The sequence below is a fragment of the Vigna umbellata genome, chromosome 6 (genome assembly GCF_029865625.1).
Source record: "Vigna umbellata cultivar VRB3 chromosome 6, Vumbellata_1.0, whole genome shotgun sequence".
NCBI classification, from domain to species: Eukaryota; Viridiplantae; Streptophyta; class Magnoliopsida; order Fabales; family Fabaceae; genus Vigna; species Vigna umbellata.
In genome coordinates, this window is record NC_142170.1 from 23,218,342 (window position 1) to 23,362,520 (window position 144,179).

The following is a 144,179-nucleotide window of genomic DNA, read 5'->3' on the forward strand; positions in this document are numbered from 1 at the left end:
ATAGTTACTGTTTTCACAATGTTATTTTATTGTAAACACTTATGAAAATATTATTTTAATATTATAAAAATTAAAAAAAATATAAAGTAAAAAAATGATGAAAAAATAAGAAGTTAAGTAATGGTATAAGTACTCGTGCGATCGTCCGCATCAGCCTAGTACTTAATATCTTCATTTCTAAAATTTAAATAATGGTATAAGTACTTGTGCGATCGTCCGCATCATCCTAGTACTTAATATCTTCAATCTAAAAGATTTAAATAATGGTATGAGCACTCGTGCGATCATCCGCATCAGCCTAGCACTCAATACTCTCAAGTCTTCCAAAATAAGTAAATAATGGTATTAGCACTCGTGTGATCGTTCGCATCGTCCTAGTGCTTAATACTATTCTTTCTCTTGTAAAAATAATTAAAAATATTTAAATATCATTCCAAAGGTACAAGTACTCGTGTGACCGTCCGCGTCGGCCTAGTACTCATTACCTTCTTTTTCTCAAAAATATTAAAAATATAAAATCTTCAAAAATTAAAAACATCTGGCTTTTTCAAACAACAAACGGTCTTTCAAGCCAGAACTACGTGATCCTTGATTCTCCATCAAAGGTGGAGATACGTAGGAGCAAGGCTAGCCCTTGTCAGGTTCACTTCCCAAAATTATCCATAATAATAATTTCCAAACAAAATTCTCAAACAACTCTCCAAACAAACTTTCCAAATAGTTTCCAAAAGAACTACGTAACCCGGATTTCTCATTTTAATGAGAATACGTAGGAGCAAGGTCAATCCTTGTCGGGCCCAAAAAACAAAACAATATATTTTGTTTCTTTAGGAGATAGTTAAACATTTTGAAAACCACATCATATTCGCGCATTTAGTTAAAGGTACTGCCTTAGGGCAGGCGTTGTAGGGTGCTAACACCTTCCCTACACGTAACCGACTCCCGAATCCAGAATCTGGTTTTCGTGGACTGTGTCTTATCATTTTATGGTTTTTCTGTAGTTTTCCATAATAAACTATGGTGGCGACTCCAAATATCTTTTTCAAAACCCGTTCTTTTTTTGGATCGTCGTCCCGTCGTGATTCCGGTTGTGACACTAGGGAGCAACGATTCATGGAGCAGCTACAAGAACAAACAAAAATATAAAGAGCGCTTGAAGAAAAGTTCCATTCCATGACCCAAAACACCATGGGATTGCCCACTAAAGCTTCAACAACACCTCGGGTGAGCACAACAGGATCATGCTCTACTGTAGACCCTACTGACTATAGTGGACATTATGAGTTGTTGGTTGATGGGGATCTCCCACACATAGTGGTTGTCAAACGAGTACTTGTTGGAGGGCAGACTATTTATGCTGGTCCCTTATTACCCCACCACGTGCGTGTGACAATTGATAAAGTTCATGATCCCCACACTTAAGTGCCTATACCGACTTTAGAAATTCAATTTGTGGGGAAATTTTGATAAGAGTTGAAAATATTGTTATTTGTGATGACATTTTGATACCAAATGCACCCTTTTCTACTTAGAAACTTGCTTGGAATCATTTTTTCTGCTAAGTTGTGTGAATAAGAGAGTTGAGGTTGAATTTAATGGTTTTATGACTAATTCTCCTTGTTTTGGTTGAAAATGAGATAATGAGATAATATGGAAAGCAGGGATGAAGTGCTAAGAAGATGGAGCTTAGAAAGGCCTGGAAAAGCACCAGAAGGGAGGGATACTCGAACCTTGGGTGCGCTTTTAGGAGGCTTGAACGCATAAAAGTGTCGCTCACAGCCCGTGCACCCTTTTTAGGCGCTTGAGCACCAACAACACGAAACTTGGGCGTCATCTTTGAAGGCTTGGGCGCAGAAGACCACTGCTCACCACTCGGGCGCCATAAGTGGGGCGGTTGAGCGCCACTGACACGGGCTTGGGCTTTGTTTTTGTTCTGTCTTCGCTCTATTTAAAGGAATCAGGCATCCTAGGTTGTGTATCTCTGGCTGGAGTAGCACAATAGCACATTCTTCCACTCTCTGACGACGGATTTGGATGTGAAAGCTTCCATACTCTACTTTTAGGGTTTTTCTATCTCATGCTTTTCCATTATTCATCTAGTTTCATCATGTCTATCGTGAACTAAACTCTATTTGTTGTTGGGGGATGATGTAACCTTGTGAACTCTCATGTATTTGAATTGATTCTCAATAACATATGCTTTTTCATTAATTGTTAGAGTAATTCATCTGTTCTTATTACATGTGTTGTTTAATTCATTCATAGCATGATGTATGAATTGCATGAGTGCCGGGAGGTTCTTTACAATTCAAGTTCTTGTTGAATTCTCCCAAGAGTAATATTTCTTAAGGATGAAGGTATGAGTCTTGGTCGTCTAAAGCTCTTGATCTTCACATTTAATTGCTACGAATGGTAGGAATGAACTGGTGATTAAGGTCAGACTTATTTCGCCAAGGGATCGGGTTTAAGTGATTTAATGAGTGACATTAACATTAATGCAAAAAGAATAACTCTTACATACACGAGAGGGAACTTGGTGAAATATAACCTGAATAACATACTCATCTCATATTAAACAAAATTTGTTTATCACTAAGCTCTTTTGTTATTGATCAAATTGCATTCATATTTAATTTTTTGCCTTTGCATCTTAAACCAATGATCTCGTTTTCTTTAAGTCTTACTTAATTGAGTTATCATACCACTGTTTAGTGCCGAGAGTCCTTTGGGATACGATACTTGGCCTTACCATTTTATATTACTTGTGCGATTTGGTACATTTTCCAATCCATCAACAAGTTTTTGGCACCGTTGCCGGCGACTCACGGTTTAAACTATTCTATTTGTTTGATTCTTGATTAACTTTGACTTTACTTTTATTTTTACTTTATTTATTATTTTTATCTTATTTTTAATTTTTTTTAGAGTAATTTACTCTGTTTTTGTGCTCATAGTGTTTTCTAGGGTTTTGTGTTTGGTTTATGCAGCATGCAATTCGGACAAGAAGTTAACTATATGGACACTCAATTCCACCAAGGTAATTTCAACTACTGGTGAAAACCTCACTTAAACATCGGTCAAAGTAAATTTGGGCAAGCTGCCGAACAATTTGATAGGCTGCCACAACAACAATGGCAGCAACAATCCTCTCTCTAAAAAAGAATGGCTAAGATGGATGACACCCTCCAACAGTTAATGAAGATGTCTGATTCACATTATAAAAGCACTCAAGCAGTATTCAAAAGGATAGAGTGCCAGCTTTGTCACATAATTCAGAAGCTGGATGATCTTGGGAGTAACATGAAAGTTAACCTTAGGGAGGAATGTCAAGTCATTATCACTAGAAGTGACAAAGTTTTAGATGAGAGAAAAGTAGAGAGAAAAGAAGAAAGGTTGAGCGCAAATGTGAAGATGTAAAGGAAGAGGAAGAAAAAGAAGAGAGAAAAAGTGAGGTTGAGAGGAAAGAAAAGGGGAAGAATGTGGAAGAAGATAGAAAAGAAACATAAGAGGTTGACAAAGAAAAGAAAAAAATTGAGAAAAATCTTTTATGCCCTAAGGAGTGTTCCAAGGAGGAAAAAGAGAGGAAAGAAAAGAAAAATAGAGAGAAGTAGGATGAGAGAAAAAAGAAAGAATCATATGAAAAACCCCTTCCTCACCCAAAGAAGTATCATAGGAAGGAGAAGCAAAAACAGTTTGAGCGTTTCATGGAAATCTTCAAGAAATTGGAGATTAAAATTCCTATGATCGGGACACTGTAACAGGATCCTGGTTATATTACATTGCTGAAAAAATTCAACAAAAAGAAAAAAATATCCAGAAAAGGGAACAATTGATGCTCAAGGCAATTGTAGTGGGTCAAGCTAGTGAGGTTAAAGAAGTGCTTGCTGGGAGGCAACCCAGTTTCTGATTTTGTTTTTATTATTTTGTGGTGTGGATTTGATTTTGTTTTGAAGTAATGACAGCATCTCATGATGGATGCTGGACAACATCTACTGAGGGATGCTAAGAGGATTCAGATAATAGCATCTACTGATGGATGCTGCTACAATGAATGATAGCCCATTTTTCTGAACTTTTCTTCTTAGTTGATTTAACTGTGTGGTTTTTTATTTGATTTTTTTCTTTGTGTGTTTGATTTTTTTTAAGGTTAAATGCTGCTTATGATGGTAGTAATGAAAGCATCTACTGATGGATGCATCTACAACATCTACTGATGGATGTTGCTATGATGAGGATGATGAATGACAACATCAACTGACGGATGCTGTTATGGAAGAGGACGGTGACTAGACATCTACTGATGGATGTTAGGTGATTAGGCATCTACTGATGGATGCCGATGAAGATGAGAAAGATTGGTGTCTACTGAGGGAACCAATGAAGATAAAATATATGAGCATCTATTGATGGATGTTATGGGATTAGACATCTACTGATGAATGTTATTGACAGCATCTACTAATGGATGCTATGATCATAAAGATGATGTCAAGCTAGTGGTATTAAAGAAGCACTTACTGGGAGGCAACCCAACTTTTTAAACCTTTCTTTTTAATCAATTGTTTTGTTATTGTACTTTGCTTAAATGAACCACGCTACTCTAATTCAACTATGTTGTGTTTTGTGATGAGTATTATTTTGTGATATTCTAGTGCATTGATTGATGTTGAGATGATGCATGATGTGTTGATATACAGGTGATGACTCACATTGTATGAAACAGGTGCTTGAGGTAAAACTTGATTGAGATACTGAGCAGGGTGTTTTTCTGAATTCTAGGACTTGAGATTTTACCTGTGTTAGTTTTGGGCTTCAGAGTTGTTGTGAATAATTGCTATTACTTTGGAAGCATGAATGATTTTGCCCAAATTTTCTGTGATTGAACTACTTGCTTGCAGGTTTCACATGATCAAGGTCATCTTTTGTTATCCCTTATTCTTTTAGCCTTCACATCATTTTGTCCATTGAAAAGAAAATAATTTGTTTTAATCTTTGAACCTTGAGCCTTATGAATGTTTTGAAAATCCTTTGGGAAAATCTTTACCTTGAGTTAAGTTGAGAACATTTGTGAGGTGTAGATATAGGTTAAAGTTTGGGGTTACTAGGAAAATTGAAAAGAAAAAGCATTAAACCAAGCAGTGAGTACTTGAAAAGGAAAAGCAAAAAAAAAGAAAAATGAAAAGAAAACAAAAGAAAAGCTCAACGCAAGGGAAAGTTGGGAAAAAGAAAGAGAGTTTGTGCTTGAATGATGAAATCATAAATGTCTCTCTTAACTCAAGGATTTTGCTGAGCAGTAAAACCAATTTCCTTCTTAACCCAGTCATGTTACAAACCATAAAAAGCCCTTGTGATGAGAACTTGCTTGCGAGTTTTTTTTTTTATTGTGGTTAAATGAAAGACAAAGTTAATTTGTGTGACATTGTGATAGCAAAGTGAAAAAGTCATCAACAACTCACTATACACTTTTGAGTGCTTGAGTGAAACACTTTCCTTGGTGAGGAGTAGTTCTTTGAATTTCTGATTACATCTTTGCTTGGTTCATTCATCATTCTTAAGGATAGCATCTGTTGAGCATCACATTGATTTTGATTGAATTAAGGCATCGTTCATCTTGACTGACATCTATATGTTGAGTGACAAAAGTAATCTCTTGTCCTGGAAGAAAAAGTTTTTGAAAAATGTTGAGTCATTGTAGTTCTAAAAAGCTTAGTTACAATCTGCTTTGCTTGAAGACAAGCAAAGTTCTAAGTTTGGGGTTGTGATAATAATTGAAAATATTGTTATTTGTGATGAAATTTGGATACCAATGATAAACAAAATTTTTGATCCCCGGCAACGGCGCCAAAAACTTGTTAACACTTCGGCAAGTGTACCGAATCGTATTAAGTAATAGTAAATGGTAAGACCAAGTATCGTCTTCTAAGAGACTCAAAGCCTAAACAGTTATGTGATTTCTTGATTAAATTAGACTTGTATACAAAATCATCGTGTTTAGATTACGGAAAATAAACATGAATGCAAGTGTTGATCAATTGGATTGAAAGAGCAAAAGTGATTGATGTAAAATATATAATGATGATGTTGTTGGGGTTTACGACTTATCCTATCCACTCTCATGTATTTATGAATTCATCTTCTTCATTAATGTTAATGCCACTTTCTAATTTACCTTAAACCCGATGTCTCGGTGAAGAAAGTCTAATCCTAATTACTAGTTCACAATGTCTTGTCTCCTTAACAATTAATAATGCAATAATAATGCATTACATTCGCACAGAAGCTTAAACGCAACTGATCCTCCTATTCCTATGTCTAGGTAATATTGCTTCCGGGAGAATTTCACCAATTCTAGATTTACCTATGTGTGTCCATATTCAGAACATCAATGATCATACAATTGAATAAATTAAACAAAGCATGCATAGAGTATACAGGAAAAACCCTAACAATTTATCAAGTAAAGCATATAAAATCAAGAATCAATTCAATACATGAGAGTTTCAAAGGATTACATCGTTTCCCCAACAACAATTGAGGTTTAGTTCATCATAGACATGGTGAAACTAGATGAAACTAATGAAAAGAATGAAAGGTAGAACACTAAAAGTTGAAGATCGGAGCTTTCGCATCCAAAATCCGCCTCCAAGGGGTGAAAGAAGTGTAATTTCGCCTCTTTCTGTCCAAAGATACCAACCCTAGGCCGACTAAACCCTTATATAATTTATTAAAAATACAGAAAATTGGCCCAAGCACAAATTAACAGCGTTCAGCGGTGAAATGGTGCTGAGCGATGAGTGCGGCACTCAGAATCAGCCCTCAATGATGACGCTTAAGAGCGAGACAGTGTACTCAACAAGGAAGCTTGGCGCTCAGCGGTGAAATGACGCTGAGCAGTGACTGCGATACTTCAATTATGCACTTTTTCTTTCTTTCCTAAGTCCAACTCCTTGCTACTTCAACTTCTTTCATCCAATTCTTCTAAATTCCTACCAAAACAAGGAAAACCAAGCATAAAACCCATCCAACTCTCTTATTTCACAACTTAAGCAAAAGCATGATTTCAAGCTAGATTCTAAGTCATAAAGGGTGTTTTTGATGTCAAAATTAAGTATAAAAATAACATTTTTTCAACTGTTATCACAACCCTAAACTTAGAACTTAGCTTGTCCTCAAGCAAACAAGATGTAACTCAGTCTTCCACCAATCAATACAATGGTTCAACACATTCAAAAACTCTTCCTTTCAACACAAGTAATTACTCAAATCAGCTCATCAAATAGAATTCAGTCAAGATGCACACATGCCTTGATTCACACTTACTTATCATGGTATTCACATAATCACATACTCTCCAACATATGTTATTCTCATGAATAATCAATTAACTAAGCATAGATGTAATCAAGTGCTCATGGAATCATTCATCACCAAATAAAGTGTTTCACTCAATCACACAAGTGTATATAGAGGTCACTCATTCACTCTACTATCACAATATCACATGAATCAACTTTGCCTTTCATTTAACCACAATCAAATATACTCACAAGCAAGCATCATCACAAGGACTTTGCTATGGCTTATAATGTGGCTGGGCTAAAAAGAAAATTGGTTTTTCTAGATCACAAAATCTTTGAATTAAGAAATTCCTTCACAATCATTCTTACTTCTTCCCAACTTTCCCTTGCATTGAGCTTTTCTTTTTCTTTCTTTTCTTTCCTTTTTCTTTTGCTTTTACATTTTCTCAACACTTAGCTCAATGCTTATTTATTTTCCCTTTTCAAATTTCCCAACAACCCCAAACTTGAACCTTTCTCAATAATACAAATATTCTCAACTTAACTCAAGGTAAAGATTTTCACAAAGGGTTTTCAAATCTTGTTTAAAGCTAAAGGTTCAAAGGATAGAACACATTGTGCTCTCTTTTATTGGGCTAAAATCATGCATTGGCTAAAAAGGGATAACAACAGATGGTCTTGATCATATGACACATGCAAGCAAGTGATTCAATCACAAAAACCTAGGCAGTATTCATGCTTCCAAAGTAATAGCGATCATTCACAAAACTCTGGAGTTCAAAACCTCACACAAGTTAATTTATTTCCCACATACACCACATACACATCCTGCTTAGCATCATAATCACAATCATAACATCATGCATTTGTTCACAAGTTTGTGAACAATCACCTATATATCATGCATTATGTGCAACATCTCAACAGCAATCAATATCCAAGCATCATCAAGCAATACTCAACATGCACAAGTCAATATCAAACCATCACATCAGATAAATTTTCAGACTGAGTACGTCATAAAACAAGTAAAGTGTGCTTCAAAGTAAAGAAGAGCCATGGCTGAATGTGTTGCACATGGAAAGTGTGGAAAACATGCTTCATGGCTGGTGCAACATACATTCCTACTTGCTTCCTTTGTTTCCTCTTTGCTTGGCAACTCTCCTAGGAACTTTCCAACCTTTATTGTCCTACAAACAATGTAAATGTTAAAGAGAACATCCTAAGACTTGGAAAGAAAAGATTAAGTCCTTTATTCAACTTCCCTTTCTTGGTCTTAGAGTAAAGTTGATACTTCTTTGGATGGGAAGTCCCTAAAGGGGTTGCCATCACAATTCCCCTAACCGCTTCCACGATCGAGCAATGTTCAATTTCACGCAAGGCTGTTAGCGAAGGCGGAGTTGGGAGCAACGGTGGTGGAGAGGATGTTGAAGCTGGTGGAGGACGCAACGTGCGTGACGGGATGCTGAACAAGGTTCTGAAGGTGTGTGGCGACAGAATTAGGTTTAATTATTTTGTTAGAAGTCATAATAAAAATTAGGTTTAATTATTTAATACTTGAAATAAAATAAATTACACAACCACGTGCCATGTCATTAAAATTTGCTTCGTCAGCATGCCACGACTCAATAAATTTAACGTCGTCGATTGAAATTAACAGCAAGGTTCCAATTGACTCAATTTTACAGAAACAAGGACCTAATTGAGATAAAAGTAAATACGAGGACCTATTTGAGATAACCTCGCACAAATAGGGATGTCCAAAAGGATTAAACCTTTTTTTTAGTGATTATTTGTGTGGTATGGATTTGATTTTGCTTTCCAGGAATGACATCATCTACTGATGGATCCTGGACATCATCTAGTGAGGGATGCTAAGAGGATTCAGATAACAGCATTTACTGATGGATGCTACTACGATGAATGATAACCAATTTTTCTGAACTTTTCTTTTTAGTTGATTTAATTTTGTGGTTTTGATTTGATTTTTTTTCTTTGTGTGTTTGAATTTTTTTTTTAGGTTAAATGCTGCTTTTGATGGTAGTAATGATAGCATCTACTGATGGATGTTTCTAGAACATCTACTGATGGATGTTGCTATGATGAGGATGATGAATGACAACATCTATTGATGGATGTTATTATGGAAGAGGACGGTGACTAGACATCTACTGATGGATGTTAGGTGATTAGGCATCTACTGATGGATGCCGATGAAGATGAGAAAGATTGGTGTCTATTGAGGGAACCAATGAAGATAAGAAATAAGAGCATCTATTGATGGATGTTATGGGATTAGACATCTACCAATGGATGTTATTGACAACATCTACTGATGGAGGCTATGATGATGAAGATGGTGTCAAGCTAGTGACGTTAAAGAAGCGCTCATTGGGAGGAAACCCAGCTTTCTAAACCTTTCTTTTTAATCAATTATTTTGTTATTGTACTTTGCTTGAATGAACCACGCTGCTTTGATTCAACTGTGTTGTGTTTTGTGATGAGTATTGCTTTGTGATATTCTAGTGTATTGATTGATTTTGAGATGATGCATGATGTGCTGATATACAAGTGATGGCTCACAATGTATGAAACAGATGCTTGAGGTAAAACCTGATTGAGATATTGAGCAGGCTGTCTTTCTGAATTCTGGGACTTGTGAGTTTACCTGTGTGAGTTTTGGGCTTTAGAGTTTTTTTGTGAATATTACTTTGGAAGCATGAATCATTTTGCCTAAATTTTTGTGATTGAACTACTTGCCTGTAGGTTTCATATGATCAAGGTCATCTTTTATTATCCCTTATTCTTTTAGCCCTCCTATGATTTTTTTCCGCTAAAAAGAGAATAAATTGTTCTAACCTTTGAACCTTGAGCCTTATGCATGTTTTGAAAATTCTTTGTGAAAATATTTACCTTGAGTTAAGCTGAGAACATTTGTGAGGTATTGATAAAGGTTCAAGTTTGGGGTTGCTTGAAAGATTGAGAAAGGAAAAGAAAAAGCATTGAGCTATGTAGTGAATACATGAAAAACAAAAGCAAAAGAAAAAGAAAAGAAAAGAAAAGAAAAGCTCAATGCAAAGGAAGGCTGGGAAAAGGAAAAAGGGTTTATTCTTGAAAGATGAAATCATAAATGTATCTCTCTTAGCTCAAGGATTTTGCTGACAAAAAAACCAATTTCCTTCCTAGCCCAGCCATAAAAAGCCCTTGTGATGAGAACTTGCTTATGAGTTTGTTTGATTGTGGTTAAATGAAAGGCGAAGTTAGTTTGTGTGACATTGTGATACCAGAGTGAAAAAGACATCAACACCTCAATATACAACTTTGAGTTGAGTGATACACTTTTGAGTGCTTGAGTGATACACTTTTGAGTGCTTGAGTGAAACACTTTCCTTGGTGAGTAGTTCTGTGAATTTCTGATTACATCTTTGCTTGGTTGATTGATCATTTTTAAGGATAACATTTGTTGAAGTATATGAGTATCACATTGATTTTGATTGGAATAAGGCATCTATACATCTTGACTGACATTTGTATGCTGAGTTGATAAAAGTGATCTCTTGTCCTGGAAGAAATTTTTTTTTTAAAATGTTGAATCATTGTAATGATTGTTTTGAAAAGCTGAGTTACATTTTGTTTTGCTTGAGGACAAGCAAGGTTCTAAATTTGGGGTTGTGATAACGGTTGAAAATATCGTTATCTACGATGTAATTTTGAAACTAAATGCACCCTTTTCTACTTAGAAACTTGGTTGATATCATGTTTTTGCTTTAGTTTTGTGAATGAGAGTTGACGTTATACTTAATGATTTTATTATTAAATTTCCTTGATTTTGTAGGCTATTGGAATGATTTGAAAGAAGAATTAAAGTACCAAATAGTTGGAATGCAGAAAAGTCAACCATAATGCATAAAACTCAACCATAGTGCAGAATTTTCGTCCAGCACTACGCCCGGGCGCCCTTCTAGGGTCGCTTGAGCGCCAGACAGTGTCGAACACCGCCTGAGCACCCCATTTAGGGCGCTTGAGCGCCAGTTCGTGGGCTTGGATCTGTTTTCTGTTATTTTTATGTTCTATTTAAGGACTTGCACATCCTAGGTTTTGTATCTTTTGATGGCTTAAGCACAAAAACACATTTTTCACACCTTGGGGGTAGATTTGAGGATGATGACAACTCTCCTCTTCTCTTTCTAGGGTTTTTTTATCTCTTTCATTCTTTCATTTCATTGTAATACTATTTATTGTTGGGGGATGATGTAACCTTGTGAACTCTCATGTATTTGAATTTATTCTTAACAATATATGTTTTTTTCATTAATTGTTAGAGTGATTCATCTATTACAACGCTTGCTTTGTTTAACTCGTTCATTAGCATGATTTATGAATTGCATGAATGTTGGGAGGTTCCTTACAATTCAGGTTCTTCCAAGAGTAATATTTCTCAAGGATGAGGGTATGATTCTTGGTCGTCTTAAAGCTTTTGATCTTCACATTTAATTACTAGGAATGCTAGGAATTGCATGAACTGGTGATTAAGGACAGGCTTATTTCGCCGAGGGATCAAGTTTAAGTAATTTAATGAGTGACGTTGACATTAATGAAAGAAGAAGAATTCTTATATACATGAGAGTAAATTAGATGAAATCTAAACCCCAACAACATATTCATCTCATATTATCAACTTCATCCATTCATTCTTGTGTTTAGCCTCAATTGATCAAATTGCATTCATGTTTATTTTATTGCATTTGCATTCAAAAACCCCAAAAATATGTTCTTTAGAGCCTTAATTAGTTGAGTAATCACATAACTATTTAGTGTCGTGAGTCTCTTGGAATACGATACTTAGTCTTACCATTTTATATTACTTGTTCGATTTGGTACAATTGACGACCATCAACAGTGGACTTGGGACCCATGTCCATCCTTTTAGGAAGAATTTTATTGTTGTTGAACATTAATTAGCTTAAGTTTAAGTTTTGGATTGTTTTTTAGATTGTTTAGTTCTATAACCACTTGAAACACATAAAATATATTATTTTGTGATGTGCTGGAAATATTTTCTGTTTTTCAAGTGTGATTTTATTGTAAAAACAAATTTATTTTAAAAAAATAATTTGGACGTCGGTTAATGCACTATCCAACGTCAATTGACGTGTGTTAGTACACTGTCTGACATCAAATTTCTTCCGATGGCTTCCTTGTATTTTCTCGCTCAGCGCGAGGTAAAGGCTCACTCAGCGCAATTGGGCGTCGGATGTGGGGGTGCTTCAACGTCAATTTCAACATCTGTGGGTGTGATCCGATGTCTAATTGACGTCTCCCAATATGACGTCAAGACGTGGTCAGACTTTAAAGGCCCAAAATACAGACGTTAAAAGCCTTTCTTATAGTGGTGTTTGAAGGAAAATGCAAGAAACTATAAATTACGTGCATGTTACCAAGTGTGACTAGTACAACTTCTAGTGAAATCAGAGTCTTTTTCTTGTGATTCTTGCTTTTAATCATTCATAATGTTTATTCATCTTTGTATGGCATTCATGTTTATGGCTCTCTATATCATGAATGAATATTAAATTAATATTTACATGAATATTCACAAGGACATAATTAACATTTTTTGTCATCTCGAATTTGAGGCAAAGCCAAACATCACAAAATGGAGGTTTAGTCTCATCAAGCACTATGATTTGATAGAGGAGCTATGGGAGCTGATTATGCGATAGGATAGAAGACCATAGATGTACAGAGAATCACTTTGAGTTTAATGGAACCACATACAACTAATTATACTCACATGTGCAAGAAGAAGGCTTATTTGACTCTAAAATAAAAGACATACTTTATACATAAATCTAATTGGATAGAGTAGTAGGATTCTCTATTGTAAGTCTAGTAGTGTTCTTTGCTTGAAGAATAGATGAAAAACGGGATATAAATTCTAGTTATATGTCAGAGAAGAATTAAAAACAAGGTTTTAAAAACTAATAAGGTTTTAAAAAATAAAAATTGATAAACAAAAAATATATTTATAATTAAATTTTTTATTAATAAAATAATCAAATATGATTTCAAACTATTTTTGGAAAATTTCACACCAAGGAATGTGTTAATTGCCAACTATAAGATATGAGATATATGAAATAACATTTTTCTCATGCTATTTTAGTTTATTACCAAATAATTAAACATGTTTATTACAATTTGTTATTTTTTTTGTCTTTTTCCTTCCTGAACAGTTTTGCATAGTTTGTTGTTTACACTATCTAGTTTGTTGCAGATGGATGATTTTCTTCATCCTTACATACACAACCTTTGCCTTTCCTGTATATCATGGAATCAATGAAACATTTATTCTGAGATAGTATCAAAACTCTTTCAGATGTTCTAGTGGCCAAGAGCCTATCATACAAATTTGTTCATTTTTTATTCTACTACATTGGCTAATATGTTTACTAAGGCTCTTTATCCCAAAGCTTTCACACAATACATATCCAAACTGGGACTATTCAATGTTCATAGTCCTGCTAGAGGCCTCTTTGAACAGTTTTGCACAGTTTGTTATTACACGTGTCTAGTTTGTTACATATGGATGGTTTTCTTCATCAAACAAAAAATATATTTATAATTAAATTTTTTTATTAATAAAATAATCAAATATGATTTCAAACTATTTTTGGAAAATTTCACACCAAGGAATGTGTTAATTGCCAACTATAAGATATGAGATATATGAAATAACATTTTTCTCATGCTATTTTAGTTTATTACCAAATAATTAAACATGTTTATTACAGTTTGTTATTTTTTTGTCTTTTTCCTTCCTGAACAGTTTTGCATAGTTTGTTGTTTACACTATCTAGTTTGTTGCAGATGGATGATTTTCTTCATCCTTACATACACAACCTTTGCCTTTCCTGTATATCATGGAATCAATGAAACATTTATTCTGAGATAGTATCAAAACTCTTTCAGATGTTCTAGTGGCCAAGAGCCTATCATACAAATTTGTTCATTTTTTCTTCTACTACATTGGCTAATATGTTTACTAAGGCTCTTTATCCCAAAGCTTTCACACAATGCATATCCAAACTTGGACTATTCAATGTTCATAGTCCTGCTAGAGGCCTCTTTGAACAGTTTTGCACAGTTTGTTATTACACGTGTCTAGTTTGTTACATATGGATGGTTTTCTTCATCAAACAAAAAATATATCTATAATTAAATTTTTTTATTAATAAAATAATCAAATATGATTTCAAACTAGTTTTGGAAAATTTCACACCAAGGAATGTGTTAATTGCCAACTGTAAAATATGAGATATATGAAATAACATTTTTCTCATGCTATTTTAGTTTATTACCAAATAATTAAACATGTTTATTATAGTTTGTTATTTTTTTGTCTTTTTCCTTTCTGAACAGTTTTGCATAGTTTGTTGTTTACACTATCTAGTTTGTTGCAGATGGATGATTTTCTTCATCCTTACATACACAACCTTTGTCTTTCCTGTATATCATGGAATCAATGAAACATTTATTCTGAGTAGTATCAAAACTCTTTCAGATGTTCTAGTGGCCAAAAGCCTATCATACAAATTTGTTCATTTTTTCTTCTACTACATTGGCTAATATGTTTACTAAGGCTCTTTATCCCAAAGCTTTCACACAATGCATATCCAAACTTGGACTATTCAATGTTCATAGTCCTGCTAGAGGCCTCTTTGAACAGTTTTGCACAGTTTGTTATTACACGTGTCTAGTTTGTTACATATGGATGATTTTCTTCATCCTTACATACACAAAATTTTCCTTTCTTGTAATCATTATCATGGAAGCAATAAACTTTTATTATGAGACAGTTCACCATTTTGTTTATTTTATTTCCAATTCAGTTCATCATTTTCTTGATTATAATGATTCTACATTAAATTTATATATATATATATATATATATATATATATATATATATATATATATATATATATATATTTATTGAAAAGAAAATGGAAAAGAAAATAAAAACGAGAGCATAAGGAAATAAAGTTTTATTTATATGATAGTATTATAATATACTATTTTATATTGGTTGAAGTTGAACTTCAATTGCTGGAACCACTGGAACCACAGCGACTGAGTGTTCTATATGTAGATAGTACAAATACAGGTACAGAGTATGTGTCATGACAGCTACTAAAAGGAGCATAACCATGAATAATGAACAATGGAGCGTACCACCAGTGTTTTAAGTGCACTTCATATATGGCAGATGGCTCCCAGTCATTAAATCCTGTTAGCAAAAACATTCACAAGTTACTATGTTTAGATAATAATAACAGTAGTAATAATAATAATTTAAAAGAAATAAATGTTGACATAGTGATCAGTGCAGGGACAAAGAAGAACTGCAATTGGAAATAAAGAAGAGTGGATACTTGATTAACTCCAGCAATTTATAGTGTAATTGCTTGCAAGAAACTATAATTTACGTGCACTTTACTAGATGTTATATATATCGATTAGTGTTATATATCTGATATAGCTAATATTTTTCTTTGGAAGAAAATGCAAAAAACTATAAAGTACGTGCATGTTACCAGGTGTGACTACTTCTAGTGAAATTTAAGACTTTTTCTTGTGATTGCTGTTTTTTACCACCCATAATGTTTATTCTTCTTTGTATGACCTTCGTGTTTGTGCCTCTCTTTATTTGAATATGATACATAATAAATACTCATTTAACTGATGTGGCATTCCTATTTATATTTGTACACGTAATAAAGCACAAATTTATAAAAAATTCAGTTTTCCATGTCACTTGTCAAATTTGACATTTTAGACCGGATTAGTAATTTTTAATTCATCTCATGCATTGTATCATGTTTAATCCTTCTAAATCAGTTTCATATTGAATTTGCATTTTGTCGCAATGTCTCTATATGCATTTTGTCACTCTGGGTTTAGTCTCATGCATTATGTTCACTCCATCCCCCAATATTTGAATAATTTTCACGGCCAACTAAGACATAGCTACTTGAATTCCTGATTTCCTTGGATTGATGTCCATTGCTACATTAGGAGATTTGTGAAATTTGGTTTGAATCTTATGCGACTAGAGGTTGAACATATGACGCAATACCTTATGAGGAACACAGTAAGCACTGCCAACATGTTCCGGAGGCTTATACCAGACAAAACAAACATAAATATTTTAATAATATTGTAGCTATAGTCATGTTCCAAAATGGGTAAGTTTAAATTTGTTTGTGTACACAATATAACAACGGCAATCAAAAGAGAATCATCATTGCTCAACAGTATCAAGGACAATCAGAAAAGGAGGACATTGACAGTACATGTTTTAATTAAAGTTTGATGTCATACCTTAATTTGGTAGGTTTTTAATCTTAGTAAGTGATGCCATTCAGCTTCGAATTTCAGTCTAGTTGAGTTGAAGTTAATCATTAATAAAGAGTGAACAAGACCTGGTAGAACAATCAAGAAAGCACCTGCACCTGGCTCTAGCGTCTTGGTTCATCTTAACCTGACGGAATGACCATTTTGGAATTCAATGGGACAGATTATGAAGAACTGACCGGAGATACCCGGAAATTCTTACTTGATACCTAGGTGACTTGTAGACATAGCTAGTCTAGTTTGGACAGTTTGCGTGCATTGGTTACTTGTTGCTGCCTGTTATTGCAACTGGTTTTAGGTAGTTTTTCCAGTTCTTAATTTTAGACTTGGCCTAACCTATATAACGGCTTGAATAACCATTTAAAACTTGTTCACAATATAGTACGTTAGCTTAGTAGTTTAGAAATCAGAATTCTTTTCTCTATAGCTCTGCACGGTTTCATTCATTCCAATCCAAACAGTTCTAGTTTTAGGTTTTAGGTCTTTCTCTGGATTTCTCTGCAAGTTTCATTCACGCATGGACTGATTCTCGGATGATCAAGCTTTTGCGACATCTTTTATGATTCTGGTATGAATTAGCTTGCATTTTTCTTCTCTGTTTTATTCTCGTATATTGCTAATAGTATACTGAAGTCAACTTGCTTTTCCTGATTTTTGCTTTTGCTGATTTTTGCTTCTGAATCTGTTTTTCATTCAAACATTTAGTCTCTAATCTTTTTTCATGTTACGGGTAAAACTGAAATATGAAATCACAACTGGAATTGGCATTGGAATTGAGTCACGGATGCAGAAACAGAAGTAAAGCCATCCACATTTTGAATTAAGAAACAGAAATAAGAAACCAGGAACAATGCTGAAAATGAGAAATGTATTGACCAACTGAAAAACCTAACAAAACTGAATTACCTATGACTATTATCATGCAAGAAATCTAAAAAGAAATGGAAATTGATCCAATTGTGCAGCATAGAGCCGTTTCTAAATCCAAGTCAGCAATAAGAAATGGCCTGTACTTGTCATACACTTGAGCCAGAAAATACATAATAAAACTGATAAAGCAACATATTTACAGATTTCAAAGAATTTTTTTATTCCGAAAAATGCAAGAAAACAACAGAATGAAAAAAAAAAATGAATGCAAGGCTAATTTTACAAACTAGACCTAAGTCACCAAGTCCTCGGCAAGGACTCCATTTGTTAAACAACCTCTAGTCGGGTTAAAGGCTAACAAACCACAATTCCTAGAATAGGGAACCCTGGGTATCGAATCCATCACTTGGTTCGTATTAAGCTCTGTATTAGATACTTAACCTTGCTAACAAAATGCAAGGGGAAAAAAATAATATGAATGAATGAATCTATGTAAAACCTAAATGCATGGCATATGAAGGTGAAATGCTATGAATGACGCAGCATCGTGAAAGAATGTGATAGGACCATGAGGGCCTATGTTAGGAGAAAGGGAATAAGAACAAGAACATAGGTTGTTAGGAGGTTTGGGGTTGTTAGGCCCTTGGGGAATGACTATATATAAGGGGGAGGTGTCTTGTGGAAGACAGTACTTTTAATTGAGAGAGTAGAGACAGGAGTTGTTACATCTTGTGTTAAGAGAAGCTTTGTCCCTTGTCTGTTTTCAAACCGTCTTGCTGTTTTGGAATAATAATACCATTTTTCAAGTGTGAATGTGTTTACCTGTTGCGTTCTGGATCCAAACCAGAACAATCTGGGTTCTTATGACCAAGAAACCTAACAAAATGCCTAGTTTTAAAATGGATGCCAACTACTAATTGGTAGGATGCTATGCATGTAATGAGCCTAAATTAGTTCGCTAAAGAAGAAACAAAATATAATGCTCAATTATAGAGAACAAATGCAAAAAATCTAAAAGCTATGTTTGAAAACCTATGAATGGTAGAAGCTCACGTGACAACACATAAGCTGACAATGAAACCAGATTTTTAAACATTGAAAGTGATTGTACTAGGCTGTCAATTATGCAAACATGAGCGATACAATAAAGAACGAATCTAATAGTATGAAATAGATAGGGAAGATACATATTATGTAAGAACTCCAAGTGGTTATCAACAGTAGGCATGAAGGCTAGAAATTTAAAGATAAATGAAATGCAGAGCAACAACTTAAAGACAGGAATTTAATGCAGAAGCTATGGAATGGAAAACCCCAGTTGGATATCTGCTACTATGCACGACTCTGAAACAGGAATTCAATATGCTATGAAATGCAAGGAAATTAAAGAGAACCAACAACTGAGAACCAATTCCAAAGAATTTAACAATCACAATTAAAGAGATATACTTATAACAATATGCTGAGTTTCTACAAAGGGGAGTTCTTGAGGTCGCTTTGTTCTCACAAGAACCTTCAACGCTCTTCTCTATACTGCAAATCCAAGCCACTTCGAACAACATTGGAACGAACAATTCTTACTGCACTTCGAACCCTCTAGAACACATTGGTTCCACTCTGCACTACTATCTACTCCGTTTCTACTCGGAATAGGAAGAAAGAAGAGAAATTATTTGTGCGATTCTCTGCCTTTATCAGAACTGACAGAAAAGGAAAAAAAATAAAAAACTGGATTCTTTGTCTTCTCTCCCTACTGTGATCTCTACTTTATACAAAAGAGAAAAGAAAACCAAACTCTAATGTCAAACGCAACTCTGCAGACCATGGTTCAGCTCTTAGAACTCGCGTGCCCTGGTTCCAGCACCACTCAAATCCTTCAAGCCTTGGTTCGAGTCTCTGATACAACTTAAAAAAATAGGGAAGAAACCTGATCTCCTTTTTTCTTCACTGCTTTGCGTTTTGATTAGGGCAATCCAGCCCTTAATTGACCAGGGTCATTCTTCCAAACAATCAGAACATTAAGGATGTGTTCGTTTGCAGAGAATTCAGAGTTTATGTGAATTTGCCCTGTAAATTAAACTCGTGTTAGATTTGCTAATTTAAAAGCGAGTGAATGAGGGATGTTAATTTTTTTGCATCTTCTCTAATATGCTGAGATTTGGAGGAAATGAAAGGACTAATATGCTGAGATTTAGAGGAAATGAAAGGAAAATTTCTCTTTTCTTTCGAGGAAGCTTATTTCTCTGTTTTCGAGGAGCCTGTCAGCATTTTGGATTACTTACTTCAACCATTGCGGTGGAATAACTCCTTCTCTGGACTGTAATGTATTTATTTTTTCTTCTTTTTCTCGATCAATCATTAAAATAAAATTTGTAACATAAGAGGGTTTGATATATTCTAAGTCTTTGGTCAGTTTTAAAACTTTTTCATTATCTTCAGAAAAAATTCTCAACAATGAAAAATATAACTTATTAAAAATTAAAAATTAAATTAAACATATAAAAGTAAAAAGACAACTGATCCATGCATCATAAATATTTTATTTACCAAAATCAGAGACACAGAGCGACAAAAATACTTTTATTTAAATTTTATTAAATTGAAGTAAAATACAAGGGCAGTTAATGCTCACAAATTTGTTTTGAAATTAAGTAAATTCAATTTCAACTTATCAAATATAGTTGATATATGATAAAAAAAATAGTTTCAGTTGTTCCTGCAACAAATTGTGCTATAACCAGACAAATTAACTCTGAAAATTTGTTTTAACGTAGATATAACATTAAACATAATTTAATATAAATGTATAATTTACCATAAAAGTCTTTCTACTACTGTTAAATGTTCCTTTGTAGTCAAATTTAATAAAATTTGTTAATGTTTAATGAATTTCAATCAATTTAACATTATCATTTCAAAAAATACTTATAAACGGAAGTCTGAACAGGAGCTTCAATAAAACCATAGGATACAAGGAAAGGATATATAATTTTGATGGGTGCAATAAAAAAAGCAGTAAATGAATTTAATAATAGTCTTAATATATATAAAATAAAATAGTTTTGTTTGGTGAATTTGAAATTTAGAAGAAAAGGAAATTAGAAAAAAAAGATGATAATATGCAAATGAATACACAGATGTATTAATTATTGTGAAGGAAAAGAAAGAGTTTCCAATATTGCATTAACATATTTAGTAGAGTACAAAGTGCAGACAATGTATTATGAGTAATCAGAGCAATGTAGCACACAAGAAGTAGGAGTGATTCTCCATGCACCTCACGGTCTTCCTCCTGCACCTCCAAAACATATTTTAATTCCAATGATACCCTTCACAGAGAAACCGCATTTTGAACTGCGGCAACTTCCTCCTGCACCTCCAAAACATATTTTAATTCCAATGATACCCTTCACAGAGAAACCGCAGTTCGATCTGCGGAAAGCACAAACCCACTAGCGCAGTTCAAAATGCGTAAAGCACGGAGATCCCACCGCATTTCGATCTGCGGCTGAGACAAACCGCACTTCGAAGTGCGTTAGATTTTTAGGGTTTAGTTTTTTAATTTTTTTATTAGGTTAGTATATATTTATTTTATTAGGTTTTATTTTTATTAGGTTAGTATAATAAATTTAATTTTTTATGTTAGTTGTTAAATAAAATGTTTTGTTTTAATATATTTTGAATTATTTTATTTGTTTGTTAAATTTTGTTGAATTTGTTATTTTTCAACATATTATTATTTTCTTAATATATTATTTATTATGTATTTAATTGTATTTAAGTTTTTTAATTTTTTATGAAATTAAAATAATTATTAAATTGTTTATTGAATTAAATAATAATTATTATATGTAATGTTAAATATTATTTTGAATTTAAAGTGCAACAATCACTACCAAAATAATGTATTTTAAGGGAGGTTTATTTTTGGCGGTTTTGAAAACCTCCTTCTGCAATTCCTAATTCTCTCGTCCTCTTAGCCTCATCTAAATTCTCTTTTCCATCGTCCTATCCTCTTTCCAAAACCCTAGAAATTGGGAAACCTCATTCCATTCAAATTTAGTGGTTATAATATCATGTAAATCGTTATGGTTAAATTGATTGATTTTTGTGTTATATTGAGCATGTTGTGATGTATGATCTTGGTTGGAATGCATATATGTTTTAGAGTTCTTGTTTTTCTTTCTATGTTAGGTATGTTAGGTACTGGGAACGTAAGCTCGTATTGAATCGCAATTTCTATAATCCTGATTCAAGAGAAAGACATCAGGAAGTCCAGTTTTGAAAAACATTGATTTTAGAGCAGAGCCAACAGAGAGAGAATTAGAAGCGTGAAACAGAAATATAAGTTCAAGAAGTTTGATATTTTGGTACAAAATTTAGAAGCATACACGATTAAAGGTCATTTTTCAAAATGAATAGATTAAATACTATCTAGAAACAGAACAAGCATCTTCTTGTTATAATGCACAAAATAACTTAGATTCTTAGGGAATGCTTCCTTATTTTCATATTTGAATTCAATTACTTATTCCAGTGTGGACCTTACATAGAGATCTGTATCTTAGTAGTTTTTGTTTTATAGACCGGAGATTCACGTCTTGAGGTTCGTGAGCGTGTGTAATATATCAGAGATCAACTTTTAGAGCTTCACGAGGTAAGTATTTTCTACTGTAATTTGCTACTGTAATTATTTGGATGGATGATTTTTATTCTTTTTCACACTTGCAGATCAATAAATAGTTTAACACTTGTACTGAAAAATTTGATTTAATTCCCGTTCAATCTGGAAAGTAAAAAAAATGTTAGCCATATTGTAAAAAAGATACAGAAGAGGAATGAATGTCATTGTCAAATGAAATAGGTTATTGTGGTTTTGATGTATTATAGCTTACTTCAGGCAGTATGTCTATTTCATGTGTATCTTGAAATGTATGTTTTACATCCTATTTGAAATTAAATATGATTTGATAATTTCTTTTTATTGGAAGGCATATTGTTTTCCTATTTGATATTATGTATTATCATCAATTCCCACGTATCTCAGACGTTTGGGTTCTGGTGTCGTATTTTGTTCTGATCTAATATTAAAATGCATGCAGCTTCTTTTCTTTTTGGGGGAAAATTGGCCAGACTTCTAAGCGCCACATGTCTAGGGAGAAGACAGATATAATTTTAGCATTTCTTAATTGAGAAAGAGGTCACTTCTACTTTGGTAATGGACTCCTTGCATAGTGGATTGAAGGCTCTTGAAGGCCAGACTAAAAACCAAAAAGCTAAAGTGAAATGACTGGATGCTGAAGAAATACCAGCACCAATTGTTCATGTTGAGAAAGACATGTTTGTACTGGTGGATTATGTTTTACTGCTACTTGAAAGGGCTGCAATAGAACCATTGCCTCCTAAAGATGAAAAGTGCCCTCAAAACCGGACAAAGGTAAGATGTAGAATTATGTTTGTAATAGTGACCGTGGAATTTTGTGTTGATGCCTGATCTGATAACTGGTGACATGGTTGAGCACTGATCTCTATGAAATGTGATGGTATTGGGCTGAGGTTTTTAGAAGATGTAGTTGACAAATAAGAGCATAACAGAATATGTTTGAATGGGGTCTAGACTAGGGAGAAAAGAAAACTGAAACTCTGCTATTATATTCTGAATAGCATTATATTTAGGATTGATTTTCGCTCAAGTACTACTACTACATCAGCTGGTCATCTGAACTATTAACCTTTAGAGTTATTTGATTTATGCTTTTATGCTTCAATGTTTTTTTCTTGTTTCTTATTTTGTGTGTATTTTATTCTGTCATTTTAGAATGATTACACGTGTTTTAGAATTGCTTTGAAAATTTATAATTGAATAATAACAATTTTGCAATAATTTTTTTTTTCAAAAAATGTCTCATTGTAAACATATATTGGTAATCATCATGTATTAAATTACTTTAATTTAAAAATTTAATGAGATTTAATAATAAGGGCCCTGCTTGTTTAAACTTTAAAAAGTGAGTTATTATGATTGTTTATTTTTTTAATTTAGCTTGTAGACATGTGTTACACGTCTTGCATGAGTAACTTGGGGATTTTAAGGGCAGTGAAATATATGAATATGGCGCTTTTGGCTTTTCAGTTTTGGCTAAAGGTATGAAATACTCTAATATAATTGATATTTGCATATGTTATTGTTTTTAATTTGTCTAATAATTTTTTTAAAATATTATTAACTAATTATTGTTTTATATTGTAGGTATTTGAAAAAGGAAGCATATCAAATGATGGAAAAAAGGAAGCATATCAAATGATGGATAAAATGAAGAAGTACCAAATGATGAAAATAATGAAGAAACTATAATTATTATTCATAACATGTTAATTTTAATTTTTAAGAAACATTAATTGTATTTCTAATGTTTACAATTTATATAATAATATTTTTGTTTATATTTAATGTTTACATTTAATTTTTGGTTTCATATTATTTAATTTTGGTTTATTAATGATAATCAAGTAATTTGAATAATAAAAAAAATTAAATTATTTACATTTTCAGCGGTTTTGAAAAACCCTCAAAAGTACTGGCGGTTTTCATAAATCCTCACAAATTACCGGCGGTTTTGCTTAACCCCGGTTATTTCCGGCGGTTTTAGTAAAACCTCCACTACTACCGGCGGTTTTAGTAAAACCCCCATTACTACCGGCGGTTTTAGTAAAACCCCCACTACTACCGGCGGTTTTAGTAAAACCCCCACTACTACCGGCGGTTTTTCAAAACCCCCGCTAATTGCGGCGGTTTTTTAAAAAACCGCCGGTAATTACTTAACGACGCAGGTTTTCCCAACGGTTTTCCTAACCACGGGTAACATATTTTCCGGGGGTTAAAACCGCCGGAAACGAGAAAAATAACCCCCGGTAAAAATCTATTTTTTTGTAGTGAATTAATTCAAACGCACTTCGAAGTGCGGTTAGGAAACAATTAATTAAAATAGGAAACGCACTTCGAAGTGCGGTTAGGAAACAATTAAATAGATAGGAAACGCACTTCGAAGTGCGGTTAGGAAAGAAACAATTAACAATTAAATAGATAGGAAATGCACTTCGAAGTGCGATTAGGAAAGAAACAATTAATTAAAATAGGAAACGCACTTCGAAGTGCGGTTAGGAAAAAATTAATTAAAACGCACTTCGAAGTGCGGTATTAATTTTTGACTTTTTGTTAATAAAGGGTAAAGAAGTAAAATTGGGGGTGCAGGATGAAGGCAGTGAGGTGTAGGAAGAATCACTCAAGAAGTAGATAGCGCGTAGGGACCGAAGTTCAAGAATCAAAGGTCTCTACGACACATTTCATATTTTTTCTGAAACGAAATAAAACAAACTTGAAAGAGTCTCATCGAGTCTTCACTTTTGTCGACTCATTCATCTTTTTCTTTTTCGTCTTCCTTTTGTTTTTCTCTCATTTCAGCCATGGATTCCAATCATTCCATATCCCCGAGACAGCAAGAGAATCAGAAACCATGGCAGGGACTGCAATCTCCCAAAGCCGTCGTCAGATCGGGAGCCCGTACCCGACAACGAAGATAAAAAGTTGGTCCGGAAAGAAAAAAAAAGCTAGTCAGGAGAGGGAAAAAAATTGAAGAGCATACGTGAGAGAAAATAAAAAGTACGGCGGATCAGCATGAAATTAATGTTCTTACTTTTTCAACTTTTTATTCATACAATTTTGATAAGATAAGAATTTAATGTCTTCATTTTTAAAATTGAGTACAAAACAAAAATTCACTTCTTAACATCCGAACGAAATAAGTATTTAAGGCTTTTTTTCAACTAATAAGATAAGTGTCCCTTTATTTTTTGGATTACGTATACTACTCATAATTCAATCTTATAACATTATCTTTATGCATCTTATATAACCTTTATTTAAAAATATCTTGTTTATTTTTATTTAAATTATTATAATAAAATTAACCAAATATAATAGGCTCAATATTCTTGATGGTCTCTATTTTCGTCAAGTGCGTTCGAATTGGTTCCTGTTTTTATTTTTTGTTCATTGTTATCCTAATGAATGTAAAATCTGTTCAATTTGGTTCTTTTTACAAACGTCGTTTAAATCGTTAACGGCAGACAGTAGAGGTGTGCACAACAATGTTGAGATGACATTTAATTACCCACGTGGATACCTTCAGGCACACTAAGGTGTAGTGGATTCTGAAAGAAATTCCATTTATTTAATGAAACCCAATTTTGATGAGGGTGGAGAGTGAAATTAGGGTTAGGGTTTTTTACTTTACTTCAGTGAAAGCGAAAGTGAGGTTCGAGTTTAACCATTATTCTTCCCAATCTTGGTAGTTGATGCACTACAAGAAAAAGGCCATTTACATACCAATTATTACATACGGATCTAAATCAGTATATAATAAAACTATTACATACGGATATTATGTACGAATGTTAAAAAATAATAAAAAATTAAAAATTTAACCCTAAGTGAAAACCTAATAGCCTGAGAATTAATTGAAAAGTTCTCGAGCCATTCCCAGCTTTCCCTCTCATCTCTTTTGCTCTGAGCTTTCTCTCTCATCTCTTTCGCTCTGAGCTTTCCCTCTCTTCTCTTTCCCTTTCGATCACAAACCATCGTCACGTGTTTTTCGTTAATGAGGTTTCGAGAAAGGGAATGGGATCGCGGTGCCGTTGAGGGCCCTCGTGCTCCGGTCTAACCGAGGGTTTGGATCGACGGCCGTTGCATAGTGCTACTACAAGGATGACGAGAAGAGGAGTGTGCGACACACGGCATGCTTGACACACAGGGTTGCAAGCCGAAGCGTGGAGTGTAATGGGTGATGATAGGGAAGCCTGGAGCTGGGAGGAACCTCTTAGCGTAGAGGCTCTCGAAGGTTCTAGAAGTTCCTCACATTTCCATGGCTATGCTCTTCAGCCAGAACCTCAACCCTTGCTCCTACCTCTATCACCAACGAGCAAATGCCTTAGATCATGGAAAACTTGTCCCAGAGGAAAATACTCTCTTATGACCATCACGCTTCGTTCTTTTTGCACTCACGGTCACGCTAACAAAGTTCCTTCATCTAGTAAGTAATCCCTTTCTTCTTTGATTCATAAATCCCTAAAATTGCAAAACTCGAAAACCCTAATTTGTTTCTTCTTTCTTCCTATTGCACGTAACGATATGTGGTGTAGTTCGGAAGACGTTGTTCCATTGTTACCAGATATCGATTGAGGCGAGGGTGTTGCATTTTGAAAACATTCGAAGTGGTAGTAAGGTATGTTTCGGTGATATTTGTTTTCTCACGAGGTTTTTGTTATGTTGTTTTGTTCATCATTCTCTCTGACCTGGTTTGGACATGTTCTTAGGTCTTAATGGATTAATTAGTGGGCATTCAGGAGCCTAACTTTGTGCAATTGACCAAGTCGATGGATTCATCCTTATTTGCAAACACGATATGCAGGTAAGGAGTTTTATGTGGAGTTAACATGTTCAGTGGCTAGCCTTATTTGTGGTATTTATTGGCACTTCAGGTTTTTACTGTTATATTGGTAACTATTTCCTAATGAGTTGACCATTGTTGTTACAAGTAAAAGTATACCATGCTTGGAAGTGAAACCCACCTGTTGTTAGCATTCCATGAGAAAGAAAGTAGAGATTTGTGTTTTTCATGAATGAGAAATTAATGAAGAAACAAAAGAAAACTTTATCCTAGAAGCTAATTTGGCAAAGTAACCTTTCATTACTAGTATTCATACTCTTTTTTGTACCCTGCTGTATTTTACTAATAAGACAAGAAATTTACCATAGTGATTCATAAGTTAATTTGTATCTATGAGATTTTGAATCCTAATTTTGGAGATTTTAATGATTTGATGATCTCAATTCCTACTAATGGACATGACAATTGGTTTGCTTATGTGATTTCATAATCGACCAAGGTGCAGGGTATGCTTAGATATGCATAAACAAGTTCAATTTTCTTCAATGTGACATATGATTACAGGCTATATACAGGGAGAATATCAAATAAAAGTAACTAAAAGTGCCCTGGCCTTGTTGCTAACCAGCAGGTACAATGAATTGGGAAAAATACATGTCCATGGCCAAATCTGCATGTATTGGTTAGGGATCACTTGTAACACAAATCTTCATGAACTAGTTGAAAATTAAAGTACCAAAGCTTATCAACTTTAAGCTGACTGTTAACTTTTCTTCCAGGATATTACTTCTAGCTCTTTTGATTGCAAAATTGGCTTTCTTATGGAAATCTCATCTATTAGAGAATTACCTGATATGGTAAGAATTATGAATAACTCATGTAAATAATGATATTTGAATATGAGAATAACTTTTCTTTTGTTGTTTATCTGTCTTTATGGGCCATTGTTAGCCTAATTATTTTGACACATGTTCTTTTGTTTCTTTTGGAGGTTGATAAAAAGATGATTGTAAAAAAGAGGAAAAATTATGCTATTTTTACGAACTAGAAAAATAATGAATTAAACCTACAATATTAAAATAAAAATAATGAAGTTGTATTTTATTAATTTTTTTCTTGTTCATCCTTTTTGCTAATGCTACTAAAAGTTTAATGAATAGACAAAGAAAATTAAGATAATGGGAGTGAATATAAGGTACCACCGTCTCCATTCCAACTTCAATAGGATTCTGGGCCAAAATTTGAAAAAAATCATGTATTATTATTTATAAAAGTAATAAAAGTATTTCATGATGGAATAGTTGCATTTCTCTTTCTTTTTAGATAAAATGTTTGATTATACATTTTAATTCTTTTCTCCTTTAACAATGTGTTATTAATATGTTAAAAGTTATAGATTTCATTTGCAATTAAATGACTTTATTACTTTTTTTCCAATATTGGTTTGACTGTAATTATTGTTTTTTAATTAAAGACTACTCGCTGTTAACTTTTCAATTGGAATAAAGTTTCATTCAAAGTTGCCACTTTCACAGATACTTGTTTTCTCAGCAGGAACGAACCCAAGGGTGTTTGTGGTGTATTGCCATGTTCTTGCAACCATTGTAATTGCTCTAATAACTTATTTGTCACAGTATTCATCATGACCTCTCACTCCCATTTCTACTACCCTTCAATCTCAGCTCATGTCTTCACTTTCTTTTTCCTTTCACAGCAGAAATTCTTGCTCCTATTACTTTGATATTTTAATTTGATATTTTTGTAGGAATTTATTTAATTTAATATTTTTATGGGAATTAAAGTTGGCAACGCTATTGTCAAGCAGTTGGTGAGTACTTTTTTGTGAGTTTCCACTCAATATATATTTGTAGATAGCTATGCTTACAAATGTTACTACTGTGAACTGTAGGATGATCTCAGTTGCCAATGTTGTTCCATTATGGTGTGTTTCAATATTTCTTTTGTTGTTTCATCTGTACCTAATTTCATTATTAGAGATGTGCTAGTCCAACTATATGTGCTTCGATATATCTGGAGATTCTCTTGGTATCAGGGGTAGGTATCCAATTGAACATGGTTTTTGGTTTGTGAAATTTTATCGATTTGCATTTTCACTCTTTGGACCTAAATGAGTTTGATCTTGTTCTGTAGGTGAAACCTGATGACATATGTTCCCAAGTTGGTTTATGTTCCGCCAAAAGGATTCAATCTAAGAGGTCAGAAATGTCTATGGATCTTTTATATAGATGTCTCTACTTTCTGCTTCCCTTGCAAGTCTATTATAGTTATGTCATTTCTTATCCCCTCCCTTTGTTTTCAGATTCCATCAAGCTTGAAGAAGGTCTTCCACCCAATAATTTTTTGTGCAACATTTGCAGAGCTAGCAACAATTGTTTCAGAGTTTCTTTATGAGTAGAGCTTGATTATATTTTAGGTTTAAATTATAGTTTAGTTAATATTCAATTCTATATTGTACAAGGGCTGGTTTGTTTTGAATTCTATTTATAAAGTCTTTTAATAAAATTTTTATGTTTTAATTATTTGTTTTAAGCATAATTATATATTATAAATTCTTTACATTTGTTAAAAGTTGAAACTAATAGCAATAACCTTATATAATATTATATTTGTAAGTTTTTTTTGTTTATTTTAAAGCTTTCTGTTTTTTATAAATATTTTTTTTTCTCTATTTTATGTTACATACGGATTTATCCGTATGTAAAAGAAAATTATTTTTTTGATATATTATATACGGATATTATATACGGATATATCCGTATATAAGTTACATACGGATATATCCGTATATAAATTACATACGGTTTTGTCCGTATATAAGTTACATACGGATATATCCGTATATAATTTATATACGGATAAATCCGTATATAATTTAGCTACGATAGTTTTATATACAGATTTTTATCTGTATGTAAGCCGTATGTAATCAAGTGTTATATACGGATTTTGGGTGTTATATACGGATTTTGATGGTATGTAATTTAATTTTTTCTTGTAGTGATGAGCCATGTCTCGTTCCCAATCTTCTTCTTCTTGTTGCAATAGCTTCGGGCACCGAAGTTGTAATTCCTCACATGGTGGTGGTTCAATGGGCGTAGGGATAGTAGTAAAAGTGGCTAGAACTTCAAAAAATCCTGGAAGAAATTTTTGGGGTTGTCGTAACTACAAGGTGATGTGAATAAAAACATTTGTAATTAAAGTCTATTTTTTTTGTGTTTGTAATTAACAATGTGTTTAACGAATAACAAAGTGCACCTGGTAATGTGATGTCTTGTAACTATTTCAAGTGGTGCAATGAAGAAAAGGTTGATGAAAGGGATGTTATCATTGGTAGTCAAAGGAGGAAGATTTGTTATATGGAGAAGACAGTAAAAGCTTTGAAGAGAAGGATCCAATTCTTAGTAGCAGTGGTGTATGTTCTCAGTGTACTGATCATAGCTATGTTGTGTGTGTTTTTAGGTTGATGTGTTGAAAGTGTGTGTTTAGGTTGATGTGTAATATGTGTTTTTAGGTGGTCCCAACCTGCTTTACTTTTGTGTTTTAAAAGGTTGAGGTTGTTAGATGGTCCCATTGTTAAGGTTGGACAACTGTGTTTTGTATTAAATGAATGAATGAATTGTGTTTTAACATTAATTGCTCAAATTAGTCCTTATTTCAGTTAAATATGTGTGAATCTGGTCCTCATGATGATGAGTGATGTGTGCATAAAATGGAAGTGGTCAAAATCAATATCAAAACATGGGTACGTGAAAACATTAAATTCATGAGTACATCAATATATTTTCACAATCAAAAGTCAGTTCATGATTACACCATCTAGTTACATAACAACACATCATAACAGATCCAATGCCAAATATATCAAAACATTATAAAGTATTTCAAAACATTACAAAGGACATCAGCTTTTAATTAGTGAAGTATTTCAAAACAGATATAGTACCAAGTGCACCAAATTTTGAACATTATAAAAGAGATGGTCTCCTAATTGGTAACTTGTCCCTTCTGATTGGTTGAATTGGTTGCTCTGTGGATTCCTGTGTTGATTGGGGTGGTGCTGCTTCAGATGGTTGTGGTAGGTCTAGTTGATCTTAAGGATGTAAAGGGCATTGATTTCTATTATGCCCAACAACACGACAAATGTTGCATTTCTTCCGGTGGCCACCTTTGGTCATCTAGGTTTCATCCCTCCTTAGCTCCCACCTTTCCAACCTTCTCTTTTTCTTTGTTCTAGCAGGTAATTTTCTTTGAAATGGTGGAAGGACGTCTGGGCATGATGTTCTTTCCTATAAAAGGTGCCCATTCACTGGAAATATGATTGAAGCATATGTTTCATCATATGTGGACCTTCTGAACCAAATAAGTAGATAGTCTTCTGGATCTAAATTTAAGAATCTCATTGCTGCAATAGCATGGCAGCAAGGGATGCCACTAATGACCCATTTCCGTGACACCAAGCCAAAATTACAAGTAAAATTTTTACAAAAGTAGCAAAGCCAAGTGTGGCTGTTGTTTCACAAAGTGCTGGTCCAAAATCATGAGCAAAAAGGTGGTATGATTGTTGAAACTGCTACTGAAATTGGTGCTGGAACAGCAAGAAAGAAGTGCACTTGGAGTCCAAGCTTGTGGCCCTTTTAACACCTTATCCACTTCCTAAGATGCTACCCCATTGGAGCAAGTAATCTAAGGTAGAAACACTGCACCAAAACGTCACAGCACCAAAGCAAACACCAAACCAGTCAACAAACAAATCAGCTGCTACATCAGGATTTAATTTTTGCAGTACAGTTTTTGGGCACAAATTTGAAGGCAAACAAGTTGAGTTCAAGTAAATTTAAGCTTGGAATAACAGAAGGGACACAAAAGGAACCTAGGAGAGGCACTAGAACATATTAAACAAGCAAGAAAAAGCAAAAACAAAGATCAAAATCAAGTGCAGTGAAACTGTTTAATAATTTTGCAAACTGTTTGATGAAAGTCTCCAATGAATTTCAGATTTTGTGATTTTCGGGTTTTGGGGTCAAAACTGGATTGCTTGGTTTTCTCTTGCTTTTTATGGATGTAGTACACTCTTTTAAGCATATCATTGCATTTGGAAACTTGAAACCAACTTTTGCCAATCCAGAAATAAAGATTTAAAGGTTGGATAAAATTCACTCTGCAGCCAAGAAACACTCTGCAGCTGAAATTCACTTGTTCATTTCCAAATTTAGGTAAAATTGATGGTTTAGGAAGTGATTTTTCATATCAGCTCAAATTTGACCAAATGAATAGTGCACAAAGGTTTAAAATGGTAAAATAAACTTTCTCAAATGGTAAGAATGCACCAAAACAATCAGATTCGTCAAAACACAATTGCAGTTGCTAAAAGTGCAGAAAAATGCACTAAAACTGCATCAGATTTTGAGAAAGCAGTGGAGTCAAAGCTGGATGGATCAATCAAAGACTCAAAGAATTCCTAATGCACTAGATCTAGCTTCAGAATTTTAGCTAGGAGATTTTAAAGCCTAAAACCAAGCTATGACAGCAAGCACGGTGCAAACTCTGATCAAAAACTGTGACAGCATTGTTTAGTGAATTTTGACTCAACTCAACTACTCATTTTGCAAATATGTGATTGATTGAAGTTACTATCACTTGAGACATGCTTAACATCATAAAAGAAACTTGTCTCAAGTTTTAGATACAACCAAAACTGGCAGAAACAATATGCAACAAATCAATCTAGAAGTGAATTCTGATGCAGAATTTGAAACCAGATTTGATGAACTCAACCACACATTTTGCTTTTCTGAGATTAATGAGTTTGTACAGTTATAGCAATGCTTAACAACACCAAAGAAACTTGCACAAAGCTTTAGAAACAAAAATTCGGGACAGAAACAGCTTGCACAGATTAAACCAGATTTGAATATTTGATGTTGAAGTTGCCAACAGTTTTGGATGAACTCAACCACTCATTTTTTGAATTATGCACTTTACAGGAATTATAAGGATTTGAGAACTGGTTAAACACATCAAACAACTTGTGCAAAGCTTCAGAATCAGAAAAAGTTAGCCAACACAGATTATAGAAGATTAAACCAGAAAATCAGTTGTTGTGCAGAGTTGGCTACTGGAAAACAAAGCTTGCATTGCTTTTAGCTCCAATGATCAAAGCTGGACATGATGCCCTTGCTTATATAATCAACATATAGCTAGCAAATGCACTGGACTCAATCAACAACGAAGAAATAAAGCTGGAACAGATTTAAACACTTGACAGCATGAAAAAGGCAAAAACATTTACACAAGACTTGACAGAAACTGAAATTGATTTACAAAGCTGAATTTGAACTCAAACAAACAAAGTGCACCGATTAAAATGATGAAGAAACACTAAGGAACAACTGAATGAACACAAACAACAAGCTCAAGTACGAATTAAGCAAACAGAATTGAAAAAAAAAATCAAAAATAGCATGACAGTAGAACAACACAACACGAACAAACTGGAAATGAATGAAAGAGCAACTTAGCTCTGGCAGTGGCAGCGTGGAAACTTGGCTCTTGATGCCAAATGATGGAAGCAGCTTCACTCTTCAAGAATGAGCAGCTTCTCGGACCAAAGGTGGCAGCGAAATTTGAAAACGCAGATGCAGTTGGAGGTGCACGGAAGGTGTTTGATGAATTGTTTGGTGCGGTTTTGAAGTGTGTAGGCAGAAGTTCTAGCTCAGAAAGTCTTCCAAGAGAGAAGGAAGCTAGAGGATAAGTGTGCTAAGAAGGCACAAGACAGTGAACTCGAAAGTGAGAATTGGCTGGACAATTCAGCAGCATTTCTTTATACAATTCAAGTTGAGTTTACAAATGATGAAGCTCTCTTTTATAGGAGAAGATGAGCTTGGAAGTGTGCAAGGAAAGCTACTGAATTATGCTAATTACATGTGCTGAAAACTAATGAACGTTAGTTGCATTTTTCACGTGGGAAGCATGGAGAATGTGCTTCAAATGAAGATGGCTCACAGTGTGGCTTGTTTTCAGGTGAAAAACAAGTAAAGTGTGCTTCAAAGTAAAGAAGAGCCATGGCTGAATGTGTTGCACATGGAAAGTGTGGAAAACATGCTTCATGGCTGGTTGCAACATACATTCCTACTTGCTTCTTTTGTTTCCTCTTTGCTTAGCAACTCTCCTAGGAACTTTCCAACCTTTATTGTCCTACAAACAATGTAAATGGAATTAGTTAAAGAGAACATGCTAAGACTTAGAAAGAAAAGATTAAGTCATTTATTCAACTTCCCTTTCTTGGTCTTAGAGTAAAGTTGATACTTCTTTGGATGGGAAGTCCCTAAAGGGGTTGCCATCAGTTCAACCTCAACTCTCTTATTCACAAAACTAAAACAAAAACATGATTCCAAGCAAGTTCCTAAGCAGAAAATGGTGCATTTAGTGTCAAAATTACATCGTAGATAACAGTATTTTCAATCCATGCACTGTCAGAAATAGGATAAATAATACCAACCTCAAGTAACTTTAGCACTTTTTTTCTCACCTCCTCCTTCATCACTGGATTTAACCTTCTCTATGGTTGAGCAACTGGTTTGTAATCATCATCCATAAATATTTTGTGCATGCAGTACGTCAGACTAATTGAGATCTGAGATTGACCATCCAATAGCTCCTTTGTTGGCTTTTAGTATCTCGACCAACTTTTCTTCTTCTTTGGGAGAGAGAGAAATGCTGATGATAACTGGTTTATTCCCACCTTCTTCTAAGAACACATACTTCAAGTGTGGGTATAACATCTTCAGCTCCAATTTGCTTTCCTTTTCTTTTTCTTCTGTGTTGATCTCTTCCATCTTTTGTAAAGGGACTTCTTTCAACTCTTTCAAATCCTCCAAGCACTCATCATTTAATTCTTCTTCTTTCTCATTCAATTCTTCACAAGTGTCAACTAACATCTCTTCCAAAAGAAAATTATCACTTGCTTTCTTTTCTTGTATCATGCAAATTTCATCAAGAGTGTCAAGATGGAAACACTCCTTGTCATCCTTTGGGTGAGACATAGCTTCAAACACATCAAAATTTACTTCTTCATCTTGTACTGTCACCTTTAGTTTTCCATTCTCCACATCAATCAACACTTTTGCAGTCTTCATAAAAGGTCTCCCAAGAATAAGAGGCACATTTACATCCTCCTCCATCTCCAAGATAATAAAGTCCACATGAAACAAAAATTTGTCTACCTTCACAAGCACATCTTCAGCTACCACATAAGGATATTTCAGCGATCTATTTTCAAGTTGAAGAGTCATCCGAGTAGGCTTGAGTTCCAAATTCAATCTTTTCAAACATGGAAAGCGGCATGAGATTGATACTGGCTCCCAAATCAATTAGAGCTTTTCCAACAGAGATATTTCCTATAGTGCAAGGAATAATGAAGCTTCCTTGAACTTCAATGGTTTCCACTTCAATGTACTTCCTTTTCTTAGTGAGGAGCTCCTTCAGAAATTTAGCATATGAGGGAGTTTCTTGCAGAGCTTCGGAGAAAGGTATGTTAATCTCCAATTTCTTGAAAATTTCCATGAAACGCTCAAACTATTTTTCTTTCTCCTTCCTAGAATAATTCTTAGGGTAAGGAAGGGGTTTTTCATGCAAGTCTTTCTTTTTTCTCTCATCCTCTTCCTCTCTTTTTTTCTTTTCTTCCCTCTATTTTTCTTTTTCATTTCTCTCACTCTCTTCTTTTTCTTTTTCTTTTTCTTTTCCATCTTTTCCTTTTTCACTCAGACTCTCTTTTTCTTTTCTCTCTATTTTTCTCTCATGTAAAATTTTGCCACTTCAGGTAACAACAACTTTGCACTACTCTCTAGGGTTTACTTTCATATTACCTCCAAAAACTTCCAGCTTCTGAATTATGTGACAGAGATGCCTCTTTATCCTTATGAATGTTGCTTCAGTGCTTTTATGATGAGAATCAGATGTCTGCATCAATTGTTGAAGTGTGTCATCCATTTTAACCATTATTTCTAATAGAGAGGTTTTTTGCTCCCATTATTGTTGTCTGGCAGCTTGTCCATATTGACTTGCTTCCATATTTGAGTGAGGTTTCCTCTAGTGGTTGAAATTACCTTGTCCGAATTGCATCCTGCAAACAATAGACACAAGAACCTAGATAACATTGTTAGCACAAAAACTAAAACAAACTACGTTAAACTCAAATTAAAATTAATACAAAACTAATAATAACAATAAAATAAAACAATAAAAAAAATAAAGTCAAAGTTAATCAAGAATCACATAAATAGAATAGTTTAAACCGTGAGTCCCCAGCAGTGGCGCCAAAAACTTGTTGATGGATTGGCAAGTGTACCAAATCGCACAAGTAATATAAACTGGTAAGACCAAGTGATGGAGGACCATCTAAACTACAAATAGGACTTATAACTAGAGCCATGGCTAGAAGAATCCAAGAAGAAGAGGGAGCATTTACTACTTTACTTCTATGGAGTATTATTTACTAAATCCTTCTTCTCTATAACTAAATGCTAGTCACATTGTTTTGTAGGACATTAATAAGGATGGAAAGTATGCTTATACATCCTAAAAAGCTTACCAAGCAAGGGAACACAATAAAACCGTGAAGCCTTCACATTGAAGCACATTTTCAACTCTTTCCATGTGCAAAATATTCAACCATGCACATGTGGAGCACATTCCAGCCGTGGACCATATTTCCCATGTGAAACACATCCAAAACGTGCATCTTCTTCATTTGAAGCACATTCCCCACGTGAAACATATCTAGCTGGTAGCTTCATGCACGTTTGAATGTAAATTGGTAGCTTCCTTTGCACATTTCAGAGGCTTCTCTTACTCTATAAAAGAGAGCTTATCTTTCTTGTAAATCAACTTGAATTGATATAGTGAAATGTTGTTGGATTGTTTCCAGACACTTCTTCTTCAAGTTCTCAGTCTTGTGCCACTTTAGCCACTCATTCTCTAGCTTCCTTCCCTCTTGGAAGGCTTTCTGAGTTAGAACCACTGCATACACACCTCCAAAACCGCACCAAACATTTCATCAAACACCTTCCGTGCACCTGTGCATCTCCAACCATTCTCCATTCCGCTGCTACCTCTGGTCCGAGAAGCTGCTCAGTCTTGAAGAGTGGAGTTGCTTCTATCACCAAGTATCATATCCCAAAGGACTCTCGGCACTAGACAGTCGTGTGATAACTCGATTAATTAAGACTTAATGAAAATGAGATCATTGGATTCAAATGCAAAGACAAAAAATTAAATATGAATGCAATTGGATCAATAGTAGAATAACACAGTGATGAACAAATGTTGTTTTTAATATGACATGGGTATGTTGTTGGGGTTATATTTCACCAAGTTCCCTCCCATGTATGTAAGAATTCTTCTATATACACCAATGTTAACGTCACTCACTAAATCACTTAAACCTAATCCCTCGGTGAAATAAGTTTGTCCTTAATCACCAATTCATGCAATTCCTAACATTCCTAGTAATTAAATGTAAAGATCAAGCGCTTTAAGATGACCAAGACTCATACCCTCATCCCTAAGAAATATTACTCTTGGGAGTAATTCAACAAGAACCTGAATTGTAAGGAACCTCCTACCACTCATGCAATTCATACATCATGCTATGAATGAGTTTAACAAAGCATGTTATAATCACAGATGAATTACTCTAAAAATTAATGAAAAACCATATGTTATTGAGAATCAATTCAAATACATGAGAGTTCACAAGGTTACATCATCCCTCAACAACAAATAGAGTTTAGTTCACCATAGACATGGTGAAACTAGATGAATAATGGAAAAGCATGAGATAGAAACCCTAAAAGTAGAGGATGGAAGCTCCCGCATGCAAATCCTACTTGAGAGAGTGGAAGAGTATGTTGTTGCACTGACCAAACCTAGGTCTCTTGGGTCCTTTAAATAGAGCGAAGACAAAACAGAAACAAGGCCCAAGCCCGTGTCACTAACGCTCAAGAGCCCCACTTAGGGCGCCCGGGCGGTGATCGGTGGTTTCCTGCGCTTAAGCCTCACAGATGACGCCCAAGCTTCGTGCTTCTGGCGCTCAAGCGAACAAAAAGGGATGCCCAGGCGGTGAGCGACACTCTTCTACACTTAAGCCTTCAAATGGGGCGCCAAGCTTCGAGCAATCCTCCCTTCTGGTGCTTTTCCAAGCCTTTTTTACCTCCATCTCCTTGGCACTTCATCTCTACTTTCCATATTATCTCACTTCCTACCAAAACAAGGGGAATTAGTCATAAAATCATCAAATTCAATCTCAACTCTCTTATTCATACAACCTAACAGAAAAACATGATTCTGATAACGATTGAAAAATCGTTATTTTTAGACTTAATTTTGATATTAAAAACACCCTTTTTTGCTTAGAAGCTTGCTTGAACTCATGTTTTTGCTTTAGTTTTGTGAATAAGAGAGTTGAAGGTGAATTTAATGGTTTTGTGCTACATTCCCTTGATTTTGTAGGTTATTGGAATGATTTGAAGGAAGAGTTAAAGTACCGAATGATTGGAATGCAGAAAAGTCAACCAGAATGCAGAAAAATGAACCAGAGTGCAGAAAAGTCAACTAGTCAACCAGAATGCAGAAAAGTCAACTAGAGTGCAGAAAAAGTTGCGCTGAGGGCCAAATTGCACTGAGCGCCAGTGCCACACTTACCGCGGAGCACCAAAAGCGTCGTTGAGCGCCGACAACGTGGGCTTGAACCTGTTTTCTGTTATTTTTATGGCCTTGGACTTGTTTTCTGTCATTTTTATGGCATTGGACTCTTGATTATATATGCTTTACTTCAATAATTGTTAGGGTTTTTCCTCTACGCTTTATGCATGCTTTGTTTAACTCATTCAATTGCATGATTATTGATTTTGTCGATATGGACACATACAGGAAAATCTAGATCTAGGAAAATTCTTCGAGAAGCAATATTACCTAGACATAGGAATAGGAGGATCGGTTGCCTTTAAGCTTCTGCGAATGTAATGCAGATTAATTGCTAGGGAGACAAGACATTGTGAACTAGTAATTAGGATTAGGCTTTCTTCACCGAGACATCGAGTTTAAGGTAAATTAGAAAGTGTCATTAACATTAATGAAGAAGATGAATTCATATATGCATGAGAGTAAATTATGTGAACTCTAAACCCAATAACAATATCATCAACTTCATCCATTCATTCTTGTGTTTAGCCTCAATTGATCAAATTGCATTCATGTTTATTTTATTGCATTTGCATCCAAAAACCTCACAATTTGTGCTTTAGAGTCTTAATTAGTTGAGTAATCACATAAGTGTTTAGTGTCGTGAGTCTCTTGGGAAATGATACTTGGTCTTACTATTTATTATTACTTGATATGATTCGGTACACTTGCCGATGTCTTAACATGTTTTTGACTCCGTCTTCAGGGATTAAAAATTTGTTTATCAAGTTTTTGACGCCGTTATCGGGGACTTGTGGTATAACTATTTTATTTGTGTGATTCTTAACTGATTAGACTTTATCTTTAATTTTTATCTTTTTTTTTTATCTTTCTATCTTTTCATCCTTTTATTTTTTTATCTTTTTCTCTTATTCTTTTTTTATCTTTTTCTCTTTTTATTTTTTCATCCTTTTATCTTTTTCTCTTTTTATATTTTTTTATCTTTTTATTTTCTTTTTATCTTCTTATCTATTTATCTTTTTCTCTTTTATTTTTTTCTTTTTTATCTTTTTCTCTTTTTCTCTTTTTCTCTTTTTTATTTTTTTATTTTTTTATTTTTTTTATCTTTTTATCTTTTTTTCTTTTTATCTGTTTATCTTTTTATTTTTACTTTTATTTTTCATCTTTTTATCTTTTTATCTTTTGACTTTTTTTATTTATTTTTCTTTGTATCTTTCTGTCTTTGTATCTTTTTATCTTTTTATCTTTCTATCTCTTCATTTTTTTCTTTTTAATTTTTTATCTGTTTATGCTCATTGGGTCCTCTAGTGCAGTGTTCTTTAGTGTTTGCAGGATAAAATTTGAAAATCTATATTAGGAGCACAAGATCATCAAGAGAAGAAGCACAACATCTACTGATGGATGCTAAGTGATAGAGTATCTACTGAAGGATACTATGCTATCAAACACTTACTGATGAGTGTTGATGAAAAAGATTTGCATCTACTGATGGATGCTAGGTGATTGAGTATCTATTAAAGGATACTATGTTATTAGACACTTAATAATGAGTGTTTATGAAAAGGACTTGCATCTAATGATGGATGCTAGTGGAAGAGTATCTACTGAAGGATACTATGTTTGTATATACCTACTAATGGGTGTTGGCGATAAAGATATGCGTCTACTCAAGGATGCTGAAGGATTTTGGGTCAGGCTCGTGACGTTAAACAAGCGCTACTTGGGAGGCACCCCAGTTTTCTAAACTTGTCTTTTTATTTTTGTGAACTTTAATTTGCTTCTGTTTCTAGAATAGGTTATCATGTACTTGGCTTAAAATTTAATTTGTGATGCAATGGTTTGATGATAATGTTATGTTTGTAATGAGTGTTGCTTTATGATGCTAATTATATTGATTGATGTTGAGATGATGCATGATGCTAATAACACAGGTGGTTGCTCATAATATTGTTAAACAAATGCATGATGACTTGTGATTGTGATTATGATACTGAGCAGGATGTTTATCTAAATGTTGGAACTTGAGTTAACCTATGAGAGATTAGGCTCTAGAGTTTTTGATTGATTGAGTGTTATTGCTTTGGAAGCATGATTGATTTTGCCTAATTTTCTATGATTGAACCACTTGCTTGCTTGTTACAAATGATCAAGGCCATGTTTTTCTTCTCCCTTAGACCCAATGTTTATAGGTGAACCCAATAAGGATCAATGTTTTCTCTAACCTTTGCACTTTGAGCCTAAATTTGAAAGGTGGAAAAATCCTTTTTGAAATCCTTACCTTGAGTTAAGTAGAGTATGTTTTGTGGTAATGGAGAATGGTTCAAGTTTGGGGTGGTGAGAGACCAAAAAGAACTTTGTGAAATTCATTAAAGAGCAGTGGGAAAAAGTAAAAGCAAAAGCGAAAAGAAAAGAGAAGAAAAGAAAGAAAAGAAAAGTTTGAACTCAATGAAAGGAAAGTTGGGAATGAGTTGAAGACTTGGTTTCTAACATAAAAGGAGAAAGAGAGATTATTGTTAATGTGAATAAATGAATTGTGCACTCTCTTAACTCAAGGAATTTTGTTGTCTAGAAAAACACATTTTCTTCTTAGCCCAGCCTCAATACAAGCCTTGAAAAGTCCTTGTGATGATAACTTGCTTGTGAGTATGTTTAATATGTGGTTAAATGAAAGGAAAAGTTGATTCATGTGACATTATGATGGTATAGTATAAGAGTGTAACCTCACTATACACCTTTGAGTTTGAGTGAAACACTTTTGAGTGCTTGAGTGAAACACTGTCTTTGGTGAGGAATTGTTCCATGCACTATACGATAACATTCTTGCGTGGTTGGTTGATTATTCATGAGGTTTTCATCTTTTGTGTATGTCTTGATTATGTGAGCACCATAATTGAAGCTTGATTGGCTAAAGCATCATTTTATCTTGATTAATCTTTCTATTATGTTCATGAGTGATTTACTTGTCCTAAGAGAAAAATACTTTTTGGTGTGCTAGACCATTGTAGTATGAGTATTTTGTTTCAGCCAAATTACATTTTGCTTGAGGACAAGCAAAGTTTCAAGTTTGGGGTTGTGATAACGGTTGAAAAACCGTTATTTTTATACTTAATTTTGATATTAAAAACACCCTTTTTGACTTAGAAGCTTGCTTGAACTCATGCTTTTGCTTTAGTTTTGTGAATAAGAGAGTTGAAGGTGAATTTAATGGTTTTGTGCTAGATTCCCTTGATTTTGTGGCTATTGGAATGATTTGAAAGAAGAGTTAAAGTGCAGAAAAGTCAACCAATCAACCAAAATGCAGAAAAGTCAAACATGCTCTCGTATTGCAATGGGTAGTCTCCGCTCGTTCAAGCAATTCACACATGGACAATAAAATCTTCCATTATTATCTGTTACATTCCTCGTAGCAAATTCAATAAATTGTTGTACTCCTCTCTCATTCTTCGGTTGTTCGTTTAGAATTTATCCAACTTTGGTCCATATTAATGTTTTGTGTCAATGAACTGAAACCAAGAAAGTGGTGACACTTTAACGTTTATTTAACAACGTTAAGCTTTGTAGAAAGCTACAACACAACAACACTATAAAGCTACATACTAATTCTATGCCTTGATTTCATTGAGAATACATGATGTATGAAATTACCCGCTTCATGATGAAAAACAAAGGATGTTGGGTTTTCTCTTTTCTCCACCGAGGACACGGGTGGAAAGCAAAAAAAAAAAAGCATGAAAAGGAATGAGAAGGGTAGACAGGTAAATGCAGAGCAATTGACCATTGAATTAAAATTAATAGAAAATTGGTTGGAAAAAAAATGTAAAATACTAATTTAGATGCACTTTCAAAAGTTTTATTTTTCTAGTCAAACTTAAATAGAGATATTTTAAACATTGAAATAAAAAAGTTTTTTATTAAGATATTTTTAAATTTTAGGCTTAATTTAATAACAGAAACCTGTATGTAACCTATGATAAGTTATAAAGGGCTTTTCTAGTATTGCTCTGTATCAAATAAAAATATTTAGTTAATCTAATATATATATTAATGGTCAATATGTTTGTATCAACAAATCTATAATGAACCTAGTAAAATGTGATATAGTTTTAATTAACATATGATTAACTTTTTAGCGTTTTATTTATTGTAAATGTTAATACTATTCTGCTTTGTCATTAAAATACCATCTTTATGTGAGTTTGTCATTAAAATACCATATTATATGGGTCTGACATTGGGTCGTTTTAGTTTTTAATATCCTTTAGGTACTATTTATTTAATGGTTTAATTGCTTCCTTTGTCTCCAGTTTGGTTGAATTGTGTCAAATTCATCCTCATTTTTAAAAAAGTTTCATTGTCATCCTCACGTGGTGTAAAAGTTTCATTGTCGTCCTCACGTGGTGTAAAAGTGTCAATTGAATCCAAACATAGAAAAAATTTGTGTCAAAGTAGTCATTTTTCCTATATATCTGTGTCTTCCTTTCATACAATCAAGTACATATATTTATTTTACCTTATCCAATTTAAGGCTTTTCATAGCTCTAGAGAAGTGACATATGAAAGGAAGACACAGATATATAGGAAAAATGACTACTTTGACACAAATTTTTTCTATGTTTGGATTCAATTGACACTTTTATACCACGTGAGGACGACAATGAAACTTTTTTAAAAATGAGGATGAATTTGACACAATTCAACCAAACTGGGGACAAAGGAAGCAATTAAACCTTATTTAATTCTTTTGTTTCTTTTTTATAAATAATTGGTAGGAAGTGAAGGATGCAAGTTTTTACAATTCTATATTTGCGACACTTAATAGTATACATATGGAAATACCTAATATTGAAAGATGAGACATGATGCATGAGGGAGGGTGTGCCTACGTGTGAACCCACTGGTCCCTCCACTTACATCCTCATGGTTCAGCCTCTTCCAACATCACAACCTTAGATTCCTTTTCTTCTTATTATCATCTACACGTCTCCCTCACTATCTCTCCTTTGATTTTCCTAAATAAAATCCACAACTAACCATGTCGGGAACCTCTGCATCTTATCCTTAATCCCATTACATCTATTACTCTTTCATCTCTTTCCTTAATTATTAAGAAATAATAATAACCTCAGTAAAAAAAACAACATTCTTTAACCAGATTCTCTTCATCTCATGTAAATTCTTCAAATCCTTTTGATATGAAGAATTTGAGACAAGAACGAAAAAGCAAAAACAGAAACATCTTGTTTCATCGCCGAGAATATATTCAAGATAACTTGTCTGTGCATGCGTAATTCAGTTTGTTTAAAAAAGAAACAAAACAAACTATATAAAGATAGAAATAATGTATATGTTTATTTAAATATCTCCTTTTGATTTGGGAACATGGTGTGTCCTTATGTTTGATATATCACATATCATTAGGAAAATGTGGAATAAAAATGTGGGGAGTTAGGAAAGGAGGAGAGATGACGCTGGTCCAATTCGCTTGTTTGATACCTAACCAGTTTCATAAGATGACAAAACAGAACTGCATGAAATTTGTGGTCACCTTTGAGAGAATCCACCCACTTTTTTATTTTTTATTTCGCTGAGTACTAGGAATTAAACTGGAAAATGACTTGTATGCCATTCCAATCAATACCACATTCAGTAGTACGTAGTATTTATTACCAATTCCCTCCTAGTAGAGCCATACATTATATTCATTCCCTCACATCCCAACATTTTTCACCGTACAACAAACCACTGCAATCCATTATTTCAGCACTACTATATCAAAAAAAGTTAAAAAACAGTGTTTCCTTTTTATGCAGCTAGCTATGGAAATTGCACACCCTATATAATTGAAGAGATGAAGTATTCATCACTTCAAAACTATGGCCATCTGATGCTCACCCTAACCTTGTTCTTCCAGCTCTCAAGACCTCACTGCAGTAAGTACATAGGAGCTTTGACTACTCATTTGGCTCCAATATCTATAAAAAACTTCACTTTTTGATTTTTGCATCTGAAAACTATTGTTTTAATTGTTACAATATACTAGTTAAAGCTTATATGATCATTCTCATATAAAGTTTTGTTTATCCTGTTGCATGTTATGTAAATTTCCCTGAAACTGCTTAGGAAGTTGGGCTTGGAGTATGCAGATCTGTATTTCATTCATTGGCCAGTGAGGTTGAAACCTGAAGCCAGAGGGCCAGCTGATATGTTAAAGGAGAATATGATGCCCTCCTTTGACATGAAAGGAATATGAGAAGCTATGGAAGAATGTTGCAGATTAGGCTTAGCAAAGTTTGTTGGTGTCAGCAACTTTGGCATAAAAAAGCTCAACCAGCTCTTGGAAAATGCAACCATTCCTCCTACTGTCAATCAGGTATGAAGATTTAGCAACTACATGCAGATTGACATTTAAACAGTGATGAAACGCAATTCTTTTTTCAATTTCCTCTTTGATTTATTACCAGATTAAGAAGCAACTACATGCACTTTTCATATCTCTCACTCCTTCTAAGCCCCAACCCAACACTTCCATGAGCAAGATTCCTAGCTAGCTAGCCCACCCATGTTGCTCTAACTGACATTCTTCTCCGTCTACATCATCCATTCAATTATCATCTTCATCAATGTTTTTCCATCCATGACTCAGATTTGCTACCCCATTTTCCAATTCAGAATAAACAGTGCACCCACTCTTATTGGATTGGGATTTGCTTCTAATACCCTCTTTCTCTCTCTGACCCATTTGCATTACCAATTTCTCTCTCTATCTACACAGACACAACACAACACACAACGAAAGAAGAAACATGGTGTTTCTGCTGAATGGGACCGGGAAAAACTCCTGCTGCCTCCGTTCGGAAACACTCTTTCTCTACCGATTGGTCCTTCACACTTCCGCCTTCCTCTTGCTCCTCCAACCTCAAAGTGGGGTGACCTGCAGGAAACACTCCGACACTCAAGTCAGAATTTATCTTTACAAGCCTATAGAATTGTAGTAAAAACAGAGAGTTTACCTTCTCAATCAACTATTATTTATACGGTTTCAGAGAATATTGTCCATTAATTTACCTCTTAATGGCGTTCAATGCTAACTTTAACTACTCGACAATGACCGTTACTTCATTGATTATGCATTCATGATCATTCAAACGCTGTCTCCAACAGACAGTTGTGGCAGCCCGAGGCCCGATCGGAAAGATTGGGTTGTCATTCACATACTCAGTATTATTCCAAACGCGACCGGTCGGTCAATCTTGCTTGGTAGTAACACAAGTCCCCCAAGCCCTAGCAAAATAATTTTTTGCGTAGGGTTTTGAAGTGATCTCCGATCGGTGCGACTCTTCCTTTATCTATGCCTTCAGTCGTAACTGTTTATATTCACAATAGTAGGGAAGCGTAGAGTCACGCTCGAAAATTTTAAGCGGGAAAGGTAAAAAACGAAACGTCAGATCGCCTGAACCGTCGGATCTTCCTACGATTGAACCGTCAAGTCGCTTGGGCCGTCAGATCTTTTGGCGTTTGACGCTTCAGATGTGCCTGTTGAACCGCTTTTTACCTTGTATAAATATCCATACTTTTACCCTAATTTTTTTACTTTTGTCTCCTTGCCATCGCCAATGTCTTCTGCTCCACTGCCTCCTTCCTGTCCTTCTTTACTTCGGTTTCTCAAGTAACCATGTCTTCTGACTTCTCCGACGACGAGGGTAGGGGGTACGCCGACGATGACGTTAACAGTCCATCCTCCTCCTTGGGTGCCATTACGGGTCACGGTGCTAGGGCTTCTCCTTCCGGGAACTCCTCCGATCTCCTAGTGGACAGTGACGCTCCTGAAGAAGTTGCCATCTATGTGGACTCCGCCGGCGCTTGGGATGGAAAACCCAAAGTTTGGCCAGTTGTCCCTGGCTACGATTGGGCTCCTCACGAGGTTAGGCAAATTTCTTCCTCCTTCCACCATCGCCGCCCCTTCAGGGATTTAATCGGACACATCTCTTTGGTCAAGGCGGCTGACGACGCTAGGCATTTTAAACTAGCCATCTGCTAGATAACCGAGCGCGTCTGCCATGATCGGGGTAACTACCCCACCGACTTCTTTTATGTTTATGCCACAATGTTCAAAGATCTGAAGGTTCTTCTCCCCTTCTCTGACTTCCAAGGCGTACTGAGGACGCTGAATGTGGCTCCCACGCAGCTTCACCTGAACGGTGTGGCATTTATGCAAGCGTTCTCTACCATCTGTTCCGGCCTAGCGCATAGCCCAACTCCTGCAGCTTTCCTCTATTTCTTTCATGTACAACCTCATCCGTCCAAACCTTGGATTTCCCTTCGCACGATCGGGAACAGGCACCTGTTGACCCTCTATAACAGTTCGTACAAAGACTTTAATGGGCATTTCTTTAAAGTTGTGCCTCTGAAAACTAGGTACCAGAGCTTCTGTTTCCCGAACAAAGAGGCTAAGTTCCCCTTCTACTGGACCAGAGACCCCAAGAAAGTTATCTCCTGGCCCAAGCCCCGGATGACGCCCGAGCATCTAGACTTAATAAATCAGCTCTGTCAGCTACCCCCTAAGTCCTCTTGCCGTGTTCTAATCGATTTTCTAAGCAACAAGAACCTTCCATCTAATGTGTTCGGTAAGCTATTTTTGACCACCTTTTATTGAGCAGCCATTTGGAACTTATCTAAATTCACTTCCGTCGTGCAGATTATCTGTCCAAGATGGATCCATCAAAGAACAACACCTTTGCCCGCCTGTTCGCTTAGAGGGGGGCGAAGTAAGGAAGCCAAGAGGGAGCTCGTCCCGTGCCTCGACCACTGTCGTCGTTCCAGCAATATCCCTACCAGTCCAAAAGGCGCCAATTCCCCCGCCCCCGGTCGAGATTGTTACCGACCAGGCTCCTCCGTCGGAGTCCATTCCGAAGAAAAAGGGGAAACGCAAGGCCGTTCGGGAAACTTCGGCGGAGTCTAAGCATGCTAAGAGGAGTCTGTCCGACGGGCCTCCTTTCTCTTGGTTGTTGAGTCCAGACTCATGGGTGGCGAAACGCATCCATTTTGACCTTTTTGCTGAGGAAAAGGCTTTGGTCAGCGGGATGACCGAGGAAAAGTCCTCCAACATGGCTCTGAAGTTGATCGCTCGGTCGACCATGTGCTTGGCCTATGCCGCCCAGAAGAGAGCTTCAGCTTCCATAGAGCTTCAAGCTCTTCAAGAGAAGTTTGATGCCGCCTTCAAGTCCAACCAGGACCTGCTCCTCCGCCTGGCCAAAACTAAGCGAATGGCGGAGGAGGACAAGAAGAAAGACAACACTCTGTTGGCCGAGGCCCGTGCTACTCAGCGTCGTATGCATCGGTCTTTGGACGATGCCAAACTGGACCTCCAAAAAGCCACCACTTCCAACACGAAGGTGACGGCCGAGCGGGATTCTCTCCAGGATCGGGTGACAAAATTGGAGGCAGAAAACAAGCTTCTGGGCGATGAGGTGGTAAATGAGCATTTGCTCGGGTTTGACAAAGCTCTCGCCCAGTGCAATCTCCTCTTTCAATTGCCTACTGCTGATCCCTGCCTTGACGTGAGTATGATGGTGGTGGATGATAAGCTAGTTCCGATCCATGTTCCTCCATCCTCTCCTCCGGCCGTCCAAAATGTCGACCCTACTGTGGAAGTGATTGAAGAGACCGATGGAGCTGATGTCCAGCCCTAGGTCATAGACATAGGATTTTACTGCTTTTTTCACTTTATCTTGTAATAGACTTCGCTTGTAATGAATATACGTCTGTTGAGCACTTGGTTTTGACATATCTCTCGTACTTACTTTCCTGTTTCACTTATCAAATTTTCGTGAATAGCCTTTCACTACTTGCTCGGTTTAGGTCTTAGGAGCTCTCTAGAAGCGTGCCCTAAGACCAAAGTGAGAGTTCACAAAGAAATCTACCTCACCCGCTCGGTTTAGGTCTTAGAAGCTTTCTAGAAGCGTGCCCTAAGACCAAGGTGAGAGTTCACAAAAGAAATCTGCCTCACCTGCTCGATTTAGGTCTTAGGAGCTCTCTAGAAGCGTACCCTAAGACCAAGGTGAGAATTCACAAAAGAAATCTACCTCACCCACTCGGTTTAGGTCTTAGGAGCTCTCTAGAAGCGTGCCCTAAGACCAAGGTGAGAGTTCACAAAAGAAATCTGCCTCACCCGCTCGGTTTAGGTCTTAGAAGCTCTCTAGAAGCGTGCCCTAAGACCAAGATGGGAGTTCACGAAAGAAATCTGTCTCACCTGATCGGCTGTTGTAACATCATAAAATGTTTGGTACGTGATGAAAATCATAATATTATTGATATCAAATGAGAAGTAAAAGGTCGTTTCTTAACTGAAGTAAAATTTTAAGTGGGACGCATTCCATGTATTGGGAATAGCCTTTCCCGTCAGATGCTCCAATCGATAAGCTCCATTCTTCAAGTTTTCGACCACTCTGAAGGGACCTTCCCAGTTTGCAGCCAACTTTCTACCGCCCGGTTTCGCCGAGCTTCCGCTGTCTTTCTCCACACTATGTCTCTTTCAATGAATTGTCGGGGTCTTACCTTGGTGTTGTATCGTCTCGCAAGGAGTCTTTTCTAGGCCTCCGCTCGGATCATTGCGATCTCTCTTCATTCTTCCAAAGCGTCTAATTCCACCCAGATCTTATCATTATTCCTCTACAAATTCTAAATCCCCCTTCTGATAGTAGGTTCCCCTACCTCGACTGGTAACATAGCGTCCATTCCATATGTGAGGTTGAAAGGGGTTTCTCCAGTTGTACCGTGCGGTGTGCAACGGTACCCCCAAAGGACTTCTTGAAGCTCATCCACCCAGGCTCCCTTAGCATCTCCATACCTTTTCTTTAGTTCCGCTACAATGACTTTATTGGCCGCTTCCACCTGTCCATTCGTCTGTGGATGCTCGACCGAGCTCATTACATGCTTAACTCCTAGCTTTTTGTAGAAGTCCCCCAAGCCTTTATCAACGAATTGCCGCCCATTGTCTGTAACTATGGTTTTGGGAATTCCAAACCTGCATATGAGTGTCCACGCTAACTTTTGAACCCTCATCGCCGTGATTATTGCGAGCGGCTCTACTTCCACCCACTTAGTAAAATAATCAATTGCTACTAACAGGAATTTCTTCTGAGCTCGGCCCATTGGAAAGGGTCCAACAATGTCTATTCCCCATTGCGCGAACGACCAAGGAGACATCAGACTGTGCAATTCTACCGGTGGCAGTTTGAGATTCCTGCCATGCTCCCGACACTTCAAACATTTCTGCACGAATTCTTTGTAGTCCTTCTCCACCGTCGGCCAGAAATAGCCTGCTCTTATCACCTTCGCTCGAAGCGCTTGCTGCCAAGTGTGCATCCCACACGCCCCCTCGTGTAACTCCTTCATAACATATTCGGCCTCCTCCGCGGCCACACATTTTAACAATGGTAAAGAGAACCCTCTTTTGTAAAGATCCCCTCTATCAGTAAGAACCGAGCGGCTTTCTTGGCCTCGACCGCCCGGATGCACAAGCCACTCTCCTACTTCTGAATAATTTCTTTAATGTCCTTCCTCCAATTAGGTTTACTCGAAACCTCGTGAACCACCAGACACTCCACCGAAGGACTCATCATAACTTACCTTATGACCGACGACAAGTGATCCTTCCCCTTACAATTGGTGAGTTTGGATAAGACATCCGCCCTTACATTCTGCTCTCTCGGCATGTGCTTGAATTCCACCGTCCAGAATTGTTTCACCAACTCCTTTACCTTATGATAATAGCGAAGCAGCTGATCATCCTTGGTTTGGAAACTTTCATTCAGCTGTCCCACCACCAATTGGGAATCAGTCTGGCAGTTGACCGAAACCGCCCCTAAATCCTTAGCCAATTCGAGGCCGGCTATCACTGCTTCATACTCAGCCTGATTATTACTTATCTTTAACCGAAAGACGATCGTCTGCTCAACAACAAAATCATCTGGTCCCTCCAAAACAATTCCTGCTACTCCCCCGGACCGCTCGGATGATCCATCCACATACAAGGTCCATGCCCAGGGGCATTTTGCTTCCCAAGGTAATTCGACCGCAAAATCGGCCAAGTGTTGTCCTCGGACTGATCCTCGTGGCTCAAACTGTAACCCGAATTCAGATAATTCCACCGACCATCCTACTATTCTCCCTACCAGATCTGGCTTTCGTAGGATTTTTGCGATCGGGTGATCCGTACTCATTATGACCTGGTGACTTTGAAAATACGGTCTCAGGCGCCGTGGTGCCATCAGTAGAGCCAAAGCGATCTTCTCGACTCGTTTGTACCTTGTTTCCGTGGGTTGCAACGTTCTGCTAACAAAGTACACAAGTCTAAACTCGGGTTGTTCCTGCACCAAAGCCGACCTGACAGTGTCCTCCGAAATTGCCAGGAACAACTGCAACGCATGCCCTGACTTAGGCCGTCCCATGACTGGTGGGGTGACGAGTATGCTCTTAACCTTGTTGAAGGCTTGCTCACACTGGTCATCCCAATCAGTACCCGCGCTCTTCTTCATGATTCTCACGATCAGTTTTATCCGCTCGGCCAGCTTTGGAATAAAGCGCGATAGTGAAGTTAACCTTCCTACCAACCTCTGAACCTCCTTCAGCTTCTGGGGGCTTCTCATCTCAAGAATCGTCCTGCACTTGTCGGGGTTCGCCTCTATTCCTCTGGTTGTTAGCACGAAGCCTAGAAATTTTCCCGTCGGTACCCAGAAAGTGCACTTGGCCGGATTAAGGCGCATATTGTACTTTCGCACTTGATAAAAAACCTCCGCTAGGTCCTTCACATGCTCTTCTACTGAACGACTTCTTACCACCATGTCATCCACGTAGACCTCCATGCATCTACCTATCTGACTGGAAAAGACCCTATCCATCAAACGTTGGTAGGTAGCTCCCGCATTCTTTAAACCGAATGACATAACCTCATAGCAATAGTTAGACCACTCGGTAATGAAAGTTGTCTTATCTCTGTCCGGAGGGAACATAGGAATTTGATTGTATCATGAATACGCATCCAGGAATCTTAACACTTGGAACCCCGAAGCCCCATCCACCAACGCATCGATACTTTGTAGCAAGTAGGAATCCTTGGGCCAAGCTTTGTTGAGATCCATAAAGTCCGTACACATTCTCCACTGCCCTCTCGCCTTCTTTACCATCACAACGTTCGCCAGTCAAGTTGTGTACTTGATCTCACGGATGAAATTCGCCTCCAACAGCTTTTTGATCTCAACTGCCACCGTCAATCTCTACTCTTCCCCTAGTCTTCTTTTCTTCTGTGCCACCGGTCGGGCCTCTTTGAACAGTGTGCCAACTTATGTGGCATAATTTTTGGGTGTATCCTGGGCATATCGGCGGCAATCCAGGCAAACAGATCCTTATTTTTCTTTAACTTTGCACCGGTTGACCTAGCTTGGTCCTCCTCCAACTCACTTCCAATGGTAGTAACCTGTTCCTCCTTCGGCCCCAGGTTGAAGGGCCTTGTTTCTCCCATTGGTTCCATCCGATCATCAGTATTAGTCCTTAGATCTAGATCCACCATGGCTACCTCCGATCGTCTTCTCCTTTACCGATTGGGTGGATTAGATGAGGATGGCTGAACCTTCAGCCCAGCTACATAGCATTCTTTGGCAATCCTCTGATCGGACCGGACGGTGCAAATGGTGTCATTGTCCGACGGGAATTTGAGTGTGAGGTGGGGCGTGGAAACAATCGACCCAAATGCATTCAAGTAGGGTCGACCCAACAACACATTATACGATGTGTTTGCATCCACCAACAAAAATCTGGTCTTCAGCTCCTTATTACGCTCGGTTCCCAAGCATGTTCTCAGATCTACATATCCTCTCGTATCCACCCTTTCCCCCAAAAATCCTACTATCTTCTCGTTATACGGGGCTATCAGATCCTCGGATATGTCCATCTGTTGGAACGTTTTCCAGTAAAGAATGTTGACAGAACTTCCTTGATCCATCAACACCTTTCCTACGCTGTATCGGGCAATAACAATTGTTATTACCATCGGGTCGTCCTGATCTGGATCAGGAGCATGGAAGTCTTCATCGATAAACATGATGGGCGGCATGGAGTGCTTCCTCACATCTACCTTGTGAACGCTTTTTAGCTCCCTCAGGTTTCTCTTTCTTGCGGACGCCGACGACCCTCTAGCGAAACCTCCAGAAATGGTGTTTATCGTGCCATGCAGCGATCGGTCATGGCTGCGACTTCTACTCCGCCTACGGTCTGGGCGCCTGTCTTCTCTCCTATCACCTCGTTCCACCCTAGCCCTCCTGGGTGGGCTTCTCGTCCTCCGTTCCTCCTTAACAAATTTCTTCAAGTGACCCGCCCGGATAAGCTCTTCCACCTTATCTTTCAACACCGTGCAGTCCTTGGTGTTATGCCCTATGTTTAGATGATAGGTGCAATGTTTAGTTTCGTTTGCCTTGGGTGATGACCGGGAGGGTCTTACACGAATCAGATCTGCACTCAAGACCTCCTCCAACACTCTAGCCCTTGGCATATTCAACGGAGTGTACTTTTCGTACCTAGCCCCCTTTGGGCCATCTCTGTACCTCTGGACCTTTGATTGTTCGCCAGGTACGAACGATTTCTTGCCCTCCTACTTCTCCTGCCTTGAACTCGTGCTTTGCTCTTGTTGTCGCCTCTGGACCGCCCTCATCTCTTCTATTCTAATGAACCGAGCGACCCTCTCCTGTAATTCATCAAAGGGTTAGCGGGGGTTCCGCAAATAAATTATCGGCGAACGGGGAGGGCCTCAACGCGGTAGCCAAAGTGCTAATAGTAAACTTCTTGCCCACTCCCCTTACTTGTCGAGCGGTTCTATTGAACCTGTCCATGAAGTCCCTAAGCTTTTCTCCCTTCTCCTGCTTTATGTTTGTCAACTGCAGATATGTCAGATTTCACTCTCTACCCGCCGAGAACTGCCGTTCAAACATGTCCCTTAAGGTAGCAAAGTTTCCGATAGTTCGTGGTCTCAGAGAATGGAACCACGCTAATGCTTCTTCCTTGATTGACAAGGAAAAAACTTTGCACCACACATTTTCATTGGGGGAGTAAATGGTCATGGCGTCAACAAAGTTTCCTAACCCATCATACTTCTCCAGGGCCGGAAATGCTCTCTCCGGAATCTGCTCCTCCATAACTATCGCTGTGAACGGATGCAAGACCCTAGCTCGACCGGTTGGAACCGGACGGTTTGCGGTCCGATGTGAGCCAGCCTCACTCTAATCCTCCCCCTGATAATAACTGTCAGGAATAGGATCTGTGTCTTCCTCTGAGTCCGGCTCCGTTTCCGGCATCTCCACAATAGGTGGTGATTGGGCGCGTGCGGAAGATTCACGATTACCTTGCGCCCTACTAGCCGCATCACGCTTGCTCCGAAGGGTTTCAATCTCAGCCTACATCGCCTCCATCCTTCTTCTCATCTCCTGCATAAACGCTGTCGGGTCCTGCTCCATCCTTATGGTCCTAAAAGGTTGTCTTTGACGATCCTCGGCCCCACGGTGGGCGCCAAAATGTTTCTGCTGAATGGGACCGGGGAAAACTCCTGCTGCCTCCGTTCTGAAACACTCTTCCTCTACCGATCGGTCCTTCACACTTCCGCCTTCCTCTTGCTCCTCCAACCTCAAAGTGGGGTGACCTGCAGGAAACACTCCGACGCTCAAGTCAGAATTTATCTTTGCAAGCCTATAGAATTGTAGTAAAAACAGAGTTTACCTTCTCAATCAACTATTATTTATACGGTTTCAGAGAATATTGTCCATTAATTTACCTCTTAATGGCGTTCAATGCTAACTTTAACTACTCGACAATGACCATTACTTCATTGATTACGCATTCATGATCATTCAAACGCTGTCTCCAACAGACGGCTGTGGCAGCCCGAGGCCCGATCGGAAAGATTGGGCTGTCATTCACATACTCGGTATTATTCCAAACGCGACCGGTCGGTCAATCTTGCTTGGTAGTAACACATGGAAACTTCACGCATCCATCCCACCATCAAAACCCCTTCTTACCCCTTCATCTCTTCTCTCTTTCTTGAGCCTCTATTTTCCTATTTCTTAAACAACACACTAATCTTGAGAAAATAAATATAAAACAATTAAATTTATAAAAGAATTTTTTATCAAACAGGTAGCGTGCAAAATCAATAATCAATTTGATTGTCAAAAATAAAACAAGATGAACACAAGACATTTTGATCAAAACGTTAAAAAAGTTATAAGTTTAAAATATATATATTTTTAAAGTACGGGATTTTATACACACTCCTTAGCCATAAAAGAAACATTCAATAAGAGTTGAGGTCATCTATGGAATATGAGGGTGTTGCTCCCTCCACCACCCCAAGTACCCCTGCACCTCCCCACTATTTTATTTTATTCCAAAAATACTCTACACCTCCTCACTATTTTTTTTATTCCAAAAATATCCTACACCTCCCCACTGTATTCAACAATCTTTCTCTTTCTCTCTCCACATTAATGGAGCATTCACATGACTCAGATTTAAACTTGTGATATATTGCAAAATTTTATTTATATTTTTCCTTAAATAAGTTTAATTCAATCTTATTTTTACTGTTCAATATATTTTTTTTTCTTCAAATTACTTAATAAATAGTAAAATTTTGTTCTAAATTTCTAGAAAAATGTTTATATATATGTGTGTTTTTTTTACATTTAATATCTATAATTTTTAACATTATATTATGTTTTAACTTACCGACATGTTTGACTCAAATAACTTGAATAAAGTATTTAATTTATTAGATAAATAATATAAAAATATTATTAAATACTTAAAAAATAAAATAAAAGTTATTTGTTAAAGATTTGGAATTTATTTAGTTCTTTCGTCATTATAAAGTTAGTATATAATAATAATACTTTATTATAAAGTTTGTCATTATAAAGTTAGTATATATTATTTACTATTAATATTATTATGTTTATTATTTTGTATTTGCATCTAACTTTTAAGTTTATAAAATTGAAGTGGTAGAAGCACTAATATTGAAGTTTCTTGTGAATTTTATATTTTGCAATATATCACAAGTTTAAATCTAAGTCATATGAATGCTCCATTAATGCAAAGAGAAAGATTGTTGAGGATAGTGGGGAGGTGTAGAGTATTTTTGGAATAAAAGAAAATAGTGGGGAGGTGTAGAGTATTTTTGGAATAAAAGAAAATAATGGGGAGGTACATAAGCACTTGGGGTGGTGGAGGGAGCAACACCAGAATATGAGCCTAGACTCTCTTTCTTTGGCCATCTTGGGCCATCATGGATCTTTCAGAGGAGTAACAATATTGGACCTTGGATTTTAGGCTAAGTAATCTATGATTTATTTGGGCTTTGTATTATGGGCCAAGTAGCATAGGATTTAATTTGGACTTTGTATTTTGGGTCAATTAATGTAAGGTTTTTAGACCACTTGGGTCAAAAATGGCCAAAGTTGAATGTTGACCAAGTGTCCATGGGCATAGGTTGACAATGTGGTGAATGTTTTAACCTAGCTAACTTGGTGGACAAGGGTGTGTGGGACCTCCAATGTGAAAGTGGTCATGTGTCATGCTTACATTGGAGAGGATTTCTCATGGTTAGTAGCCACATGTCACTCTAGGAATGGAGAGGATTCTCCATAGGTAATGGCCGTATATCCTTCTCCTATTTGAGAGGATTTTTTCCTTTGTCTCCAACTTAGGTCAAGGTTGTGTTTTTAGTGTTTTGCTTCAACATTTTGGAGACACCTTAACCTATAAATAGAGGTGTCTTCCCATATTATATTCACCTTTGATTTAGAGTATTGTTATATTGTCAATTTTGAGCCATATTACTCTTATTAGGTCACCCTAAGCTAGAGGAACTCAAGTGGCCTCCTCTAGCCACCTTCCTCTAAGAGTTGGCCTAACCTTTCTTAGAGCATCACAAACACCACCTCCATCATCACCAAACATCATCAAAATCAGAAGCTTTAGCTCTCTCCCACCAAATTCCGCAAACATTCATCCACACACCATCACCATGGCTTATTCTTCTAGCTTTGGCCCAACCTAGCTATGAGGATTGCCATTAGTTACGAACAACTTTTCAATATTTTAAAACACACTATCTCTCTAGAAACTACTTTTTAGAGTTCTTTGACTTGTCCCCAAGAGTTTTCATCCTCTGTTTGTCTGATTGAAGAACTGAGAGCATATGATTAATCCTAGTGTCGAGCTCTTCAATTTGGACCAATTAGTTTCTTAAATAGAGTAAGTTCATTTTTTTATTCTTTTTGGGTCTATTTTTTCTTCCTTTGCGTGTGAGATTCTTGTAGTTGCATGTGACATTTGTGTCTTCTATAAGACTCTCTACTAATTAGTGGTCTTAACGATATACCATGAACTTGTTTCTGTGGTTCGTATGAGTAGATAAGACTTCTAATGCTTGAGGAGCTGTTTTAGGATTTCTAAAACAGATTGGTCTTTTGTGATGGAGGACCATCTAGAGGAAGCATTGGACCTCTAACAAGAGCTATGGCTAGGAGGATGGAAAAAGAAGAAGGGTTTCAAAAGACTACTTCTTTAAAAGGTATATCAGTATTTTTCTTCCTTTCTCTTGAAGCTTTGTAAATATGTACAAAAGTCTTTATTTTAGGTAACTTATCTTTTCCAACTTATCTTGTTAATTGGATTTGTTTTTCATCAAACATGAGAACATGGGTTGGTTTGAAAATTTAACTACATCTACTCAAAGGACTAGAAAATACGTTTCTATAGTTAACTGAAAGCTCTTTGAGTCTAGCAAAAGAAAAATCATCTCATTTAGAGTTTTCTAGAGAAAATTATGAGTAAACCAGTCAATAAAGGTCATAGTTTCTAAAATGTTGTCTGGAATGTGTTCTTGGGCTTGCTTCATGCGTTGGGCTTGCTTAAGCCTTGTGGTATCTTGTAGAAAGAGTGAGAATTTATTTTGCAGAAGTTATAAAAACCTCCAAGATTTAGGATTATGCTGTTAGATTGTCTAAATGACAATACCAGTGGAGGTTTTAATTTTTTTTTGAAGACTCGTCAAATTATAATACGTTTTTCCCTTTCCTTTTTCTTATTTTTTATATTTCTTCCCTCTAAAGAATGGCTTAAGCTTACTTAATCCCTATGTTAAGTGATTTTTTTCAGTTTAGTACCCGATTTTAAAAGTACATACATTGGGTCCCAAAGTTGTCAAAAATTGTATGAATCAAGTCCCTTCCGTTAAATTGACAAAAACATAGTTAACTTCAATTGACGTGCTGAAGAATTCTGCATTTGTACTTCTCTCTCCTCTGCTTTTCCTGTAATGCCCCAACTTTCTCTCTCTTTTTTATATCTTTATTAAAATACTTTTTTTTCTCTTTATTAAATAGCGGTAGATGATATAGCTTGTAGCAATTTTCTGTGTAAGTTAAAGTCTGGAGACAAAATTAACAAGTAATGACCATTTCTTTTTACTTCAGCAAAGGTTGACTTCCTTTCTAATTTCTCGTGTGACTTCCTTAATTTTGTATTCCAACAGAGTGATGTCTTTGTGCACCGTGCTCAGGTTTTAATCCCAAACAACCAATTTTCAATTTTCAATTTTGTCTCTGAAGAGAAAGCGGATAGGGTTTTGTAGAGTGATGGCGGAACCTTCAAGAAACATTGTGGTGGAGAAGCTGATCTCCTACACCAACGATCTCATTAAGGTATTGGTGGAACCGCATCACCTCAACAACCTTTCATATAGTCACCAACAAAACCTCTCTCTCTCTTCCTCTTCCCATTCGCACCACCAAGACGTTTGTTCCTCCCTCCAAGGTTTGTGCCAAAACCCTTTTTTCCATCACCAATTGTATGACTCTTTTCGTTACCTCTCTATGTCATATGTTGCAAATTTAGTATTAAACTTTTTATAGCTATATTCCCGATTACAAACGAGTCTTTTTTAAACGCTCTCATAGAAAAGATTTTGGATTTGATAGATTTTCTAGTCATATGTGTAGAAGTGGATTCTTTGTATGCTAATTTCTAACTATTACAAAAGGTTTAAAATTGCAGTTTGGTTCCATTCTATTCCTTGATATTGTGAGAAGTTGTGGACAAATGTAGCCACAATTGTGGCCGTTGAGTCGTAAAAACCTTAACTTTGCAGCCGAGATTATGGTATTAGAAATTTGCTAGAAATTATATTACTTACATAGAGTAGTTCTTATCAATGTTTTCTGCTACAAGTGGATTTGTTGTATTGTGCTTTTAAATGTTTTTGTATTAATCAGATTGTGAGAAAAAAGTAGATGCTTGCAAACAGAAAATAGAGGAAACTAGATATGAAACTGTTGCTGACGTGAAACTGGACCTTCTACAGAGAGAGATGGAGGAAGAACTTGAAAAAGAACTTTTGTAGAAAGAAGAGATTAGATATGTCTCTAGTTGTGCTTTTTGTCTTTAGAATTGTGTAGCTTTATAGCATAATGTGTCTTACCATCTGTTTCTCATCAGCACAACCATTGGCGATGAGTTTAATGATCTAGAACAGTAGCGGATTTCTGTCCAAGAGCAAAAGAAGTCCTTGCAGAAAATTGAGAAGACTAAGCTAAGGACACAGTAAGTAAATTACAAAAAACTTGAAATAATAAAGATATAGAAAAGAGAGAAAAAGTTGGGGCAGTGCAGGAAAAACATAGGAGTGAGAAGAAAAAGTGTAGATTCCTTCGCCACATTAGCTGGGAGTTAACTCCGTTTCTGTCAATTTAACGAAAGGGACTTGATTCATACAATTTTGACAACTTTAGGACCTAATGTACTCACTTTTAAAATTGGATATTAAACTGAAAAAACCACTTAACATATAGACCAAGTAAGCTATTAAATCCTAAGGAATTTATACTTAATATTTTTTACAAACTTTCTCCTCCAACATCTCAAAAATTTCCCACTCCCTCCTCGCTCTCAAAATTTCACTTTCTTTCTCACTCCCTCCTCCAACGTATCATTCCCTCTATCATTCTTTTCTCTTCCAACAAAGTCGCCTTGCAAGGAATTTGTACATGAGGTACCATCTCCCTAAAACCTAATTTATCCTGGTTAGATAACGTAAATAAATGCATAACAGATATTTCTCTCGTAAATAATTATTAGAAATCAATCATCTGAATAGGATCCATAATCATAGGGATTCATAATCATAAGATCCATGGGTGATGATCTACTGACCATCGCACACACCGTCGCACCGTCGCAATGCCACACCGCCGCACTGTCGCGCCACACCGCCGCACCACACCGCAACGTTGAACCGCTGAAGCAAGAAAACGGATATGGAGGAGAGATGGGAGATGAGAAGAATGGATGTGGTGGAGTTGGGGGTGGGAATCTAAGAGAGTTGGGAGGTGAGGCTGAGTGAAAAGTGAGAATGGGTAGAAAGATAGGTTTTAGGGTTAAAGTAAATAATTAGGATTGAAAAGTAAAAAGGGTTATTTTTGTAATTAGAAAATGTTATTTTTGTAATTAGAAAAAGATGTAGTGGAGTTGGGGAGGTGGAGGGAGAAAGTGTGGTGGTGGAGGGAGGAACACCCATGTCTATTATCCAACCTGCAATAAAAAAAAATTCATTCACTATTCGTTCCGTTATCCACTGAAGATCCATTTAAAAAATACCTACAAATATTTTAAAATTTATGAATATATTGGATACGTGCATATATTTAAAAAAATATATTTTATAAATTTTTAAAATAAAATCTTCATAAAACTACAATAAAAATATAAAATACAATATAAATTAAATTAAATATAAATTAAAATTTAATTTTAATTAAATATAACATAATAAAATATAAATTAATTTTTATTTAATTAAATTCAACTTAATAAAATACAAATTAAATTTTAATTATAATATTTTACGGATAGGGATATGTGTAACTCTACAGGTAATTTTAATTTTTTATGAGCAGTTTTAATTGACACCAATCCGTCACCCACTACATGCGGATAATAAGTATCTACAAATATCAACTATTTAGTTTGGTCTAAATTTTATTGTCTTTTAATGATTTATAAAAACAGTTTTCATTGAAAACTGTGTCAATTTAAATAGCTTTTGGTATGTTAAATTTTTTAGTACTTAATATTTCATATAGTTTATAGTAATTTAATGCTATAATAAATGCAATATTTAATTCTATTGAATGTTTAGCTATAAATTTAATTGAACTAGTAACGTTTAATTCAATTTAAGGCACTATTTTATCTGTAGTGGGTTATGTGAGGTATAAATAAGTAATTGACAATATTGACAATATTGAAAGAAAATGATCAATCCATTTCTTGTTGTTTGTTTGGTGATAAGTGGTGTTAGCATACCAGTTCATGGTTTTCAAGATACACTCAAAGAAGATTTGGAGCTTGAAAAACAACTAAAGCTAATCAATAAGCCTCCCATCAAAACTATTCATGTAGTTTTTAATATCTTTTATATATCCATATATTCTTTTGTTGTATATAGTCTCATTATATTCACTAATTTTCTTTTATGTACTGTATTTTAAATTTTGAAGACAAAAAATGGAGACATTGTTGATTGTATTGATATTTATAAACAACTAGCATTTGATCATCCATTACTAAAGGATCACAAGTTACAGGTATATATGTTTTTTTTTAATATCATCATACTTTAAATCTTTTTTTATTGTATTGCTTGTGATTTAAATATATATTTATATTGTTTTGCAGAGAAAACCTAGTTTTCAAAAATCAAGTATGAAGACTTTAGCAAACAAACCTAATTTTAACTTTGAAAAAGTCCAATGTCCTAAAGGGTCTATTCCTATTCGGAGAACAACAAAAGAAGATCTTATTCGAGAAAAACAATTATTAAAGAATAGTATTCTTCTTCAAGACATGCCTGGTGTTCATGTATGTTGTTTCTCTTTCAGCGAAATCTCAAATTTTCATGATTTATTTGTGTTAATTACATCATGTTTAATTCTTCAATTTGTACTTTTGCAGCTTGCAGAATTAGCTCTTTCATCGAATTTTAGCCCATACTATGGCGTTAGAGGACGAAGCAGCGTTTATAATCCACCGATCACTAAGGGTCAAATGTCTCTTTCTCATGTGTGGGTTCAAAATGGGCCCATAAGTTCTAACAATAAAATCAGTTTTGGATGGCAAGTGAGTCTTAATTTTATTATTAAACCCTTTTATCCAATAAATATTATATGAAAAATATATTTAATTTGTGTTTATTTGTGTGCAATCTCACATTTTGATACAGGTGAGTTTAGATTTGTATGGTGACAATAAAACTCATTTATACGCATCATGGACGGTATGAATATCTACATGAACATGAAGTCAATTTTGCTTCACATGAATAATTTTTTTTATTAATTTAGGAAGCATTTTTGTCAAAAAAGAATAAATATGAATATTTCATTTCTTCAAAATTTAATGTGATGTTAAAAAATATACAGCGAGACAACTTTCAAAAGACAGGATGTTACAATGTTCGATGTCCAGGTTTTGTTCAAACCAGTACCCAACTTTCTCTTGGGGCAATACCTGGAGATATATCTTCTTATGGTGGACCAGTTTTTGATTCTACCGAGTATATAGCTATGGTAATGATCTTGGCATAAACTTTTTATGTAATATTATATGATACATGCAAGTGAGGTAATATTGTTGACAAAATTTTGTGTACATGGATTTTAAGGACCCAAAAACCAAAAACTGGTGGGTTCATACAAGTGGTGAAGAAGTTGGATATTTTCCAGCAAAGTTATTCTCTAACTTGGCTTCGGCAGATAAAGTAGGGTGGGGTGGAAGGACATTAACTCCTCACGGTTCTCGCAGCCCTCAAATGGGATCTGGACATTTTCCTGATAAAGACCTTTATCATGCATGTTATTTCAGAACTATTTCTTTTCAAAATGCATCTAGAATAATGTATGGACCGAAAAGATATCAAACAGAAAAGTATGTTGACAAACCTAGATGTTATGACCTTAGGTACTACGGCAATGTTCATGGCATTGGTGGATATATGCTTCAATTTGGAGGACCTGGTGGTAAGTGTGATGATTAGTCTAATTTTAGTTATTTATGAACTTCAAAAATAAATTATTATTAATAATTTTTTTTTCTACAAATCTCGTGTTTTGATCTATACATTTAATATTTCGATACATTGTTAAGATAATAGCATACAACATTCGCATCATAAGATAAGATATGACCAGATTAAATACAATACCAAAAAATATCAACCAATGTAATATGAATATAAATAGAGCACTGATAAACCCACACCTTGGCAAAACATAGATACAACTATAACCTATTCTGAAATTTTTTAAAAAGCAACGCCTCAAGCTCGTGGATTGATGTAAAATTTTACCATATTTATTATACTATTATTTCAAAATAGAAAAATAATATATTTACATATGTGCCTCAACAAAAAGGTAATGACACAAGTCAACTTCTTTTAATAGTAATAGCATTGCATTGTTATCCCAAAAATAAGTGTTCTTTTGTATAAGGTTAAATTAGTAATTTAGTTGTTATATTTATAGTTTTTATTCCGTTTGATCACCTAATTTTTTATTATTTATTTAAGTTTTATTTTTATTATTTATTTAAGTTTTATTTTTATTATTTATTTAAGTTTTATTTTTATTATTTATTTAAGTTTTATTTTGTGTTAAATCGATTCAATTTAATAACATCACAATGGTAATATCATGTATCAAACTTCAGTGTTAGTGTTATATGATAATGTGACTAATTTATTCAATTCAAATTTTATATTAATTTTTTATTTAATTAAGAGTTAATTTTATGTAAAATCGAATAATGTTGTTCATGTAAAAAATATAGTAGATTAAGTGAAATCGAGTAATGTTGTCCATGTAAAAAATATAGTAGAGTTTAATTTACTTGCAAATAAAAATATATAAATTTCAAAACTTGTTCATTTTTATAGGGATCCATAATTATAGGGATTCATAATCATAAGATCTATTGGTGATGATCTACTGACCATCGCACACACCTTTGCACCGTCATACCGTCACACCGCATCGCACTGCCTAACTGCTGAAGCAAGAAAATGAATATGAAGGAGAGATGGGAGATGAGAAGAACGGATGTGGTGGAGTTGGGGGTGGGAATCTGAGAGAGTTGGGGGGTGAGGCTGAGTGAAAAGTGAGAATGGGTAGAAAGATAGGTTTTAGGGTTAAAGTAAATAATTAGGATTGAAAAGTAAAAAGGGTTTCACCCAGCACTTGCTGTCATATCAATGGTTGACCAAACCAAATTCCACCCGGCACTTGCTGTCAACAAAGTCAAGCATTTCATCTCTATCCCTTTAGAGATGGACAAAGGTCATTATTCTTCATGCCCCTAAACTTGTTAAAAACTTGATATCTATATGTCAATTAACAACTAACAACTCTGTGTCTATTGAATTTGATCCTTTTGGGTTTTGTGTGAAGGATATTCTAACAGGGATGCCACTAATGAGATGTGATAGCACTAGGGACCTATATCCTATCACCAGGACTCCACCAACCACCACTCCAACACCTTTTACAGCCTTTTCTTCCGTTTTATGGCATAATCGTTTGGGACACCCGAGCGCACCTGTTTTAAGTTCTCTTACGCAAACTAAATTTATTGAATGATTTATGGACATAGTGATTTATGGACATAGTGATTTATGGACATCACTACCAAACCTTTTAATATAATACATAGTGATTTATGGACATCACCAACTTTAAGTTCTGCAGGTCATAAGTATTACTCTTTTCTTGGATGATTACACTAACTTTTTATGGACATTTCCCGTTGGCAGCAAATCACAGGCTTATCTAATTTTCTCGTCTTTTAGTGCATTCATTCAAATTCAATTTAAAATGAGTATTAAATGTTTTCAATGTGATAATGGGAAGGAGTTCAGTAACGAGTCATTTAAACAATTTTGTCATATTCATGGCATGCGATTTCTTTTTTCTTGCCCATATACCTCTCCCCAAAATGGCAAAGCCGAACGAAAATAAGAACCATAAACAACCTCATTCGAACTCTCCTTGTTCATTCCTCTATGCCATCATCGTTTTGGCATCATGCACTTAACATGACATCCTACATCTTGAACATACTTCCAAGTAAGTTACTCTCAAATTATTCTCTCACTCAAATACTTTATCATAGACATCCATCTTATACACATCTACAGGTTTTCGGTTTGTTTGTGTTATCCCCTTTTTCCCTCCACCTCAATCAACAAATTACAACCTCGTTCCACACCCTATGTCTTTTTGGGATACCCAAATAATCATAGAGGCTATAAATGTTATGATCTGTCAAATGGAAAAATAATCATTTGCAGACATGTCAGTTTTGATGAGTCTCACTTCCCTTTTGCCAAACTGCATTCACCTACATCTCACACCTATGATTTCTTACATAAAGGCTTACATCCTTTTTGGCATCACCACTTACATACTCAACCTCTCTCCACTTCTCAAACACAAACTAAGCCCAACCCACTCATGAACCGAACTTGCCCCCACAACCTCATACCTCACCAACATCCCCCTCATCTCAAACGACCCAACGACAACCTTATAAACCCAAACAAAACTTCAACTTAACAACCTCCATTGCACCATCACCTCTTTCTCATAACCCAATAGTCGCTTTGTCTGACCCGAATTGGAAAGTGGCCATGCTAGATGAGTTTGATGCTCTTATTAAAAATAAGACGTAGGAGCTGATTCCTCGTCCTTCTAATGCTAATATTATTCGTTCCATGTGGGTTTTTCGGCTTAAAAAGAAATCTAACGGTTCTTTTGAGCGACACAAAGCTTGTCTTATTTGTGATGGCAGGTCTCAACAGGTTGGTGTGGATTGTGATGAAACTTTTAGTCCAGCAGTCAAACCTGCAACTATACAGACAATTATGAGCATTGCACTATCAAAATCTTGGTCTATCCATCAGTTGGATGTTAAAAATGCCTTCCTGCATGATAAACTCCATGAAGTTGTATACATGCATCAACCGATGGGTTTTCGATATCTCATTAATCCATATTATATGTGTTTATTGAAGAAATTTCTCAATGGACTCAAACAAGCCCCTCATGCTTGGTACCAACGGTTTGCTGATTTTGTTTCAACTTCGATTTTACACATAGCAAATCTGATCATTCATTATTCATCTATCATAAAGGAACTGACACGACATATATTCTACTTTATGTTAATGACATCATTCTCACAACATCCTCTACTGCTCTTCATAATTCCAATACGTCACTCCTTGCTTCTGAATTTGCTATGAAAGACTTGGGTCCTTTAAGCTATTTTCTAGGTATTGCTGTTACACGAAATGTAGGTGGACTGTTTCATTCCCAACATAAATATGCACAAGACATTATTGAGCGAGCAGGCATGAGCTCCTGTAAGCCATCCACCATGCCGGTCGACACTAAGCCTAAACTCAGTGCATCTTCGGGACCCTCCCTACTCTGATCCCACACACTATTGTAGTTTAGCAAGAGCTTTGAAATATCTCACATTCACAAGACTTGATATATCATATGTTGTGCAACAAGTTTGTCTACATATGCATGCGCCAAAAGATGAATACATGCATGCTCTTAAAAGAATTGTGCGCTACATTCAAGGCACTCTTGATCATGGTTTACATTTTCACCCCTCTTCACTCTCTAGTCTTCTCTCCTACACTGACGCTGATTGGAGTGGATACCCAGATACTAGGTGTTCCACTTCTGGATATTGTGTTTTCTTTGAAGACAACCTGATCTCATGATCCTCAAAGCGTCAGCCAACCTTATCTTGATCTAGTGCTGAAGCAAAATACAAAGGAGTGGCTAATGTGGTCTCTGAATCTTGTTGGATTTGGAATCTCCTCTTCAAACTGCAACATCCAATTCATAAAGGCACACTAGTCTATTGTGACAATATCAGTGCTATCTATCTTCCAGGAAATCCGGTTCAACATCAATGCACCAAACACATTGAGATGATATACACTTCGTTCGTGAGAAAGTGGCTCAAGGACAGGTTCGTGTCCTTTATGTTCCATCACGTTATCAAATTGCTGACATCTTCACTAAAGGGCTTCCGTACATACTGTTTAATGATTTTAGAGATCGTCTCAACGTACAAACACCTCCCATTTTAACTTGCGGAGGTGTGCTAAATAACGTAAATAAATACATAGTAGATATTTCTCTTGTAAATAATTATTAAAAATCAATCACTTAAATAGGATCCATTATCATAGGATTCACAATCATAAAATCATAAGCTACTGTTCCTCTTGTTTTGATATATATATTGATACTATCATATCAATGAAAAGCAGGGGATGATCTCTAACAATCCTGCTTGAAATTTTCTTTTATGCATTTGGTTGTCTCTGACAGAGCTGTTTGGGGTTCACATACTCATGTTTATACTACCTGTTTGCTTTTTTTCGCTAGCATCCTTTATTTTCTTTTTTTGTGGTTTTTTTCCTTATATAATGTTCTCCTTTGTTCTTTACTGTTTGGATTTTTGAAATTACAAAAAAAGTGAGAAAACTCATTTTTTCCTTCCTAATGACGCTGTTTTGAGGGCAAATGGGTTCTTGAAAAGAGCTTAATTCAAGTGGCTAGCTTTGAGATTGCAGCTTCATTCAAGAGCTCCATGTGTTCGTGAGGCCGAAGAAGCTTCTAGCAGCTCCGGAGTGAAAAAGGGGGAGTAAGAAAATCAACCGGAAAGTGAGCGGAAGCAAGAGGAAAGTCTTTGTGCTAACATCGTTGCTCGAGTTACTGACGTTTATTTTTTTGATGGTTAGACACTTGAAAGTGTTTGTTTTTCTAGAATTTAATTAGATTTATGCAACTTCGTAAACGAGTTAGGTGGTTGATTTTATTTTTGCATTTTTAAAAAATATAAAGGGATGGCGGACTACTAGCATATGATTCCAGTCTATGCTGAAGTTGCCCGGAGGAAGGAGCGTAATTGGGTCAGAGCTAGAAGAACCGCTTTTTGGTGAATATTTTGTTTCAATGTTTCTGTTACTTCAACTTAATGTCTGTGGTGTGTTTAATGCCTGTTATTAAAATTTAGTGGCTTGTGTTGTGTTCTGTCATAGATAAAGGTGGTTTCATGGATCCGGATCATGAGGATGTTATGATTATAATGCCTCCAATTTTTTCTTCAAAAGATGTGCCAGAAAATTTAGTGTAAGTTTCTCTGAAGTTTCTTATTTAGTGATCAGATACTTAATTTAAGAGAGAGTCAGGGATCAACGAGCAATACCATAATTGTTCAACATACAAAGAAAATGACTTAGACATCATTATCAATCTTCATGATGAGTAAAACAATGGAGACTGGCTTGAGAGGATATTTATTGTGTTATTTGTTATTCTTTTTTGTTTTAGCTATTCTAGTTCCTTATTTCTAGTTTTCAGGATTAGTTTGTTTAAAATTATTTTTTCAACTTGTGTACATTTATAGTGTATTGCCTCTGTGGTACCTTCAGTGAGGCTGTATTTCTTGCCAATTTATATCTGTATGTTCTGTAAATTTTTTCTGCAGTTTGGGGTCTTCGGAGAATATGACACACTAGATGCTTAAAATGGATGTATTTAATATCTTCATTTCTCGTGTCTTTTCTCTCCACTGATGGAATGGGAGTTGGCAATGAAGTTCTCAATTATACTTGGTTTTCCTTTTAGTTGTCTGCATCATAAGTTTCTTATTGTAACTTTTTTTAGTTACCCTTGTAAAGATTTGACTGGCAATTTTATCTTGTGTTAACTTTATGTTGAAGTGACTTAGTCCTTTTCTTATTTCAGCTTCAGACCAGCTGCCATGCCGAGCTCAAAAAAGAAACAAGAGGAAGTTGTACAACAACAACATTTCGAGGTAAGGATAATTCAGATAAATTTCTTAATAGGATATAGGCATAAAAGTTAATCACTTTCGTAGGTAGGAGTATATCAGTTACAGTTGGTAAGTGTTGATGACTTTTCTGAGTCTATTTGGCTCCTAGTCACAATTACTTCTCTGCAGAATCCTTCATATGAGTCTTATTGGTTGAAATTTTTTATTAATCAGTCTGACCCATTCGTTGTCTATGCAACCTTCTATTATTATGACATTTCATACATATAAACATGTAAATAACTTTTCCTTTGTGGGGCACAGTAATAACTACATTAAAGTAAAAGGGTTGTACTCGTGTTTCCTTTGAAATATTTATACTCTTGTTTTGTTTCTGGTAAAAAATTCGTTACTGAAATCAATAACAGGTTTTTTTCCATGGTGATAGACGTTAATTTGTCATTTATTTTTGGCAATAATGAAAAATATCTATAATGAAAATCTGTGGATACTAGGTGACATATACATTAAAAAGAATTTTCTGTGTAATTTTTTTCTTTGTTGTCATCGGTCATATGCATTATTTTAAGAAAAACTTTTCTTCTTATGTGTGCAGATGGACATGGAGATGGAGCCCGTCCTTGCACTTGATTTTGATCTTAAAGATATCCTTTTATCAATTGGTAGAATCATCCTATTTCGAACTTATTTAAGTTATAAAGTTCTATGTGATTATAATTATGCCTATTTTTATCGTTTTAGCTCCTTTGAATGTATATTGTTTTCCTTAAATTTCTTCTTTAGTATTGAACTCTTCTTGATTAATTTTAGCACATTGCCGATATCAACAAAGTACTTGCAAATTAGTACTATTATTTAGGATCTCACTATTGCTGCATGTTGTGTATTTTCCTATTTGGACCCATTCATTTTTATTTTAAATTCTATATAATTTTTATAGTTTTTCTCTTTGTTGATATTGCTTCACTTTTTGAATAAAATTTTGGAAAAAGTTTTGCAATAAATAGATCTTATTGCAATTTGCACTTTGTGCCTCTATATTTTCTTAGCTATCCTACATATTCCTAAGAAAGTGAATTTGGCAGGAATACATACCACAAAGGCTTAGATAAGTGGGAGTTATAGATGGTTGTATCTTAAATGTTTGATGAGCGAACTATATGATCTAAAAGTACAACAATTTAGAATTTTAAGTTCAAACAATCTTGGGTACACTTAAAGCATACATGATAATGATAATGACTGATGAATTGAGCTCATTCTTTGATCATCAACCTTAACTCAATTACTAATATAGTTGAAGCATTGTGCTTGATATATTTTAATTATCGACAATCCTTACTACTTTTAATATTCTTGTTTTATCATTTCAAGAAGATGGTGATGCAAATGAGTCCGAGTCTCCTTTGAGTAGAATAGGATAATCTCGTGCTAGCAACATTTAGGGAATTTATGATGTCTTTCAGGATGAAAAATTACATAGTTTATGGATTTTAAGTGGTTGTGAATTTAGCTGTAATTACGTTCCAATTTAGCTTACTTTTATATGCTATGGTGTTTTTGAGAATTGAATGTCTTATTGATATATAATTCAACACTTTGATAAAAGAAGTTTGTCATGCTTTATTGTCTTTATTACAGTATTTGAATCTTGTTACAAATAAATATTGTTGAAAAAAATATAAGCATCTCAATGGTGACGTTGTCATGTAAGACAAGCAAAATAAAGTAGTAAACTCACAAACTAAATAATACAATTGAGGTAGCTTAAAACCTTTAAATCATAATTGTCAAAATGAATAGGGTATTAACCAAAAACAAATTAAGAAAAACGGGGTTAATCTTCGTAGTAAAATAGTTGAAAATAAAGGAGGTTTCAAACCTCTACAAAATAATAATCATTAATAGAAGAGCTTAAAACCCTTCATAAAAAGACCTTCGCAATATAAATCAATTACTAGGGGCCATTAAAAACCTCCACAAATTAATAGCAATGACTTTAACTGCAGGGGTTTGAAAAACCCTTGGAAATTAATTTGCGAAGGGTAAAAACCTCCGCAAAATGGAAAATAAACCTTCACTGAATAACAGTTTTTTTGTTGTGGAATAGTGTTTTGAAGTTCTTTTAGCAACATAGCTTCAAATAGAGAAATGTGAATAAGTTGTTAAAGATGTTATTTAGACGCTAGATTTTATAGAAAATGTTTAGAAAGATTGCACAAGAAGCATTTGTATACACTATAATAAAAATTGGAGTTACCTATCGATAATTCATATACAATATTCGTATGTAAGTAAGACGCGATATGGCGGGAAAGTTTTCTTAGGATTGAATCTGTATGTAATGGACTCCAATCTGTATGTAATTCTAAGTAAATCTTTCCTACTAAAATTACATACGGATCTAAAATAGATTTTATTAAAAAAAATAATGAGGTATTTTTTTACAAAACCCTCTTCCCCCACTTTACTGACTTGGGTTTCCTCTGCTCTCTCAATTAAGAACCTTCTTGATTGAAGACACTCCAAGGAGAAGACTGAAGCTTCCTCCATGAGTAAATGCAATGAAATATAAGAACAACGGTTTAACAGCGAGACGATTTCCGAATTCGATGAAGGAAGTTAGGAAGAGAACTCGAAAGAGGAGGAACACTCCTGGAAAACCCTAGGTTCTCGATAATACTCTAGGAGCATAAAGAGTTCGAAGCGAAGTGAAAAATAGGAGATTGTGTGTGAGAAATGCGATTTAGGTCGCATGTTCGATTGAAAAGGAAAATTCAACAACTGAATCATTGAAATGGTGGAAAAATGAGGATGTAATCGGTGGATTCGGTTGAGAAGGTTGTAGCATGGACGAATCAAGTCATAATTATGATTTGGCGATGTGAATCAGACGATGAAGGCCCTATGAGAGTGATGAGGTGAGGAGATTTGCGAGCTCGTGAAGAACCTAGGTTTAGGTTGTTGGACTCGTGAAAGCACAAAACAATGTCGTTGCGTGACCGACCTATCGTTCCATAACCACCATTGCATCCTCTCAGCTCCTATGAGGGTTACCAAGGTTAGTGCATTCACATTAGGTTTAGTTAATTACTTTGTTAACTATGGTTTGTGTTGATACAGGGAGCTATGTATAGCAAAATCCATCTAACACATGAGATTTTGAAGATGAACAAAAGAAATGTTTTATAATTTCTTGAACAAAAATCGGCAAAACAATTGATGAATCATATTTGTGTGTGTGCTTGAACTAATTGGTATATGAATTCGTTGTATAAAATGAATCATAAGTTGAAACATATTTCACATTGCATATCTGATAGAAATAATCAATTACACTATTTACATAATCTGTTAAATTTCTTCAGATTTCAATATATGCTTTACAAGGACAAAAAAACTATGATTTAATCGATTACATTAATTGTATAATGATTTTCACAAGATACGCCAGGTGTATTCTGCACTTGAGGTGTATTCTTTGGAGATTAGTGTCTACCTACAATAAAGAGGATTGTGTTTCCTGTTACTAATAGCCAGGAACAGAACGTGTGTGTTCTAGTTTTTTAGAGTTGGGATTACATTAAGGTCACAAAAATTTGGGAGGTGATTCATATCTTGTGTTAGAAGGAATATTGAGTTGGGAAATGAAAGTGCATTGAGAGGGGAGTTCTATGTATTCTTGCTTGTATAACTCTATCATTATAGTGGTTCCCTTACCCTTAGGTTGTTGAAAAATGGATGTAGGCTTGGACGAACAAGTATAAATCTTTGTGTTTCTATCTCTTATCCTTTTAATTGTTGTTCATATACTTGTTTGATTGCATTCCAAGAAACCTCAAAGATTTTTAAAAGCTTTTAAAAGAATTTTTTTTAAAAGGCTAAACCAATTCTTCCCCCCTCTTGGTTGAGATTATTGGTTAAACTTTTTCTACAATTGGTATCAAAGCTAGGAATTTGAGCGTTACTCAAATTTTAATCTATTAGGTTTTAAGTATAATCGATTAAAATGTTCCTGATGGCCAATATGTCTCAAACATTTGGTGAAGGTGCACCTACAAATAGAAGACCTCTATTTGTAGGTGAAAACTACCGTTTCTGGAAAATTAGAATTAAAATTTTACTGGAATTAGTTGACAAAGGAGTTTGGGATGCAATCATCAATGGTCCATATGACCCAACAAAGATGGAGAATGGCAAGCTGAAAGATTTTTCAGAATGACTGTTGATGAAACCAGAAGGCCACACTTGATGTTAGAGCAAAGAACATCATTTCCTCTACACTTACAATTAATCAATTTTATAGAATATCAACCTACACAACTACCAAAGACATGTGGGATGTTCTTGAGGTTACTCATGAAGGAAGAGATGAAGTCAAGATAGCTAAAAAGAACTAATTCACTCATTCAAAGTACGAAATGTTTAAGATCAAGGCTAGAGAGACAATTTATGATGTCTAGAAAAGGCTTACTCATAACGATTTAAAATGTCGTTATCTGTGATGTAATTTTGATTCTAAAAGCACCTTTTTCACTTATAAACTTGCTTAGACTCATGCTTTTTCATTAAGTTGTGTGAATAAGAGAGTTGAGGTAGAATTTGATGATTTTATGACTAATTCACTTTGTTTTGATTCTAAAAGCACCTTTTTCACTTAGAAACTTGCTTAGAGTCATGCTTTTTCATTAACTTGTGTGAATAAGAGAGTTGAGGTAGAATTTGATGATTTTATGACTAATTCCCTTTGTTTTGATAGGTAATGAAACAATACAGGAAGTAGAGATGAAGTACTAAGGAGATAAAGCTTAGAAAGGCTTGGAAAAGCACTAGAAGGGGGAACAACACGAAGTTTGGGCGCCCTATAGAAGGCTTGAGCGCAGAAAAGTCAACGTTCGCAAACTCGAGCGCCCTCCTAGGTTGACCGAGCGTCGGACCTCGAAGCTTGGGCAACCAATTGGAGGCTCAAGCCCTACATGAGTATCGTCCACCGCCCGGGCGCCCTAAATGGGGCACCTGAGCGTCGTGCTTCGTGGATTAGGCCCAATTTTTGCTTTGTTTCGACTCTTTTGGACCGTGTCCTGTTTCTACTCTTTGCCAAATTTATTTCAAGGATCCCGGCGCTCTAGGTTTTGTATCTCTGGCTGGAGCAACCCAACAACACACTCTTCTACTCTTTGAAGGCAGATCTGGAGGCAGGAGCTTCCTCCTTTACTTTTAGGGTTTTTCTATCTCATGCTTTTTCATTGTTCATCTAGTTTCTCCATGTCTATGGGGAACTAAACTCTATTTGTTGTTGGGGAATGATGTAACCTTGTGAACTCTCATGTATTTGAATTGATTCTTAATTTATATGCTTTATTCATTAATTGTTAGGGAATTCATTTGTTTCAATGCTTGCTCTATTTAACTCATTTAGTAGTATGATTTATGAATTGCATGAGTGTCGGGAGGTTCCTTACAATTCAAGTTCTTGTTGAATTCTCCCAAGGGTAATATTTCTCAAGGATGAGGGTATGAGTACTTGGTCGTCTTAAACTCTTGAAGTTGTTCTAGGAACACAAAAAAGAGTTATTAGCAAACAGGGAATAGGTTATACAGTAAAAGCAATAAAATTAATTTTAAGAAGTTTTCTGATTTAAGTAAACCTTCTTTTATATCATGCTTTTTTACTCTAATACTATTAGTCATGTTTCAAAATTTTGTTATTACAGGAAAGTTGGAATTCCAAAAGGAAAGTTCAAATGGATTCCTAAGGAACTAACTCCTACCACTAACAACAAAGGCCCCAAATTCATTTGGGTACCTACATCAAAACCGTATGACTCTTTTGAGGGGATCTGAAGGAAATGGAGGCAAAAGGTGATGGCAAATCCCCTAGCCATGTCAATCACTTTCAAGAGAGTGGAAGCCCTCCATGAAGATGACATCAACTTTACCTTGTGGGTTACCTTTGGAGCCATCATGGAGCATGGATTGAAGAGTAGTGTAGGAATTTAGGCCATTGTATTAGGCCATGTAGTGTAGGTTTGTTTAAGGCTTGTATTAAGGCCTAAGTAGCATAAGAGTTTCCTTAAAGTTAGACATCCAAACCAAGTGGAAAGTATGTGTGCCATGTGTCATACTTCCATTGGAGAGGATTTACTTTTTAAAGGTAGCCACATGACACCTTAGGAGTGGAGAGTTGTTTCTATTAGTAGTGGCCACATGGCACTCTAGGAATGGTGAGGATTGTGTTTTGTGAGTAGCCACATGTCCTCCCATCATTGGAGAGGATTTGTGGACATTTGTCCACTCCTTAGAAGGCCTCATTTTTTGGCCAATGAGAGCAAAGGTGAAGATCATGCCTTTAGGGTTAGAAGGAGACCCTTGGCCTATAAATAGAGGTGTCTCCACCTTTGTATTTCATCTTTGATGTTGAGTAATGTTATGCTGCCCATTTTTGGCCATACTACTCATCTTAGATCAAGACTAGAGCAACCCATGAGGCCCCTCTAGTCACCTTCCTCCTTGAGTTGGCCTAACCTCTCTTGGAGCCAGTAAACACTATACCACAACCACCATTTCTCCTAGAGGCTTTGAGCTTCTACACTATTCACACATTAGCTCATCATCCTTGGAACATTTACCACCACATTTTCGCACCATTCATCCATGGAACACCCCTCCATGCATATCTCCTAGCTTTGGCCCAACCTAGCTAAGGAGGTTGTCATCACAAAGGCTCAAGGAAAGCTTAAAGGATAAATCACATTCTTCTTAAGTTCTACAAGTGGTAACATGATTTAATTATGTCAAAACATGCATCATTCTCACACTATAACATTTATTTTGATGTATGTGATTATTTGTGCTTGATTGGTATGCATTTTGTGTGGATAAACTGATTCGCGATTTTTAACCGATTATATACATAATATAATCAATTAGAATTTTCTCAGTATTTTCTTTATTTTACAAAATTTGAGACCAATCAATTTTAATCGGTTAGAAAACTAATATAATCGCTTATGTTTTTCCATTGTTTCCTGTGTTTGTTAAATCTGTGTATTGAAAAGTGGATTATCAGTTACATAAAGTGGTAAATCGATTAAGTTTTGTCTATATTGGGTTCTTCATGTGTTGAAAATAGTTTTCCCTCTAGACTTAATCCATTAAAAAGGAACCCTAATCTGTTAAAGTGTTCATCCACATTCATTTAAGATCACACTTTGCCTCTTTTTCAAAATCACACTTCCTCAAGTCTTTTGTTAAAATCTCTTGCAATGGCTTCAAATTGTCAGTATAAATGAATGAAGAGAATGGCACGCAGGTCAAGGGGTCCCAACCTAGATGGATGGATAAGTGAAGAAGAGACTCAAATGAATTTCATTGGTCACTAGACGTCGAGGAAAGTAATTCCTCACAAATACGCTATTTTGAGCTTCTTCAGGAGAGAAGGATTCACATTTCAAGAGTTGTTGGAACAACAAGCACTGAAAACATTTATAGAAATGGTTGAACCGTGGTATCCACACCTAGTGAGGGTCTTCTATTCACACCTAAAGATCAGTGATGGAACTCTCTGTTCATATTAAAGGGTATTGATATCAAGATAACAGAGGAAGTTTGGACTTCCATGCTAGATTTCGCCCAGGGGGTGAAAAGTCTCATCTTGGGATTAAAGGAATGCATAAATTTTCAGTGTACCAAGATTGTCTCAAGGATCCAAACTAGCCTAGAGATTACTCTCTCTACAGAAGAGACGGAATGAAGAGAGATGATCGCCTCTGTGCATTTGTCATTGCTTGTATTCTTCTCCCAAGGGGAAGCAATCATGCATAGTTAACCATTGAAGATGTGTGCATAATACATGCCCTCAAAGAAAACATTAAGATCGATTGGGCAGCAATTATTTCTGATAATATGCTCAAGGTAACAGGGCTTGAATTTGCTAGCTATCCCTATGCTGTTTTTATCTCCAAGGTTCTTCATCATTTTCACATTGAATGTGTTGAAGAGTCCTGTGAAACATATGGCAAGAGAAATATTGTGGATAAAGTTTCCATACATCATATGGGACTTCAACATGGAGCAAATGGCAATCAAGATGAAAAACAAGCTCTAGTAGGGTCATCATCTACTTCTTTTCGACCAAAGTCTGAATTTTAGAAATATATGGTCAGACAAATGCATTTTCTATCTACTTTCTGCACATCTCAGTTTGATAAGCTTAATAAGGATATTGTTGTTATCTAAGAGAATTTGGGAATCCACAGTTTGGATAATTATGATGAGAATAAAGAAGATATGTGATGAGTCAATATTTTATTCACTTCACTTAGTTTAGTGTGCTAGAATTAATCAGGGAATTGTACTTAAATGTCTAGTATTTTCCCATTTTTCCTAATTGTGCTCAATTTGATCGGAAATTTTTATTTTAATTAATTTGGAATATTTGAGCTTATTATTTTCATTTTGGATTGTAGGAAAATTTTGAAAATACAATTTGGGACATTTGGAGGTCAAAAGAAAATGTCACATCAAATATACTTTAAACTAAGTGAGAGAGGTGTGGATTTCATTTTTTTAGGGGTGCTTCATTATTAAAAAGGTGGTGGCGTCCAGCAATTTGCTGCCATCATGGCCAGCAGACGCGGTCCAGCTTGGAGGGGTGAGTATTGGAGAATAGGGTGAATGGCAGTAAGCAAAGGGATTCATGGGTCTTCACTTTATATTGTAGCACGCTTGGATGGAAGGTTACGGGCCAGGGGCTGGATGGTCTAGGGCTCTAGCCGCCACTGTAGAAAGAGAGGGAGAACTACCGAGAGAATGAACGCACACGGTGATTTACCAAAGAGGAGGGCAGAGCTGGAGAAAGAAAGCATGGAGGGTTACGGTTGAGTTCTTCTCTACGTTTGAGTTAAGCTGGAAGGTAGCACGGACAGTGAGGAGCAAGATAGAGTGGTGATTTATTTTGGAGAGCACTAGAGATTTTATTCCTGCAGCTCTCGGTTCTTTCTCGGTTCCAGCAGCTCAGTTTTTATTCCAGCAGAAAAATGATTGTTTCTTTCTTTAGACAATGTGGACAATGCTTTAATTTTGATTCCATGCGGTGATTTGATTCCAGCAGTGATTTTATGTTGCTTTTAATCATGGATGGTCCAGCCGCCACACTCTCGGTTTTTGGTTTTTAGGCTGTGGATCATGAAGATAGCAGCTGCAAGGTGCTTAGAGCCGCCACCTAAGAAAATTTGGGATTCATTCTTGGCTTAAAGAAGAGAAAGCGCGGACATTAAATTATTTTCTTGGAGCATGGAGAAGTACATCACGGTTGTAGATTTATCTTTTTAATTAGCGTTGGATTATTGCACTTTAATTAATTCACATTATGGAATTAAAAAGTCTTGTTTCATGCTGCACGGTGCCTTCATGGCTAAAGCAAAATTGCACTTTTGATTTATCACCGTTTGATAGTTTTTTTTTTTTTTTCACCAACTTATGTTTTCATTCCAATTTTCCTTACGCATATGCATGTTTAATTAAATGCTCGTAAGTTTTTTTTTTTTTTTCTTTTAGTGACTTATTTTTCTTTTTTAAAATTTTAATATTCATTTTAATGTTTTCAATTATGTTCGATTGTGTTTAATTTTCATTTTAATTTAGTTTAATTTCCAAGCACAAAAACACTTTCAAACCCACCCCCACTACGTGTTCGACCTATTACCTGAATCACATTTGGTCCTTGAGAGACGACCTGGGAGTCACTTCCTAGCACTGTACTGCATTCTTTAATGCAATCAACTTTTGTGTGAGGTGCGACCCTCTCAACAATATGGAAGAGGTTATTGATAATGATGGAAAGGATGATGATGAGGAGAGTGTACCAGATGAAAGTGATGTTGCATTTTTCTTAGGGACGTGATTTAAAATTCTCTTTATGTAGGTTTTTTTTTTTTAAATTTGTAATATGGTAATAAGGCCCTACTGTTTTGAACAATTTTATATTATGTTATATTTGGATATTTTAATATGGTTTGATGATCTTTTGGGTTTGATTCCATATCTTTGTACTCATTGGTTAATTGAAATCTTCTGATGAATTATTGGATGTGATTGAATGAATAAAATTGTTTGTATGAATACAATATGATATTACACTATTACATGATCATTGCTCATTCATATTCATTCATGAATCATATATTGCTTCACAACTATTGATCGTATCATGTTTATTCGATAATAACACTCATAAATGTTGAGAAACTTGTATTAACAGAATATACAATGATCTTCATTGGTTAAAAGATCAAAACTGTGTATTTGATCAACTTCAAAAATTTTAACAAATTAAATAAATAAATAATTTGTTAAAGAATTCACTTTGTAGTGATTTTAATCTATTACATACATTATGTAATCGATTAAATGGTATTAAATTGGTATACATGTTTATAATTGTTGATCTTCATTGTTAAACATGTTTTAATTGTTCTTATTTACATGTTGAGCATATCTTACTTGTCAGATGTTGCATATTGATAAAAAATGTTTTGAAAATCAATATATGCATCATTTTGTAAAAGGGCACTACTGTTGCAGATTTGGCTGGTATCATGCATTGGCACTGCAATCATACTTTGTGCTTCATCTTATTTTCATAAATCATATTGTATATTTGTAAATTCAACATGATATCTTATGATACATTCATTTGAAATCAATATATGTACCCTGATCTGAATATTGTTCTGTTATACTGTTTTCATTGTGATTAATTGAGCTTTGATATATATACACTGTGATAAATCTTAAACTGCTCATTTTGGTTAAGTGCTACATTGCTTCATTATAGGCATAACATTCTTCAATGGTCTCTAAGAATTCATTTTGATTTTTCTATTAGCACTTGATTTCCATATTACTTGTTAGGCCATTTTTTGCTAATGCCCAAAGTGGAAGAGTAACTGGAAAACAAATTTGTTGCTGTGCATCATCAAAAAAGGGAGATATTGTTGAAAGGGAAGCTATGTATAGCAAAACACATCTCACACATGAGTTTTTGATGATAAACAAAAGAAATGTTATATAGTTTATTACACCACAAATGACAAAACAATTGATTAATCATATTTGTGTGTATGTTTGAACTTATTTGGTATATGCATTCGTTGTATGAAATGAATCATAAGTTGAAACATATTACACATTGCATATCTGATAGAAATAATCAATTACACTGTTTACATAATCTATTAAATTTCCTTAGATTTCAGTACATGCTTTACAAGGGAAAACAATTGTGATTTAACTGATTACATTAATTTAATAACCGATTAAAACATGTTGTTATGCCTACATGTGTTTTTTGAGTGCATTGATGTGTTTAAAATGGAAAATGTTTTCAAATTTGCTTAAGTATGGAACTTAACTGATTATATTATTTTTCTAAACGATTAAAATGCATATCTTGTGAAAATCATTTTCTTGAAATGCCATAACTGTATATAACGGTCATTATTTGTTAGTTATTGGCTTGTATAATTTACATAATCAATTATATGTGCTATTTAATCTTTTAAATTTGATATAGATGTAAAACTGAGCATAAGGAAAAAATTAACATATTACATTAAAAGCATAATCAATTAAATTACGTCAGAGTTTGAAAATTCTATTAATAGACACATTGTTTGCTGCTTTGACATGATTTTATGATCTTACATTTTCATAACTACTTTGTTTGTTGATAATTAATTGTAGGAGCGTCCTAACCTTCTTAGAGAATAAAGATTACTCATTTGCAATGAAATTCATAAAGATTCTTATAGAGAAGTTGTTCTTACACATTGCTGATCATATTCAGCAGTTGAGGTGTATTCTTTGGAGATCAATTTCTACCTACAATCAAGAGGATTGTGTTCCCTTTTGTTGTGATCCAGGAAGAGAACGTTTGTGTTCTAGATTTTAGAGTTAGGATTACTCCAGGGTTATAGAAAGTTGGGATTGCTTTCTAGGTTGAGATTGTGAGGTGATTCACATCTTGTGCTATCAGAGATATTGAGTCTATGTATTCTTACTTGTGCATTAAGAGGGGAGTTCTCTGTATTCTTACTTGTATAACTCTATCATTATAATGGTTCCCTTCAACTCAGGTTCCCTTCTTACGTTTGGATACATTTAACACATGATTGTAGAAGTTAGTGCTCTATGTAAGGTTGTGTGCTGATTTTTTTTGCTTGCTTTAGAGTTCTTGCAAGAAATGGTGTTGTGTTTTTAAAACTTCTTCATCGATGTTTACTGTGTTGCTACTCTCATTGTGTTGTTTATAGTTTTAATTTATCGGTCTTTTCATGCACACTTTGCCAAAACTTGCAAATGTCAAATTTGGTGTGCAGTTCATGCTCCTATGTACTTCTCAGTTTGTGGATAAAATTAGAGAGCGTCGTGTCAAATATAAAGTGCATGATATTTTTTATGTTTAAAATTTGAGTGAATCAAATTTCTGAATAGACAGGAATAACATACAAGTTTGTAACATGTTTACTAGTCAGTAAAGAAATGGAAAAGTGGTATATGGTGAATTCTTTTTTATGAGCTGTTAGAAGAATACTAATGATTTCATTTTCTATGTTGTTTTCTTCTATTACTTCCTGTCCTTTGATCTTCTGTTACTCTCTCTTTTCTTCCCAAATATTGTTACTATTTTATTCTTCATTTCTTATAGCTAATGTAGATTTGATCTTACATGTACTTGTAGGTGGTGTTGCACTTAGATGAAACACTATTATGTGCATATAAGACATGAAGTTTACCAGTTGCTTTATGAACTCAAGGGTTTGAATTCGTTTGATATATATATATACATGTTTATACAATAGTTAACCTATTATATAAAGGTCACCAAATGTTTGCTTCACATGAGCTACCCTAACTGATTTAGTTGCTTTGTCAGGTATTACAGGGAATTGGTGTTGTCTTAAGTTGTGAAAAATTTCAAGAATAAAGCTTTTGAAGATTAATTTAAATTTAATTTATGCCTTTTGTTGTTGCCTTTTAATATTGCAAGTGCATGAATCATCTGATATTTGGGTTACTCTATTTGCATGAATGCTTAATGGTCCTGTTAAGTTTTTTATTACAACCACTTATGAGTTATGACCCGATTTGGAACAATGCAAATATCTTTATTTTCATAATTCATTACATTATCCAAGCAGTTTGACTTTTATTCTTTTTACTTCAATCTCCAAATAAGATCTTGATAAGAATTATTATGAACTTTTGATACATTAATCTTCTTCTTTTTGTGAACCAAGACCTCCAAGGAAAAGAATGACTATTGTTGCTTCATCAGAACCATGAGTAGGTGTCTTTCTCAGCACGCTTTTGTATCTATCACATGCTTTCCCTAATGATTCTTCCATGCCTTGATTGAAAGAAGAGATTTCCTACTTCCCTTTGTTCATCTTTGATTGTGGGAAGTATTTATTTAAGAACATAACAACTACATCTTCCCACTTAGTAAAGCTGTTTTTAGGAAAAGAGTTTAGCCACAATTTAGCATTGCCTCTCAGTGAGAAAGGAAACAAGCTTATTCTTATAGCATCATCTGGCACTTCATTCAGCTTCATAGTGTTGTAGATTTCTTTAAAAGTGGTCAGATGCTCATATGGACTTTCATTGGACAATTCATTGAACTAGTTGCTCTTTACTTGATGGATTAACACAGGCTTCATCTCCATGCTTGTAACGTTGACCATTGGCTTTGCAATGCTGTTAAAATGGTAAGGGCCAACAACAGTTGCATAAACTGCCAAAGTACGTCTGCCATCATTGTTGTCCATCCTTTCTTGATCAGATTGTAAGGCTTGTGAAATTCTCTCTAGTGAAGGTACTCTCGATAATCTCTTTCTTATCGGCTTCCTACTAGTCTCAAGCCCTTCATGAAGAGGTTCAGAACTTTTGTTGTTCCTTGTTCTAATTGTATCCTACATAAACTAAACACAAAATCCTAGAAAATATTGTTAGCATAAAAACAAACGACACAAAACACAAATTAAAAATAAGATAAAAATAAAAAATAAAGTCAAAGTTAATAAGGAATCACACAAATAGAATAGTTTAAACCGTGAGTCCCCAACAACGATGCCAAAAACTTGTTTATGGATTGGCAAGTGAACCAAATCGCACAAGTAATATAAAACGATAAGACCAAGTATCGTATCCCAGAAGACTCTCGGCACTAAACAGTCGTGTGATAACTTGATTAATTAAGACTTAAAGAAAACGAGATCATTGGTTTTATATGCAAAGACAGAAAATTAAATATGAACGCAAATTGATCAATAGCAGAGTAACACAGAGATGAACGAATGTTGTGTAATATGAGATAAGTATGTTGTTGGGGTTAGATTTCACCAAGTTCCCTCGCATGAATGTATGAATTCTTCTTTATGCATTATTGTTAACGTCACTCACTAAATCACTTAAACCCGATCCCTCGGTGAAATAAGTTTGTCCTTAATCACCAATTCATGCAATTCCTATCATCCCCAGTAATTAAATGTGAAGATCAAAAGCTTAAGACAACGAAGACTCATACCCTTATCTCTAAGAAATATTACTCTTGGGGGAATTCAACAAGAACCTGAATTGTAAGGAACCTCCCGACATTCATGCAATTCATAAATCATGCGATGAATGAGTTAAACAAAGCATGTAATAAGCACAGATGAATTACTCTAAAAATTAATGAAAAAACGTATGTAATTAAGAATCAATTCAAATACATGAGAGTTTACAAGGTTACATCATCCCCCAACAATAAATAGAGATTAGTTCCCCATAGACATGCAGAGACTAGATGAATAATGGAAAAGTATGAGATAGTAAAACCCTAAAAGTAGAGGATGGAAGCTCTCACCTCCAGATCCGCCTTCAAAGAATGGAAGAGTGATTGTTGTGTTGCTCTAGCTAGAGATGCAAAACCTTGGACGCCTGGGTCTTTTAAATAGAACAAAAACAGAATAGAAACAAAGCCCAAGCCTAAGAGACCGACGCTCAAGCGCCTCACTTAGGGCACCTAGGCAGCGAGCGGTGGTCTTCCATGCTCAAGCCCTGCAGAGGTCGCCCAAGCTTTGTGCATCCGGTGCTCAAGCGCCCCAAAAGGAACACTCGGGCGGTGAGCGACACTTTTTGCACCTAAGCCTTCTAGAGGACGCCCAAGCTTCGTGCATTCAGCGCTCAAGAGCTCCAAAAGGGGCGCTCAGGCGGTAAGCGATGGTTTGTTGCGCTCAAGCCTCCAAAAAGGGCGCCCAAGCCTCAAACTTCCTTCCTTCTTGTGCTTTTTCAGACCTTTCTGAGCTCCATTGCCTTAGCATTTTATCCCTGCTTTCCATATTAACTCATTTTCTATCAAAACAAAGGGAATTAGTCATAAAATCATCAAATTCAACCTCAACTCTCTTATTCGCACAACTTAATAAAAAAACATGATTCTGATAACGGTTTAAAATACCGTTATTTATGATGTAATTTCTATATTAAAAGCACCTTTTTTACTTATAAACTTGCTTTAACTCATGTTTTTGCTTTAGTTTTGTGAATAAGAGAATTGAGGTTATACTTAATGATTTTATCACTAAATTCCCTTGATTTTGTAGGCTATTGGATTGATTTGAAGGAAGAGTTAAAGTACCAAAAAGTTGGAATGCAGAAAAGTCAACCAGAGTGGAGAAAAGTCAGCCAGAGTGCAGAAAGGTCAACCAGAATGAAGTCCGCGAGGCTTGGGCACCCTATTTGGAGGCTTGAGCGCCAGAAATCGATGTTTATTACATGCTTTGTTTAACTCATTCATCGCATAATCTATGTTCCTTACAATTGAGGTTCTTTTTTAACTCATTCATCGCATGTAATAAACACAGATGAATTACTCATTCATTGCATAATCTATGTAATAATCGATGTTACTTACAATTCAGGTTCTTTTTTAATTCTCCCAAGAGTAATATTTCTCATGGACGAGGGTATGAGTCTTGGTCGTCTTAAGCTCTTGATCTTCACATTTAATTACTGGAGATGCTAGGAGTTGCATGAACTGGTGATTAAGGACATGATTATTCACTGAGGGATCGGGTTTAGGTAATTTAGTGAGTGACGTTAACATTAATGCATAAAGAGGAATTCTGATATACATGAGAGGGAACTTGGTGAAATCTAACCCCAACAACATATTTATCTCATATTAAACAACATCCGTTCATCTTTGTGTTACTCTACTATTGATCAATTTGCATTCATATTTAATTTTTTGTCTTTGCATCTTAAGCTAATGATTTCGTTTCTTTTAAGTCTTAATTAATCGAGGTATCACACAATTGTTTAGTGCCCAGAATCCTCTGGGATACGATATTTGGTCTTACCATTTTATATTACTTGTGCTATTTGGTACACTTGCCAATCTATCAACAGATTCCAAGCAAGTTTCTAAGTAGAAAAGGGTGCATTTAGTCTCAAAATTACATCACAGATAACGATATTTTTAACCATTATCAAACACGTGGTGATTGCTTGAGGCCATGTACAGATTGATGCAATTTACGTATTGTACCAGACTCCCCTTGAGCAACAAACCCAGGAGGTTGTTCCATATAAACTTCTTCCTAAAGATCACCATGTAGGATGACATTGTTGATATTCAATTAATGAAGTGACCAGTGTCGGATGGCTATCGTGGCAAAAAAGAGGCGAATAATAGTCATCTTGGCTATAGGAGAGAAAGTGTCATAATAATCAAGACTATAAACATGAGTGTAACCTTTTGCAACAAGTCGGGCTTTGAGTCGATCAATTTCACCATCAAGGCCAACTTTAACTACATACACCCATTGACAACCAACCACCGTTTTGCCCGGGGGAAAGGGCACCAACTCCCAAGTATTAATGTGGTCAAGAGCCTACATTTCTACAATCATAGCTTGTCGGCATCCAAGATGATAAAGTGCTTCTTTCAAATTCTTGGGTATAACAACAAAAGACACTATCGATGATAGCTAAGAAAATTAAAAATAGGATGAGGGTTTCAAGTAGAACGAGTACCTTTTCTAAGAGCAATAGGCCATGATGAATCATTTTCACCAGGAGGCGTGGGAGAAGGTGAGGAGGGAGAAGAATCTGAAGTAAGAGATTAACCATTATCTTGGGGAGGTAGACTATCCATTGGGACCCTGTGTGGAATGATTTTATTATGTGGAGAAACAGGTGTAGTTGGACTTGGATCAAGACATGGAATGACAGGGACATGGGAGCTATTTGACACAACCACTGGAATAGGAAGGACCTGTTGGGGGATATAAACATCCTGAACAAATGGAGAGAAGTAAGGAGTCTATTCAAAGAACGTGACATCAACACACATGTAACACTTCTTAGTTTCAGAACAGTAACACTGATATCCTTTTTGGGATTCAAGAATAACCTAAGAAGACACATTTGAAAGTGCAAGCAGAGATTTTGTCTAGACCTGTGGACATGTCATGAACAAAACATACACAACCAAACACTTGGGAAGATGTATGAAAGAGAGGATCATTAGGAAACAGAATAGAGAAAGGAACTTTATTACCAAGAGATGTGGAGGGCATTCGATTACTAAGATAACATGCAGTTAAGATGACATCCTCCTAGTGATGAACATGAATATGGACACCAAGCAAAAGGGTACAGGCAGTTTCAACCAAGTGTATTTTTTTTGTTCTGCTGTACAATTTTCTTGTAGTGTATGAGGACAACTAGACTAATGTAAGATACCATGGGAACTCAAGATGGCTGAAAAGGAGGATGAGAAATACACTTTTACATTATCACTTAATATTTTGATTGCTTGACCAAATTGATTATTGATTATTAACAACTTTCAAACATCCATTTAGACTTGCTCAAGCTTTCCAAAAGCATAAAAACAGCAGGATTCGAAAATCACCCTTGCTATGGCCAAATTATGCAGCAAAAACCATCAAATAACCAACCAAACTCATATTAGACCAATTCAAGTATATTAGCACGGTGAAAAGCTAGAAGTTCAAGCTGAAATGGTGAATGGTTAAGGATTTTGAGCAACCACACTATGCATATTGAATTTTAGTGCTTGTTTTGGTTTGCTATACCTTAAGACACATTCAACAACATCACACGATGTTGTACCAAGCTCCAGAATCAAAAGAAAACCACTGAAAGAGTTTTAGAAATTTAGCACCAGATTTAAATTCTGTATCAGAATTCACAATGGAAAACAAATCATATTTGCATTTTGATGCTTCAGCTTGTATAACCCAGGCTAGATCAAGTCCTCATTGCCTTATTTGGTATATATACAACTTGTTTAGCACTTGCAAATCAATTAAAACGAAATAATCCAGTAGAAAAGAAAACTGAACAGAAACAAAAATAATACTGCAACAGTAAATTGCACAAGACTTAAAACATTACAAAACTGAAATGTAAAGCTGGAAATGACACAAACAAGAAGGTTTCACCGATTAAAATGAAAGGACAATATAAGCACACAAAGGAAACTAAAATTGAATGACTGGAAAAGCAATACAGAATTGAAAACAGTAGAAAAACAAAAACAAAAACATCACAAACTGGACTGAAATGAAATTCAATCCAAAAGCAAATGAAAAAGGCGCCAATTTGCTTAAGCTTCAAACATGCCTCATTCCAACTCAGCAGCACACGTGAAACAACACCAATTCTGAATTCTTATTCCAACTCAGCAGCACACGTGAAAGCTGGCCTAGCTAGGTTATGAGCTTTTTGATAGCTTTGGCAGCAAGCTTCTCCCTCCAAGTCTCTCTTTTCACGTGCTCAAATGCTATGCTGGCAGCTGCTCCCTCCAATTTTATTAATCCTACAAAGCAAAGAAAAAAAATTTGCTTTTAATTATGGGAAGAAGGATTAATGTAAATTACCTTCCATAGAAGTAAAATGGTAGGTGATCCTTCTTTCTCTTGAATCCTCTTTGCCATGGCTCTAGTAAGAGGTCCAATGTGTGTCTTAGATGGTCTTCCATCAGGTCGAACACTCGTGAGATCGTCCGCATCGTCCTAGTGCTCGATACCTTTCTCTCTTATTTACATAAATTTAAATAATGGTATGAGTGCTCGTGTGACCGTCCGCGTCGGCCTAGTACTCATTACCTTCTTTTCTCGAAAATATTAAAAAAAACAACATAAAATCTTTAAGAAATTAAAAACATCTGCTTTTTTTAAGCAATGAACAATCTTTTCGCTAGAACTACGTGATCCTTGATTCTCCATCAAAACTGGAGATACGTAGGAGCAAGGCTAGTCCTTGTCAGGTTCACTTCCCAAAATCCAAAATCATTTCAAAACAATTTCCAAACAAACTTCTCAAACAATTTCAAAAGAACTACGTAACCCTGATTTCTCATTTTGAATGAGAATACGTAGGAGCAAGGTCAATCCTTGTTGGGCAGGCATTGTAGGTGATAGTGATGGTGCTGTAGAGGGTTTATGAGAGAAAGAACTGATAGCAAAAAAGAGAGGTAATGCAGAGAATAGAGAAACGATATATTTCTCATTAATGAAAAACCAATATATGTACAGAGTAGGATAACTGTCATTTTTGACAGTTAAAGTAGTTAAGTAGTTTAGATTTACATTTTAACATTCCCCTTTAAAGCTAAACTACTCAAGGATCTAACTCCAAGTGATTCTCTCAGCCTTTCAAATCTGTTTTGACGCAAGGCTTTAGTGAAAATGTTTGCGGTTTGATCATCTGTGTTGCAATATACCAGTTCTAGCTTTCCTTTACTGACTTGATCTCTGAGATAATGAAACTTGGTTTCTATGTGTTTGCTTCTGCCATGGGAGATTGGATTCTTGGATAAGTTGATAGCAGATTTATTGTCCACCATTAAGCGTGTTGGTTTGCGGTGCTCAATCCTCAACTCTTGTAGAATGGCTTCCAACCATGCACACTGGAAAGCAGTTTCGGCAGAAGATATATACTCTGCTTCACAAGACGAGAGCGCTACGACGCTCTATTTCTTCGAACACCACGATATGGAAGCTCCCATTAGTTTAAACACATACCCAAAAGTGCTCTTTCTGTCCACTTGATCGCCACTCCAATCTGCATCACACCATGCCTCTAAAATATCATTTGTGTAGTCAACTTTCCTGGGGAAATAGAGGCCATGATCTGTTGTTCCCTTTAAATAGCGTAGAATGTGCTTGGCAGCAGCGAGATGAGACTGTCTAGGGTCGTGCATGAATCTGCTGAGGAGTCCGACTCCGAAACTGATGTCCGGTCTGCTGTTGCATGTGTAGCGGAGAGTTCCTATTATCTGCTTGAACAATGTTGCATCAACTTTGGTTTCTTCTTGCTGACAAGAGAGTTTCAAATTTACCATGACAGGAATGGATGTGCAGTTACAGTTCTTCAAGTTAAATCTTTCCAAGGTCTCTAAAATGTACTTTCGTTGATGTATGAACATTCCACCTTCTGTCTGCATGAATTCCAGTCCGAGGAAGTAACCCAGGTTGCCAAGATCTGTCATTTCGAATTCATTCTTCATCTTTGCTTTGAAGTCTTCAATCTCCTGTGTGGAGTTCCCAGTAACTAATAGGTCGTCTACGTACAAGCATACTACGAGAGTACCTAGCTGCTCAACAAATTTCACGTAAATTCCATATTCAACTGTACATTTTTTAAAACCATACCTGATAAGCAGTGCATCAATATGCTTGTTCCAGGCTCGTGGTGCTTGACGAAGGCCGTATAATGCTTTGTTTAGTCTGTATACTTTCAGCTCTTGTTCCCTTTTGACAAAGCCAGGTGGTTGATTTACGTAAACTTCTTCTTCGAGAGGGCCATTAAGGAACGCAGATTTGATGTCCATCTGGTGAATGGTCCAACCATTGAAGTTGGCTATTGCAACGATGAGCCTTACAGTCTCTAATCTTGCAACAAGGGCATAGACATCAGTGAAATCTATCCCGGGTTTCTGTAAGAAGCCTTTTGCGACCAACCTAGCTTTTAACTTTGCAACACTTCCATCCGGTTTGTATTTAGTTTTAAACACCCATTTTACCTCTATGGCTCTCTTGTGCTCAGGCAGTTCAACCAACTTCCATGTCCTATTTTTCTCAATAGCTGATAGTTCTTCCAACATAGCTTCCCTCCATTGTTTAACCTCAATGGCTTGTTCCCACGTGAGTGTTTCTGCACCTGCCAAGAAAGCATAGTGAACTATATCACCTGTGTCTGTAATATCACTGTCATTAAACAGTTCATGATCTGCGAGTCTCGTGGATGGGAATCGCGTTCTCTGTGATCTTCTGGTTTCAGCAACTTCATTAGTATCAGATTGTTTGGTCTCCTCGGTCCTATTCTCTTCCAGCCAAGTAGTCACCTCAGCACTAGATTGCTCCATTGGGTTACTCTTTGCATCAGACCATCTAAACATAGTTGACTCATCTACTATCACATCCCTGCTGATTGCGATTTGTCTCTTCACAGGATCATACAGCCTGTATGCATCGGTTGGATGATATCCCACGAGGATGCGAGTTTCACTTCTGTCGTCCAACTTCTTTCTTCTTTCATCTGGGATGTGTTTATAGCAAACTGAGCCAAAAATCCTCAAATGTCGGACATCAGGTTTCCTCCCTGACCAAGCCTCTTCTGCCGTGCATGCTGGTAGCGCTTTGGTGGGACTTCTATTCAGCAAGTAGGTAGCCGTCGAGACAACTTCTCCCCATAGGTAGTTCGGAAGACCTTTCCCTTTGATCATACATCTGGTCATATCCAAAAGCATGCGATTTCTTCTTTCAGCTAAACCGTTGTGCTGAGGTGTGTAAGGTGCTGTAACTTCATGTAGAATCCCTTTGTCAGCATAAAATTTGCTCATTTCTCCAGAGTTGAACTCGCCTCCACCATCAGTTCTGAGAATTCTAACTTGCTGACCCGATTGTCTCTCAGCCATGGAACAAAATTTAACAAAGCATGTGTAAGTTTCTTTCTTTTCTCTTAGCAAATATACCCAAAGTTTTCTGGAAAATTCATCTACGAAGAGTAAAAAGTACTTGTTACCTCCTAGAGATGGCACGTCAAAAGGGCCACACACATATGCATGTACCACATTCAACAGCTGTCTCGCTCTCTTGGGTGCGTGTCGTTTGAACGATTTTCTGATCTGCTTTCCAGTAGCACAACTCTCACATACTTTGTTTGGTACAACGAATGTAGGGATGCCTCTCACAAGATCTTTATCTTTTAGTTGACATAGGCTTCTAAAATTTAGATGTCCATATCGAAAGTGCCACAACCATTCATTTTCTTCCTTAGCACTTGTTGTAGTCAAACATTGTATCTCTGTTGCATTCAGATTTACTCTAAATGTTCGATTTCGCGCAAGGGGAGCTTTGAGTATCATCCGCTGTCTTTCGTCGAATACCTCGATGTGTTTTTGTTGCATTTTCATGGTATAACCCTTTTCGGGAAGTTGGTCGAGGCTAAGAAGATTGTTTTTCATTGCGGGTACATATAGAACATTATGCATGAACACAGATCTTCCGTCTTTGCGAGTGATTAACACCTTGCCTGTGCCTTCAGCTTTAATTATGCTATTATCTGCAAAACGTACTGTGCCCTTGACACTTGTGTCTAGATCGAGCAACCATTTTCTGTTACCTGTCATGTGATTGGAGCAGCCCGTATCCAAATACCATGAAATTTCTTCCTCTGCATGGCTTGTTTTCCCAGTAAGTGACACATACTCTGTTTGGCCGACCTTCTTTGTACCTTTGTCTGTTTTCCACCTATCGTAGTTCCTATCATGTGCAGCAATACTCATCAACAAAACGTGATCTGAGTCTGATTCCAGTTCTTCTTTTACAAGATTTGCTTCATCGCTCTTCTCTTCCTTGTTGTTTTCATTGTGCCAACACTCAGATGAGTAATGGCCATATTTACTACACGTAAAGCATTGCACATTTCGTTTGTCAACATTCTTTCTGCCTCCTTTTCCTCTGAACTTTCCTCTAGCTTTATTATTTCCTTCTTTGTATTCGTTGTTGTTATCATCTTTGATTTGTTCAAAGGTATTCGTAAATCTTCCTCCATTTCGGCCTCCACGACCACCACGTGATCTTCCTCTTCCTCTGCCAGTTCCACGGTTCTTGTAGGTTTGATTGCTTCTAGCTTGAAGCGCTTGATTTGTGTGTTGCGTTGCATTCTGCTCTATTGTTCTTCTCTCTATCAGTCGTTGTTCGTGCGCTTCAAGAGAGTTTTGTAACTCTTCTACCTTCATTTTCTCAAGATCTTTGCTTTCTTCAATGGCCACGACAATATGATCGTACTGAGGCGTTAATGTTCTCAAGATCTTTTCAACTATCTTCTTATCTTTTACCACTTTATCACACGCTCGCATTGCATTAACGACCACCTGAATTCTGCCGATATAATCTTCGATGGTTTCTTGCTCTCCCATGCTCAAGAGTTCATATTGTCTCTGCAGTGATTGAAGTTTTACCTTCTTTACTCTCCCTGAGTTTCCATATCCGTCTTGTAATATGTCCCAGGCTTCTTTGGCTGTTACTGCCTTAGACACCTTTTGAAATATTGTTGCAGAAATACACTGGTGCAGAAGCATTCGTGCCTTGCAGTCCAGTTTCTTGTTTTCTTTGTGAGTCTTCTTTACTTCTTCTGTGTCACCTTTTGTAGGTTCTTTAAATCCTTTCTTGACAATTTCATCAACTTCTTGAAAGCCCAAAATAGCATCCATCTTTACGCACCAATCATCGTAATTCTTCCCATCGAACACTTGCAAGCTGCTCTGGATCATTCCTGCCATCGCCTTTCAACGTGAATCCTTCTTCATAAAACAATTCCTTTGTTTGTTCGACGCTTCACCAGGTTCAATAACCTGTAGCTCTGAATACCACTGATAGTGATGGTGCTGTAGAGGGTTTATGAGAGAAAGAACTGATAGCAAAAAAGAGAGGTAATGCAGAGAATAGAGAAACGATATATTTCTCATTAATGAAAAACCAATATATGTACAGAGTAGGATAACTGTCATTTTTGACAGTTAAAGTAGTTAAGTAGTTTAGATAAACATTTTAACAGTAGGGTGCTAACACCTTTCCTACGCGTAACCGACTCCCGAACCCAAAATATGGTTTTCGTGGACCGTGTCTTATTATTTTATGGTTTTTCCGTAGTTTTCCATAATAAACTATGGTAGCGACTCCAAAATCTCTTTTCAAAACCCGTTCGTTTTTTGGATCGTCGTTCCGTTGCGATTTCGGTTGCGACAATGATGTTTTTTGTTTCAGCATATAATCATAAACATAAGCGTTTAAGTGCTATATGTTTCTCTGCATGAGGTTGCTTTGGCAGCTCTAATGATGAGGCTGCTTTGAAGTCACTTTCAGCCATGAATCTGCATGGATGACTGACGAGGAATTTGCAAGGGAAATGATTGCTGGTGTATTCCCAAATGTAGATTTTTCAAGTAAGTGTAGATTTTTCCAAGGTTAATCAGTGAATGTTAGGTGCTTATTGCTCCATTATCTTCTTAATGGACAATTTCTTCATTTTAATAACTGCAGGAGTTCCCTCCAAAGAGCAAGCTAGATCCCACTCTCTGGTGATCAAACTAGTACTGTAACAAAAGAAAAGTTGGAGATTAACATGTGTCATAGTGGAAGAGGTATATATATATATATATATATATATATATATATATATATATATATATATAAACAAACACATACATGTGTCATAGCTCCATATGATAATACTTATACCTATAGCCATATAATAATGACCACTGCATTATTTCCAACAACTGCTTACTTTTCAAGGACATATAATATTGGTCAAGTGGATACTGATAGGGTACATCAGCTGACACAAGAATTTGAATTTATTTAATGTTTTAGAAATATAAAACAACTAATTTTTTATATTCTTTACTTAGTTTAATTTGGATTTATTAAACAACTACCCTTGTGATTCAAGGTGATCATTGAAATTAAATTCTGTGAAACACAGGCACTTGCTGCTAAGAGATTGTTCATATTATATTAAACAACTATTCCTTCATATTATCTAATTGTAAATGACTCTGGTTATCATCAGCTCGTGAGTCATTAGAACTTCTTTAGCAATATTTAGCACATATATAGTATATGCGGATATGAGTTTATTATTGACAGTTTTTTCTTTTTTGGTGTTGCAGGTTAAATACTCATGCAGTGATGGAGCCATTTGCAATAGCAACAAACAAGAATCTCAGTGTGATTCACCCCATTTGTAAGCTTCTTTATCCTCACTATCATGATACCATTAATATCAATGCACTTGCTAGGCAAAACCTGATTAATGCAAATGGCATTATTGAACAATCATTTTTGCCTGGAAAGTATTCTATGGAGATGTGTTCAGTTGTTTACAAGAATTGGGTTTTCACTGGTGGACTAAAGGATGATAAACTTCCTGATATGGTAACTTGCTCTGTTCTGCTCTTTTTTTAAGTATTTTCATTTTATTTAAACCTTCGTTGCTTACTCTCATGAAATAATGCAGGTCGACATTTCATTATTTACTATTGACGATGACATTTAACATAGTGGTTTGGAGAGCCATGCTAATACTGATCCACAGGAGTAATCCTCACAAAATCTAAGCCTGTTGAGTTTTGATGACATATTGGGCTCGGTAAGTTCTTGTCATTAACATATACACACTTATAAGGAAAAAATCACTTTCTTTACTTTCCTCTGCTCATTCTAATGTAAATGGTAATTTCTGTTTTTATATTTAAATTTTAATTATTAAAAATTGAAGTAATGAATTTTATCATAAAAGTTCAAGCAAAATAGTATAAAAGTTTCTTATAATGTCAACTAACTAGAATTAGTATTGGCTTAACATTTAAGGTATTATTATAAAAACTAATAAATTTAAGTAGGAAGAATTTCTATTTCAACACCGTTTGACATGCCACGTGTGTGAGATAATTGTTTGGAAGAGGACGTGTGTTAGAGGTGGACAAGTGGCAGAGGATGTAGAAAGTAGAAGTATTCTATATAAGAATTGTTTGTTATCTTTATTTATTTTGTATATTATTTCTCTGATAATTTAGCGACAATATGTAAATATGTACAAGTACTGGCATTTGATCTTTTATTTTATTTAGCATATGCTCCATGTTTAATAAATAGTTTGATTTGCTATTTGAGTATTAAATTTATTTTATTGGCTAGTTTTTTTTTATTGAAATTTTGAAGATATTGACTCGGTTCAAAAGAGAACTGAGGGGAAAAGTACTTAAAAAAAAGGGGGCCAAAATCTTACTGTCTCGGTTACTTTTGAATCGATGCAAAGTCGTACTCCTTTTGCCTCGATTACTTTTAAACCGAGGCAAAATCCTATCCTTTTTGTCTCGGTCCACAACCGAGGTAAAAAGGATAGACTTTTTGCCTCGTCTGTATATGCCTCGGTTCCAGAACCGCTGTCTATGGACAAAAATAACCGTTGTCGTTTTCCTAAACTGCACTAGTGCAAAAATCGTGTGTTGTCCAAAAAATGTCATATGGTGTAGCAGTAGCTTTTCTTCATTTTCTTTAATCAATCCCCTCTTTTCTGCTCCCTGTTTTTGTTTTCTTAGACGTAGCTAGGCCATGGAATTATTTTCCCAGCCAGCTGGACGCCGTGCTTCTGCTGATGTGTGCATCCAAAATTTCAATCCATGCACCTCCCTTTCTCATATGCCCAATGAGTGATATCACCGTATTGACCTTCTTGCACATTTTTGTGGAGAGTATTAAATCATGTGACAACTCTTCAAATGTCTCAAAATATTATCCAACAATTTTCCTGCAATCAATAATGAAAATAATAGGATCAGATAATTCAAATTAATTAAAATAAGAATTTCTGATTAAATTAAGCACAATTAGCAAAAACGAAAAAATACCGGACATTTAAGCATAATTCCTTGATTAATTCTAGCACAATAAACTAAGTGAAGTCAAGAAAATATTGACTCATCACTAAGCTAAGGACACAGTAAGTAAATTGCAAAAAACTTGAAATAATAAAGATATAGAAAAGAGAGCAAAAGCTGGGGCAGTGCAGGAAAAACATAGGAGTGAGAAGAAAAAGTGTAGATTCCTTCGCCACATTAGCTGGGAGTTAACTCCGTTTCTGTCAATTTATCGAAAGGGACTTGATTCATACAATTTTGACAACTTTAGGACCTAATGTACTCACTTTTAAAATTGGATATTAAACTGAAAAAAAACTACTTAACATATAGACCAAGTAAGCTATTAAATCCTAAAAAATTTATACTTAATATTTTTTACAAACTTTCTCCTCCAACATCTCAAAAATTTCCCACTCCCTCCTCGCTCTCAAAATTTCACTTTCTTTCTCACTCCCTCCTCCAACGTATCATTCCCTCTATCATTCTTTTCTCTTCCAACAAAGTTGCCTTGCAAGGAATTTATACATGAGGTACCATCTCCCTAAAACCTAATTTATCCTTGTTAGATAACGTAAATAAATGCATAACAGATATTTCTCTCGTAAATAATTATTAGAAATCAATCATCTGAATAGGATCCATAATCATAGGGATTCATAATCATAAGATCCATGGGTGATGATCTATGACCATCGCACACACCGTCGCACCGCCGCACTGCCACACCACACCGCATCGCCGAACTGTTGAAGCAAGAAAACAGATATGGATGAGAGATGAAAGATGAGAAGAATGGATGTGGTGGAGTTGGGGTGGGAATCTGAGAGAGTTGGGAGGTGGGGCTGAGTGAAAAGTGAGAATGATGGGTAGAAAGATAGGTTATAAGGTTAAACTAAATAATTAGAATTGAAAAGTAAAAAGGGTTATTTTTGTAATTAGAAAAGGTTATTTTTGTAATTAGAAAAAGATGTAGTGGAGTTGGTGAGGTGGAGGGAGAAACACCCCTATCTATTATCTCCAACCTGCAATAAAAAAAATTCATTCACTATTCGTTCCGTTATCCACTGAATATCCATTCAAAAAATACTTACAAATATTTTAAAAAAATTTATGAATATATTGGATACATGCATATATTTTAAAAAAATATATTTTATAAATTTTTAAAATAAAATCTTCATAAAACTACAATAAAAATATAAAATACAATAGAAATTAAATTAAATATAAATTAAAATTCAATTTTAATTAAATATAAATTAAAATTTAATTTTAATTAAATATAACATAATAAAATATAAATTAGTTTTTATTGAATTAAATTCAATTTAATAAAATACAAATTAAATTTTAACTTTAATTTTTTACAGATTGGCATATATGTAATTCTACCGGTAATTTTAATTTTCTATGGACAGTTTTAATTAACACCAATCCGTCACCCACGAGTAATAAGTATCTACAAATATCAATTATTTATCATAAATTTTATTTATGGATGTCTTAGGAGAAAAATATTTTTGTGATCTCCAATTATTAGAGATGAACTTTAATTCACAAAGCAATTATAATTTTTTTGTTATTAACTATTTTATATAACAATAAATTTTAGTTTAACGTTCAACTTAGGCAATATTACTAATTAGTTTGGTCTAAATTTTATTGTCGTTTAATGATTTATAAAAAAAATTTTCATTGAAAACTGTGTCAATTTAAATAGCTTTTGGTATTTTAAATTTTTTAGTACTTAATATTTCATATAATTTATAGCAATTTAATGCTATAATGAATGCAATATTTAATTCTATTGAATGTTCAGCTATAAATTTAATTGAACTAGTAACGTTTAGTTCAATTTAAGATACTATTTTATCTTTAGTGGGTTATGTGAGGTATAAGTAAGTAATTGACAATATTGACAATATTGAAAGAAAATGATCAATCCATTTCTTGTTGTTTGTTTGGTGATAACTGGTGTTAGCATACCAGTTCATGGCTTTCAAGATACACTCAAAGTAGATTTGGAGCTTGAAAAACAACTAAAGCTAATCAATAAGCCTCCTATCAAAACTATTCATGTAGTTTTTAATATCTTTTATATATACATATATTCTTTTGTTGTATATAGTCTCATTATATTCACTAATTTTCTTTTATGTACTGTATTTTAAATTTTGAAGACAAAAAATGGAGACATTGTTGATTGTATTGATATTTATAAACAACTAGCATTTGATCATCCATTACTAAAGGATCACAAGTTACAGGTATATATGTTTTTTTTAATATCATCATACTTTAAATATTTTTTTTATTGTATTGCTTGTGATTTAAATATATATTTATATTGTTTTGCAGAGAAAACCTAGTTTTCAAAAATCAAGTAGGAAGAATTTAGCAAATAAACCTAATTTTAACCTTGAAAAAGTCCAATGTCCTAAAGGGTCTATTCCTACTCGGAGAACAACAAAAGAAGATCTCATTCGAGAAAAACATTTATTAAATAATAGTATTCTTCTTCGAGACATTCCTGGTGTTCATGTATGTTGTTTCTTTTTCAACGAAATTTCAAATTTTCATGATTTATTTGTGTTAATTACATCATGTTTAATTCTTCAATTTGCACTTTTGCAGCTTGCAGAATTAGCTCTTTCATCGAATTTTAGTCCATACTATGGCGTTAGAGGACGAAACAGCGTTTATAATCCACCGATCACTAAGGGTCAAATGTCTCTTTCTCATGTGTGGGTTCAAAATGGACCCATAAGTTCTAACAATAAAATCAGTTTTGGATGGCAAGTGAGTCTTAATTTTATTATTAAACCCTTTTTTCCAATAAATATTATATGAACAATATATTTAATTTGTGTTTATTTGTGTGCAATCTCACATTTTGATACAGGTGAGTCTAGATTTGTATGGTGACAATAAAACTCATTTATACGCATCATGGACGGTATGAATGTCTACATGAACATGAAGTCAATTTTGCTTCACATGAATAATTTTTTTTTGTTAATTCAGAAAGCATTTCTTTCAAAAAAAAGAAGAAACATGAATATTTCATTTCTTCAAAATTTAATGTGATGTTAAAAAATATACAGAAAGACAACTTTCAAAAGACAGGATGTTACAATGTTCGATGTCCAGGTTTTGTTCAAACCAATACCCAACTTTATCTTGGCACATCGACCGGAGATATATCTTCTTATGGTGGACCACTTTTTGATTCTATCCAGTATATTACTATGGTAATGATCTTGGCATATACTTTTTATGTAATATTATATGCTACATGCAAGTGAGGTAATATTGATGACAAAATTTTGTGTACATGGATTTTTAGGACCCAAAAACCAAAAACTGGTGGGTTCATACAACAGGTGAAGATATTGGATATTTTCCAGCAAAGTTATTCTCTAACTTAGCTTCGGCAGATAAAGTAGGGTGGGGTGGAAGAACATTAACTCCTCACGGTTCTCGCAGCCCTCAAATGGGGTCTGGACATTTTCCTGATAAAGACTATTATCATGCATGTTATTTCAGAATTATTTCTTTTCAAAATGCATCTAGAATAATGTATGGACCGGAAAGATATCAAACTGAAAAGTACGTTGACAAACCTAGATGTTATGACCTTAAGTACTACGGCAATGTTCATGCCTTTGGTGGATATATGCTCCAATTTGGAGGACCTGGTGGTAAGTGTGATGATTAGTCTAATTTTAGTTATTTATGAACTTCAAAAATAAATATTGTTACTATCATTATTATTTCGATACATTGTTAAGATAATAGCACACAACATTCGCATCATAAGATAAGATATGACCATATTAAATACAATACCAAAAAATATCAACCATTGTAATATGAATATAAATAAAGCATTGATAAACCCACACCTTGGCAAAACATAGATACAACTATAACCTATTATTCTGAATTTTTTAAAAAGCAACGCCTCAAGCTCGTGGATTGATGTAAAATTTTACCAAATTTATTAGACTATTTATTGGATTTAATTTATTTTCCGTTCATATCTGTGCATTTATCTTCATATATTTATATTCTATTTTTATATTTATATTCCGTTTATATATTGTTTCAAACAATTATATATATGTAAAATTGTACTCTCTTCTCATGGAATAAGATATACAATTCCTATCATTTCTTTTCTCATAACATGGTATCAGAAGAAAATTAATTTTTTTTATCACGTTCTTCCGCAACCAATTCTTTTCCTGTCCAGATCTTCATTTTCTACCTTTCGTTCTTGGCTTTTCTGCCTTTTTCTTCTCCTTTTATGGCTACTCCCTCTGTTACTCTCGCATCGTTGCAAGATACAACACATGACTATTACATTCATCCTAATGAGAATCCTTCATTGGTGCTTGTTTCCCCGATTCTTGAAGGTCACAATTATCATGGATGGGCTCGCTCGATGTCTATGTCACTACAAATGAAGAATAAATTTGGCTTTATTGATGGTTCCATTCCTTGTCCAGCTGATACAGATCCAATGGTTCAAGCATGGAAGCGTTGCAATAATCTAGTTTTATCTTGGATCAATCATTCTGTTTCTCATGAGATTGCTACAAGTATTATTTGGATTGACTCTGCTGCTACGGCATGGAAGGATCTCAAAGATCGTTTCTCCCAAGGTGATTCTGTTAGAATTTCACAATTGCATCAAGATCTTTATTCAATGCATCAGTCTGATCTAAGTGTTACTGCATATTACACTAAAATGAAGATTCTCTGGGATGAACTTTGCAATTTTCGCCCTATTCCTGAATGCCAATCTTCTGCTTCTTGTTGTGTTGTTTCTAAGACAATGAAGGAATATCGTGAAAATGATTGTGTTCTTTGTTTTCTTAGAGGCTTGAATGATAATTACTCTGTTGTTCGCTCTCAGATCCTTCTCATGGATCCCTTGCCTTCTTTACCCAAAATTTTTTCGATGATAATTCAACATGAGCGACAATTACAATCCGGAATTCTTTCTCAACCTCCAGTCATGGCGTCACAAGTTTCTCAATCTAAACCTTCTTTTTCTACCTTCAATGGCAGAGGTAAACCCTCTCCTGCCAATGATTATGGCCGGGGAAGATCTTCATATCAAGGTTCTCAGGCTCGTTATCAAGGTTCTCAGGCTCGTTCCTCAGGGGGAAGGTTTGGTGCACCTCGACAATGCACTCACTGTGGCAGGACAAACCACACCATTGATACTTGCTTTCTAATACATGGATTACCACCTGATCTCAAATCCAAAAGAGTCCACAATGTTACAACAGATTCTTCTACAGTAGTTCCTTCTTATAATAATTCTCCGGCACAGTCACATTCCGCAATTTTGGGACTTTCTCAAGAGCAAATTCATGGTTTATTGGCACTTCTTCCTCAATCTAATCCCACAATCCCACATTCTACTAATCTAGTGAGCTCTCATAATGCTTCCACTTCTTCTCAGGCTCAAGGTAATATCTATTCCAAATGGATTCTAGACACAGGTGCTACTGATCATATATCTAATTCTTTGTCTCATTTTATTTCTTATCATAGAATCTCACCAATTACAGTATCACTACCCAACAAGAACTCTTCATTTGCTCATTTTTCTGGCACTGTTTCACTTAGCCCACACCTTACTTTACATAATGTCTTGTTTATTCCTAATTTTTCTGTCAATCTTATTTCGGTCACAAAGTTAACTAAATCTCTATCTTGTAAACTTAACATTTCTGAATTTTCCTGTGAAATACAGGACAAGTCAACCCTGCAGATGATTGGCAAAGCTGAAGAAAGAGATGGCTTGTATGTCATGATAGTTCCTGCACCCACACCCCTTGGTTCACCAGCTGCTATTACTTCTGAGAATTCTATTGCTTGTTCTACAATAAGACATAACTCTATAGATATTTGGCACTATAGACTAGGGCATCCTTCTTTTTCTTGTTATACCAAATTACGCAACATGTATGCCACTTTACCCAATACAAAATACACGCATTGTGATGCTTGTCATTATTCTAAGCAAAGAAAATTACCTTTTCAATTAAGTACTACTGTTTCAAAAGCTCCTTTTGATTTAATTCATGTTGATATTTGGGGGCCCTATAGTACTTCTTCTGTTGATGGTTTCAAATATTTCTTAACTATAGTGGATGATATGTCTAGATACACATGGATTAAATTAATGACAAGTAAATCAGATACAAGATCACAACTTATTGGCTTTGTTTCTTATATAAAAACACAATTTGGCATTGATGTAAAAGCTGTTAGATCAGATAATGGTAATGAGTTTGCAATGACAGATTTTTATAGACAAAAAGGGATACAACATCAATTATCATGTGTTGAAACACCTCAACAAAATGGAGTCGTTGAGAGAAAGCATCAACACATTCTCAATGTTGCTAGATCTTTAATGTTTCAATCCCATTTGCCCATAATTTTCTGGTCTTTTGCTGTTCGTTATGCTGTGCAACTCATTAATATTTTACCTTCCAAAGTTTTGACATATTTTTCTCCATCTCAACTGTTACACAATGTTAAACCTGACATTACTTACTTACGAGTTTTTGGCTCACTTTGCTATGCTTCAACTCTTCAAACTCATAGAACAAAATTTCAACCTCGTGCAAGAAAATGTGTTTTACTGGGTTTTAAAACAGGAGTGAAAGGCTACCTTTTGTTAGATTTCAATTCTAGGGAAATTTTTCTATCAAGGAATGTAGTATTTTATGAAAATATATTTCCTTTTCTTACTAGTGACAAGCACTCACCTATTAATACACAAAATTCCTTGGATTTTGTCACCAAAATTATTTCACCTCCATCACCTCTTTTCTCAGAAGTTACTGATCAACCCTCTTTACCACTTACATCTCCTCCTTCTATTGTTTCCGACCCTGTTATTTTCTCTTCTCAGCCTGTTTCTGTTGAACCTGTCACTGCTACTCCACAAAGGAAATCAATTAGGCCAAAACATACACCATCTTATCTGCAGGACTATCATTGCAACATGTCATCTACTTCTTCCGCCACTCAGTCATCCACAGGTACCTTATATCCTATCTCTTCATATCTATCATATGATGCATTATCATCTCTTCATAAATCATATGTCCTTAATCTTTCCCAAGTTAGTGAACCTAAAACCTATAACCAAGCCATCAAACATGATTGTTGGAGAAATGCCATGGATCAAGAAATTGCAGCTTTAGAAAATACCAAAACTTGGGTTTTGACTGATCTACCTAATGGAAAGCAACCTATCGGATGTAAATGGGTATACAAAATAAAGAGGCATGCTGATGGGAGTATTGAACGATACAAGGCAAGGCTTGTAGCCAAAGGCTACACACAACAACAAGGTTTAGATTACTTTGAGACTTTTTCACCTGTTGTCAAACTCACAACAGTAAGATTGGTTCTAGCTTTAGCAGCTTCCAAACATTGGTATTTACATCAACTAGATGTAACTAATGCCTTTTTACATGGGGATCTAGATGAAGAAGTATACATGTCTCTTCCTCTTGGTTATAAATCTGAAAAACCAGGACAAGTTTGCAAGTTGTTGAAGTCTTTATATGGACTCAAACAAGCCTCTAGACAATGGAATTACAAGTTGACAACTACTTTACTTTCTTTGGGCTACACACAATCAAAATCAGATTATTCACTTTTTGTCAAAAGTGATTCTGCTCATATTACCATCTTACTTGTTTATGTAGATGATATAGTTTTGGCAGGTGATGACATCCAGGAAATCCAAACTGTGAAGGCTCTATTGAATGCAAAGTTCAAGATTAAAGACTTAGGCCAACTCAAGTATTTTCTGGGCTTAGAAATTGCAAGATCTCAACAGGGCATTAATTTGTCACAAAGGAAGTATGCTTTAGAGTTACTAGAAGATGCAGGATTGTTGGGGTGTCAACCTGTTTCTACTCCTATACAGCCAGGCACAAAATTTTCCAAGACAGAAGGGAAACCCTATTCAGATGTGCAGGCCTATAGACGACTTCTTGGCAGGTTACTATATCTAACCAACACAAGACCAGATTTATGTTTCGCTGTTAGTACTCTCAGTCAATTTCTTTCCAATCCTTTGGAAGATCACTATGCAGCAGCAATAAGAATCCTGAGATATATCAAGAACAATCCAGGACAAGGATTATTCTTTCCCTCCAACACAGAACATATTCTCAAGGCTTTTAGTGATTCTGATTGGGCTGCTTGCCCTGACACTAGAAGGTCTGTGACTGGTTTTAATGTGTTCTATGGTGCATCATTAATTAGCTGGAAATCCAAGAAGCAAGGTACTATATCTAGATCATCCACCGAAGCAGAATATAGAGCTTTAGCTTCCACAACATGTGAAATTCAATGGCTTCTGTATTTGCTCCATGATTTGAAACAACCTCTACCACAACCAGTTTCTCTGTTTTGTGACAATCAATCTGCTATACAAATTGCACAAAATCCAGCCATGCATGAAAGAACAAAGCATATTGAAATTGATTGTCATCTCATAAGAGATAAAGTTCAAGCTGGTGTAATTAAGCTCCTGTCCATTCCTACTTCAGCACAACTTGCAGACATTCATACTAAAGCTTTGCATCCAGCACAATTTCAATCTTTGTTGTCCAAGCTGAGCATTAAGGATATATATGCTGCAGCTTGAGGGGGGATATTGGATTTAATTTATTTTCCGTTCATATCTGTGCATTTATCTTCATATATTTATATTCTATTTTTATATTTATATTCCGTTTATATATTGTTTCAAACAATTATATATATGTAAAATTGTACTCTCTTCTCATGGAATAAGATATACAATTCCTATCCTTTCTTTTCTCATAACACTATTATTTCAAAATAGAAAAATAATATATATACATATGTGCCTCAACAAAAAGGTAATGACACACTACTCAAGTGAACTTCCTTTAGTAGTAATAGCATTGCAATGCTATCCCAAAAAAATAAGTGTTCTTTTGTATAAGGTTAAATTAGTAATTTAGTTGTTATATTTATAGTTTTTATTCCGTTTGAACACCTAATTTTTTATTATTTATTTAAGTTTTATTTTTTATTATGAATTTAAGTTTTATTTTGTGTTAAATCGATTCAATTTAATAACATGACAATGGTAATATCATGTATCAAATTTCAGTGTTAGCGTTATATGATAATATCACTAATGTATTCAATTCAAATTTTATTTTATTTTTTATTTAATTAACTGTTAATTTTATGTCAAATCGAATAATGTTGTGTCAAAAATATAGTAGACTAAGTGTCAATTTTATGTAAAATCGAGTAATGTTGTTCATGTCAAAAATATAGTAGAGTTTAATTTACTTGCAAATAAAAATATATAAATTTCAAAACTTGTTCATTTTTATGAAAGATGTAATGAAATATTATTTCTTTTATAAAATTGATTCATTTAAGTAGACAAATTAAGAAAAAAATGAAAAATATATTAATAATTTAGTTTATATTTCATGCGAATATTAGATAAATAAGCTAACAAATAAAACACATTTTTTTAATTTTCTTAAATGTTAAAATTAAAAAGTTACAATAAGAACATTACATTTACATTTTTTCTATTTCGTTTTGTTTTTATTTAAAGAGGGAGTTGGGTTCTTGTAGTCAATAATCAATTTGATTGTCAAAAATAAAACAAGATGAACACAAGACATTTTGATCAAAACGTTAAAAAAGTTATAAGTTTAAAATATATATATTTTTGAAGTACGGGGATATGAGCCATAGAAAAAAACATTCAATAAGAGTTCAGGTCATCTATGGAATATGAGCCTCTAGACTCTCTTTCTTTGGCCATCTTGGGCCATCATAGATCTTTGAGAGGAGTAACAATATTGGACCTTGGATTTTAGGCTAAGTAATCTATGATTTATTTGGGCTTTGTATTATGGGCCAAGTAGCATAGGATTTAATTTGGACTTTGTATTTTGGGTCAATTAATGTAAGGTTTTTAGACCACTTGGGTCAAAAATGGCCAAAGTCGAATGTTGACCAAGTGGATGTCCATGGGCATAGGTTAACAATGTTGTGAATGTTTTAACTTAGCTAACTTGGTGGACAAGGGTGTGTGGGACCTCTCATGTGAAAGTGGTCATGTGTCAAGCTTACATTGGAGAGGATTTCTCATGGTTAGTGGCCACATGTTACTCTAGGAATGGAGAGGATTCTCCATAGGTAATGGCCATATATCCTTCTCCTATTTGATAGGATTTTTTCCTTTGTCTCCAAGTTAGGTCAAGGTTGTGTTTTTAGGGTTTTGCTTAAACATTTTGGAGACACCTTAACCTATAAATAGAGGTGTCTTCCCATATTATATTCACCTTTGATTTAGAGTATTGTTATACTGTCAATTTTGAGCCATATTACTCTTATTAGGTCACACTAAGGTAGAGGAACTCAAGCGGCCTCCTCTAGCCCGCTTTCTCTAAGAGTTGGCCTAACCTTTCTTAGAGCATCACAAACACCACTTCCATCATCACCAAACATCATCAAAATCGGAATCTTTAGCTCCCTCCCACCAAATTCCGCAAACATTCATCCACACACCATCACCATGGCTTATTCTTCTAATTTTTGCCCAACCTAGCTATGAGGATTGCCATTAGTTACAAACAAGTTTCAATATTTTAAAACACACTATCTCTCTAGAAACTACTTTTTTAGAGCTCTTTGACTTCTCTCCAAGAGTTTTCATCCTCTGTTGTCTAATTGAAGAACTGGGAGCATATGATTAATCCTAGTGTCGAGCTCTTCAATTTGGACCAATTGGTTTCTTAAATAGAGTAAGTTCATTTTTTTATTCTTTTTGGGTCTATTTTTTCTTCCTTTGCGTGTGATATTGTTGTAGTTGCATGTGACGTTTGTGTCTTCTATAAGACTCTCTACTAATTAGTGGTCTTAACGATATACTATGAACTTGTTTCTGTGGTTCGTATGAGTAGATAAGCTTCTAATGCTTGAGGAGCTGTTTTAAGATTTCTAAAGCAGATTGGTGTTTTGTGATGGAGGACCATCTAGAGGAAGCATTGAACCTCTAACAAGAGCTATCGCTAGGAGGATGGAAAAAGAAGAAGGGTTTCAAAAGACTACTTCTTTAAAAGGTATATTAGTATTTTTCTTCCTTTCTCTTGAAGATTTGTAAATATGTGCAAAAGTCTTTATTTTAGGTCACTTATTTTTTCCAAATTATCTTGTGAATTGGATTTGTTTTTCATCAAACATGAGAACATGGGTTGATTTGAAAATTGAACTACATATACTTAAAGGACTAGAAAATACGTGTCTATAGTTAACTGAAAGCTCTTTGAGTCTAGCAAAAGAAAAATCATCTCATTTGGAGTTTTCTAGAGAAAATTATGAGTAAAAAAAGTCAATAAAGGTCATAGTTTCTAGAATGTTGTCTGGAATGTGTTCTTGGGCTTGCTTCATGCGTTGGGCTTGCTTAAGCCTTATGGTATCCTATAAAAAGAGTGAGAATTTATTTTGCAGAAGTTATAAAAAACCTCAAAGATTAAGGATTATTCTGTTAGATTGTCTAAATGACAATACTAGTGGAGGTTTTAATTTTTTTTTAAGACTCGTCAAATTATAATACCTTTTTCCCTTTCCTTTTTCTTATTTTTTATATTTCTTTCCTCTAAAGAATGGCTTAATAGCTTACTTAATCACTATTTTAAGTGGTTTTTTTTTTTCAGTTTAGTACCCGATTTTAAAAGTACATACATTGGGTCCCAAAGTTGTCAAAAATTGTATGAATCAAGTCCCTTCCGTTAAATTGACAGAAATAGAGTTAACTTCCAATTGACGTGGCGAAGAATTCAGCATTTTTACTTCTCTCTCTTCTGCTTTTCCTGCAATGCCCCAACTTTCTCTCTCTTTTTTATATCTTTATTAAAATACTTTTTTTTTTCTCTTTATTAAATAGCGGTAGATGATATAGCTAGTAGCAATTTCTGTGTAACTCAAAGTCTGGAGACAAAATTAACAAGTAATGGCCATCTCTTTGTACTTCAACAAAGGTTGACTTCCATTCTAATTTCTCGTGTGACTTCCTTAATTTTGTATTCAACCAGAGTGATGTCTTTGTGCATCGTGCTCATGTTTTAATGCCAAACGACCAATTTTCAATTTTCAATTTTGTCTCTGAAGAGAAAGGGGATAGGGTTTTGCAGAGAGATGGCGGAACCTTCAAGAAACATGGAGGTGGAGAAGCTGATCTCCTACCCCGACGATCTCGTTAAGGTATTGGTGGAACCGCGTCACCTCAACAACCTCTCATTGTCACCAACAAAACCTCTCTCTCTCTTCCTCTTCCCATTCCCACCACCAAGACATTTGTTCCTCCCTCCAAGGTTTGTGCCAATACCCTTTTTTCCAGCACCAATTGTATGACTCTTTTCGTTACCTCTCTATGTCAGATGTTGCAAATTTACTATTAAACTTTTTATAACTATATTCCCGATTACAAACGAGTCTTTTTTAAACGCTCTCATAGAAAAGATTTTGGATTTGATAGATTTCGAGTCATATGTGTAGAAGTGGATTCTTTGTATGCTAATTGTTAACTATTACAAAAGGTTTAAAATTGCAATTTGGTTTCATTCTATTCCTTGATATTGTGAGAAGTTGTGGACAAATGTAGCCACAATTGTGGTCGTTGACTCGTATAAACCTTAACTTTGCAGCCGAGATTATGGTATTAGAATTTTGCTAGAAATTATATTACTTACATAGAGTAGTTCTTATTAATGTTTTCTACTACGAGTGGATCTTCTTTGTTGTATTGTGTTTTAAATGTGTTTTTGTATGAATCAGATTGTGAGAAAAAAGTAGATGCTTGCAAACAAAAAATAGAGGAAGCTAGATCTGAAACTGTTGCTGACGTGAAACTTGACCTTCTGTAGAGAGAGCTGGAGGAAGAACTTGAAAAAGAACGTTTGTAGAAAGAAGAGTTTAGATATGTCTCTAGTTGTGCCTTTTGTCTTTAGAATTGTGTAGCTTTATAACATAATGTTTCTTACCATTTGTTTCTCATTAGCACAGCCATTGGCGAAGAGTTTAATGATCTAGAATAGTAGCGGATTTTTGTCCAAGAGCAAATGAAGTCCTTGTAGAAAATTGAGAAAACTAAGCTAAGGACACAGTAAGTAAATTACAAAAAACTTGAAATAATAAAGATATAGAAGAGAGAGAAAAAGCTCGGGCAGTGCAGGAAAAACATAGGAGAGAGAAGAAAAAGTGTAGATTCCTTCACCACATTAGCTGGGAGTTAACTCTGTTTCTGTCAATTTAACGAAAGGGACTTGATTCATACAATTTTGACAATTTTAGAACCTAATGTACTCACTTTTAAAATTGGATATTAAAGTGAAAAAAACCACTTAACATATAGACCAAGTAAGTTATTAAATCCTAAAAAATTTATACTTAATATTTTTTACAAACATTCTCCTCCAACATCTTAAAAATTTCCCACTCCCTCCTCGCTCTCAAAATTTCACTTTCTTTCTCACTCCTTCCTCCAACGTATCATTCCCTCTATCATTCTTTTCTCTTCCAACAAAGTCTCCTTGCAAGGAATTTGTACATGAGGTACTATCTCCCTAAACCTAATTTATCCTTGTTAGATAACGTAAATAAATGCATAACAGATATTTCTCGCGTAAATACTTATTAGAAATCAATCATCTAAATAGGATCCATAATTATAGGGATTCATAATCATAAGATCCATTGGCGATGATCTACTGACCATCACACACACCTTTGCACCGTCGCACCACCACACCGCCGCACTGTCGCGTCACACCGCCACACCGCACCACCTAACTGCTGAAGCAAGAAAACGAATACGGAGGAGAGGTGTGAGATAAGAAGAACATATGTGGTGGAGTTGGGGGTGGGAATCTGAGAGGGTTGGGAGGTGGGGCTGAGTGAAAAGTGAGAATGGATAGAAAGATAAGTTTTAGGGTTAAAGTAAATAATTAGGATTGAAAAGTAAAAACCCAGCACTTGCTGTCATATCAATGGCTGACCAAACCAAATTGCACCCGGCACTTGCCGTCAACAAAGTCAAGCATTTCATCTCTGTCCCTTTAGAGATGGACATAGGTCATTATTCTTCATGCCCCTAAACTTCTTAAAAACTTGATCTCTATATGTCAATTAACAACTAACAACTCTGTGTCTATTGAATTTGATCCTTTTGGGTTTTGTGTGAAGGATTTTCTGACAGGGATGCCACTAATGAGATGTGATAGCACTAGGGACCTATATCCTATCACTAGGACTCCACCAACCACCACTCCATCACCTTTTACAGCCTTTTCTTCCGTTTTATGGCATAATCGTTTAGGACACCCGAGCGCACCTATTTTACGTTCTCGTACGCAAAATAAATTTATTGAATGCAAACATTCTACTTGCTCTTCTATGTGTCAATATTGTGTTTTTGGGAAACATGTGAAGTTACCACATTATGTTTCACATTCTTCCACTACCAAACCTTTTAATATAATACATAGTGATTTGTGGACATCACCAACTTTAAGTTCTGCAGGTCATAAGTATTAATCTTTTCTTGGATGATTACACTAACTTTTTATGGACATTTCCCCTTGACAGCAAATCACAGGCTTATCCAATTTTCTTCTCTTTTAGTGCATTCATTCAAACTCAATTTGAAATGAATATTAAATGTTTTCAATGTGATAATGGGAAGGAGTTCAGTAACGAGTCATTTGAAGAATTTTGTCATATTCATGGCATGCAATTTCTTTTTTCTTGCCCATATAACTCTCCCCAAAATGGCAAAGCCGAACGAAAAATAAGAACCATAAACAACCTCATTCGAACTCTCCTTGTTCATTCCTCTATGCCATCATCGTTTTGGCATCATGCACTTAACATGACAACCTACCTATTGAACATACTTCCAAGTAAGTTACTCTCAAATTATTCTCTCACTTAAATACTTTATCATAGGCATCCATCTTATACAAATCTACAGGTTTTCGGTTGTTTGTGTTATCCCCTTTTTCCCTCCACCTCAATCAACAAATTACAACCTCGTTCCACACCCTATGTCTTTTTGGGATACCTAAATAATCATAGAGGCTATAAATGTTATGATCTGTCAAATGAAAAAAAAAATCATTTGTAGACATGTCAGTTTTGATGAGTCTCACTTCCCTTTTGCCAAACTGCATTCACCTACATCTCACACCTATGATTTCTTACATAAAGGCTTACATCCTTTTTGGCATCACCACTTACATACTCAACCTCTCTCCACTTCTCAAACACAAACTGAGCCCAACCCACTCATGAACCGAACTTGCCCCCACAACCTCATACCTGACCAACATCCCTCTCATCTCAAACGACCCAACGACCACCTAGCCCACATTTAAACCACATCAATCAAGTGCCACCTCGAACAATTGAAACATGCAACATGCATGGGATTTATAAACCCAAACAAAACTTCAACTTAACAACCTCCATTGCACCATCACCTCTTTCTCATAACCCAAAAGTTGCTTTGTTTGACCCGAATTGGAAACTGGCCATGCTAGATGAATTTGATGCTCTTATTAAAAATAAGACGTGGGAGCTGATTCCTCGACCTTCTAATGCTAATATTATTCGTTCCATGTGGGTTTTTCGGCTTAAAAAGAAATCTAACAGTTCTTTTGAGCGACACAAAGCTCGTCTTATTTGTGATGGCAGGTCTCAACAGGTTGGTATGGATTGTGATGAAACTTTTAGTCCGGTAGTCAAACCTGCAACTATACGGACAATTATGAGCATTGCACTATCAAAATCTTGGTCTATCCATCAGTTGGATGTTAAAACTGCCTTCTTGCATGGTAAACTCCATGAAGTTGTATACATGCATCAACCGATGGGTTTTCAAGATCTCATTAATCCATAATATGTGTGTTTATTAAAGAAATTTCTCAATGGACTCAAACAAGCCCCTCGTGCTTGGTGCCAACGGTTTACTAATTTTGTTTCAACTATCGGTTTTACACATAGCAAATCTTATCATTCATTATTCATCTATCATAAAGGAACTGACATGACATATATTCTACTTTATGTTAATGATATCATTCTCACAACATCCTCTACTACTCTTCATAATTCCAATATGTCACTCCTTGCTTCTGAATTTGCTATGAAAGACTTGGGTCCTTTAAGCTATTTCCTAGGTATTGCTGTTACACGAAATGTAGGTGGATTGTTTCATTCCCAACGTAAATATGCATAAGACATTATTGAGCGAGCTAGCATGAGCTCCTGTAAGCCATCCACCACGCCAGTCGACACTAAGCCTAAACTGAGTGCATCTTCGAGACCCTCCCTACTCTGATCCCACACACTATTGTAGTTTAGCAAGAGCTTTGCAATATCTCACATTCACAAGACCTGATATATCATATGTTGTGCAACAAGTTTGTCTACATATGCATGCGCCAAAAGATGAATACATGCATGCTCTTAAAAGAATTGTGCGCTACATTCAAGGCACTCTTGATCATGGTTTACATTTTCACCCCTCTTCTCTCTTTAGTCTTCTCTTCTACACTGACGCTGATTGGAGTGGATGCCTAGATACTATATGTTCCACTTCTGGATATTGTGTTTTCTTTGGAGACAACCTGATCTCATGATCCTCAAAGCGTCAGCCAACCTTATCTCGATCTAGTGCTGAAGCAAAATACAAAAGAGTAGCTAATGTGGTCTTTGAATCTTGTTGGATTTGGAATCTCTTCTTCGAACTACAACATCAAATTCATAAAGGCACACTAGTCTATTGTGACAATATCAGTGCTATCTATCTCCCAGGCAATCCGGTTCAACATCAGCGCACCAAACACATTGAGATGATATACACTTCGTTCGTGAGAAAGTGGCTCAAGGACAGGTTTTTGTCCTTCATGTTTCATCATGTTATCAAATTGCTGACATCTTCACTAAAGGACTTCCGTGCATACTCTTTGAAGATTTTAGAGATCGTCTCAACGTACAAACACCTCCCGTTTTGACTGCGAAGGTGTGTTAGATAACGTAAATAAATACGTAGTAGATATTTCTCTTGTAAATAATTATTAAAAATCAATCATCTAAATAGAATCCATAATCATAAGGATTCACAATCATAAGATCCATAATCATAAGCTACTATTCCTCTTGTTTTGATGTATATATTGATATTATCATATCAATGAAAAGCAGGGGATGATCTCTAACAATCCTGCTTGAAATTTTCTTTTACTTTCCTCGTCCAGGCTTCAAAATTTGAAGCCCTAATATGCATTTGGTTGTCTCTGACAGAGCTGTTTGGGGTTCACATACTCATGTTTATACTACCTGTTTGCTTTTTTTCGCTAGCATCCTTTATTTTCTATTTTTGTGGTTTTTTGCCTTATATAATGTTCTCCTTTGTTCTTTATTGTTTGGATTTTTGAAATTACAAAAAAAGTGAGAAAACTCATTTTTTCCTTCCTAATGACGCTGTTTTGCGGGCAAATGGGTTCTTGAAAAGAGCTTAATTCAAGTGGCTAGCTTTGAGATTGCAGCTTCATTCAAGAGCTCCATGTGTTCGTGAAGCCAAAGAAGCTTCTAGCAGCTCCGGAGTGAAAAAGGGGGAGCAAGAAAATCAACCGGAAAGTGAGCGGAAGCAAGAGGAAAGTCTTTGTGCTAACATCGTTGCTCGAGTTACTGACGTTTATTTTTTTGATGGTTAGACACTTGAAAGTGTTTGTTTTTTTAGAATTTAATTAGATTTATGCAACTTCGTAAACGAGTTAGGTGGTTGATTTCATTTTTGCATTTTTAAAAAATATAAAGGGATGGCGGACTACTAGCATATGATTCCAGTCTATGCTGAAGTTGCCCGGAGGAAGGAGCGTAATTGGGTCAGAGCTAGAAGAACCGCTTTTTGGTGAATATTTTGTTTCAATGTTTCTGTTACTTCAACTTAATGTCTGTGGTGTGTTTAATGCCTGTTATTAAAATTTAGTGGCTTGTGTTGTGTTCTGTCATAGATAAAGGTGGTTTCATGGATCCGGATCATGAGGATGTTATGATTATAGTGCCTCCAATTTTTTCTTCAAAAGATGTGCCAGAAAATTTAGTGTAAGTTTCTCTGAAGTTTCTTATTTAGTGATCAGATACTTAATTTAAGAGAGAGTCAGGGATCAACGAGCAATACCATAATTGTTCAACATACAAAGAAAATGACTTAGACATCATTATCAATCTTCATGATGAGCAAAACAATGGAGACTGGCTTGAGAGGATATTTATTGTGTTATTTGTTATTCTTTTTTGTTTTAGCTATTCTAGTTCCTTATTTCTAGTTTTCAGGATTAGTTTGTTTAAAATTATTTTTTCAACTTGTGTACATTTATAGTGTATTGCCTCTGTGGTACCTTCAGTGAGGCTGTATTTCTTGCCAATTTATATTTGTATGTTCTGTAAATTTTTTCTGCAGTTTGGGGTCTTCGGAGAATATGACACACTAGATGCTTAAAATGGATGTATTTAATATCTTCATTTCTCGTGTCTTTTCTCTCCACTGATGGAATGGGAGTTGGCAATGAAGTTCTCAGTTATACTTGGTTTTCCTTTTAGTTGTCTGCATCATAAGTTTCTTATTGTAACTTTTGTTAGTTACCCTTGTAAAGATTTGACTGGCAATTTTATCTTGTGTTAACTTTATGTTGAAGCGACTTAGTCCTTTTCTTATTTCAGCTTCAGACCAGCTGCCATGCCGAGCTCAAAAAAGAAACAAGAGGAAGTTGTACAACAACAACATTTCGAGGTAAGGATAATTCAGATAAATTTCTTAATAGGATATAGGCATAAAAGTTAATCACTTTCGTAGGTAGGAGTATATCAGTTACAGTTGGTAAGTGTTGATGACTTATCTGAGTCTCTTTGGCTCCTAGTCACAATTACTTCTCTGCAGAATCCTTCATATGAGTCTTATTGGTTGAAATTTTTTATTAATCAGTCTGACCCATTCGTTGTCTATGCAACCTTCTATTATTATGACATTTCATACATATAAACATGTAAATACCTTTTCCTTTGTGGGGCACATTAATAACTACATTAAAGTAAAAGGGTTGTACTCGTGTTTCCTTTGAAATATTTATACTCTTGTTTTGTTTCTGGTAAAAAATTCTTTACTGAAATCAATAACAGGTTTTTTTCCATGGTGATAGATGTTAATTTGTCATTTATTTTTGGCAATAATGAAAAATATCTATAATGAAAATTTGTGGATACTAGGTGACATATACATTAAAAAGAATTTTCTGTGTAATTTTTTTCTTTGTTGTCATCGGTCATATGCATTATTTTAAGAAAAACTTTTCTTCTTATGTGTGCAGATGGACATGGAGATGGAGCCCGTCCTTGCACTTGATTTTGATCTTAAAGATATCCTTTTATCAATTGGTAGAATCATCCTATTTCGAACTTATTTAAGTTATAAAGTTCTATGTGATTATAATTATGCCTATTTTTATCGTTTTAGCTCCTTTGAATGTATATTGTTTTCCTTAAATTTCTTCTTTAGTATTGAACTCTTCTTGATTAATTTTAGCACATTGCCGATATCAACAAAGTACTTGCAAATTAGTACTATTATTTAGGATCTCACTATTGTTGCATGTTTAGTGTATTTTCCTATTTGGACCCATTCATTTTTATTTTAAATTCTATATAATTTTTATAGTTTTTCTCTTTGTGATATTGCTTCACTTTTTGAATAAAATTTTGGAAAAAGTTTTGCAATAAATAGATCTTATTGCAATTTGCACTTTGTGCTTCTATATTTTCTTAGCTATCCTACATATTCCTAAGAAAGTGAATTTGGGAGGAATACATACCACAAAGGCTTAGATAAGTGGGATTTATAGATGGTTGTATCTGAAATGTTTGATGAGCGAAGTATATGATCTAAAAGTACAAATTTAGAATTTTAAGTTCAAACAATCTTGGATACACTTAAAGCATACATGATAATGACTGATGAATTGAGCTCATTCTTTGATCATCAACCTTAACTCAATTACTAATATAGTTGAAGCATTGTGCTTGATATATTTTAATTATCGACAATCCTTACTACTTTTAATATTTTTGTTTTATCATTTCAAGAAGATGGTGATGCAAATGAGTCCGAGTCTCCTTTGAGTAGAATAGGATAATCTCGTGCTAGCAACATTTAGGGAATTTATGATGTCTTTCAGGATGAAAAATTATATAGTTTATTGATTTTGAGTGGTTGTGAATTTAGCTGTAATTACGTTCCGATTTAACTTACTTTTATATACTATAGTGTTTTTGAAAATTGAATGTCTTATTGATATATAATCCAACACTTTGATAAAAGAAGTTTGTCATGCTTTATTGTCTTTATTACAGTATTTGAATCTTGTTACAAATAAATATTGTTGAAAAAAATATAAGCATCTCAATGGTGACGTTGTCATGTAAGACAAGCAAAATAAAGTAGTAAACTCACAAACTAAATAATACAATTGAGGTAGCTTAAAACCTTTAAATCATAATTGTCAAAATGAATAGGGTATTAACCAAAAACAAATTAAGAAAAACGGGGTTAATCTTCGTAGTAAAATAGTTGAAAATAAAGGAGGTTTCAAACCTCTACAAAATAATAATCATTAATAGAAGAGCTTAAAACCCTTCATAAAAAGACCTTCGCAATATAAATCAAATACTAGGGGCCATTAAAAACCTCCACAAATTAATAGCAATGACTTTAACTGTAGGGGTTTGAAAAACCCTTGGAAATTAATTTGCGAAGGGTAAAAACCTCCGCAAAATGGAAAATAAACCTTCACTGAATAACAGTTGTTTTGTTGTGGAATAGTGTTTTGAAGTTCTTTTAGCAACATAGCTTCAAATAGAGAAATGTGAATAAGTTGTTAAAGATGTTATTTAGACGCTAGATTTTATAGAAAATGTTTAGAAAGATTGCACAAGAAGCATTTGTATACACTATAATAAAAATTGGAGTTACCTATCGATAATTCATATACAATATTCGTATGTAAGTAAGACGCGATATGGCGGGAAAGTTTTCTTAGGATTGAATCCGTATGTAATGGACTCCAATCTGTATGTAATTCTAAGTAAATCTTTCCTACTAAAATTACATACGGATCTAAAATAGATTTTATTAAAAAAAATAATGAGGTATTTGTTTACAAAACCCTCTTCCCCCACTTTACTGACTTGGGTTTCCTCTGCTCTCTCAATTAAGAACCTTCTTGATTGAAGACACTCCAAGGAGAAGACTGAAGCTTCCTCCATGAGTAAATGCAATGAAATATAAGAACAACGGTTTAACAACGAGACGATTTCCGAATTCGATGAAGGAAGTTAGGAAGAGAACTCGAAAGAGGAGGAACACTCCTGGAAAACCCTAGGTTCTCGATACTACTCTAGGAGCATAAAGGATTCGAAGCGAAGTGAAAAGAGTTATTAGCAAACAGGGAATAGGTTATACAGTAAAAGCAATAAAATTAATTTTAAGAAGTTTTCTGATTTAAGTAAACCTTCTTTTATATCATGCTTTTACTCTAATACTATTAGCCATGTTTCAAAATTTTGTTATTACAGGAAAGTTGGAATTCCAAAAGGAAAGTTCAAATGGATTCCTAAGGAACCAACTCCTACCACTAACAACAAAGGCCCCAAATTCATTTGGGTACCTACATCAAAACCGTATGACTCTTTTGAAGGGATCTGAAGGAAATGGAGGCAAAAGATGATGGCAAATCCCCTAGCCATGTCAAGCACTTTCAAGAGAGTGGAAGCCCTCCATGAAGATGACATCAACTTTACCTTGTGGGCTACCTTTGGAGCCATCATGGAGCATGGATTGAAGAGTAGTGTAGGAATTTAGGCCATTGTATTAGGCCATGTAGTGTAGGTTTGTTTAAGGCTTGTATTAAGGCCTAAGTAGCATAAGAGTTTCCTTAAAGTTAGACATCCAAACCAAGTGGAAAGTATGTGTGTCATGTGTCATACTTCCATTGGAGAGGATTTACTTTTTAAAGGTAGCCACATGACACCTTAGGAGTGGAGAGTTGTTTCTATTAGTAGTGGCCACATGGCACTCTAGGAATGGAGAGGATTGTGTTTTGTGAGTAGCCACATGTCTTCCCATCATTGGAGAGGATTTGTGGACATTTGTCCACTCCTTAGAAGGCCTCATTTTTTGGCCAATGAGAGCAAAGGTGAAGATCATGCCTTTAGGGTTAGAAGGAGACCCTTGGCCTATAAATAGAGGTGTCTCCACCTTTGTATTTCATCTTTGATGTTGAGTAATGTTATGCTGCCCATTTTTGGCCATACTACTCATCTTAGATCAAGACTAGAGCAACCCATGAGGCCCCTCTAGTCACCTTCCTCCTTGAGTTGGCCTAACCTCTCTTGGAGCCAGCAAACACTATACCACAACCACCATTTCTCCTAGAGGCTTTGAGCTTCTACACTATTCACACATTAGCTCATCATCCTTGGAACATTTACCACCAGATTTTCGCACCATTCATCCATGGAACACCCCTCCATGCACATCTCCTAGCTTTGGCCCAACCTAGCTAAGGAGGTTGTCATCACAAAGGCTCAAGGAAAGCTTAAAGGATAAATCACATTCTTCTTGAGTTCTACAAGTGGTAACATGATTTAATTATGTCAAAACATGCATCATTCTCACACTATAACATTTATTTTGATGTATGTGACTATTTGTGCTTGATTGGTATGCATTTTGTGTGGATAATCTGATTCGCGATTTTTAACCGATTATATACATAATATAATCAATTAGAATTTTCTCAGTATTTTCTTTATTTTAAAAAATTTTAGACCAATCAATTTTAATCGGTTAGAAAACTAATATAATCGCTTATGTTTTTCCATTGTTTCCTGTGTTTGTTAAATCTGTGTATTGAAAAGTGGATTATCAGTTAGATAAAGTGGTAAATCGATTAAGTTTTGTCTATATTGGGTTCTTCATGTGTTGAAAATAGTTTTCCCTCTAGACTTAATCCATTAAAAAGGAACCCTAATCTGTTAAAGTGTTCATCCACATTCATTTAAGATCACACTTTGCCTCTTTTTCAAAATCACACTTCCTCAAGTCTTTTGTTAAAATCTCTTGCAATGGCTTCAAATTGTCAGTATAAATGAATGAAGAGAATGGCACGCAGGTCAAGGGGTCCTAACCTAGATGGATGGATAAGTGAAGAAGAGACTCATATGAATTTCATTGGTCACAAGACGTTGAGTAAAGTAATTCCTCTCAAATACGCTATTTTGAGCTTCTTCAGGAGAGAAGGATTCACATTTCAAGAGTGGTTGGAACAACAAGCACTGAAAACATTTATAGAAATGGTTGAACCGTGGTATCCACACCTAGTGAGGGTCTTCTATTCACACCTAAAGATCAGTGATGGAACTCTCTGTTCATATTAAAGGGTATTGATATCAAGATAACAGAGGAAGTTTGGACTTCCATGCTAGATTTCGCCCAGGGGGTGAAAAATCTCATCTTGGGATTAAAGGAATGCATAAATTTTCAGTGTACCAAGATTGTCTGAAGGATCCAAACTAGCCTAGAGATTACTCTCTCTACAGAAGAGACGGAATGAAGAGAGATGATCGCCTCTGTGCATTTGTCATTGCTTGTATTCTTCTCCCAAGGGGAAGCAATCATGCATAGTTAACAAGGATATTGTTGTTATCTAAGAGAATTTGGGAATCCACAGTTTGGATAATTATGATGAGAATAAGGAAGATATGGAAGAGGTTATTGAGAATGATGGAAAGGATGATGATGAGGAGAGTGTACCAGATGAAAGTGATGATGACATTTTTCTTAGGGACATGATTTAAAATTCTCTTTATGTAGGTTTTTTTTTATTTTTAAATTTGTAATATGGTAATAAGGCCCTACTGTTTTGAACAATTTTATATTATGTTATGTTTGGATATTTTAATATGGTTTGATGATCTTTTGGGTTTGATTCCATATCTTTGTACTCATCGGTTAATTGAAATCTTCTGATGAATTATTGGATGTGATTGAATGAATAAAATTGTTTGTATGAATGCAATATGATATTACACTATTACATGATCATTGCTCATTCATATTCATTCATGAATCATATATTGCTTCACAACTATTGATCGTATCATGTTTATTCGATAATAACACTCATAAATGTTGAGAAACTTGTATTAACAGAATATACAATGATCTTCATTGGTTAAAAGATCAAAACTGTGTATTTGATCAACTTCAAAAATTTTAACAAATTAAACAAATAAATAATTTGTTAAAGAATTCACTTTGTAGTGATTTTAATCTATTACATACATTATGTAATCGATTAAATGGTATTAAATTGGTATACATGTTTATAATTGTTGATCTTCATTGTTAAACATGTTTTAATTGTTCTTATTTACATGTTGAGCATATCTTACTTGTCAGATGTTGCATATTGATAAAAAATGTTTTGAAAATCAATATATGCATCATTATGTAAAAGGGCACTACTGTTGCAGATTTGGCTGGTATCATGCATTGGCACTGCAATCATACTTTGTGCTTCATCTTATTTTCATAAATCATATTGTATATTTGTAAATTCAACATGATATCTTATGATACATTCATTTGAAATCAATATATGTACCCTGATCTGAATATTGTTCTGTTATACTGTTTTCATTGTGATTAATTGAGCTTTGATATATATACACTGTGATAAATCTTAAACTGCTCATTTTGGTTAAGTGCTACATTGCTTCATTATAGGCATAACATTCTTCAATGGTCTCTAAGAATTCATTTTGATTTTTCTATTAGCACTTGATTTCCATATTACTTGTTAGGCCATTTTTTGCTAATGCCCAAAGTGGAAGAGTAACTGGAAAACAAATTTGTTGTTGTGCATCATAAAAAAGGGAGATATTGTTGAAAGGGAAGCTATGTATAGCAAAACACATGTCACACATGAGTTTTTGATGATAAACAAAAGAAATGTTTTATAGTTTATTACACCACAAATGACAAAACAATTGATTAATCATATTTGTGTGTATGTTTGAACTTATTTGGTATATGCATTCGTTGTATGAAATGAATCATAAGTTGAAACATATTGCACATTGCATATCTGATAGAATTAATCGATTACACTGTTTACATAATCTATTAAATTTCTTTAGATTTCAGTACATGCTTTACAAGGGAAAACAATTGTGATTTAACTGATTACATTAATTTTATAATCGATTAAAACATGTTGTTATGCCTACATGTGTTTTTTGAGTGCATTGATGTGTTTAAAATGGAAAATGTTTTCAAATTTGCTTAAGTATGGAACTTAACTGATTATATTATTTTTCTAAACGATTAAAATGCGTATCTTGTGAAAATCATTTTCTTGAAATGCCATAACTGTATATAACGGTCATTATTTGTTAGTTATTGGCTTGTATAATTTACATAATCAATTATATGTGCTATTTAATCTTTTAAATTTGATATAGATGTAAAACTGAGCATAAGGAAAAAATTAACATATTACATTAAAAGCATAATCAATTAAATTACGTCAGAGTTTGAAAATTCTATTAATAGACACATTGTTTGCTGCTTCAACATGATTTTATGATCTTACATTTTCATAACTACTTTGTTTGTTGATAATTAATTGCAGGAGCGTCCTAACCTTCTTGGAGAATAAAGATTACTCATTTGCAATGAAATTCATAAAGATTCTTATAGAGAAGTTGTTCTTACACATTGCTGATCATATTCAGCAGTTGAGGTGTATTCTTTGAAGATCAATTTCTACCTACAATCAAGAGGATTGTGTTCCCTTTTGTTGTGATCCAGGAAGAGAACGTTTGTGTTCTAGATTTTAGAGTTAGGATTACTCTAGGGTTATAGAAAGTTGGGATTGCTTTCTAGGTTGAGACTGTGAGGTGATTCACATCTTGTGCTATAAGAGATATTGAGTCTCTGTATTCTTACTTGTGCATTGAGAGGGGAGTTCTCTGTATTCTTACTTGTATAACTCTATCATTATAGTGGTTCCCTTCAACTCAGGTTCCCTTCTTACGTTTGGATACATTTAACACATGATTGTAGAAGTTAGTGCTCTATGTAAGGTTGTGTGTTGATTTTTTTTGCTTGCTTTAGAGTTCTTGCAAGAAATGGTGTTGTGTTTTTAAAACTTCTTCATCGATGTTTACTGTGTTGCTACTCTCATTGTGTTGTTTATAGTTTTAATTTCTCGATCTTTTCATGCACACTTTGCCAAAACTTGCAAATGTCAAATTTGGTGTGCAGTTCATGCTCCTATGTACTTCTCAGTTTGTGGATAAAATTAGAGAGCGCCGTGTCAAATATAAAGTGCATGATATTTTTTATGTTTAAAATTTGAGTGAATCAAATTTCTGAATAGACAGGAATAACATACAGGTTTGTAACATGTTTACTAGTTAGTAAAGAAATGGAAAAGTGGTATATGGTGAATTCTTTTTTATGAGATGTTAGAAGAATACTAATGATTTCATTTTCTATGTTGTTTTCTTCTGTTACTTCCTGTCCTTTGATCTTCTGTTACTCTCTCTTTTCTTCCCAAATATTGTTACTATTTTATTCTTCATTTCTTGTAGCTAATGTAGATTTGATCTTACATGTACTTGTAGGTGGTGTTGGACTTAGATGAAACACTATTATGTGCATATAAGACATGAAGTTTGCCAGTTGCTTTATGAACTCAAGGGTTTGAATTCGTTTGATATATATATATATATATATATATATATATATATATATATATATATATATATATATTCATATTTACTACTGTTTTCTCTAGGACAATCATTGTGTTTATATGCCTAATACGGTGCATTGTTCTGATATGAAAAAGAAAAGGTTTTGAATTAATGTTTCTGAACATTGCACTTAGGTAATTAATGTTTTACTAACTAGCAACCATTTTATTTAAAACCTAAGAAAGAATGAATTAATTTTTTTGAACATGTCACTTAGGTAACTAAGTTGCAATTTAAATTTCAAAACTAACTAAATGTCTTAATTTTCGTATATCAGACCTGTCATATGTGTGAGGAAAACTTGAAAACTGCAAAAAGGTTCTCTGATGGTTGTGTCCTCACATATTACACTAGTACTTCATGTTCTCTCCATTTCCATCATACATTACTTACTAATTTTAGAGCATCATTTGTACCATATGTTTCTCTACAAAAGGTTTGTTAGGGTCAACACTATTGTAACTCATTATCTCCCTCTTTTTTCCTTTGCATGCACCACTTTGGCAATAGCAGTTGATGCTAAAATTTGATTCTATTTTTTTGCATGTTGGATAAGTGGTGATGCTTTTGTGATGTTAGCTTCAACAAACTGTTGGGAATCCAAGTGAGTCTAAGTCCCACATTGGATAAAAATGAGAAAGTAGAGCAGTATATAAAGGTGAAAGAGCCATTAACCCATTGCCTTAAGGTTTTGGGTAAAGAGTGGTGTCGATCCCTTATATAGTTTGCTCAGATGTTATTGGTGTTTGTGTAACCCATAGGGAACCTTCTCCTCGATAGACCCAACAATGGTATCAGAGTCCATGGTTCAAATCTGGTGACCGGGCTTAGTCGAGTACGTCCCTCCATGATCAGGTGAAGAGATGCTTAGTGTTGTGACCATGGTGTACTCGAGGATAAGAAAAAGACTTCCGTAGTAAGGGGAGGAAGGAGAACCATAGTCCTTTGTTTGAGGGAGGGTGTTGGGTACAAACAAAGTCCCACATTGGATCAAAAGAGATGGACATGGGTTTATATACACATAACATACCTCCATTGGTAAGAGGCCTTTTGGAGTGGTACCAAGAGAAAATACGTGAGGGTTTGGCCCAAAGCGGACAATATCTTACCAGTGTGGAGATATGTGTGTATATCGAACCTTCCCAACATTGAAGGGAACCTCCTCCTCGATAGACCCAACACAAACCACACATCTAAGAAGGATAATCCTATAAATCTTTCACTATTTGACATTGTGATCAAAGCCAAGGCTGTAGTTGACAGTGTACCTGGCTGCCAGAATAAGGTTTCATGTTCTGACATTTTGGAAATGGCAACTAGGGATGTCATAGCTCTGGTAATTATATAAGCTATATCTTTTGCAGTACAACTTCAAATCAAAATTCATAAATTGTATGATTTGTAAAGTAAGTTCAATACTAGTATAGAGTTTGTTTATACAGTAGTTAACCGTATTATATAAAGGTCACCAAATGTTTGCTTCACATGAGCTACCCTAACTGATTTAGTTGCTCTGTCAGGTATTACAAGCATTTGGTGTTGTCTTAAGTTGTGAAAATTTTCAAGAATAAAGCTTTTGAATATTAATTTAAATTTAATTTATGCCTTTTGTTGTTGCCTTTTAATATTGCAAGTGCATGAATCATCTGATATTTGGGTTGCTCTGTTTGCATGAATGCTTAATGGTCCTGTTAAGTTTTTTATTACAACCACTTATTAGTTATGACCTGATTTGGAACAATGCAAATATCTTTATTTTCATAATTCATTACATTATCCAAGCAGTTTGACTTTTATTCTTTTTACGTCAATCTCCAAATAAGATCTTGGTAAGAATTATTATGAACTTTTGATACATTAATCTTCTTCTTTTTGTGAACCAAGACCTCCAAGGAAAAGAATGACTATTGTTGCTTCATCAGAACCATGAGTAGGTGTCTTTCTCAGCACGCTTTTGTATCTATCACATGCTTTCCCTAATGATTCTTCCATGCCTTGATTGAAAGAAGAGATTTCCTACTTCCCTTTGTTTATCTTTGATTGTGGGAAGTATTTATTTAAGAACTTAGCAACTACATCTTCCCACTTAGTAAAGTTGTTTTCAGGAAAAGAGTTTAGCCACAATTTAGCATTGCCTCCCAGTGAGAAAGGAAACAAGCTTCATCTTATAGCATCATCTGGCACTTTATTCAGCTTCATAGTGTTGTAGATTTCTTTAAAAGTGGTCAGATGCTCATATGGACTTTCATTGGACAATTCATTGAACTAGTTGCTCTTTACTTGATGGATTAACACAGGCTTCATCTCCATGCTTGTAACGTTGACCATTGGCTTTGCAATGCTGTTAAAATGGTAAGGGCCAACAACAGTTGCATAAACTGCCAAAGTACGTCTGCCATCATCGTTGTCCATCCTTTCTTGATCAAATTGTAAGGCTTGTGAAATTCTCTCTAGTGAAGGTACTCTCGATAATCTCTTTCTTATCGGCTTCCTACTAGTCTCAAGCCCTTCATGAAGAGGTTCAGAACTTTTGTTGTTCCTTGTTCTAATTGTATCCTACATAAACTAAACACAAAATCCTAGAAAATATTGTTAGCATAAAAACAAACGACACAAAACACAAATTAAAAATAAGATAAAAATAAAAATAAAAAATAAAAAATAAAGTCAAAGTTAATAAGGAATCACACAAATAGAATAGTTTAAACCGTGAGTCCCCAACAACGGTGCCAAAAACTTGTTGATGGATTGGCAAGTGAACCAAATCGCACAAGTAATATAAAACGGTAAGACCAAGTATCGTATCCCAGAAGACTCTCGGCACTAAACAGTCGTGTGATAACTCGATTAATTAAGACTTAAAGAAAACGAGATTATTGGTTTTATATGCAAAGACAGAAAATTAAATATGAACGCAAATTGATCAATAGTAGAGTAACACAAAGATGAACGAATGTTGTGTAATATGAGATAAGTATGTTGTTGGGGTTAGATTTCACCAAGTTCCCTCGCATGAATGTATGAATTCTTCTTTATGCATTATTGTTAACGTCACTCACTAAATCACTTAAACCCGATCCCTCGGTGAAATAAGTTTGTCCTTAATCACCAATTCATGCAATTCCTATCATCCCCAGTAATTAAATGTGAAGATCAAAAGCTTAAGACGACGAAGACTCATACCCTTATCTCTAAGAAATATTACTCTTGGGGGAATTCAACAAGAACCTGAATTGTAAGGAACCTCCCGACATTCATGCAATTCATAAATCATGCGATGAATGAGTTAAACAAAGCATGTAATAAGCACAGATGAATTACTCTAAAAATTAATGAAAACACATATGTAATTAAGAATCAATTCAAATACATGAGAGTTTACAAGGTTACATCATCCCCCCAACAACAAATAGAAATTAGTTCCCCATAGACATGTAGAGACTAGATGAATAATGGAAAAGTATGAGATAGTAAAACCCTAAAAGTAGAGGATGGAAGCTCTCACCTCCAGATCCGCCTTCAAAGAATGGAAGAGTGACTGTTGTGTTGCTCTAGCTAGAGATGCAAAACCTTGGACGCCTGGGTCTTTTAAATAGAACAAAAACAGAATAGAAACAAAGCCCAAGCCTGAGAGACTCACGCTCAAGCGCCTCACTTAGGGCACCTAGGCAGCGAGCGGTGGTCTTCCACGCTCAAGCCTTGCAGAGGTCGCCCAAGCTTCGTGCATCTGGTGCTCAAGCGCCCCAAAAGGAACACTCGGGCGGTGAGCGACACTTTTTGCACATAAGCCTTCTAGAGGACGCCCAAGCTTCGTGCATTCAGCGCTCAAGCGCTCCAAAAGGGGCGCTCAGGCGGTAAGCGATGGTTTGTTGCGCTCAAGCCTCCAAAAAGGGCGCCCAAGCCTCAAACTTCCTTCCTTCTTGTGCTTTTTCAAACCTTTCTGAGCTCCATTGCCTTAGCATTTTATCCCTACTTTCCATATTAACTCATTTTCTATCAAAACAAAGGGAATTAGTCATAAAATCATCAAATTCAACCTCAACTCTCTTATTCGCACAACTTAACAAAAAAACATGATTCTGATAACGGTTTAAAATACCGTTATTTATGATGTAATTTCTATATTAAAAGCACCTTTTTTACTTAGAAACTTGCTTTAACTCATGTTTTTGCTTTAGTTTTGTGCATAAGAGAATTGAGGTTATACTTAATGATTTTATCACTAAATTCCCCTGATTTTGTAGGCTATTGGATTGATTTGAAGGAAGAGTTAAAGTACCAAAAAGTTGGAATGCAGAAAAGTCAACCAGAGTGCAGAAAAGTCAGCCAGAGTGCAGAAAGGTCAACCAGAATGAAGTCCGCGAGGCTTGGGTACCCTATTTGGAGGCTTGAGCGCCAGAAATCGATGTTTATTACATGCTTTGTTTAACTCATTCATCGCATAATCTATGTTCCTTACAATTGAGGTTCTTTTTTAACTCATTCATCGCATGTAATAAACACAGATGAATTACTCATTCATCGCATAATCTATGTAATAATCGATGTTACTTACAATTCAGGTTCTTTTTTAATTCTCCCAAGAGTAATATTTCTCATGGACGAGGGTATGAGTCTTGGTCGTCTTAAGCTCTTGATCTTCACATTTAATTACTGGAGATGATAGGAGTTGCATGAACTAGTGATTAAGGACAAGATTATTCACTGAGGGATCGGGTTTAGGTAATTTAGTGAGTGACGTTAACATTAATGCATAAAGAGGAATTCTCATATACATGAGAGGGAACTTGGTGAAATCTAACCCCAAAAACATATTCATCTCATATTAAACAACATCCGTTCATCTTTGTGTTACTCTACTATTGATCAATTTGCATTCATATTTAATTTTTTGTCTTTTCATCTTAAGCCAATGATTCCGTTTCTTTTAAGTCTTAATTAATCGAGGTATCACACAATTGTTTAGTGCCCAGAATCCTCTGGGATACGATATTTGGTCTTACCATTTTATATTACTTGTGCTATTTGGTACACTTGTCAATCTATCAACAGATTCCAAGCAAGTTTCTAAGTAGAAAAGGGTGCATTTAGTCTCAAAATTACATCACAGATAACGATATTTTTAACCATTATCAAACATGTGGTGATTGCTTGAGGCCATGTACAGATTGATGCAATTTGCGTATTGTACCAGACTCCCCTTGAGCAACAAACCCAGGAGGTTGTTCCATATAAACTTCTTCCTCAAGATCACCATGTAGGATGACATTGTTGATATTCAATTAATGAAGTGATCAGTGTTGGATGGCTATCGTGGCAAAGAAGAGGCGAATAATAGTCATCTTGGCTATAGGAGAGAAAGTGTCATAATAATCAAGACTATAAACATGAGTGTAACCTTTTGCAACAAGTCGGGCTTTGAGTCGATCAATTTCACCATCAAGGCCAACTTTAACTGCATACACCCATTGACAACCAACCGCCGTTTTGCCCGGGGGAAAGGGCACCAACTCCCAAGTATTAATGTGGTCAAGACCCAACATTTCTACAATCATAGCTTGTCGGCATCCAAGATGATAAAGTGCTTCTTTCAAATTCTTGGGTATAACAACAAAAGACACTAACGATAAAAGAGAAAAATAGGAGGGCAATATCGATGATAGCTAAGAAAATTAAAAATAGGATGAGGGTTTCAAGTAGAACGAGTACCTTTTCTAAGAGCAATAGGTCATGCTGAATCATTTTCACCAGGAGGCGTGGGAGAAGGTGAGGAGGGACAAGAATCTGAAGTAAGAGATTAACCATTATCTTGGGGAGGTAGACTATCCATTGGGGCTCTGTGTGGAATGATTTTATTATGTGGAGAAACAGGTGTAGGAGGACTGGGATCAAGACATGGAATGACAGGGACATGGGAGCTATTTGAGACAACCACTGGAATAGGAAGGACCTGTTGGGGGATATAAACATCCTGAACAAATGGAGAGAAGTAAGGAGTCTATTCAAAGAACGTGACATTAACAGACATGTAATACTTCTTAGTTTCAGAACAGTAACACTGATATCCTTTTTTGGATTCAAGAATAACTTAAGAAGACACATTTGAAAGTGCAAGCAGAGAGTTTGTCTAGACCTGTGGACATGTCATGAACAAAACATACACAACCAAACACTTGGGAAGATGTATGAAAGAGAGGATCATTAGGAAACAGAATAGAGAAAGGAACTTTATTACCAAGAGATGAGGAGGGCATTCGATTAATAAGATAACATGCAGTTAAGATGACATCCTCCTAGTGATGAACATGAATATGGACACCAAGCAAAAGGGTACGGGCAGTTTCAACCAAGTGTATTTTTTTTGTTCTGCTGTACAATTTTCTTGTAGTGTATGAGGACAACTAGACTAATGTAAGATACCATGGAAACTCAAGATGGCTGAAAAGGAGGATGAGAAATACACTTTTACATTATCACTTAATATTTTGATTGCTTGACCAAATTGATTATTGATTATTAACAACTTTCAAACATCCATTTAGACTTGCTCAAGCTTTCCAAAAGCATAAAAACAGCAGGATTCGAAAATCACCCTTGCTATGGCCAAATTATGCAGCAAAAACCATCAAATAACCAACCAATTTTAGTTTTTCATGGATTCAAAAACTGAACCGCAAAGGATATGACTCTAAGAAGTGTAAAAACACATATCTAAGCTAGATTTAATATGCTTAGCATGACCAAACTCAGATTAGACCAATTCAAGTATATTAGCACGGTGAAAAGCTAGAAGTTCAAGCTGAAGTGGTGAATGGTTTAGGATTTTGAGCAACCACACTATGCATATTGCATTTTAGTGCTTGTTTTGGTTTGCTATACCTTAAGACACATTCAAAAACATCACACAATGTTGTACCAAGCTCCAGAATCAAAAGAAAACCACTGAAAGAGTTTTAGAAATTTAGCACCAGATTTAAATTCTGTATCAGAATTCACAATGGAAAACAAATCAGATTTGCATTTTGATGCTTCAGCTTGTATAACCCAGGCTAGATCAAGTCCTCATTGCCTTATTTGGTATATATACAACTTGTTTAGCACTTGCAAATCAATTAAAACGAAATAATCCAGCAGAAAAGAAAACTGAACAGAAACAGAAATAATACTGCAACAGTAAATTGCACAAGACTTAAAACAATACAAAACTGAAATGTAAAGCTGGAAATGACCCAAACAAGAAGGTTTCACCGATTAAAATGAAAGGACAATATAAGCACACAAAGGAAACTAAAATTGAATGGCTGGAAAAGTAATACAGAATTGAAAACAGCAGCAAAACAAAAACAAAAACATCACAAACTGGACTGAAAATAGAAACAGAAATAGCACAAAGTGGACTGGAATTAAACAACAGAATGGAAAGGTACTTAGCTATGGTTTGCGTGGACAACCAGAGCTCTAGATACCACTTGATGGAAGCTTGCTATGGGTGAGAATCATTGAACCAGGAAGCCAAACAACAAACGTTCCAGTGAGCAGAATGAAGGCAGCGAAATTCTGAAATAGATGCAGATAATGGTATGGTTTCGGTAAAGAATGGAGTGGGTTAGAACCTCTCAGCTCAGAGGGCCTTCTACTTTGGAAGGAAGCTAGAGGTAAGGAGAAAGAAAGTGAAGAATTGGGTTGACTCAAGAGCAAAGGTAAGCTGGAATTTCATTTCTGCAGCAATTAAACTAAGCTCAAAAGTGTCTACAAAAGGAAGAGGTATCCTATTTATAGGAAGATAAGAGCCTCAAATCTGAAATGAAATTCAATCCAAAAGAAAATGAAAAAGGCGCCAATTTGCTTAAGCTTCAAACATGCCTCATTCCAACTCAGTAGCACACGTGAAACAACATCAATTCTGAATTCTTATTCCAACTCAGCAGCACACGTGAAAGCTGGCCTAGCTAGGTTATGAGCTTTTTGATAGCTTTGGCAGCAAGCTTCTCCCTCCAAGTCTCTCTTTTCACGTGCTCAAATGCTATGCTGGCAGCTGCTCCCTCCAATTTTATTAATCCTACAAAGCAAAGAAAAAAAATGTGTTTTTAATTATGGGAAGAAGGATTAATGTAAATTACCTTCCATAGAAGTAAAATGGTAGGTGATCCTTCTTCCTCTTGAATCCTCTTTGCCATGGCTCTAGTAAGAGGTCCAATGTGTGTCTTAGATGGTCTTCCATCAGGTCGAACACTCGTGAGATCGTCCGAATCGTCCTAGTGCTCGATACCTTTCTCTCTTATTTACATAAATTTAAATAATGGTATGAGTGCTCGTGTGACCGTCCGCGTCAGCCTAGTACTCATTACCTTCTTTTCTCGAAAATATTAAAAAAAACAACATAAAATCTTTAAGAAATTAAAAACATCTGCTTTTTTTAAGCAACGAACAATCTTTTTGCTAGAACTACGTGATCCTTGATTCTCCATCAAAACTGGAGATACGTAGGAGCAAGGCTAGTCCTTGTCAGGTTCACTTCCCAAAATCCAAAATCATTTCAAAACAATTTCCAAACAAACTTCTCAAACAATTTCAAAAGAACTACGTAACCCTGATTTCTCATTTTGAATGAGAATACGTAGGAGCAAGGTCAATCCTTGTTGGGCCCAAAAAACTAAAAAAATATATTTTGTTTATTTAGAATTTTATTTTAGGGGATAGTTAAACATTTTGAAAACCACATCATATTCGTGCATTTAGTTAAAGGTACAGCCTTAGGGCAGGCATTGTAGGGTGCTAACACCTTCCCTACGCGTAACCGACTCCCAAACCCAAAATATGGTTTTCGTGGACCGTGTTTTATTATTTTATGGTTTTTCCGTAGTTTTCCATAATAAACTATGGTGGCGACTCCAAAATCTCTTTTCAAAACCCGTTCTTTTTTTGGATCGTCGTTCCGTTGCAATTTTGGTTGCGACAATGATGTTTTTTGTTTCAGCATATAATCATAAACATAAGCCTTTAAGTGCTATATGTTTCTCTGCATGAGGCTGCTTTGACAGCTCTAATGATGAGGCTGCTTTGAAGTCACTTTCAGCCATGAATCTGCATGGATGACTGACGAGGAATTTGCAAGGGAAATGATTGCTAGTGTAATCCCAAATGTAGATTTTTCAAGTAAGTGTAGATTTTTCCAAGGTTAATCAGTGAATATTAGGTGCTTATTGCTCCATTATCTTCTTAATGGACAATTTCTTCATTTTAATAACTGCAGGAGTTCCCTCCAAAGAGCAAGCTAGATCCCACTCTCTGGTGATCAAACTAGTACTGCAACAAAAGAAAAGTTGGAGATTAACATGTGTCACAGTGGAAGAGGTATATATATATATATATATATATATATATATATATATATATATATATATATATATATATATATAAACAAACACATACATGTGTCATAGCTCCATATGATAATACTTATACCTATAGCCATATAATAATGACCACTGCATTATTTCCAACAACTGCTTACTTTTCAAGGACATATAATATTGGTCAAGTGGATACTGATAGGGTACATCAGCTGACACAAGAATTTGAATTTATTTAATGTTTTAGAAATATAAAACAACTAATTTTTTATATTCTTTACTTAGTTTAATTTGGATTTATTAAACAACTATCCTTGTGATTCAAGGTGATCATTGAAATTAAATTCTGTGAAACACAGGCACTTGCTGCTAAGAGATTGTTCATATTATATTAAACAACTATTCCTTCATATTATCTAATTGTAAATGACTCTGGTTATCATCAGCTCGTGAGTCATTAGAACTTCTTTAGCAATATTTAGCACATATATAGTATATGTGGATATGAGTTTATTATTGACAGTTTTTTCTTTTTTGGTGTTGCAGGTTAAATACTCATGCAGTGATGGAGCCATTTGCAATAGCAACAAACAAGAATCTCAGTGTGATTCACCCCATTTGTAAGCTTCTTTATCCTCACTATCATGATACCATTAATATCAATGCACTTGCTAGGCAAAACCTGATTAATGCAAATGGCATTATAGAACAATCATTTTTGCCTGGAAAGTATTCTATGGAGATATGTTCAGTTGTTTACAAGAATTGGGTTTTCACTGGTGGACTAAAGGATGATAAACTTCCTGATATGGTAACTTGCTCTGTTCTGCTCTTTTTTTAAGTATTTTCATTTTATTTAAACCTTCGTTGCTTACTCTCATGAAATAATGCAGGTCGACATTTCATTATTTACTATTGACGATGACATTTAACATAGTGGTTTGGAGAGCCATGCTAATACTGATCCACAGGAGCAATCCTCACAAAATCTAAGCCTGTTGAGTTTTGATGACATATTGGGCTCGGTAAGTTCTTGTCATTAACATATACACACTTATAAGGAAAAAATCACTTTCTTTACTTTCCTCTGCTCATTCTAATGTAAATGGTAATTTCTGTTTTTATATTTAAATTTTAATTATTAAAAATTGAAGTAATGAATATTATCATAAAAGTTCAAGCAAAATAGTATAAAAGTTTCTTATAATGTCAACTAACTAGAATTAGTATTGGGTTAACATTTAAGGTATTATTATAAAAACTAATAAATTTATCGTAAATGACAATTATAAAAGGTTTTTACAATGTTGTCTTGTGAACAATTTATTCTAATTATAAAAATGATATTATGTAAGGTTTCGGAGACAACAAATCAAGTAGGAAGAATTTCTATTTCAACACCGTTTGACATGCCACGTGTGTGAGATAATTGTTTGGAAGAGGACGTGTGTTAGAGGTGGACAAGTGGCAGAGGAGGATGTAGAAAGTAGAAGTATTCTAAGAATTGTTTGTTATCTTTATTTATTTTGTATATTATTTCTCTGATAATTTAGCGATATGTAAATATGTATAAGTACTGCCATGTGATTTTTTATTTTATTTAGCATATGCTCTATGTTTAATAAATAGTTTGATTTGCTAGTTGAGTATTAAATTTATTTTATTGGTTAGTTTTTTTTTATTGAAATTTTGAAGATATTGACTCGGTTCAAAAGAGAACTGAGGGGAAAAGTACTTAAAAAAAAAAGGGAGGCAAAATCTTACTGCCTCGATTACTTTTGAATCGATGCAAAGTCGTACTCCTTTTGCCTCGATTACTTTTGAACCGAGGCAAAATCCTATCCTTTTTGTCTCGGTCCACAACCGAGGTAAAAAGGATAGACTTTTTGTCTCGCCTGTATATGCCTCGGTTCCAGAACCGCTGTCTATGGACAAAAATAACCGTTGTCGTTTCCCTAAACTACACTAGTGCAAAAATCGTGTGTTGTCCAAAAAATGTCAAATGGTGTAGTAGTAGCTTTTCTCCATTTTCTTTAATCAATCCCCTCTTTTTTGCTCCCTGTGTTTTGTTTTCTTAGACGTAGCTAGGCCATGGAATTATTTTCCCAGCCAGTTGGACGCCGTGCTTCTGTTGATGTGTGCATCCAAAATTTCAATCCGTGCACCTCCCTTTCTCATATGCCCAATGAGTGATATCACCGTATTGACCTTCTTGCACATTTTTGTGGAGAGTCTTGAATCATGTGACAACTCTTCAAATGTCTCAAAATATTATCCAACAATTTTCCTGCAATCAATAACGAAAATAATAGGATCAGATAATTCAAATTAATTAAAATAAGAATTTCTGATTAAATTAAGCACAATTAGCAAAAACGGAAAAATACCGGACATTTAAGCATAATTCCTTGATTAATTCTAGCACAATAAACTAAGTGAAATCAAGAAAATATTGACTCATCACTAAGCTAAGGACACAGTAAGTAAATTGCAAAAAAACTTGAAATAATAAAGATATAGAAAAGAGAGCAAAAGCTGGGGCAGTGCAGGAAAAACATAGGAGTGAGAAGAAAAAGTGTAGATTCCTTCGTCACTTTAGCTGGGAGTTAATCTGTCAATTTACCGAAAGGGACTTGATTCATACAATTTTGACAACTTTAGGACCTAATGTACTCACTTTTAAAATTGGATATTAAACTGAAAAAAAACTACGTAACATATAGACCAAGTAAGCTATTAAATCCTAAAAAATTTATACTTAATATTTTTTACAAACTTTCTCCTCCAACATCTCAAAAATTTCCCACTCCCTCCTCGCTCTCAAAATTTCACTTTCTTTCTCACTCCCTCCTCCAACATATCATTCCCTCTATCATTCTTTTCTCTTCCAACAAAGTCGCCTTGCAAGGAATTTATACATGAGGTACCATTTCCCTAAAACCTAATTTATCCTTGTTAGATAACGTAAATAAATGCATAATAGATATTTCTCTCGTAAATAATTATTAGAAATCAATCATCTGAATAGGATCCATAATCATAGGGATTCATAATCATAAGATCCATGGGTGATGATCTATGACCATCGCACACACCGTCGCACCGCCGCACCGCCACACCACACCGCACCGTCAAACCGCTGAAGCAAGAAAACGGATATGGAGGAGAGATGAAAGATGAGAAGAATGGATGTGGTGGAGTTGGGGTGGGAATCTGAGTGAAAAGTGAGAATGATGGGTAGAAAGATAGGTTATAAGGTTAAACTAAATAATTAGAATTGAAAAGTAAAAAAGGTTATTTTTGTAATTAGAAAAGATTATTTTTGTAATTAGAAAAAGATGTAGTGGAGTTGGTGAGGTGGAGGGAGAAACACCCCTATCTATTATCTCCAACCTGCAATAAAAAAAATTCATTCACTATTCGTTCCGTTATCCACTTAATATCCATTTAAAAAATACTTACAAATATTTTAAAATTTATGAATATATTGGATACATGCATATATTTAAAAAAAATATTTTATAAATTTTTAAAATAAAATCTTCATAAAACTATAATAAAAATATAAAATACAATAAAAATTAAATTAAATATAAATTAAAATTCAATTCTAATTAAATATAAATTAAAATTTAATTTTAATTAAATATAACATAATAAAATATAAATTAATTTTATTTAATTAAATTCAATTTAATAAAATACAAATTAAATTTTAACTTTAATTTTTTACGGATTGGCATATATGTAACTCTACCGGTAATTTTAATTTTCTATGGACAGTTTTAATTAACACCAATCCGACACCCACTACATGCTAATAATAAGTATCTACAAATATCAATTATTTATCATAAATTTTTTTTATGGATCCCTTAAGAGAAAAATATTTTTGTGATCTCCAATTATTAGAGATGAACTTTAATTCACAAAGCAATTATAATTTTTTTGTTATTAACTATTTTATATAACAATAAATTTTAGTTTAACGTTCAACTTAGGCAATATTACTAATTAGTTTGGTCTAAATTTTATTGTCGTTTAATGATTTATAAAAACATTTTTCATTGAAAACTGTGTCAATTTAAATAGCTTTTGGTATTTTAAATTTTTTAGTACTTAATATTTCATATAATTTATAGCAATTTAATGCTATAATAAATGCAATATTTAATTCTAATGAATGTTCAGCTATAAATTTAATTGAACTAGTAACGTTTAGTTCAATTTAAGATACTATTTTATCTTTAGTGGGTTATGTGAGGTATAAGTAAGTAATTGACAATATTGACAATATTGAAAGAAAATGATCAATCCATTTCTTGTTGTTTGTTTGGTGATAACTGGTGTTAGCATACCAGTTCATGGTTTTCAAGATACACTCAAAGTAGATTTGGAGCTTGAAAAACAACTAAAGCTAATCAATAAGCCTCCTATCAAAACTTTTCATGTAGTTTTTAATATCTTTTATATATACATATATTCTTTTGTTGTATATAGTCTCATTATATTCACTAATTTTCTTTTATGTACTGTATTTTAAATTTTGAAGACAAAAAATGGAGACATTGTTGATTGTATTGATATTTATAAACAACTAGCATTTGATCATCCATTACTAAAGGATCACAAGTTACAGGTATATATGTTTTTTTTAATATCATCATACTTTAAATATTTTTTTTATTGTATTGCTTGTGATTTAAATATATATTTATATTGTTTTGCAGAGAAAACCTAGTTTTCAAAAATCAAGTATGAAGAATTTAGCAAATAAACCTAATTTTAACCTTGAAAAAGTCCAATGTCCCAAAGGGTCTATTCCTACTCGGAGAACAACAAAAGAAGATCTCATTCGAGAAAAAAATTTATTAAATAATAGTATTTTTCTTCGAGACATTCCTGGTGTTCATGTATGTTGTTTCTTTTTCAATGAAATTTCAAATTTTCATGATTTATTTGTGTTAATTACATCATGTTTAATTTTTCAATTTTCACTTTTGCAGCTTGCAGAATTAGCTCTTTCATCGAATTTTAGTCCATACTATGCCGTTAAAGGACGAAACAGCGTTTATAATCCACCGATCACTAAGGGTCAAATGTCTCTTTCTCATGTGTGGGTTCAAAATGGACCCATAAGTTCTAACAATAAAATCAGTTTTGGATGGCAAGTGAGTCTTAATTTTATTATTAAACCCTTTTTTCCAATAAATATTATATGAACAATATATTTAATTTGTGTTTATTTGTGTGCAATCTCACATTTTGATACAGGTGAGTCTAGATTTGTATGGTGACAATAAAACTCATTTATACGCATCATGGACGGTATGAATGTCTACATGAACATGAAGTCAATTTTGCTTCACATGAATAATTTTTTTTGTTAATTCAGGAAGCATTTCTTTCAAAAAAAGAAGAAACCTGAATATTTCATTTCTTCAAAATTTAATGTGATGTTAAAAAATATACAGAAAGACAACTTTCAAAAGACAGGATGTTACAATGTTCGATGTCCAGGTTTTGTTCAAACCAATACCCAACTTTATATTGGCGCAGAGACCGGAGATGTATCTTCTTATGGTGGACCAGTTTTTGATTCTATCCAGTATATTGCTATGGTAATGATCTTGGCATATACTTTTTATGTAATATTATATGCTACATGCAAGTGAGGTAATATTGATGACAAAATTTTGTGTACATGGATTTTTAGGACCCAAAAACCAAAAACTGGTGGGTTCATACAACAGGTGAAGATATTGGATATTTTCCAGCAAAGTTATTCTCTAACTTAGCTTCGGCAGATAAAGTAGGGTGGGGTGGAAGAACATTAACTCCTCACGGGTCTCGCAGCCCTCAAATGGGGTCTGGACATTTTCCTGATAAAGACTATTATCATGCATGTTATTTCAGAACTATTTCTTTTCAAAATGCATCTAGAATAATGTATGGACCGGAAAGATATCAAACTGAAAAGTACGTTGACAAACCTAGATGTTATGACCTGAAGTACTACGGCAATGTTCATGACATTGGTGGATATATGCTCCAATTTGGAGGACCTGGTGGTAAGTGTGATGATTAGTCTAATTTTAGTTATTTATGAACTTCAAAAATAAATATTGTTACTATCATTATTATTAATATTTTTTTTTTCTAAAATTCTGGTGTTTTGATCTATACATTTAATATTTCGATACATTGTTAAGATAATAGCACACAACATTCGCATCATAAGATAAGATATGACCATATTAAATACAATACCAAAAAATATCAACCAATGTAATATGAATATAAATAAAGCATTGATAAACCCACACCTTGGCAAAACATAGATACAACTATAACCTATTATTCTGAATTTTTTAAAAAGCAACGCCTCAAGCTCGTGGATTGATGTAAAATTTTACCAAATTTATTAGACTATTATTTCAAAATAGAAAAATAATATATATACATATGTGCCTCAACAAAAAGGTAATGACACACTACTCAAGTGAACTTCCTTTAGTAGTAATAGCATTGCAATGCTATCCCAAAAAAATAAGTGTTCTTTTGTATAAGGTTAAATTAGTAATTTAGTTGTTATATTTATAGTTTTTATTCCGTTTGAACACCTAATTTTTTATTATTTATTTAAGTTTTATTTTTTATTATGAATTTAAGTTTTATTTTGTGTTAAATCGATTCAATTTAATAACATGACAATGGTAATATCATGTATCAAATTTCAGTGTTAGCGTTATATGATAATATCACTAATGTATTCAATTCAAATTTTATTTTATTTTTTATTTAATTAACTGTTAATTTTATGTCAAATCGAATAATGTTGTTCATGTCAAAAATATAGTAGACTAAGTGTCAATTTTATGTAAAATCGAGTAATGTTGTTCATGTCAAAAATATAGTAGAGTTTAATTTACTTGCAAATAAAAATATATAAATTTCAAAACTTGTTCATTTTTATGAAAGATGTAATGAAATATTATTTCTTTTATAAAATTGATTCATTTAAGTAGATAAATTAAGAAAAAAATGAAAAATATATTAATAATTTAGTTTATATTTCATGCGAATATTAGATAAATAAGCTAACAAATAAAACACATTTTTTTAATTTTCTTAAATGTTAAAATTAAAAAGTTACAATAAGAACATTACATTTACATTTTTTCTATTTCGTTTTGTTTTTATTTAAAGAGGGAGTTGGGTTCTTGTAGTCAATAATCAATTTGATTGTCAAAAATAAAACAAGATGAACACAAGACATTTTGATCAAAACGGTTAAAAAAGTTATAAGTTTAAAATATATATATTTTTGAAGTACGGGGATATGAGCCATAGAAAAAAACATTCAATAAGAGTTCAGGTCATCTATGGAATATGAGCCTCTAGACTCTCTTTCTTTGGCCATCTTGGGCCATCATGGATCTTTGAGAGGAGTAACAATATTGGACCTTGGATTTTAGGCTAAGTAATCTATGATTTATTTGGGCTTTGTATTATGGGCCAAGTAGCATAGGATTTAATTTGGACTTTGTATTTTGGGTCAATTAATGTAAGGTTTTTAGACCACTTGGGTCAAAAATGGCCAAAGTCGAATGTTGACCAAGTGGATGTCCATGGGCATAGGTTAACAATGTTGTGAATGTTTTAACTTAGCTAACTTGGTGGACAAGGGTGTGTGGGACCTCCCATGTGAAAGTGGTCATGTGTCAAGCTTACATTGGAGAGGATTTCTCATGGTTAGTGGCCACATGTTACTCTAGGAATGGAGAGGATTCTCCATAGGTAATGGCCATATATCCTTCTCCTATTTGATAGGATTTTTTCCTTTATCTCCAAGTTAGGTCAAGGTTGTGTTTTTAGGGTTTTGCTTAAACATTTTGGAGACACCTTAACCTATAAATAGAGGTGTCTTCCCATATTATATTCACCTTTGATTTAGAGTATTGTTATACTGTCAATTTTGAGCCATATTACTCTTATTAGGTCACACTAAGGTAGAGGAACTCAAGCGGCCTCCTCTAGCCCGCTTCCTCTAAGAGTTGGCCTAACCTTTCTTAGAGCATCACAAACACCACTTCCATCATCACCAAACATCATCAAAATCGGAATCTTTAGCTCCCTCCCACCAAATTCCGCAAACATTCATCCACACACCATCACCATGGCTTATTCTTCTAATTTTTGCCCAACCTAGCTATGAGGATTGCCATTAGTTACAAACAAGTTTCAATATTTTAAAACACACTATCTCTCTAGAAACTACTTTTTTAGAGCTCTTTGACTTCTCTCCAAGAGTTTTCATCCTCTGTTGTCTAATTGAAGAACTGGGAGCATATGATTAATCCTAGTGTTGAGCTCTTCAATTTGGACCAATTGGTTTCTTAAATAGAGTAAGTTCATTTTTTTTATTCTTTTTGGGTCTATTTTTTCTTCCTTTGCGTGTGATATTGTTGTAGTTGCATGTGACGTTTGTGTCTTCTATAAGACTCTCTACTAATTAGTGGTCTTAACGATATACCGTGAACTTGTTTCTGTGGTTCGTATGAGTAGATAAGACTTTTAATGCCTGAGGAGCTGTTTTAGGATTTCTAAAGCAGATTGGTGTTCTGTGATGGAGGACCATCTAGAGGAAGCATTGGACCTCTAACAAGAGCTATGGCTAGGAGGATGGAAAAAGAAGAAGGGTTTCAAAAGACTACTTCTTTAAAAGGTATATTAGTATTTTTCTTCCTTTCTCTTGAAGCTTTGTAAATATGTACAAAAGTCTTTATTTTAGGTCACTTATTTTTTTCCAAATTATCTTGTGAATTGGATTTGTTTTTCATCAAACATGAGAACATGGGTTGATTTGAAAATTTAACTACATATACTCAAAGGACTAGAAAATACGTGTCTATAGTTAACTGAAAGCTCTTTGAGTCTAGCAAAAGAAAAATCATCTCATTTGGAGTTTTCTAGAGAAAATTATGAGTAAAAAAAGTCAATAAAAATCATAGTTTCTAGAATGTTGTCTGGAATGTGTTCTTGGGCTTGCCTTATGCGTTGGGCTTGCTTAAGCCTTATGGTATCTTATAAAAAGAGTGAGAATTTATTTTGCAGAAGTTATAAAAAACCTCAAAGATTAAGGATTATTCTGTTAGATTGTCTAAATGACAATACTAGTGGAGGTTTTAATTTTTTTTAAGACTCGTCAAATTATAATACCTTTTTCCCTTTCCTTTTTCTTATTTTTTATATTTCTTCCCTCTAAAGAATGGCTTAATAGCTTACTTAATCACTATTTTAAGTGTTTTTTTTTTTTCAGTTTAGTACCCGATTTTAAAAGTACATACATTGGGTCCCAAAGTTGTAAAAAATTATATGAATCAAGTCCCTTCTGTTAAATTGACAGAAACAGAGTTAACTTCCAATTGACGTGGCGAAGAATTCTGCATTTTTACTTCTCTCTCCTCTGCTTTTCCTGCAATGCCCCAACTTTCTCTCTCTTTTTTATATCTTTATTAAAATACTTTTTTTTTCTCTTTATTAAATAGCGGTAGATGATATAGCTTGTAGCAATTTCTGTGTAACTCAAAGTCTGGAGACAAAATTAACAAGTAATGGCCATCTCTTTCTACTTCAACAAAGGTTGACTTCCTTTATAATCTCTCGTGTGACTTCCTTAATTTTGTATTCAACCAGAGTGATGTCTTTGTGCATCATGCTCATGTTTTAATCCCAAACGACCAATTTTCAATTTTCAATTTTGTCTCTGAAGAGAAAGGGGATAGGGTTTTGCAGAGTGATGGCAGAACCTTCAAGAAACATGGAGGTGGAGAAGCTGATCTCCTACACTAACGATCTCGTTAAGGTATTGGTGGAACCGCGTCACCTCAACAACCTCTCATATTGTCACCAACAAAACCTCTCTCTCTCTTCCTCTTCCTATTCCCACCACCAAGACATTTGTTCCTTCCTCCAAGGTTTGTGCCAATACCCTTTTTTCCAGCACCAATTGTATGACTCTTTTCGTTACCTCTCTATGTCAGATGTTGCAAATTTACTATTAAACTTTTTATAACTATATTCCTGATTACAAACGAGTCTTTTTTAAACGCTCTCATAGAAAAGATTTTGGATTTGATAGATTTTCGAGTCATGTGTAGAAGTGGATTCTTTGTATGCTAATTGTTAACTATTACAAAAGGTTTAAAATTGCAATTTGGTTTCATTTTATTCCTTGATATTGTGAGAAGTTGTGGACAAATGTAGCCACAATTGTGGTCGTTGACTCGTATAAACCTTAACTTTGCAGCCGAGATTATGGTATTAGAATTTTGCTAGAAATTATATTACTTACATAGAGTAGTTCTTATCAATGTTTTCTACTACGAGTGGATCTTCTTTGTTGTATTGTGTTTTAAATGTGTTTTTGTATGAATCAGATTGTGAGAAAAAAGTAGATGCTTGCAAACAGAAAATAGAGGAAGCTAGATCTAAAACTATTGCTGACGTGAAGTCCTTGTAGAAAATTGAGAAGACTAAGCTAAGGACACAGTAAGTCAATTACAAAAAACTTGAAATAATAAAGATATAGAAAAAAGAGAAAAAGCTCGGGCAGTGCAGGAAAAATATAGGAGAGAGAAGAAAAAGTGTAGATTCCTTCGCCACATTAGCTGGGAGTTAACTCTGTTTCTGTCAATTTAACGGAAGGGACTTGATTCATACAATTTTGACAACTTTAGAACCTAATGTACTCACTTTTAAAATTGGATATTAAACTGAAAAAAAACCACTTAACATATAGACCAAGTAAGCTATTAAATCTTAAAAAAATTATACTTAATATTGTTTACAAACTTTCTCCTCCAACATCTCAAAAATTTCCCACTCCCTCCTTGCTCTCAAAATTTCACTTTCTTTCTCACTCCCTCCTCCAACGTATCATTCCCTCTATCATTCTTTTCTCTTCCAACAAAGTCGCCATGCAAGGAATTTATACATGAGGTACCATCTCCCTAAACCTAATATATCCTTGTTAGATAACGTAAATAAATGCATAACAGATATTTCTCACGTAAATAATTATTAGAAATCAATCATCTAAATAGGATCCATAATTATAGGGATTCATAATCATAAGATCCATTGGCGATGATCTACTGACCATCACACACACCTTTGCACCGTCGCACCACCACACCGCCGCACTGTCGCGCCGCACCGCACCACCTAACTGCTGAAGCAAGAAAACGAATATGGAGGAGAGGTGTGAGATGAGAAGAACAGATGTGGTGGAGTTGGGGGTGGGAATCTGAGAGGGTTGGGAGGTGGAGCTGAGTGAAAAGTGAGAATGGATAGAAAGATAGGTTTTAGGGTTAAAGTAAATAATTAGGATTGAAAAGTAAAAACCCAGCACTTGCTGTCATATCAATGGCTGACCAAACCAAATTCCACCCGGCACTTGCTGTCAACAAAGTCAAGCATTTCATCTCTATCCCTTTAGAGATGGACATAGGTCATTATTCTTCATGCCCCTAAACTTCTTAAAAACTTGATCTCTAAATGTCAATTAACAACTAACAACTCTATGTCTATTGAATTTGATCCTTTTGGGTTTTGTGTGAAGGATTTTCTGACAGGGATGCCATTAATGAGATGTGATAGCACTAGGGACCTATATCCTATCACCAGGACTCCACCAACCACCACTCCATCACCTTTTACAGCCTTTTCTTCCGTTTTATGGCATAATCGTTTGGGACACCCGAGCGCACCTATTTTACGTTCTCTTACGCAAAATAAATTTATTGAATGCAAACATTCTACTTGCTCTTCTATGTGTCAATATTGTGTTTTTGGGAAACATGTTAAGTTACCACATTATGTTTCACATTCTTCCACTACCAAACCTTTTAATATAATACATAGTGATTTGTGGACATCACCAACTTTAAGTTCTGCAGGTCATAAGTATTACTCTTTTCATGGATGATTACACTAACTTTTTATGGACATTTCCCCTTGGCAGCAAATCACAGGCTTATCCAATTTTCTTCTCTTTTAGTGCATTCATTCAAACTCAATTTCAAA

General features: G+C 35.0%; 5 protein-coding genes, 3 long non-coding RNA genes and 1 pseudogene across 33 annotated transcripts; 7 read left to right on the top strand and 2 right to left on the bottom strand.

The window, feature by feature from the left end:
- Window positions 1-18,994: 18,994 nt before the first annotated feature.
- Window positions 18,995-19,963, bottom strand: LOC148197011 (uncharacterized). Its single transcript, XR_015780455.1, has 2 exons — window positions 19,866-19,963; window positions 18,995-19,650 (listed from the first exon to the last, which is right to left on the bottom strand). It is a non-coding gene; the product is annotated as an uncharacterized LOC148197011 (long non-coding RNA).
- A 1,536-nt stretch (window positions 19,964-21,499) lies between these two features.
- Window positions 21,500-24,027, top strand: LOC148197012 (uncharacterized). 2 transcript variants are annotated; one of them, XR_015780209.1, is made up of 4 exons: window positions 21,500-22,240; window positions 22,686-23,020; window positions 23,627-23,728; window positions 23,834-24,027. It is a non-coding gene; the product is annotated as an uncharacterized LOC148197012 (long non-coding RNA). The 2 variants fall into 2 exon arrangements; XR_015780208.1 differs by lacking the exon at window positions 23,627-23,728 and having other exon boundaries at window positions 21,507-22,240.
- Window positions 24,028-26,096: 2,069 nt separating this feature from the next.
- Window positions 26,097-30,683, top strand: LOC148197013 (uncharacterized). Of its 24 annotated transcripts, XR_015780260.1 has the most exons (9): window positions 26,097-26,672; window positions 26,782-26,864; window positions 26,956-27,050; window positions 27,809-27,886; window positions 28,581-28,633; window positions 28,795-28,857; window positions 28,939-29,084; window positions 29,181-29,245; window positions 29,350-29,566. It is a non-coding gene; the product is annotated as an uncharacterized LOC148197013 (long non-coding RNA). The 24 variants fall into 24 exon arrangements; XR_015780268.1 differs by having other exon boundaries at window positions 26,956-27,886; window positions 28,565-28,633; XR_015780270.1 differs by having other exon boundaries at window positions 26,956-27,711; window positions 28,565-28,857.
- Window positions 30,684-52,341: 21,658 nt separating this feature from the next.
- Window positions 52,342-53,295, bottom strand: LOC124839316 (uncharacterized). The gene has a single exon (XM_047315089.1). It carries the CDS (start codon window positions 53,293-53,295, stop codon window positions 52,342-52,344), a length of 954 nt encoding a protein of 317 aa, XP_047171045.1.
- A 5,143-nt stretch (window positions 53,296-58,438) lies between these two features.
- Window positions 58,439-72,960, top strand: LOC148197014 (kinetochore protein SPC24 homolog; annotated as a pseudogene).
- Window positions 61,070-62,972, top strand: LOC148197015 (protein neprosin-like). 2 transcript variants are annotated; one of them, XM_047315098.2, is made up of 7 exons: window positions 61,072-61,255; window positions 61,358-61,444; window positions 61,536-61,718; window positions 61,812-61,976; window positions 62,080-62,133; window positions 62,279-62,425; window positions 62,521-62,972. In XM_047315098.2, exons 1-7 carry the CDS (start codon window positions 61,112-61,114, stop codon window positions 62,890-62,892), a joined length of 1,152 nt encoding a protein of 383 aa, XP_047171054.2. In that variant the 5' UTR covers window positions 61,072-61,111; the 3' UTR covers window positions 62,893-62,972. The 2 variants fall into 2 exon arrangements, with proteins under 2 accessions (XP_087949390.1, XP_047171054.2); XM_088093264.1 differs by lacking the exon at window positions 62,080-62,133 and having other exon boundaries at window positions 61,070-61,255.
- A 24,694-nt stretch (window positions 72,961-97,654) lies between the features above and the next one.
- LOC148197016 (protein neprosin-like) lies at window positions 97,655-99,555 on the top strand. The gene is made up of 7 exons (XM_088093212.1): window positions 97,655-97,826; window positions 97,929-98,015; window positions 98,107-98,289; window positions 98,383-98,547; window positions 98,651-98,704; window positions 98,853-98,999; window positions 99,095-99,555. The coding sequence occupies exons 1-7, from the start codon at window positions 97,683-97,685 to the stop codon at window positions 99,464-99,466; spliced, it is 1,152 nt and encodes a 383-aa protein (XP_087949338.1). The 5' UTR covers window positions 97,655-97,682; the 3' UTR covers window positions 99,467-99,555.
- A 471-nt stretch (window positions 99,556-100,026) lies between these two features.
- LOC148197017 (uncharacterized) lies at window positions 100,027-101,131 on the top strand. The gene is made up of 2 exons (XM_088092325.1): window positions 100,027-100,415; window positions 100,825-101,131. The coding sequence occupies exons 1-2, from the start codon at window positions 100,058-100,060 to the stop codon at window positions 100,992-100,994; spliced, it is 528 nt and encodes a 175-aa protein (XP_087948451.1). The 5' UTR covers window positions 100,027-100,057; the 3' UTR covers window positions 100,995-101,131.
- Window positions 101,132-136,353: 35,222 nt separating this feature from the next.
- LOC124839324 (protein neprosin-like) lies at window positions 136,354-138,254 on the top strand. Its single transcript, XM_088093124.1, has 7 exons — window positions 136,354-136,539; window positions 136,642-136,728; window positions 136,820-137,002; window positions 137,096-137,260; window positions 137,364-137,417; window positions 137,564-137,710; window positions 137,806-138,254. Exons 1-7 carry the CDS (start codon window positions 136,396-136,398, stop codon window positions 138,175-138,177), a joined length of 1,152 nt encoding a protein of 383 aa, XP_087949250.1. The 5' UTR covers window positions 136,354-136,395; the 3' UTR covers window positions 138,178-138,254.
- Window positions 138,255-144,179: the final 5,925 nt, after the last annotated feature.

Coding starts and splice junctions, on each gene's coding strand:
- LOC124839324 (XM_088093124.1), top strand. CDS start 136,396: ATGATCAATCCATTTCTTGTTGTTTGTTTGGTGATAACTGGTGTTAGC. Junction 137,261..137,363: donor AAATCAGTTTTGGATGGCAA/GTGAGTCTTAAT, acceptor ATTTTGATACAG/GTGAGTCTAGATTTGTATGG. Junction 137,418..137,563: donor ATTTATACGCATCATGGACG/GTATGAATGTCT, acceptor AAAAATATACAG/AAAGACAACTTTCAAAAGAC.
- LOC148197016 (XM_088093212.1), top strand. CDS start 97,683: ATGATCAATCCATTTCTTGTTGTTTGTTTGGTGATAACTGGTGTTAGC. Junction 98,705..98,852: donor ATTTATACGCATCATGGACG/GTATGAATGTCT, acceptor AAAAATATACAG/AAAGACAACTTTCAAAAGAC. Junction 99,000..99,094: donor CTATCCAGTATATTACTATG/GTAATGATCTTG, acceptor ATGGATTTTTAG/GACCCAAAAACCAAAAACTG.
- LOC124839316 (XM_047315089.1), bottom strand. CDS start 53,295: ATGCCAAGGGCTAGAGTGTTGGAGGAGGTCTTGAGTGCAGATCTGATT.
- LOC148197017 (XM_088092325.1), top strand. CDS start 100,058: ATGGCTACTCCCTCTGTTACTCTCGCATCGTTGCAAGATACAACACAT. Junction 100,416..100,824: donor CAAAGATCGTTTCTCCCAAG/GTGATTCTGTTA, acceptor CTTCAATGGCAG/AGGTAAACCCTCTCCTGCCA.
- LOC148197015 (XM_047315098.2), top strand. CDS start 61,112: ATGATCAATCCATTTCTTGTTGTTTGTTTGGTGATAAGTGGTGTTAGC. Junction 61,977..62,079: donor AAATCAGTTTTGGATGGCAA/GTGAGTCTTAAT, acceptor ATTTTGATACAG/GTGAGTTTAGATTTGTATGG. Junction 62,426..62,520: donor CTACCGAGTATATAGCTATG/GTAATGATCTTG, acceptor ATGGATTTTAAG/GACCCAAAAACCAAAAACTG.